Consider the following 144,179-nt stretch of genomic DNA (forward strand, 5'->3'; position numbering starts at 1 on the left):
CGACGAAGCATCATGGATACGTCGTGCATTTCGCCGAGCATCGACGACCGCATTTCAAATGTGAACCATTTCGGCAATGGTAATTCGTGGTCGCGGATAGAGCGGGTTTATTCATATCCGTTTATGATAGTAGCTGCGGGACTAGTTTTTGATTTCAGCACGCGAAAACAAAGAGGTTTCTTCGCGAAAATTTAAAAAGATAAATAAGACACTACGTCACCGAGTATTTCCTGATGCAAACGCGGATGGGTATGTGTTAGTGTGAACATGGTTATCATCGACGATCACTGAAGTATTGTGGCATCAACGCCAAAGTGCGGCGATACAGTGTGAACCAGCCTTTAGCAGCGATAAAAGATTTTGTTAGGACTTTATTATTATAACCTTCTGAGTGAGCCTTTGTCCCCATCAGATTGTGGCATCTTTGCTGTCAAGACCAAATTGTATTCATTTAGTTTATTATTATAGTTCTATTATTATAGATCAATATTTTGATGATTTTAAAGCTATTTTTAATCATAGTTGGTAGTTTACTCTGCAATATTTCATTGAACTTTGGGAAATACATCTCATCTAGCCGTCACTCTGGAGACCAGGATGAGACTGTATTGTAGCATTTGTTTGATGTGATAACAGGCGATTGAGGAGATTGCAACAGACTCGGCCTACGGAGGAAGAGGTCGGCCTGGTGACTCATTAGATGACAAGGCGGAGGCGATACTAAATGAGGCCTATAAGATTGTACGACTAAAGCTTGGTTGCACATACGACTATGTGATACACACGATGCTCGTAGTAGAGAACAAGATCGTCAAATTTAGTTCGAGGTAACAAATATTTTACTGTTGCTGCAGTTCTGATTGCTCAACTTTTAAACTATAACTAAAGCCGCTTGTTTATTTTTCCATGAAGACAGGAGTTAGTTGCGTGTGAATTGAATGGTTACTTGCACAGGTATAATTTATCTTTCACTAGAGGCATGCCTATGGATTAGTGTTGAAGTCACAGATTAATGATTTCCAGGCATTTGTGCGAATTTCAAAGTAGATGGTTTGTGACAACAATTTATTGTGAGTGAATTATGCGGCTAAATTTTGTCATAGCCATTGCACCAGTGAGATTAAGGAATATTTTCTCAGTTTATCCCCTGATAATCTCTATACCTTGATGAGAATATGTAAATTCTGACTCCAGTTATGCTCCATTCAAGTTAGTCAGTTGCGTGTATTGCTCATACTTTGGAAGGGCTTACAAATGGCTTTCTTGTTAGGTTTCAGAGCTTTAGCCGCCCTGACTCCCAGTCCGACCTCAATTGCATACCATAATTATTGTTCGAATCCGTTCCAGAAGGCTGTCAAAAAAGCTATTTGTTTGAAATCCAAAATGTTTTTCTTACAAATAATATAAATAAATTGAATTAATTCCAAAGCTAGACTATATAATGGCCTTATAAAATATTTTTACATTATTCTACACCATAAAGTGTATATTAAGAGATCATCTTCAAAATGCTCTATTAATGGAGTAGGGTAGAATGGGGGATGTATTGTTGTATTTGTAGCAACTGTGTAACCAGCATCATTTTTTTAGTTTTTGGTGGGAAACGAAAGTGTGTAAATAGTTTGTGAGTTTTAACAAAAAGTTAAAACATTATAGTACAATAATACATTTCACAAAATATTTGGCACATCACCACAAACACCTTGCTTACAACCGTTGAATGCAAGCGATTACGAGAGGTAGAGAGAAGAAACTGAAGAGAGGGAGGGATAGAAGGAAAAGGAGGGAGCGCTAGAAGGAGACAAACTGAGTGAGAGGGAGGGAGATGGAGGCAGGGAGAGAGAGAGAGGGATGGAGAGGCAGGGAGATGGAGGGAGGGAGAGGGATGGAGAGGGGGAGAGAGAGAGAGGGATGGAGAGGCAGGGAGATGGAGGGAGGGATAGAGAGGCAGGGAGATGGAGAGAGGGAGATGGAGGGAGGGATAGAGAGGCAGGGAGATGGAGAGAGGGAGATGGAGGGAGGGAGAGGGATACAGAGGCAGGGAGATGGAGGGAGGGAAAGGGAGCAAGCATCTGAGATGCATCGTCAATTTTCCTCGATTTATCTCGGTGGTGTTCAAGCTCAGCATTTTTGTATAGCCCTTCAGTTACAAACTTTTAAATTTTGTGTTTAAACCCTGATTATATTAAGATCTGAGACATTTGAAACCAAGCTTAGGCTGTATTGTCTATTTATAACAAGACCAGGTAGGCAGTTACCACAGCTCAAGAAGCTGGATAACATTTCATATTAAACAGCCTCTAATCACTGCTCCAATCACATCATTTATAATCTGGAAGTTTAATTTCGCAGTAAGTGAAACTTTTGAACTCATCTACTAGCACATATGAACCTTCTAGTAAACATGTTCTCCGTTTGTAAACAATACATTCGTCATCCGCTACATTTGCCATTGCGCCCTATAGTCTTATCTGTCTTTGTGTAAATGATATCATCTGAAACTAGACTAGTAATTTGCTAGTAAGCAGTAAATCACTTGTACTTACAGTTATCAGTACACTTACAGTAATCATATATGAGCTATTTGCGTTGATTGGCCTTAAATTATATCAAATTACTAAACACGTCTGCTATCATTCTGATTGTTATTATCATTACCCTTTTTGTGTTTGCCTTAAATGACTGATCACTGTCAATTGGCCAACAGCGGAATGCAATTTTTTACAAGTATTCACATATTTTATTATTTAGAAGATCATAAACAAGTAGGGCCCATGTAACATAACAACGGTGTCGCATACCGCATGTTATTGCTGTTTTCAAGTGATGATACAGCTAAAAGCTTCTTCTTCAAATCCTCAGTAACTTGAGATATCCTTGAGAACTCTGTGAAGAGAAAAGTGTCTTGTAAATAACACTTCCCTTATTCATACCAGACACCAACACCTTGCCAAACCACATTATAGAACAGAGAGAGTTTATTCTTCAAATACTCATAACTTTACTATTTTTTCTTTTATCTCATGGTCTAATTTGCTCTGAACGACATCGACTGGTGATGTTAACGTTCTTGTCCATCTATTTCCTTTTGTCGTCAGGACTTTGCGGAGAACTAGTCATTCAGTTGCAACTCTGTAGACACCATCCTTGACTTGCCACATTGTTCCTCCTATTTTTATTATAGTAAGTTATTGTAAGGAACAGGGTTAACTCCAATCTAATGATTTGTTGTCAACCATCTATCAAGGAAGAATTGCAAGTTACGGGTGACTAATTGGAAGACAACCAAGTATTAAATATTTCTGGTTTTATCTATGATTTCATTTACATGCTAATAATCACTTCCTTTGGGCATCAATCAAATCGTTGGAAGTAGTCATCCTATAGATCCGTTTAAAAACCTGGTTTCTTTCAGCTGGTACTTGAACCAGCTAATTCAGGATAAGCCTGCCACATTTCTGTTAAGAATATGGGTTAATGACCCAGAATTCTTCCAACGGCCGAGAATTCTTCAATGGATTTAAAAGTTATCAGTGACAAGAGCTTATGTAAGCTTTCTAGAATTGATTTTACATGGCTACCTTCCATTCAGCAATTGCTATGGATTGTAAACAATTTGATACCGGTTTAAACTAGCGAATTCAGGTATGCATAAACTTCAGCTAATCACCCTATGCATAGTTGCCATGAGGTTCGAGTAGTTGCGAGTCCTTGGTGACTAAATGATCTTGCCATCTGACTGCTCTGAGCTGGCAGCAGCAATGACAAGGACTAAAAATGATATCCATTTGCAGTGAGAAAGACCGACGTGTGTCATCGTATGACATGCTGCTGATGTTACTCTCCTCTTTAGCCTACTTTCCTAGTAATGTAGTGCCTGAGGATTTGTTCAGCCGCCCTCAGAGAAGGCCTGAGTATGCCAGGAGTGTTCTTTCAGAGGAAAGTGATGAAGGTACCCTTTTATGCGTAGCGAAAACATTTACCCCTGTTTCCATGAATGCATACTATTTGTGCGAAATTTTATGCTGTCAATTTATTTCCTTAGACACTCGACTAGAGATTCCATCGGACTCCGACGCTGCCGGCAGCGATAGATATTTTGTGGATGTAATGCTGGATGAGGAGGTGGCGAGTGAACCATCAGATAATGCCAGCGTCCTATCTAGTGATGAAAATGTGATATCAGCTGATGCTTTAGGTGGGTTACTACTTTATGATGATAGGTGAGGCAGGTGTCTATATCAGCAACAACAAAAATAGTGTTAGGTTATTGTCATATTCCTTGGGATGCTTCTCAGCAAAATACAAACATCTACACACCTACTAAGTATATGGCTGGTGTTTCACAAAGTTTAATGTGATATTTTGATTACAGTAGGCGCTCCTATAATGTGTATCTCCTATAATGTAAATTCCACATAACAAAGAATTTATGTAAAGTATTTTCTTCGTACTACGTAAAACATTTCACATAACGTAAAGTGTGTAGTCGGCAAGTTCTCAAATTCGATTTGAAGAACTTAAACCGGGTGGTTAGCCTTAAAAATATATCACAGTTCCTCTTACCGCACCTGACAGAGACAACGATGTATTGGGTTATCTCTATTATATATCTACTCTGGCAGTCTAGTTCATCGTAAGAGATCGCTGGGGGTGTCGATAAAGCACAGAAATATTCAGTATTCAGGAATACCTGAAGACGACTGAGTGTCACGAATTGGAGTATCATTGAAAGCTATCTTTTATCATAACTTGGAACCCTGAAGACGAATAGACAGACATATAGCCACCGCTCTTATTATAGTAGAGATTTATTTTTTGTTTAGCCTAATTTTAGAAATATAACATCTTTATTATTTTCTTTTTGCAAAATAGACCTCGCTGTCTAGAATATGAAAAGACTCGAGGTAAATTGACATTAACGGCATGCAGTCTCCTTAACTTATTGTAAAATTGCCACAATCATGGACTGAAAACCCAGTGAAAGTGATAAGAAAAAGTAGAAAAGTTGTCGACACAAACCAATAATACTACATTTATATTCAATTAAATTACATTACAGTCATTAAATTAAAAAGTTAAGTCAAAGTGGTAAGAGATGGGGAACATTGGGAAGATCTTGGAACGGATTAGGCAATTTACATGTATTTTACTGTTTGCATAATGTAAAATTCTTATAACGTAAACATTCCCAGAACGAATTGTTTGCATTGTAGGAGCATCTACTGTATATAGTCATTTTAAAAGTACGTCAGAATATTTTATTCAAGTATTAAGTTTTTATTGTATTCAAACATTTCATTGAAGTTTGCTGCAATGAAATGAGTTAAAGTTGGTACAATGCAACATATATTATTTTAGCTAAAGCTAGAAGAAAAGTTGAGTTTACCATGGGAGACAGAAAGCTAAGAGCGACGACGACTCCACACCGTAAGATGGATGTAAAAGACAAGTTACCAAGAAGGTCTCATACTATTAGTGGTGGAACAACTCCAGATATTGGTAAAGCCCTTTTTTCTATTGCTAAAACACATTCAGACTTTCTAAGAGATTATGGCCATGAGCCAGGAGAACCAGGTGGACCCTCCTCTCCGGTGGTTCCTGAGAAACCTGTAATAGGTGTCGATCATGAGCCGGGACATGTCATTACAGTTAATGGCGTACATAGTGCTCTTAGTGCAAGCTTTAAGGCTACCATTTCTGAAAATACAAATACTCAAACTGAATCTTACATAGAAAATGGAAAACTCCAAGATCTCAAGCTAGAGGAGAATGAACATAAAAATGGTGTTTGCGAGTCGACCTTGAGTAAGAATGATTTAGAAGATGCGGTTTCACTGAGTGATGTCATAATAGAGCCCCTGTATGAGGAGGGTGAAGCTGCGATGGACAAGGGCTTGAATGGTGGTATTTCTAGTCTAAGAACTTCTATAGAAAAAGGAACAATTGACATCGATTTAGTGAATGAGTCATCACCACATATGGACCAGAAAAAAGAGTCATTGATTGATGAATCAGGATACCAGGAAAAGACATTAACTAATGATCTGACCAATGAAAATGAAACAGGCTTTTGTACAACAAATTCAAGCGAGGTAATAGCAAACATGTCAAGTGACAAGAGGGCAGTCAGTGACAGTCAGTTAAGTCCCAGACTTGATTACAAGCCTCAGACAGATTTAGAGATCAGCACTGGCTCCTGCTCAGGCTCTGAACCCCTGGACCAGAGTTTTTCAGCATCTAGTGGTTTTGTGGAGTCAAGTAACCATAGTAACATAGCAAATAGTTTGACTGGTTCACATAACAACCACACCAGGCCCGAGCAATTAATATCTGAAAATGGGGAGACCAAAGGCATCACCATACCTTTATGGGATGACCCGACTAACAATAACCATTTGTACAGCTGCGAATCCAAGGTTTTGTCTCCTCACGGAACGCCTACCAATAGACCCAAGTTACACAAGGGTCTGACCACATCACGGTCTCTGCCCCGGCTCGCCACAAAGGGTGTTACTAGGAGAGGTACCCGGAAGACAATGTCCATGACCGCTCCACGCAGGCAGAGTTTTCCTGAAACACATCGCCAGAGGGTGAGTAGTGTGCAAAACTTGTCTCTTACACATTTTTCATAAAATTTTGAATTGAATTCTTTTTGTGCCAAAACTCACTTTACAATCACGTCAGCATTTGAATTTTTCAACTTGACATGTAAATTTGGTGTTAATATTTGACGCTAACCCGAAGAAACTTTCAACATACTGTATATGACTTTCAAGGTTTCTTGAAAGATTGCAGTTCCATAAGTGGAAGTGAAGATGCTGCTGAAATTAAAAAAATACAAACAAACAAAGATAACCAAAAATTGTTTCCTCACCCCTTTCAACCCGGATGGGGTGGTAGTGTCCAGCGAAGCTCGGGTCCCCTACCAGAGACCTGTGAGTTTGAGCACTCACCTCAAGATCTTAACTATTCTCAATAGCGTGCTTTTCTTTAACTGGCTTGTGTTGGTTGTTGCCGGTATTTGAGCCTGTCAAATTTGATGCGCAGGTGTAATTGCATTCAAAGCTTCAATGGCTACAGGAAAAACAGTTGATCTTACATTCTAGCACTTTTCAATCTCCTCTCTTAGTGGGACAATTTCATATCTCTGCATTAAAGTAACATTGAAATACTCATTTTATTGATTTAGCTGTTTTTTATTTGTCATTTAATTTTCACTTCAAGCTTTGTTACAGTTTTATTTAAGCATTTTTATGCCATGCATAATTATCTGAAGTATTTATTATTAAGCTTTTGGCTGTGGAACAAATTAAAGGAGATACAGTGTATCCTTATGGGAATATTTGCTTCAACATACAACTGTTTTAGCGTACAAAGCAAACACCAGAGTAAATAAACTGGTAAGTCGAGGTTTGACTGTATATACTGTATATACAGTGTATACAGTCTGTTTGTGAATGTACTTTTGTAATTGTATCCTTGCTCGTCAAATGAGTTGGGAGGATTAAGCTGCGAGCTCAGTAGTTGTTAACTTTGTTGGACGCACTGAACCCACCAGTTTCATATGCGCTTTCTCCGAACTATTCTTTATTGAAAAATAAAATATGATTTTTTTCACATTCCATACATAGGTAGGCCTATATTTTTTAATTGTGCACAAAATGAATTGAACATTTATATCACTGTGTTCAAAGACCAGAACAATACAATGCATGAACTCGCAACAAATTAAAACTTTTTTATAAAGCTATGACCTTGCAAATCAATGTGACTTCCGCTGTTGCCTTGGAGAGGCCATTTTGTAAGGTTGCGTCTCAGGATGTGGAAAGCTATGTTTGTGGGATGATTCAGCAAAAAAGAGGCAATGATGTAATGACATTGACTAGTAGAAATTATTAGATTCTGCGGTATCACGTTACACAATCATTAAATTGAAAAGCTTTCTTTGCATTTGGCCCACTGTTTGAAATGCAATGCTTCAAACCTTGAAGTATTCAAACTTAAGTTAAAACCACCAAATGCAATACTTCTTTTAAAAATAAGGATATGGTGCTACTGGGTTTTTGTTTTTGGATTTCTAGATTTACTTTTCTCTAGTCTTAATTCCCTGCTACTAGCCAGTTGCAGGCAATCCTATGTCTTTCTGTTAATTTTGCTCTCTTGCTAGGAATTCATTTGTGAAACAGAACTTATACTATTGTTTGTAGGATGTAGGTTGAACAACTAAGAAAAACTTGGTGGAAAATTGGTGGTTTTCCTTTCCCGTTCATCCTCACTATTTTTCATGTTCAGTCTCAGTATAAATATAATGGTTGCAAGCAAATGAAGTACAAATAATACATAAATATGATTTACAAATATACAATCAAAACAGTTCATTTTACAGTAGTTTGTATATAAAATCACAATGGCTTCATTACTTATAGTCTTTTGAAGCTATGCATTTGTTGAGCATATTACTTAGAGTAACATAAAAAATAGTAATTTAATCCTACCTGCAGTTTGTTACCAAGACAATGTGAACTTTTGTTAACTTGATGCTAACTTGAGTCCAGATGCATTCTGAGACAGTTTAGAACTAATTAGAGGTTAAAGCCAGCAGAATTCTGAGTCATGTTTTAGGTATGTTTGAGGTAAGTTCTACAAAATAAATCTATGTAGTGGCTGCCGTAGTGTTTTTATGTTTTATTGTCTCTGGCATAATTTTGTCAAGGTAATAAATAAATTATAGTAAACTGGTATCCTAGCAGTACTGTGCGCCATAAGAAATTGTTAGGTGTAATAACTATACATACAATTATTCTAAAATGCAGCAAGGTGATTAAATGGTGCAAATAGTAGTGCGCCTGACTGTTAGGCTGAATGTCTGAGTTCGAATCCTGTGCGATGTAAAATTTTTTCCAAACATCCTGTTTTTGCGTCCAACAGACGGAAAGACAATTATTGTAGTAAAGATTACTTTTGAACGCAGAAAGTTTATCTTCGTAATACTATTAATATTATTATATTATTTATCTTTGTAATATTATTAATATTATTATATTATTTATCTTTGTAATATTATTAATATTATTATATTATTTATCTTCGTAATGTTATTATATTATTTATCTTCGTAATATTATTTTAGCACCAGAGTTTGACCGAGAGAGCAACAGATGGAGGAGAGCACCTGACGGAAGAGTACTACAGTGCTCCCAGTCCACCGTGAGTCTTTCATGTTTGTGGCTTGAAAATGGTTCGGCCCTTGACTTTAAGAGGCCTGAAAATATAATTTGGTATCCTAATGTTTCTCTTAGACATGGTCTATAGACTTCAAAGAGCAAATATAGGATTTTAATGGCAGTTGATGTGAAGCGCTGTGTTATATACACGTGAAAGCTGCCATGGGTAATGGTCAAGAGTGCCTGACCTGTGAAGACCTGTTCACCACTAGTGGCCATTTTGATTACCATATGATATGGCCACTAGTGGTGGCAGGAAATGACAATGCAGTTTGTACAGCCACTGTATGCTTGCTAAGATGTTTCCATCCTAGAGCTTTCTTTTCATTTCTCCTCTTGTCATGTTATATTTATTCTTCCATTGGTAAAACAAGAATTCATGTATATTTTTGTAAACAAAAATTTTTGTAAAGCTGCCATATTGCTTGGCTGCCATATTGCTTGGCTGCCATTTTAAAAACCTACCTCATTTTGAGGTTTCAATATTCCTGGCCTACCATATTGTAAGACTCCCGTGCTGTCAGGCTGTCATGTTGTCAGGCTGCAGTGTATTAAGCTTTGAGAAGAAAATTCCTGACCTTGTTCAGCTGCTGTCATGTTTTTGTGTCTTTAGCTGCTCACCTGGCATTCGTCGTCATTCCGACTACAGAAGGCCATCTGCAGACTCCGAGACGTCATTCCACACAGCCACTATGCAGATGAGACGAGACCCTGAGCATCCCCTCGATACGGAAAAGTTGCTCACAAAAGTTTTGGCTAAAGAGGATCCTCTACACTTAGTTAAAGGTTAGACCTCACTGCTTCTATGCTAGACAGACATTCCTCTTAAGATGTGAAAGAGTGTTCGAGTTGTCAAGTAAAACAATAGAGCCATAAAACCATAGAAACCATAAAACCATAAACTTCATAAACTATTGTGAGGAAGATAGTTCTACTACAATACTGTGTACACTTTATCTAATATATATAAAATCTAAAATCAAAACAAAATCAAAATATTTATTAAATCAAATGGCTGGTTGAAGTAATTCAAGTCACCAAAGACAGAGTTTTTAAGAATATTGAAGAATCAAGTTACAATAATTTGGTTTGAATTTGATTTGGTGAATTTCACTAAACATAAAATTTGGGTAAGTTACTTATGGTTTTCTTATGGTAAAACCTGAAGAGTTGAGTAGATAGTCAGGTGAATTAGTTGGGGCTTACTATATTTAGAGGGTGAGAAAGTGAATAAGGATATATATTGTATATAATAGTGCAATGCTTCGCTGTAACAGTTGATGTATTTTAGCATCAATATTTGTTTGACCAATCAACACAAAGCAATGAAAGTATTTATTTTCGAGTAAATTCCTTTGACGGAATTCCTATGTGACCTAATTCTTATGTGACCTTATTCTTCTGTGACCTAATTTGAATAAAAAATATGACCTAATTTGTATATGACCTAATTTGTATGTGACCTCATGCCTATGTGACCTCATGCCTATGTGACCTCATGTCTATGTCACCTCATGTCTATGTCACCTCATGTCTATATGACCTCATGCCTATGTGACCTCATGCCTATGTGACCTCATGCCTATGTGACCTCATGCCTATGTGACCTCATGCCTATGTGACCTCATGCCTATATGACCTCATGCCTATGTGACCTCATGTCTATGTGACCTCAGGCCTGTGTGACCTCAGGCCTATGTGACTTCATGCATATGTGTGATTTTCCAATCCAAGTTGGCACATTATCACCAGCAAAGGCACTTTATTACTGTCTGAGTTCTGCATGGTAGTTTTCCTATCAGTTTGTCCCATTTTCTATAACTCTCTATAAGTGAAAGTAATAAATCTGTGAAGAATGTAAAAAGGATACCAATGTTTACTTTTTCTTATCTTCGTTATAATAGTTTGCTCACTTTTCTAGTGATATGTTGGGGAAACCGTTTGCTCTTTCTCCTTTATTATGTTTATGGAAAATAGAGTACATGCAGGATGCTGCCTTTATTGTAGGCTGTTTCATTCACAAACGTGTGTTTCTGCGGTCCTCTCTCTCTGAATATGTCCCAGCATGTCTATACATCATTTCTGTTTCCCCCGGCATCAATATTCTTGTCGCAGCTGAGGTGGGTTTTCCTCAATTTATTTTATCTCTCTCATAATGTGGGAAGTAGGCATATCATATGCTTCTCACATATTTGAATGGTGTATGTTTGACGCATAATATAAGCATGAGTAGCATTATACATGTATATGGAAGTGCATGTATGTGTAAGTACTCAATAAATACTCAATAAGTAATAATAATGGTGTAATAATATCAATAATAATGTTAACTCCTCAATCAATAATAAGTGGTTACAGCTAGCGCAATACATTCCGTAAAATATTTAAAAAAAACTTAAACGTGTGTAAAAATCTAAATTAGTAAAGTGATAATCAGTAAAGGATGTTTTTATTGTTACTTCACCTTAGAGATACCCGTTCAAAAGTGCAGACTCTGCCGTGTTTAGATTCGGAGGTAGAGGTGTCTTCAGCTCACTCTAACTTCCAGTAGTTGAAGTTTAAACAATATTAATTTACGTATAAGTATTATTTTGTACTTGTTTGGTTTTAATTCTCTTTTGTCTCTTCACCTTCTCTTTCTAAACTGGTTGGAAGAAAAGGAATTTTTCCTATTTAGAGAAACTTGAAAAGCCTTATGCTGAAAATTACTTCAGATTTTGGGTGAAATCTTTACTTAAAATTTACCTTGATTGTGTACGTCGATGTTTGACTGTATGCTTTTCACGCTTGTATACATGCTCTGGTTTTGCGTGCTATGTTACTGCACGTGTTATAAATGTGTGCATACATGTGTGCATACCATATGTATGCATACCATATGTATGCATACCATATGTGTGAATACCATATGTGTGCATACCATACATGCACATACCATGCGTTTGCATACCATATGTGTGCGTATCATATATGTGCGTACCATATGTGTGCATACCGTGTGTATGCATATCCTATGTGTGCATACCATACAGGTGCATACCATGTGTGCCTACCACATATGCATACTATGTCTGTATACCATATGCCTGCATGCCATATGTGTGCATACCATACATAAGCATACCATATCTGGACATACCATATGCCTGCATACCACATGTGTTATGATTTGTTTTGATTACTGACTTCTTTTTAATTTGTGAATGAATTACACCAAGTGTAACATTAACTTGATATAAAAAATTACAGGACAATACGATTATTCTCATATTCTTGATTTACCCTGTATTTCTCTCACTTTACAACTCACATCTCTCACTTTACAACTCACATCTCTTACTTTACAAGTCACATCTCTCACTTTACAATTCACATCTCTCACTTTACAATTCACATCTCTTACTTTACAACTCACATCTCTCACTTTACAACTCACATCTCTCACTTTACAACTCACATCTCTCACTTTACAACTCACATCTCTTACTTTACAACTCACATCTCTTACTTTACAATTCACATCTCTTACTTTACAACTCACATCTCTCACTTTACAACTCACATCTCTCACTTTACAACTCACATCTCTCACTTTACAACTCACATCTCTTACTTTACAACTCACATCTCTTACTTTACAACTCACATCTCTTACTTTACAACTCACATCTCTCACTTTACAACTCACATCTCTTACTTTACATCTCATACCTCTCACTTTACAACTCACATCTCTCACTTTACAACTCACATCTCTCACTTTACAACTCACATCTCTTACTTTACAACTCACATCTCTTACTTTACAACTCACATCTCTCACTTTACAACTCACATCTCTCACTTTACAACTCACATCTCTCACTTTACAACTCACATCTCTCACTTTACAACTCACATCTCTCACTTTACAACTCACATCTCTCACTTTACAACTCACATCTCTCACTTTACAATTCACATCTCTCACTTTACAACTCACATCTCTCACTTTACAACTCACATCTCTCACCTTACAACTCACATCTCTCACTTTACTACTCACATCTCTCACTTTACAACTCACATTTTCAGAAGAATCAGTCTATTGCTAGGCATTAAAAGGTCATTTCTTTAGGCCTGTAACAGGAAGGTAAGTTGAAATTGATGCTGCAACTACAGAAAAATAATTTATTTACAAAATCTATTTAATTTCTGTGATTATTCTGGTTTTCCAGTTCTTTAATAGACGAAAAAGTATTTACACTTAAAGTACTTGCCTCTCTCCAGATCACAGATCCCCAAAAACCGAACAAGTTTGTTGAAGCGCTGTCACAACTATCATGGCTGCTGCACCCGAAATGCTTTGAGAACAAGAGCATCTCACCAGAGCGACTTATTGACAAGATGGAGGATAGACTGCGTGACCTAATTGACCTCATATCTCTCCGCATCCATAATACCTCTTACAAGACTACGTGAGTCTTTCTGTACCCTCTTGATCAAACAAACAGATGTGTGTGAAATAACCTTGAACCCTTTGATGGAAAACTAAAATTCTCATTTACAACATTGTTTGTTACTCATTGGGAATTTTGTCAATAGTCATAAATTATATAGTAAATTAATATTCATTTTTACATGTATATAACTTTATTATAAATTTATTTGCATATTTCAAGTCATATAAATGTATATAACTTGAAATAAGCTAATAAAAATGTAAGTGGTATGATCATATCTGTACAGATTGCTATTTTCAACCATTAAAATGAAATATTCAGAATTTAGCCTACGTGACCATTTAAAAACATAATTTTACAGCTGCTTAGTTTACATATTTAAAATCAGGGCAAAAAGAGGATTAATTTAATATATAATTTATGACTATTGATTAAATTCACAATGAGTAACAATATTGTAAATGACAATTTTAGTTTTCCAAAGAAGTTGTCCATTTTATTCATACAACTCTGTATGAATGCTTGAGTGCTTATTGGACTATGTGAAAGCTTAGGGCACATGTGTCAAACTCACGGCCGGCGGGCCACATCCGGCCCACCTTGTAATCATATCTGGCCCGCAAAATCATTTTACATTATAGTTATTCGTGGCCCATTGATATGGAGCACTGATGACATGATACTGCACAGAACTACAGATCCGATAATGCACCGCTTCAGCTGCCTTGCTGCGTACTTCTCGGGTCAATTTAACCTGAAGTTTGTTTCAAAATGATATTCCTGTCCGTTTTTATCCATATTTATGTTCCAAAAATTCTAGTCTTTGTGTGTTCATAAGAATAGAATACTTCTATTCTTATGTGTACATATGTATCTTTGTACTCATATCAGGCTATATGAGTACTTTTATGTTTATGTGCATGTGATAGGAATCAGAAAAAGTTGACTATATTCTGAATGTTATTAGATATTTATTTTGTAAAAACTTAGTTTATTTGAAATCGCCGCCATATTTAAACTATAGTTTGCCCTATGGCACCATAGCATGTTATTGTAGCGTTCTGCAGCACCAGCATGGTTGGCAAAAGGCTATGACAACAACTTATATCATCATTGCTCTAGCAGTCCCTTCTAGATGTGTTCTATCCTGAGCTTTTGTGTCATTTGTTCTAAGGCTGGAAACCATGCTTGCCACCTGGCAAAGTTGTGTACCCCTACTAAGGCAATGCTACCGCGAAGATGAGAAGACAATTCCATATAAATTGAGAACCAACCTTCTGAAGGTTAGCGAGGAGCTTAAGAAATCATTCCGGGCTCTTTACATGACAATCACAAATCTATCCGATGGTTAGTTGACCTTCATTATCTTTCGTCATATGCATTCACATCAGTAATATCTCTACTAGTTGTTAAGTTACTCTGCTGTTAGAGAGAACTTGTGGCTTAGTGGTTTAGAACATTCGACCCGCAAACAACAGCTCGGGGGTTCAATACCTAAAATGGCCACTGGTGGTGACAAGAATTACATCCAACCTTAAATTGCTCTCTGCTACTCATCGAGGTTCTTTGCTACCGGACTCAGACATGTCCAGTCAAGACCACAGAGCCATTGTTTGTGCAAGAATGCTCTTAAAACCGCTCGCACCCTCTTCTAAGCAGACATTGTACTTGATCTTCAAGGGATTGCTCACTCACTATATTACTGTACTTACTGTACATACATGTACAGAGTGTGTAGTAAGTACAGTGTATGTACTTACTACACACACTGTAATAAGTAGTTTAACAGACTTGTTTGTTTCTAATACTGCATGTCTTCTCTCTACTGATAGTTGTTTACTTTACTTTGCCATTGTGTTGGCTATCTCTAGTTCTATAGCAGACTACTTGTTTCTAGACCGATTCATCTTCAGTTGATTTAGTTGTCTGCTATTCTGGTGGTTCCATTATTCTTGACACTGAGTGGAAAAGTGGGCAATACATTTCTGGCAGCTATACATTACGTCTGATTACGATGTGCAGTCACAACATTCCACTAGTAGTTTTCTTTATGTGCAATACTCAAGACTGGAATGTTTGACAGAATTGACAATTTTTGATCTATTTTTTCATTCAGCTTTTTAACTTGGTATAAGGGGTCATATAATTAAATAAGCTTTTTCACTAAAAGCCCTACTAGATAGACTAGTTGCATCTACTTTTGCTGTGCTAAGACAATCAACAAGGAGTTGTGTTACCACCTTGATTGCTAAATGGTATAAGGATGGTGTGAAGAGAGTATCTGTAATAGCTTGAAATGTGGCTGTTCAACAAACAGAATTTATTGTATACATACCATAGAAACACGTGAGGTCCAAGTAAAGCTTTCATACTTTTTATAGCACAACTGCTTTTCTGTCACAGTTCTATCCCTTTTTTCGTTTTGACTATCAGCTAACGAATATTATAGCTTCAAGGGAGGCATCAACCCCCTTTCAAGCTTTCTACTCTGCGAAAAAAATTTTTCATAAAAGCTTTCGAGAGTTTTGTTTTGAAAGATCATCAAAGTTATAAAGTTGAATTAAAGGGTGTCGCAAGTACTTTTACCTTTCACAAAACCTAACAGGAAACCTAACAGAAAAACGTTGGACTAGAATAGGATAGAGAGTTATAGATTGTATTTATTTTAGTTTTTAATTGTTAAAGATTTTCTTTAATTTTTAACTAATTTTTTTCTCATGAACTCCTGAAGCCTTGAAAATTGAACCGTGAAGTAGTGAGAGTTTCTTGTGTATTGCTAGAGTTTTATTCTGTTCAAGCGAGGCTCACTGTCTCATCTTTTATATCCTAAATGTAGGCATAGTCGACTCACCAATCATAACAATAACTGTTTTCCATTCATAGCATAATTCATTTGTTCCGGACAGCTGGACATGGACACACCCACATTCGCATTTCCTTTATTTTATAATCTTAGCTTGAAATGGGAGTGAAACTTTAGCATTTACCTGTTTTCTCAGAAGCCGGGGACCACATGAACAGACTTCAGTTATATGCCAACAAGAAGCTCAGGTTCTACAAGCCAATTCTATTAGTAAAGGCCAACAGAAACATGGCTATGTCAGCATTCCAGAATGACAAGTACCCTGGGCTTGTACACTTTATCTATGTTAACAGGAATAACAACACTATGAAGGTAAGTTCTTTAACAAATATCTATCCAGTTACTAGTGGCTAGTTAGTCCGGTGTATTAGCTGCTGTCATTTGTTCTCCACTTCAGCAGAAACATAGATAGAACATAAATATTTATGAAAGAGCATACACCTCGGATGAGTACTTTTATGCAAATAGGATTTGAGGCAATCACTGTATTTCCATGCTTCTAATGGGTTGAGAGTTGCCCATTGCCGACAAATTCACAACCTACTGGTTAAATGATTCAGAGTTGTACTATATAGATCTTCCCAAGATTCATGATGTATCACAGTGAATGCCTTCACAAAAATTTAGCGAAGCAAAATGGCATTCAATGCGTTCAGATCAGAGGTGGCATTTTACGGTAGTAATAACGCAAGGTGTTTGAACTGGCAGCTTTAAAGTTTGACTCAGTCATTAATTTTATACCTTTTTGTTGGCAACTTTGGTCTAACTTTTACTGTAATATTATATGTTCAGGTGTATATTATTGTAATATGCTATATTAATTATCTGTTTCCAACATGTCAGCCGTGTATATATAATATCTGACTTATTTACACACTGATAACTGATAAGTATTCATGTGTCTGTTTTACAGAGTCCTTCAATCCAGCTTCCTAAGGCAGACTATGGGATAGAAGCGCGCATCATAAGGGACATGAAAGTGAGGCTTTGGAAGATTCTTCCATGGATGTACAAGTAGGTTGCAAAAAGCTTGTATTTTTTGTTGATTTGGAAAATACCGTGTAAACGAATCTTGGTATGATTGTCAGTCTTTACACAATCACATTCAGACTGTTCAATATTTCTAAATAGATAGGTATGCAACAATATAGCCTGTGCCCTTTGCCAACTGATCATCATAGACCCAGATATGGAAAATCTCTGGCAACTAACAATGTAACTAACTCTGGTAGAAACCAGCCGTAACTACCATGATAAATGACATTTTCCGGAAGCTGGAGCGCTAACAAAAAGTTTAAAATTTGTTTAATCAAAATGCTTTGTTTAGAAGAGTTATGCTCACAATGTTGGTAGGAAAACTCTAAAATCTAGTAGCACAGATATTGAATATTACTCAAATAGTTTTTATTTGAATTTTTTATGAAAATATACAGAAGTATTGAACTTGTTGACACATTATTTTATTCATAGAGGTTTGGTGAACTAAAAGAACGTCAGACGATTGCTTGAATCTTTGTAATTATCATTTTGAAACACGACCAGTTTACACGATAACTCGTGGAGCCAGAAACTGCATCACAGACATGACCTAAGCAAATATCAGAACAAACATTTTTATTTCACTAAGGAAGTGCTAAAGGAAGCATCTGACGCTCAGCTTATTATCCCTGCAATGGCACTATTTCTCTTGCGCAGTTTTCGTACGAGTTCAACTCTAGAGATATTGGTAACTTTTTAAAACAACTAACTTTCTTTAATGCGATTGCAGGGAAGTCGATTTGAAGATGTGCATAGTTGACTGTTCACATTGAATACTTGATAGTTCTGGTTGATGCCTACTGTCATGCAAGTGCCAAGTATTACTGGTACTTTGCCAACAAACATTATGCTTTTTAGCTAAAGCTTTATACAAGCTAATATTATATAGTACTGTCTCATTATAGCTATTAATAATGCTTGTAGCTTTTTACAAAGCTTTTCTATGACCAAACATATAAATACTTGGGTTTTCTGTTATCAAATCAGTTGTCTCTGGAGTGTGCAATAAACCATTTCTCTAATCTAATACTCTATTTAATTGCTTCTGTGCAGAAACATAACAGAAGCTAATTGGCGACAAGGATTTCTCTTTTGAACAGTTACAAAGAGTTTTGTTCAGATTTTATCATTGATAAAATCGATACAAAGAGTTCTAGTTTATTACAAGAGTAACTGTTCAAAATTGCACCACTACAATGGCAGAAGTAGCAGACCTGATCAAGCTAATGCAGAAGCAGCAGGAGGACCAGATACAGCAGCAAGAGGAGCAGAGAAAGCAGCAAGAAGAGCATAGACAACAGCAGCATGAGGAGTTCAAGCAGCAACAAGAGGAATACAGACGTCAGCAAGATGAAAGAATGGAGGAGAATAAGAAACTGATGGAGCTACTACTACAAAACCTACAACGGAAACAAGAAACAGCTGCAACCGCTGTTCCAGCCTTCCCAGGTTTTGACCCAACAGCAGAGCTACTAACAGATTACATAGACAGATTCAACACATTCATTGCAGCAAATTCTATTCATCAAGACAAGATTGCTGGCACTTTTCTCACCAACCAACAGCCTACACTCTACAAGCAGCTTAGTAATATGGCAGCTCAGCTTTCAACACCCAAGCAGATCAACGACCTCGACATGGATGAAATACTGGAATTTCTCAAAGACCAGTATGACCCTAAGCGCTTCATTGTTAGAGAGCGTTACAAGTATTGGAGTGACATGCAGAGGAAACCTGGAGAAACTATTCAAGAGTTAGCTGCCAGAATTCGTCAAGATGCAACTACATGTGCCTTCATAGACATTACAGATCCATTAGATGAGGCTCTCAGAACAAGATTTATCTGCTCTGTAAACAATGAAGCAGTTCTCAAATCTCTCTTCAAGGTCAAGGACAATGAACTCAACTTCAACAAAGCTATACAGGTAGCACAGGAAACAGAAGAAGCAGCTAAAGTTGCCAAAGAGACAGTTTATGGAAACTCGTCTAAAGTCAACAAGGTTGCTCAACAGAAATCAAGATACAAACCAATCCAGAAAAACAACTCTACACCTGACAAGCAGAAGGAAGGAAAGCTATGCTACAGATGTGACCGAACTAACCATACAGCGGATGACTGCAGATTCAAAGCAGCCACCTGCAACTTTTGTTCTAAACAAGGTCACATAGAAAGAGCATGCAAGAAAAAGAAATCATCTGCAGCAGAAAAACCAGTAAAGATGATAGAATGCACATCAACCAAGATGGTGAAACTTGCTGAAAACATCAAACTGGAGGGAGACAACTTCACACTTGAACTGGACACTGGAGCATGTGACAACTTCATCTGTAAATCAATATGGGAGAAGCTAGGAAAGCCAAACCTAAAACCTACTACAGTTAACTACAAATCAGCCTCAGGACATCTCATAGAGACGCTTGGCAGATGTGAGCTAACTGCCCAATTGGATGCACAGAAAGAAGTCAGACTACCATTTGTGATTAGCGCTGTACAAGATCTCAACCTACTAGGAAGAACTGCTATACAGCAACTAGGCATCTCTATTGATGACAAGCTACAACAGAATCTTGTATCAACAATCACAGAGAACCAGCCAGATGGGAGGTTACAAATCAAGTGTAAGGAGATGTGCAAAGAATTTCCAGAAATATTCAAAGACGAGCTAGGATGTCTCAAGAACTTTGAACTAGAGATAAACTTCAAACCTTCAACAAAGCCAGTCTTCTGCCGACCCAGACCAGTTCCTATTGCCTTGACAGAAGAGCTCAACCAAGCATACGAAGCAGGTGTAGCTAAAGGCATATGGGAACCAACTCAATTCAACCAGTATGGAACACCAGTTGTACCTGTACACAAATCTACAACAGGTCAAGCTGCAGGGAAGATCAGAGTATGTGGAGACTACTCCAAGACTATCAATAATCAGCTAGAAACACATAGGAAACCTATCCCACTACCAGAAGATCTAATCAGAAAACTAGGTGGAGGCTATTGCTACACAAAGATTGATTTAGCAGATGCCTACAATCAAATATTGTTGGCACCAGAAAGTCAACGACGACTAGCACTATCAACACACCGAGGAGTACTACTACAGAAGAGGTTGCCCTTTGGCATAAGCTCAGCACCAGGGTATTTTCAAGAAATCATGGAGCAACTGACACAAGACCTCCCAGGAGTAGCAGTATACCTAGATGATATACTAGTGAGTGGAGCCAATGCAGAGAGCCATCTACAAAACTTACGTCGACTTCTTCAAAGATTAGAAGAAAGAGGGCTCAGATGTAGAAAAGACAAGTGCTGTTTTGCTCAACCTACAGTAGAGTATCTGGGACACAAACTCACTTCAAAGGGAATCACTAAAGGAAAGAAGGCAGATGCAGTACAACAGATGCCAGTCCCAACAGACTTAACTCAGCTAAGATCTTTCTTAGGAGCTACACAATTCTACAGCAAGTTCATACCCAATCTGTCACAACTCACAGGACCATTGCACAAACTGACACGCAAAGGAGAGACCTGGAAGTGGGGCACTGAACAAGAAAAGAGCTTCAACAAACTGAAAGATATGCTATCAACTGATAGTGTCTTAGCACACTTCAACCCAGATCTTGACATTGGAATCTCATGTGATGCTTCAGAAACTGGACTGGGAGCTGTACTATTTCATCGTTATCCTGATGGAAGTGAGAGACCAATAGCCAATGTTTCAAAAACACTGACCAGCACACAGAGGAAATATGGACAAATACAAAAAGAAGCTCTCTCAATCATATTTGCTCTAAAGAAGTATCACCAGTACCTGTATGGTCGACGGTTTATCTTGGTAACTGACCACAGACCTCTTCTCACACTTCTAGGACCTACCAAAGGAGTTCCAGCTCTAGCAGCCAACAGACTAGCAAGATGGGCACTGGTACTAAATCAGTATGACTACACTATAGAATACAGATCTACCCAGCATCATCAAAATGCAGATGTCCTCTCAAGACTGCCAGTTGGACCTGATAAAGAGTTTGATGCAAGAAAAGATGAGGATGATGTTGATACAGTATGCACTATTCACACTATTGGACAACAGCTCAACTCTACAGACTACAATGTTCTAGCAAAGGAGACAAAGAAAGACCCAACACTAGCCACAGTAATGCGCTACACAGCAGAAGGATGGCCTGGTAACAAAGAGATGAAGGAGACTCAGCTGTCACTCTTCCACAAGATCTCAGATTCACTTTCTATCACTGAAGGTTGTCTTCTATATGGCAACAGAGTAGTCATTCCTGTCAAGTTACAACAGGAAGTATTAAAGATCCTTCACCTTGGACACTTTGGAAGGGAAAGAATGAAGAAGCTAGCTCGAACGGCTGTCTATTGGCCTCGCATTGACTCTGATATAGAGGAGACAAGCCGACAGTGCACTGCCTGTGCTGAACACCAGAAGCTTCCACAGAAGTATCCTATACATCCCTGGATGCTACCTGAGAAGCCATGGAGTCGTCTTCACTTAGATCATGCAGTGAACTTCATGGGCAGCCAATGGCTAGTGATGATAGATGCCTACTCAAAGTATCCATGCATACACAGGACGTCATCTACTTCTACCAGAGCTACCACAGACATCTTAGAGGAGATATTCGCACACTTTGGATACCCTCACACCATAGTCACTGACAATGCTACCAGCTTCACCTCAGGAGAGTTTTAGCAGTGGTGTCAAGAGAGAAGCATTGTTCACCTCACTGGAGCACTCTACCATCCAGCGACAAATGGCGCAGCTGAAAGACTAGTACAATCCTTCAAACAAGCCATGAAGAAATCGTCACTCTCACCTAAATCTGCACTGCAACAGTTCCTGATGCACTATAGAAGGACACCACTTCCTACAGGATACTCTCCCAGTCAGCTGCTGAATGGAAGACAGATGAGATGCAAGATTGACACCCTATTGCCATCACCCGCACACATAGCACAGTTTCATCAATCCAGAGAAGTCAACCGATCGGCAGAAAAGACAGTTAGCAAGATACACAGCTACAATCTTGGAGCACCATGCTATGCCTTGTATCATGGACCTAGACGCAACAGACAACCTAGATGGGTTCCAGCCATTGTTACTAAGATATATGGAACTCGTAGTCTCAATGTCAAAGTGGTACCAAAGGGACCTACTTGGAGAAGACATGTTGAACAACTCAGACCCAGATACTCAACAGAAGAAGATCAAGACCCTGGAGATAAACCTGATATAACAGAGGAGACAAAACTGCAACTACCAGCCCCTACAACTGTAACAGAGCAACCTCCGTCTAGAAGAAGACCACGCAACCCTCGTCTACCTGATGGAGATGAGTATAGCAGAGACAAACCCCGAAGGTCTAAGAGAACCAGAAAGAACCTTTAGCTTAGTGAGGAGGTGTCATGCAAGTGCCAAGTATTACTGGTACTTTGCCAACAAACATTATGCTTTTTAGCTAAAGCTTTATACAAGCTAATATTATATAGTACTGTCTCATTATAGCTATTAATAATGCTTGTAGCTTTTTACAAAGCTTTTCTATGACCAAACATATAAATACTTGGGTTTTCTGTTATCAAATCAGTTGTCTCTGGAGTGTGCAATAAACCATTTCTCTACTTTAATACTCTATTTAATTGCTTCTGTGCAGAAACATAACACCTACTGATTCTGGAGTTATGTGTACCAAGCTTGACTTCAGCAACATAACATCTTAGTATCCTTATTTGTAATGTCACACTTGGATCTTTATTACTAATAAGTCCTAGTCAACCTGTCGCTACTTGTCATGTTATTGCTTGTATATGTTAGACAATCACCTGCCAGAATTGTGTTTGTAGGCTCTTATCTAATGGCTATACTTCAATATCGGTAAAAGATGGTGATTTTGTCTTCACCTTTGACTTGTTCATGTATAATGAAGTGCACTATAAGTTCATTCCAAGGATGGTCGCTCATCCCTCTCTGTACAATCCTCCCAAGCCTGCCATCGGTATGTGCTCAACTTGTATGTACACTACCTCACTTACATTTCTTAACTGAATGGATTTGTTTGCGCTTGGCAATATAAGAAGCTCATCAAAATTTTTTAGTTTTATGTTCTTCGAGTTTTCAAATGTATTATCTCACAAAGGAAATAGCTACATTATAAATTTGTTCATGTTGCGTCTTGCAGGGGCATAGATTGGTCCATTGCAATCGAGTTCACTGCTTGCAATATGAATGTGTTTGCCCTAAACATGAATGGTATTTTGTATCAAATGAATGATGAAGCTGCATCACCATCATATTGAGTGTGTATGACTTGAAACAGAAGTAAACTCAACATCATATTGAGTGTGTATGACTCGAGAGAGAAGTAAACTCAACATCATATTGAGTGTGTATGACTTGAGAGGGAAGTAAACTCACCATCATATTGAGTGTGTATGACTTGAGAGAAGTAAATTCAACATCACATTGAGTGCGTATAACTTGAGAGAGAAGTAAACTCAACATCATATTGAGTGTGTCTGACTTGAGAGAGAAGTAAACTCACCATCATATTGAGTGTGTCTGACTTGAGAGAGAAGTAAACTCACCATCATATTGAGTGTGTATGACTTGAGAGAGAAGTAAACTCAACATCATATTGAGTGTGTATGATTTGAGAGAGAAGTAAACTCAACATTATATTGAGTGTGTATGACTTGAGAGAGAAGTAAACTCAACATCATATTGAGTGTGTATGACTTGAGAGAGAAGTAAACTCAACATTATATTGAGTGTGTATGACTTGAGAGAAATAAAACTCGGACAAAGACGCAATCTGCTTTAAAACTATTTTAATTAATTAATTAGAGTCAAACATAATTTCCGGTGCCCCATGTTGATTACTGGTGTCACACAAAAAAACACATTTATAAGTTTTCAAACATCTGTTTCACAAAGTAAGCTAAAAGTAGTTTTTACTAGAACGCTCTTGCGTTGTTTCTAAAAATACTTTGGCTATCTCTTGATGAAAATTAACTTATAACCTCGTTAATGGCACTCATCTGCAGCCTCAAATATTTTTATTATACACGAGGAGGCCATTTATATGCATTGTGTTTAAGATTGTGGTAGCTGTTACAAGCAGGAAGTTAATCCAATCAGCTTTATTGTTTTTATTGTAGTTTTATGTATAATATTTACTCACCCCAAAAAACCAAGAGGAGCTTTTTTAATGAGATTGGCTTAAAACAGGATGTAAGAGTTTATACCATTTCTATTCCAGCCTTTCAACATTGTTAATTGATAAGACAACTCCGAGTTGTTTTTAATTTTGCCTAATGCTTTAATAGCTTACGTGAACATCATTAAGGATAACTGCGCTAGCTGGTCAATATATACAGTGAGAGGCAGCGTGTGAACCGTTTGCTGCCGTAATGGATCAGTGCTGACATTTCTATCTGAGAAGAATCATTCTCTTATAACGTACTGTAAACACATAAATAAAGGTTGCAGCTTCGCTCAACCAATCAGAGTGAATGTTGCATCATGATTAGGTTTCTACTGGATCTGAAGATTATCTACTACGAGGTTAACCAGCAGTCTCTTGATATTTTTCACCAAATGACTGGCCCACTTCTTACCAGCTTAGTTACAACTGTACAGCATACCACCATCTTGAAATGAAATAATTTGTATTGCCATAACTGTGATGTATAATTATCATCCTTTGAGCCCTGCTCCAGACAGTTGGTTTATGACAAACACTGCACACTCTCTGCTTTTTGTTTAGTTAATAAAACTAAATAAAACAGGATGGGTAAGACAACTTCTGGTTGTCTTACCAATCCTAGACTAGATCCTAAGACAGTATCTGGGCTTGATTTAAATACAACCACCGAAAAGTGTGAGGGATGAGTTTATTCCCAGATGGTTTATAACGATAAATTTATATTGGTGTTTGGTATGTAGATAGGTTTTTAGAGTGTCATTTGTAACATAGTCTGGGTGGTCTGTTTGTAGGGGACTTGAAGGGGCACTTCTACAAGCGTCTCATTAAGATAACAGATTCTGTAGCTGGACTTAAATGTCTCGAGCTGCTCACCGTTCACTTCGCAGTCATTCCTCGTGATGTCATCTCTAAGCAGCGAACTCTGCTGCTAGAGAATGAACTCCATAAGAAGCACGACCCTCTGAGCGCCTACTAGGTTGTTGAACTTGGCCATAGTTCCTCCATCTTACTCCATTCGGTTTGAAGGTCGGGTGGCGTACCGACCTCACAGCTTTCCGAGAAAGAAAGAAGAGTTGCGATAAATTTACTTTATATTCACAGACAGGAAACTGTTTATAGTAGCGGCATGTGGTGCTATGTCTTTGTCAGCTTGCCAATATTTTTAGTACTCCGGTGCCACAGTTTTGCTCACTTTCGCCAATGTTCGGTTCTTGATCCTATTTTCAACCAAACCTCTTTACTTCATAGATTTCTCTAGCGAGAGACGACGAATGATCAGTTTGACCAAATGATATTTCCCTGTCATATCACGAAGCCAGTTTATCTGCCTTCACTTTTTCTTATAGTAAAAGCTGTTTCTTACCGCATTTGTGTACAATCTTATACACAGTTACACGTAGCGTTAGATGTTGCAATTATGGACAGAGGTTTAGCTAGTGAAAATCAGTCAATTTTTGTGTACATATGCAAGAGCTCAAGCCTAGTAAAAGGCTCACTGCTCAAACTGCTCTATTTTTCTATAGTTCATTCATTCTGACTAGTCAAATTACGGAGTCAATAGAAAAAATATAATCTCAAAATGACTAATTAAGATTTGTATATTACTTGTATATACTTGTTTAAAATAATTTATAGTACGTGTACATGTGGAGCTGCTGCGTTGGTGAAGTATTTATCGTGTGTGTTTTATATTATCAATTAGTGAAAAAACATTAGGTAAAAAATAAATATACCGTAGTTACAATATTGATTAAATGAAAAGTAAATAAATCAAAGCCTAATTCCTACATATTAAGGTATGATGAGGCCCACATGCGCAGTAGGGCTGCAGCTAGTAGAGGCTCTGGGCCCACAGGAATGTATAGATGCATAGATTGTGAATGCATAGATTTCAAATTAAGCTTTTAAAATGAAATTCAAGCTTTACAAAGTATTTAGATCAATGAAAGTAAAATTTACAGAGTTGTAGTGAGGCGCATGAAATGTAGCCAGTGATAATTTCTTGGTTTTATTGGAAATAATTTTATAACCATTGTCATAAGGCCTTTTCACACAGGGTTATCAGCAAATTTTTTTATGCTGAATGCTTTCCATTAAAATCTAACTGGTATTTAGACAAGCGTGTTATTCTGCTGAATGACATTCATTGAGAAAAAAGAGCACTTGCCCTTGCTGCCACATTACAGTTGCCTACTCGATGCGTGTGATGTATGTCACGTCTACATGTGTTGTTTAACTCATCAGTGACAATCTGTGTTTGATCAGACGCTATACTTATCTAAATGCCAAGACTTTCTCATAAAAAGGAGTTGGTTATTTGCTATTTGTTCGTTTGTTATTAGATTAGCGCCTGTACATTTAACAAAAGCAATGCTAGCTCCCAGGTTAGGTCTAGCTTGTTTTCTATCTATATAAAAGCCATGTGTGCAACAGACTTGGTCCACTCTTGCACATGCTTTGCACTTGCAGACAGCACTCGATAGTCAGCAGCAGGTCTAGTAGGTGCCACAGCTGAGCAGTTGTAAAATATCACCCTTCTTGATTCTCTGTTGGATACCTACAGGATGGCGTGAGTAACCTTTTAAGGATACATATATTCATATTGGAGATTTAAATCTATAACAATGTGAATTATAATGATTTTAAATATTTGTTTGCTGTTGATTGTCAACGAACATGCATAAAATGTAATCTTTAAGGAGGTGCTGAATTACAGAACGTTTTCATTTCACACTTTCGCTTTCGTTTCACGTTTTCATTTCATTTGGTTTACAGTTCACATGCAGTCATCATTTAATTCTGTGTGTATTAACTATGTTTTCATTAAAAAGGTAAAAATATTGATCAACCGTATTGTAGGTCTGAGATTACTGGTTGTCTTCTCTTCCTTTCATATTGTGTCTCCGCGTTGGCCGTTGAACAATGTACTCCACACACACTTGCGCAATACAAAGTAACATTTCAAGGTCTATGGACAAAGGAAAGATTCCCGAAAGTTTATCCAGATTTGAGACCTAAGGCTGAATGGACCTCCATGATTGGTATTTCATCTAAATGCTCTTGCAATCAGCTGTTATGCAATTAGTTTTTTACGGGTTACCTGTTAAAACCTGCCACTTTCAAATACTCATAGCTTGAGAACAGACATTTTAAGGATCTATGGGCTATTTACTAACTGCATGGCCGAAAACCTTTTAGTATGTTCTGATGGTTAGATCTGCTTTCCAGATTAAAGAATAAGCACTACCATTTGACATTTAATAATATATATCATCCTAAAATTATGTTAATGGCTTTTTAATGATAGGCCGAAGTCATTCCAGCCTCTACAGCTTATTCTCACTTGGAGAGCTTGTGAGTAACAACCTTCAGTCATTTGTCGAATATGGTGATAGCTCAAAACTGAACAATGAAGGTCAAGGTCATCCTCTGATACTTGATTCCTTCACATCACAATCACTCCACTCTGGTCATGGAGTGATAGAGAGCCAGTTTTTTTCAGACAGTGAGAGATACAAGGTCTGTGGATATGCACCGTCAAGTATTTTGTAATATTTTGTTGTAAGCAGAATGGTTAACAATCTTCTCTGTTAGTTTGCTAGCTTCAGTACTAACAAGCGTGTTTTGTAAATATTTAGGTTTCCTTTGCGGCTAAGATTGTACCGAGTCCTGATTGGTTCGTTGGAGTAGACAGTTACTCCCTATGCCAAAATGGTAAATGGATAAGTGGTGCAGAGCTTGATCTCTTCCCATTGGATGCAGGATCGCAGCAAGGTATCGATGATAAAGCTTTACTTATCTCTTAAAAGAGTGACAAGCACTGACGTGGAATGTCTTTCAGTGATGTCTGTTTGGTGTATAATTTTAATCCTAAATATTTGGAGGCGTTCTGTGAATAATATATAAAGATACAGGTAGATAGTAATGGGTTTGAATGATTTATTTAACTCTTTATATAAATGTGTTTTAGTGAGTTGGATATGAACCATAAATTAAACTGCCCTCTTTTTTGGAGATCTGTGGATTCCAAGTTCACAAAATCCATGGGTATTTAAAATCACATGAACTAAAATCAAAAGTTGAACTTTTAAGCTGCCTGTAGCATATATTTCAGTATTGTGCTCATTATCTATCTTATCACATTATCCTTATTTTTAGTAGCCATTGAAGTCTATTTTCTTCGTGTAACAACTAGATGGTCTGCCCTGGTGGTTTTGACAGCTTTTGCAAGACAATGCTTTATTATAATACCCTAGTACCCTGGCAGTAAAAAATCATCAGGTGTACAGATAAAGCAAAAAGAATAACTATGCGCATAACTATTCTGATACGCTGAAAGGTGAACAATTAGCTCAAGTGTAAGAGTGTCAAGCTGCTGCGCTGAATGTTTCAAGTTTGAGTCCAGTAAAATGCAATCCTTTTTCCAACCTCCAGACGTGGTTTCAGACGTATGGAGACGACTCTTGCTATAATAAAGATTGAAACCTACGTTTGCCCTGTGAAATTGCTAATTTCTCAGCAGCTACAGCACCTTACCAGATGACATCAAGCCGTTATTCTCTAGTGACACTTCCGACTAGAATCGTGAAAACAACAATTAAACTCTGTAATAAGTTTTCAATCTTAGCCTGTAACTTCTTAGCTCTGTGGGATCAGCAAGAAGTATGTCTATTCAAGTTAAGCAGTTGCTTTACAGAGCATCGATAATTAATAGGTTAAAAAATGAATGTCTTATCGGCTGCAGTAAACTAATGGTATAAACTAAACAAACTTCTATGATTGTTATTCATTTTTAGGCTACACATTTTCCTCTCCAAGATGGCGCAGCGATCCACAGGAAAGCATCCACGACATAACGAATATCTACCCAAATCGAACAGCTGATGCGTTTTACTATCCGCAGTGGAATTCTTTACCTCCTATTGCAAGAGTCAACTTTTCTCTTCTTCAAGTGTATCGAGGTATCTACTCTAAAATTGTGTGTCAATATTTTTTTGCGTTAAGTCAATGGTCACTTATGTTTAGATATCTACATGTATCACTTTAAAATAGCACTGGTTAGGGCATCATTTGAAATTATCTTCTCTGTAGAATGCTCGCTAAAACGATATTCTGTGATATTGTTATATATTAATATTCTATTCATAATGATGTGCAATGGAAATTGGTTCGCGAGAAGCTTTTTTCGCGCTGCTGTTTTATAAAATTATGTTTTCTTATGATGGCCCAGGTTTATGGAAGATGTCAAAGCTTCTTTTTTTACTTGCGAAATCACTGAAAGATTATCTTGCCAAGGTTCTAAAGAAAGACGAGCTTTTGATATAATCAGCAAGCTATTATATAAAATTTATTTTAATAAGGACTTCTACTGCCTTTCAGCAGTTGTCGCTGCATAACTGTGTCATCAAGAGAGTAATTTTGATGACACAGTTATGCAAATTTAAAATGCATTTAAAATAATTTATTAAAACAAATAGCGATTTTTGTGGAAAAGCAGTATTAAACCAATGACTCATGGCATCATTGCCAAAGAGTTTGCATAGCGCAGACCTGTGCCACTATCATGACAGCTGCGTCTATAAGAAGCAGGTGGTTGCCGCAATTTTGTGCTATTTCTATGTTTGCGTGGGGAGCTGCCTCTAGTTAGTGGGTCAAGATAGCACATAGCTTATAAAACAGCTCCGTATGTATCCTTTGTACTCTACTTATTTTAGCTGATGAAACTCTCAAATTATCTGCAGACGGAGCGACATTGTCAACCCAAGATAGACCAGCCCAGCTCAATGGTGAGACTAGACTACTTTATGATGAAATGCCTAGTATTTATAGATGTAACTACCAATAGGAAGTGAATATTATAGACTGTATATACATGCACATGTATACTTTTATTGGACAGTCTGCAATCATTTTTTTTATAAAAAAGTGTTTTACATATGGTGTGACCAACAAAATTGTACATAATTAACTAATACATAACACACTACAGTAGCCTAACAAATCAGTAAATATAAATATTTAGTAAATTAGTCAGATTAGATCAGTCAACTAAATACTAAATAATTGTAATCTACCTATTGCATTAGGGATGGACAACTGATGGATTAACAGGCACAGCTAGCTTTTTACATCCATCCTTCGTCAGAAGTAGGCATCAACATCATCCATAATTTGGTTAACACTTTTTGTGGTCAAGCTGGTCATTGCATAATCTTTAACCAGTGCCGATATCGGTCAGTAAATGAATGAACTAATGATTGAATACAAAGGAAAGATTTACAAGGCTGAATCACTCTAGTGTCAATGGAATAAACAGCCATAGTAGGTGTGGTATTAATTAGCTGACCTCTGATTGGGGTCTTCCACTCAGACAGTTTCTAACCCATGAGCTACTCAATAAGTAAATACAGCAATATTTGCTTTATTCCATAATTGATACCACCCCATGGAAACTATTGTTATGTGGAATGTATTATGTGCAGCTCGTTATTGCAAGTCTTGGGTGCTGATTGTAGCATGGCAATAAGTGAAGGTGTCTTTCCTGTTGTTTTGTTTATTGAATATCTGTAGGAAGTTGCACAAGAATAGACAACCTAAGGCCTTTTTATTGTCAATTCATGTGTAATTTTGTACAAAATTAGAAAATCGCCATGGTTTAACCTCTTATCTTATAACATACTAGTACGCCGAAAGTCCTGTGTGCCATGAGAAATCCTCATGTGTAATAATTATGTGCACAATTATTCCATGAAGGTTGGTGAGTGGTGTAGGGGTTAGCGTGTTGGTTTACAAAGACGAAAATTAGAGCTCAACTCCCCTGTGGTGCGTTTTTTTATAGACTTTTTAACTATGCTTAATAGTTAAATTAAAGTATTAAATACTACTAAAGTACTTAATAGTATAGTTAATTGGTCTAGGATTTTTTCTCACGCTCTAATTGTGGTGTCCCGTCCGATGGACATGACTTTTATAATTGTATCGATTTGTTTTTGCTTTCATTATCATTGCTGTACTTTAGAAAACCTACAAATTATCCTCACATTATCTCGCATGCCCATATACTCATATACTTTTCTCTCATATAACCTAGAAATGTTTTATTTGTCAAGCTGTGTCAAAATAAAATTGGAAGTGCAGATAACTCCATCCAAAAATAACACAGCGCTGTAAACTCCAGAAAGATTTCATCTGGTCGATGCAACTTGTATAGTATCCAGGAGTTAAAGTGTGTGATGCAGTAAATTTCTTTCACAACCTGAATACATCCAAGCTAACACACAAATGCAATTTTTACAGAGTGGAGCTCGACTGCCGAAGCAAAGAAACCAACTCAACCACCAGTTCCTAGCACTACGAGGCAGACTTTGAGCGTGTTCAAACCAAATCTTCTTTCTACAAGCACAACAAGACCTAGCACTCCAGGCAGAACAACGGCGCTAATGAAAACGATGAAACTAATGTTTTCAGCTCGGTTCCAGCAAGAAGCATTTACAACCTCATCAGAAGTCACACTGAATCGCAAGATTCAAGATATATTAGACCAGATAAGAGAAACAAGAAAACGGACTACCTTGGCAGGAGCCTTAGCTGACAACACAAAAGATAGTGCTGGAGAACTTGCGAGCTCAACAGCACTACCCAAGACATCTGTGTACGCAGTTCATCTGACCACTGACATATTTGATGATGATGAAGACATCAATGATAGAAGGGAAGGTAAGGATCTGTAACGTTAATGTTTCTGGCATATCACAAAATAAATGCTACGACTGATGCAATTACACTAAAAATGAACACTGATAAGCGCGTTTTACCTGAACTAATTGAGCATAACTTTTTTATTATTAAACTGTTTACTTAGCATTGTAAAAAATGTATATTAATATTGAATGTTTCATTCTTTTTATTATTACTTGTACTGTTATTCAAGGGAGCGGGCTTGATGTTGAAGAGAACTTGTTCAACAGCGATGAAGAGGAGATAACCTCTACTGAGGGATACCAATCTAACCGAATTTTGCCACCTGGTGAGGAATATAATTAAGTCTTACCCTACATCACCGTAGCAACTACTGCTACGAATTATTGATAATGTAGGCATATCTATGAATGTCCTGTGAAAATTGCGCCACTAAAACTACTAGAAATACCAAGGTCACCTTAACCTGAGGGCAACATACGGAGTACATACAACGATGCCATAGCCGAATGCAGCACTCTTTCAAGCTTTATCTTAATTGAAGCATCTATCTTAAACAGAAGCTGGAGATAATCTAGCTATTTTAAATGGCAATTTTTTTTTCTCATCTTAAATTTTCATGTATGTCTTCCTTTGCATTTGAAATAACTTTTTAAAATCTAATGCCACTCGCTTTAGCAGGCATATCTGATCTCACTCATAATGAACATAGTTATCAATTTTGGAACTGATTACTGTCAAGCTTATCGTTGTTGTATAACACTGAAGCTATTTTTAAAACATAGTCAAAATTGTTTGGGAAAAGTAAGGCTGTGATACAAAAATAATGAGGAATTATTTATAAAACAGATTAATCTTGGTTATTGCATGACCATAGGCTGGCATGGGATCTTCTTAGTCATAATTTGTATTACAAGGTTTCACTATAATACCTAAAGAGAGAACTTGCATTTTGTAGTCTCGTCTCTATAACAGCTTTGATCATACAAATTGCACATCTCAGGACAGCGCTGTAGTAAGCTTTCAAGCTTTTCTTCCCTAAGCTAAAATTTATTTTCTCAATATGATACCTGACTGCAGATTCCATGTTCGATGAGAAAGCGTGTCTAGTGACCAGCTGGACCGAATGGAGCGATTGCAGCCGCACTTGTGGCTATGGCACTAAATCTCGCAGGAGGGAGATCATAAAATGGACAGGAAATGTGGCGTGCCCTGATCTCACAATGGAACAGCTCTGTGGCAGCATGAAGAAGTGCAACTGGAACCATTTTAGGTATGAGAAAACAGATGTTTGACTAGATGTGGGAAATCTGAAATTTTGTGTGACCAAAAGAAAACGGCGTTCACAAAATATAAACTTGTTAACAACAACCAAATTAGTAGCTAGACTTGTGTAATTATTCAACTCAGGTCAGCTCTGAAATTTGCAGATTTCACATGATCATCCTACTACATATCTAGATAACTCAAATGCAAAAAATGCGGAGTTACCCCAAGTGAAAACAACTCCAAATGTAGATTTTGGCGGTATTTCAGAAGTTAATCAGTAATAACTAGTGAGAACCTAATCAAAGGAGGTCAAAATAAAGTCCTTTAAATTTTGTAAACTTTAAACTGGCAAATAGTATGAAACATACGCATTCAAACAACGCGGAGAACACCTGCTTTTTCATCAGTCCTCAATGATTTCTTTCACTATTATTATTTCACCAGTCAACTAAACCTTCAATATACTTACAGCCTCAAATTCAACAGCAGCAAGTCCATATTTGGCAATCAGAAACGGGTGAGACAGAAAAAGGTTAAGCTTGAGGATAAAGTAGCAAACATCACAGGAGCGCTGACAGGTACCAGTGGCAGCTTTAGAAGACGATTCAAGGCCAAAAAGATGTCATAGTCATCCGATAAAGACCTTTACCCGCATCTCTTTACTTGCACTGTTACTAAGTTAACCATTCCATGTTACACTTGTCTGACTCTCTAACTCACTATACCAGAACTTTATTTGGGATCATGTACATAATCCATGAAATAAAATTCAACCTCAACAAGGAGTCTGACTTCATGTCCTTAATATTCAACTCTGCAGACAAGAAACTGACTCGTACTGTTTGCGCTTTATACAGAGAAATGCAGAATCGAGGCTACAATATTTAATCACGACGTAGGGGGAAAGTATCCTGTTTAATACCATCTTTTGTAATCACTTGCAATTGAATGGCGTCGCCTGTGTAAATATCTCTTTCAGCAGCGGATATAAACACATCTCTTGCCACGACGATTGCTTTCTCTAACGTCAAAGGAGCCGCGGCTTCTCGTTGGTTCTTATGACCGATCTAGACAGAACAAGAGATGCCATGAATGATAAATATATAGTCGAATACAAACAGTGCCTAGGTGCTAGGCAGTTCAACTGTAAATAATTGAGTATAGCTATGCTACTTGATAAAAAGACAAGGATTGAATGCTCGGTACAACAAGATGAGATGGATCAATTCTCCAAATTGTGAAAATTTTGTTTGATCATTAATAAATAACCGGCTACGAGAAGCAATAAGTTGACATACAGAGACAAGTAGCCATAAGAAAGTAAGCAAGGGTGTTTAGATGTAAGCTGAAAGAGATATGAGCTGGAGCTCAACTTATATTGGAACACAGGCTATGTAAACTTATTCTATACACTCGCAAGAGCGAGTGTATAGAATAAGTTGGAACACATGCTATGTAAGCTTATTCTATACACTCGCAAGAGTCAATGTATAGAATAAGTTGGAACACAGGCTATGTAAACTTATTCTATACACTCGCAAAAGTCAATGTACAAAATTAGTTGGAACACATGCTATGTAAACTTATTCTATACACCAGCAAGAGCGAATGTATAGAATAAGTTGGATCTCATGCTATGTAAACTTATTCTATACACTAGCAAGAGCGAATGCTTGCCATGAGCCATAACTAATGGTTGGTGAGATGTGGGCAGATCTGGGCATTGATGAATTGAAATCAGCTATGCCAAGCTCTGCTCCCAATTGCTCACATTCTACTAAATTCGAGTATATATGTAATAATATTCTTAGCATCTAGACAGCATACCTGACTATCGAGTAAAGGTGTTAACATGGACGAGCCCGAGCCACCAGCTCTGTATGTTTCTCTTTCATATGATCCAACCGGGTCAAAACTATACACGCAACCCTTTCCTACAAAATATGCAGCATTGGCACCTAACACGTGGATAACAAAATATGTAGCATTGGCACCTAGCACATGGATAACCTCCTTAAGATGGTTATAAATACAACAGTTTCATAACTAAGTATTATGAGCTAGCGAGTAAAATATACAAGTTGATAAATTACTGTTTCAAAACCACTAGTATGGTGAAGACATAACTAATGAATTTGTGGCTGTAAACTGTACTTGTGCTCACCTTCATCATCGATACCAGCTATGATATTGCTGACATAGTAAGGAAAGAATCGTCTCTGATACAGCATCGTGGAGAGCATAGCTGCGATTGCTGATGCCTTCATCTTCTTCCCATGCTCTTGTTCATACATCTAACAAAATAATAATAAAGAAACAGCGCAGGCTTGCCGGACAAACTAACATGAACTGTCTAATTTTATACGAACAAGGGGAAACAACTCCTGATTGTCAATGGCTCTGTTAAGGGTTGTGAACATTTTTCTAAACGTGACAAGGCGGCATCCAGTCTATGTTGCATAGCTGCCTAGGACCATACGCAATCTGTCTAACCTAATACCAACAAATCTCACAAACCTATAGGAAACTGAAAAAAAGATAAGAGAGGTAGCCATATAATACCATGTCGGAAAAAGCAACAATCTAAAATGTCATCACCCATAATAAGATAAAATAATCAAGTTGGTGTCAGAAGGTTACCGTTAAACGAGCTCTGATAGATTTGGTTAATGTGAGTACGTCTCCATGAAAGCCAGTACATCCCACAACAGTTGTGTCCGTTCTATAAAAAGCAATGAGAAGACTGTTCAACAATGAATCATCATAAGGCACGCTCTACTGGCAATGTTAAATTCGTTCACTTAATGATATACAGTGAAACATGGATAACTCAAACTTCATGGGACCGAGCGAAAGTGTTTGAGTTATCAGAACGTTCAAGTTATCAGAGCACAGTCACAAGTGAATGTATTTATCAGTAGATACATATACAAACTACATGCATATATAAAACTAAAGTATAGGTTGTTTGTTGTAAGTTAAAGGGCATCTGATGTAGAGTTTTAAAGTGTTTATCAGGAAGTATAGATATTTTTATACACTTGAGATTTGTTTGTTGTTTTAGGTGATGTGACTGCCAGAACTTTTTCAAATTAAAATTGGCAAAACCTAATCGCGGTTAAAACGCTCAGAAGACATTTTTTCTTCTGAGTGTTTTACTCGAGATCAATTTTGCCAATTTTAATCTTAAAACGTCTTGTCGGTCACATCACCTAAAACTGCAAATAAATCTCAGCCCAATAGAAAAATATCTATTCTTTCTGATAATTTTTAAAACTGGACATAAGTAAACATTTATGACCAATGCAAAAAAGCATGCTTTACATCTGATCAGTTGTTCCATTTAAAAAACTTATCGAATGTAGTCTGTGACAAGGTATTTTTTTGACAAAGATCAACAGTGTGACTTATTGTAGAAATAGATTTTAAACAGTTATTATATTACTTAAAAACTTGTTAGCCTTTTCTAACAAAATTGGCCCTTCGATAGGTACGCCTTCACTACGCACTTGTTTAAACCAAGTCAATAATACACCATCCAAATCATCGTGCGACGTTGAACGATCTCTTAGCCTTGATGAATTTTGATCACATAACGACCTTATTCTTTCTTTTTGTTTAATCCATGTTGACACTGTACTATTTGGAAGATTTTCTCTTTTTGATAATGCTGATAGCTTTTGTCCTGCTTCGATTTCCTCGAGTACTTTAAGTTTGTCAGAAGGTTTCCACGCTTTTCTTTGCTTGCGTGATGCCATCGTAAAGCGGATGTCTGTTGTAGCAGACGCCAACCCACGAGCCTATTCGTGACATTTTATCTTTATGTATCCGCATATAATCACTATTACAATATGTATTTTGCATGCTGTGTCTATCTTTGTTAAATTTTTATCGCTAATACCTTCTAACGTTTATAGCTTGGCCGTAATTAAACGAACGTTTTGGCGACCCTATTAATCATTTTTATACGATTTCTTTTTCGGTTCCATTATACGGTACGGGGGAAATTATATGTACACTATACGCGTATAAAAAGCGCTTTCGTTAAGAAAGCAGAGCAGTCTCAGCTCCGCGACTAGTGGAAACTCCTTCGAAATAAATTGAACGGAAACCACGTTTGTGAATTCGGCAAAAAACTGTTCGAGTTAACGGTGCCGAGGTCGAGTTATATAAAGCCATTTATCATTGCGTGGGAACGGACCAAGCAAATCCATTCGAGTTAACCATGTGTTCGATATATCCGAGGGCGAGTTATCCATGTTTCACTGTATTAGTCCTCCCTAAGAGGCAAAACTTAGAGCCAAATTAAAAGAGCTAAAATTTATATAAAATCTGCTGAACTTAATAAAACCAACAGCCACCACTCATTCTAGTTTACCAAGCAAAGGTTTAGTTTACAAAACTAACTCACAGTTTATATGTCTTGGGAGAATCCCGGCTGAGAATAGAGAAGCCTTCACTGAGTCTAGTATCAGACGCAATGACAGAGAAGTCATCTCCCGCAATGGCTAGACAACTCCTGAAAAGGACCCAAAACATGAATACAATTTTTTTTAGTTGTACTATATTATTTACTGTAATCAGTGAAAACGACGTAGCCAAACCAATCAAATCTGATTCGTTAATGGGTTCTATAAAAACAATTTCCATTATATTATTATATTTACATTAGATTATTTCCATTATATTCATGAGTAGTATTTTATGGAAGTCAATTGATAAAATTAATCTTTAAACCTTGTCAAGTCCTTGACTGAAATGACTTGACCTCAATGTTTGGTAGTTTTCACATTGTTAACTCGAACAGAAAATAAACAAGTGCAGTAGATAGATAGATACCTTTTGGAATAATAAATTTGCTAAAAGAACTAAAATGCTATTGTTGAAAGAACACTGTAGTCTTCATAGCTTGAATTAAATGCTGAACATACACAACACGATTGGATTGAGGGCTGATGAGAGCATTTGTATCAAATGAATGTAGCAACCTTAAACTGCTCAGTTATTACTAAAAAATCATGACCTCAGCTTATTTTTGTGGCTCATCAATAGCTTATGGTGACATTCTTGATTGAGTTGCTGAGCTAAAAGTTTTTTTGTATTCCTACAAATAGTGTGTATGCAGATGTGGTACACATATATGACTCCTGACATTTGCAGAACCATGATAATTGTGGTAAACGATGGCACTCAATAACCAAGTTGCAGAAGCTCAGTTAGCAGTGAGTATGCACATACTTCTTGTTGCACCATTAAAAACTATTACCTGAGACTTTTGTGACTAGTTAATAGTGATCAGTTTACAGTTATTGTAGACTGATCACTTACAAGAACAGCTCAAGTAACGATAAAAATGTTTTTACTTGATTTGTTATTTAATAGAATGATTAAAGTGTTCAAGTGCTCAAATAGATGTACATACTGTTAAGAAATTCACAACTATTTGTATAATCGCATAATTAGTATGTACAGTCTATGTGTGCACGTTGAAAGTAAATAAACTTATTTTAACAGTCCCTAAATATTAAAGCAAACTCTGTTGGTTACCAAATAGCAAAACTGCTGAGAAAAGTATGCTAGACCATGATGTAACAGGGCTGTGAACTCAACTAATGAATCCATTTTTGGCCTTAATTCTAAAAATAAAAAAACATAGTTTCTGATGTGTATACATGTATTGTATTCGTCATATTGAGAAGCTGGATAGGTAAATGTAAGCAACCAAGTGCTGAGGCTAAGCATACAAATCAGTTCCATTATTGGCATAACATTGTACATACTACAAAGCCTTTTTAGCAACTTCTAGCTCTCCTTCCCGATACAATAACTTTTCAAATTCGTAAACTATAAATGCAGAACGGCCCACAAACCGCAACACTTTGCACTTATAAGCAATAAAATTCATTAAACCTTCATGGCATTGTTCTTCAAATTGTAAATCTTACTTGCTGAATATTAAAAGCTCTACTCTTTTGCTATTAAAAGATAAATTTAAAATAAATGTTTTTAATACTATCCTGCACCCCCGCATATTAACCTAGCATTGAGCAAGAAAAATATCGCAAAACCTCTTAGTTCTGTGTAACCCATTTTACCAACATCAGTCGAATTTGATTTGTTGAACATAATTTCAAACACAATATGGGTCGCGGTCACAGAAACCATGGTTAAGTCGCAAATCACGAAGGTGAGTTATTCAACTTTAAAGTTGCACTAACTGAATTTATAATTTTGGTAAGGATTTTTGTAACACGTGCTTCTGGACCAATCAAAGAGTGATTTTTCTGAATCTGAAGTCAGTTTAGATAATAAATGTCTTAAAACCTCGGAAAAAACCCTTAAAACCGTTGCTATGCTAAACAGGAAGTACTGAAAAATGGCGTTCGAAAAACGTAATCGTTTCTTTTTTGCCGATTTGAAGGATAATTCTGACATTTTGGACACTTATAATGAGTACTTTGGTATTCCAACTGATGCCAAAAGCAGTGTAAGTAAAGGGAATGACCATGATATATTCCTAACCATTCTTATAAGATTTTTACAATATTTAATTATAAGAATAATTATTCGATTTTATAAGTTTTCATTATAAGAAAAATTATTCGAATTTGCAAGATCAAAGTATATAGTGACCGATGATGTGCAATATGTTGCTGTTATAATTTTTTTAAATATTTTGTTGATCATACTGCGGTTGTGCTCAATATCGCGGCACTGCCAAGCCGTTTTTAATATCTGCAAAATTAGGTAATACATTTCCTTATAGATATACAGCCATTTCTATGACAACCAGCCAAAATCTGTTTACATTTTTAAATTCAGCATAATGTTTTTGATATAAAGACTGAAATCTAGATAAATATCACAACCTCTTAATATTGGTTGCTATGGCGTTTTGAAATGTAAACAAAACTGTGCATCGGTGTTCGTTTCTAAAACTTTAACACCAGTTTTCTTGGAACTATGTTTTCGCACTGATGGTAAACATGCATTCAGTTTATTGACCATAAAATCTGCTGTAATTAAGCTAAAATCAAAATTTTTTTTGCAAAATAATTGTGAGAATTTTCTCCTTCCGTTAATGCAGGTAACTCTAAATCTTATAATTCCGACTTAACCATGGTTTCTGTGATCATGACACATATAATAGTAAACATTAGAGAAATGGGCGCTCGAGTTAAAATGCTTGCTTAAAGGTTGACTTGCAACAAAATTCACATTACAGTTATTTGGTATCAAAAGATTCACCATGTCTTACTCTGTTGTATTGTAGGTGCAAAATGTGTGGAAAAGTAATTACAAGTTCTTAAAAGCTCAAAAACGAAAAGCCGCCGTAGACCGGAATCTCTTTATTTCTCTGACGTAGCCATGAAATTTATTTATTATCTTGTCACGAATGTTCTCACGTGATATGGAAGGCCAATAAAAAGCCCAATATAAAAATTATCGTAGCACTAGTTTATGACAGACACTTCGGTTTTACCGAAGACCCCGTATCAAATATAGATGCTCGCTATTTTACAGTTTTGTTTCGGCCTGGTCTAATTGGCAAGTCGTAATCTGATCATGTGACCCAATGCTTCGCAAATAATTTTTGCAGCACTTTTCGATTATCACAAGTGACCAACAGGCTCGTCATGATTATTAGACAATGATATGTACTCCTTCGAGGTAAGGCTAAAAAATTAAATTAATTTTTACGGCAAGTTATAAGATATCACTGCTAAAAGTGACAGCATTTACAATAACGATAAAACAGACGCGTAAGAACAATAGACATGGTTTTATCGAATGCGTGAAGTATATTTGTGAAAATATTTCGACGAATATGGTTGCATGAAAGCGTAAACAGAAACCATTTTTCACAATTACGTCACATTTGAGTCGTTTTGGAAAGAGAATCCAAACTACGGCAGTCTCGTGTGGCTGCAATTTTCTGTTCGTTTTTGAGCTTTTAAGAGCTTGTAATCACATTCCCACATATTTGGCACCTACAACACAGCAGAGTAAGACATGGTGAATCTTTTGATATCGAATAACTGTAATGTGAATTTTGTTGCAAGTCAACTTTTAAGTAAGCCTTAAGGCTCAACTCACAAATGAATAAAATCGATTTCCCCGGAATCTTTTACTTGCTGTCGAATTAAATTGACTCAGCGGATCCTACCAATAAGAATTGAATCAGCTCTTTATTGTCACCATAAACCAATTGGCTCAATTCCCTCCTTTTAATAAGCAAATGAGTTAAACAACTCAAGTCAAAAAAAGCCTCGATTGCTTCATTTATAAGTACTACCTCTATGGTTCTTACGCGTTAACAAAAAATCAACCAGGACATTAATATCCTAAGTAAACCAATCTGTCATTTGATGTGCATCAAAATGAAGATGTCTGTGCAGTCCAATGTTGCCAGCAAAGAACGCATTTCTACAAAACCTTGATATCATTGCGTACATTTTATTGGTTGATAATATGTACTATGCAGTAATATAGTACAGCTCTGTGGTTTGCCTGTGCACTGACAATAAGCTTATTTATGCTGAGTTATTCATTGTGGTACAATTAAAGTAGTTAGGCATACATGCGCTAATCATCCAGAGAGACATGTTTATTTTTGTTTTGATTGTTATATTTATATGTATTGTTTCGTTTAATTTATGAATACCTGCCTTAACTCTTTTGCTACCGAAAGCCTTTATAACGACTCGTGTATAATTCATTCTGTCAGAAACTCTTTATAACGACTCTTTAGTACCTATGCAATTACATGCCTACTTTGTTATAGGCTCACAGCCTATAACAAAGTAGGCAGGTAGGGTTCCTAATGATTTCTTGAAAATCAATTGATCATAAATATTTACTTAACTCAATATTAATTGATAGTCCATCTAATATTAGACCATCTATTTTGTAGGAAGTGCTAAGAACAATTTTATTAGAATTTATTTTATGTAAACCAGATAAGTCACTATTCAAGCAAGAAGCGTTTATGCAAATTTATTTACAAACATGCCTCACGACTTGCTTTATATCTTTTGAAGGATGTGCGATCATAGTTTTACTATAAGCAAACAAAATGACATAAAACCGAGCTATAGGGTTATTAAAAAGTATTAGACTTATAGTCTAATTTGCTTAATAAACAGCCTCAATCGCTTTGTGCAACTGCTGCAGCGTAACTATTAAAAGAAATAGCAATGCTACAAGTAATTGGCACCTTCGTCTGAAGTCGCACTCGTCTAGAATCGGCTAAACAACACATATCTACTCTTACTCATACGGTAGACATCAGTTTATTTTACGTAGCTTTTAATCATAAAACCATCAAACATTTTCATTTTAGCCTTTTAAAATGTATAGAACTTCAAAACCATAAAATCTCACAAAACCTCAACAAATATCCTTACATATAAGAGAGTGAAAATGATTTATAAATATTACCCGCCATGCATTGCATAAGGATTAAATCTTGTCTCTTTTGCAACATCTTTAAAATCTGAATTAAGTGTTCCAAGCTCCATTTGAAATACGTTAAGATGAAATATACTTTGACCAAGAAATATGAGCTAAGCAATCGAATGAGTTAGAAAAATTGAAAGTGAAAATGGAATCTTATGTAGCGCGTGTTTATTAGTGCCACAAAACCCGTGGTATTGTGACTTTAACTTATTTACAAATGTAGAATTACTATGAGTGAAGGTATGACTATGAGGCTATGCGGTCAAGGACGATTTGCTGTTTCTGGAATCTTTATTGCGGCGTTTCAAGTATTCAACGAAAGCATTATGGTTGGTCTTTGTTTTTTTCTCACATTTTGACATCTCATGTCTTACATATATATTACTTTAAAACAAGTTTAGGTAATCTGGTGTTTTGGGATGGAAACTCGATTTTTTAATTTTTTAAACCACTCTAGCAATTGACAACATGTATATGTTTATATCAAAGATAATTTATTATTCATCATCAAAATATAATTTAAACATAACTTTGAAACAGTTAATTAAACTAACAATTTAAGGATTACCAAACAGGCTACTGATTACTGTACCTCGCTTCCATGATGTCAACAGACTTTTATTACGACACGTTTCGTCTGTGATGATACCAATTTTGAGATTTTAAGTACTAAAGGCATTGAATAGCAGGATATCTATGGTGATGATATTTTTCGATCCCAACAAAGGTTGAGGGGCGACAATGCATTTCATGTTGTTGATTAGGTTTAAACATGGACAATCTAAAATGATAAATCTGATTTGATTTTTGAAATAGGTTTTATGCCCAAATTTATTTGTAACTTATGTGAAGGATTCTCAACACTCATGAATATCATGAGCTCTTATATACAGATGCTATAGTTCTGCTTTAAGAGTGAAGTTTTAAACTAGTGACGTGCTGTAATGAATGGGTAAGTAAATTTTGTTTAAAGATTTGCACTTTCATGAAAATTACATGGAATTTAGAGACAACAAGCTATTAAGTATAGAAACTCAGCAGAAAGGTTAGGTTAGGCAACAAACTAAAACCATTCATGGAAATGAAATTTTTTGTACATAAGTTATAACACCTTTATGCTGTTCTTTCATAAAGTCAATATCAGCTCTTGTGTTGGTAAAACGCATTATTAACACTTCTTGAACAAATTTGTATTTTACGAAAAAATAGATGCAATTTTATAACAAACCTTTAAATCTGCTGTGATTTTGTTTTACAAATGCAATTTTCAATTGCTAAACATTACTAATACCTGCTCACAAAACTTTTTAATCATGTCTATCTCATTTTCCTTGTATTTATTTAATTGTCACAAAATTCGTGATTGTCTGATTCAACCACTAGGCATCGCAGAGTGAGCTACTGGTGCAGTTTTTTTATGGAATTATTACCGAGTTTCCTAAATCAATGCATACCAATGAATCAAAAACTGTTTACATTTTAAATGATATCCTAAAAGTTTTGAAGTGTATTATAAGAATATTCTATACAGCTATGTAAGTTGACAGTAACTTAAACTCTAAAACAACGTAAAAGTTTCTAAGAACAAATTGGTTTATTCCGTAAAGCCGAGAGCAACTGTATCCTTGATCATTTAATATTGATTATATATTATACTAGAAATTCCACTGTCATACAGCCCACGACCAAAGAGATGGCCAGAGATACTGGCAAAAAAATAAAGGGTACTGATGGTTGAAAAATGCAATATTAGCAATCAAATGGCTCTGCAGTGCAATAGGATAACTGCAATGGTAGCTGTAATGTACTGGGTGTGGGTGTTATTATATACAACAATAAGCAATAATGAATGGAAAAGATGTTTATATTTTCCCCCTGCAATAGGAGAAATGCAATATTGGCCAATATTAGAAGTAAAATGCACTGATATTCTTAGATTAATCAATTTTATTAATATAGTAATAATAGAAAAACAATACACAATTTTGATTACATTTCAAAACGTAATAGGTAGCAATATCGAGAAGTGGTATTTATATAGGTTTTTAGAAAATTTATTTAAAAAGTGTTTGGTCATGACAAACAACAACAATGAAAGGAAAATATTACACGTTTATATCTCTCCCTTGCAATAGGAGAAATGCAATGTTGGCCAATATTATAAGTAAAATGCACTGATATTAAAATAACCAATATTGTTAATATAGTAATACAGCAATAATAGAAAACCTATGAGCGTTCATGCGTCTCGAAGATTTCTGCAAACTGCAGCAAAATAAAAGCTGTTATTAAAGTGTTATAAAGCTGTAGGCCTAATTTACTGTAATGTATGTAATTCAACAACAATAAAGAAATATGTTTATTATAACTCTGAAATGCAAAATTAGAAGTAAAATGGCAAGCTACTGTGTACTATACACAGTTTGAAAGTTGGTTGCGTTGAATGTAGAATGGTTTTGATAAGCGATCTTTAACAGAAATTCTAGAATTCTAGAAATTCCACTGTCATACAGCCCACGACCAAAGTGATATTGGAAAAAAGAAAGGGTACTGATGGTTGAGAAATGCAATATTAGAAGTCAAATAGGATAACTGCAATGGTAGCTGTAATGTACTGGGTGTTATTATATACAACAAATAGTAATAATGAAAGGAAAAGATTATATGTTTATATCTCTCCTCATGCAAAAAAAGAAATGCAATATTGGCCAATATTAGAAGTAAAATGCATTGATATTATTAGAATAACCAATATTATTTATATAGTAATAATAAAAAACCAATGCACAATTTTGTTTACATTTCAAAACGGCATAGATAACAATATCACGAAGTTGTGATATTTATATAGATTTTTAGAAAATCTGTACTACGTAGTCATTGTCCTGTAGTCATCCAAACTTATAATTAATTATTGCAATAATCTCATTAGAACCGTTAGAAAAAATATCATCGTCATGCCTTTACTTACACTGCGTTAGATTTTTAGAAAGTCTGTACTACGTAGTCATTGTTCTGTAGTCGTCCAAACTTATAGTTAATTATTGTAATAAGAAACGTTAAAAAATATCATCGTCATTTGCTTGCCTTTACTTATACTGCGTTGGACATCAGTTAGAATGGGAAAGTATTTAAATGTGTTGGCAAATGAAAATGAAAAAATTGAAATCAGCAAAAATGAAACGATTTCTGTACTCCTATGTTAATGGCCAAAACCTTCGGCAATTCGACAATGCTATAGACTGGTGAAAAGTGCATGTTATTTTTTCGTGAAATGCGCAAGACATCTCCATACTTCATCGTTCTATTATCTGTCCCTCGGCGTTTTAATTTCCGGTCTTAACTTTTATTAAACCAAGCTTTTCAAGCGTTTTGTGGCGATTTTCGTTGAAATTAATCTGTCTATTTGTGTATAATCCGATCGGATGGGTAAGTTTTAAGATATTATCATAGGTTTACAAAGACTTGGTAACATATTTAAATAGTTTTAAATGTGTTTTGTATCGTTATTATACTTTAACGACTTTAAATTCCGATGCTTAAATTTTTTGATGAAATTTCTTGACGAGGGTTCGTCTCATTTTTGATTAATAATTTTCGTAAGTTGTGTGCGCATGCATTTATCATAAAACTCCCACACTTCCGCTCCGCTCGTGTGGTCGTGGGATTAATATATATTACAATACTTAATTATTGAATATTGTAGCTCTTCTACTCATTTTTCAAGTCACTCGTTGGCAAGGATGTTGTGGCGGAACTGAAGAATGATTTGAGGTAATACTCTATGTATAACAAGTTCGCTGTCAGTTTTAGTGCAACGCTTGCCTAGTAGATCGCTTTGACTAGTTGCATAGATATCTTTATTATTGTAGCCTTCATGGAACGTTAGTTTCTGTTGACCAGTTCCTGAATATAAAGCTCTCAGATATATCTGTCACAGATCCGGAAAGGTACCCACATTTGGTAAGTTTAGTATATCACTAACTCATCTCTAACCGTATTTTCACAATTGTTAATACCGGTATATTAAGAGACGTGTTTGTGCCACACTTAGAGGTTAGGAAAAATATTGCTTTCGTTTGTATTCGAACTCGGCTTGGTCGATCAACACTCTAACCACCCAATTGTTTACCAATCTATTACCCGTTGTTTATCTGGAATAATTGTATGGTTAGTTATTACACCTGACAATATCTCACGGCGCACTATTTACCAATACTGGTAACTCTGTTAGCTAGTAACTGCTATTAGCTACCTGCTGGTAACTAGTAACCTTTGGCAACTCCAATGCTAAAAGGCCGAGAGGATGTCATCACCAGAGTGCGGCCGCTCTGCGCTGCCATCTGATTCGTTATAAACAAATGCTAAATCTGTTATTGCAAACTTGCTGATTTTTAATAACGTAAGTGCCTAGACACTACCTTGGGCGTAAGGTCATAAATGATAAAAGGAAATCCTGTTTGGGAGATTTTATGGCTCGAGTACCATCACTGTGGTATAATAGTAATTTACTAAATTTAATACCTATATATATATATATATATACACATATTATAAGTCCTGTTGGGTAAATGGTCAAGTTCAGCTAAAAAAATCTGTTAGCATTTTTAAACAAAAGTTTTATGTAGAATTTACATGTATGTTTGGCCTCGGCTTGAAAATTAACTACGGTTTAAACAAGTCAGTCAATGTAATGGGTCATTTTAAAGAAGTATGTGTTATCTTTTATATCAAAGCTTTAATAATGTACGTTGATTCAAAAATTGGTCATTTTGACGAAAAATTAACTTTCCAAGCGTCATTATTTTCAGATTTTGTGTAGAAGCCCTGAAACACGCTTGTTTTTTTTGTGGTGAATTTTTGTGCAGAGTGCTAATTCATGTAGTAACATTTTGTGAGATTATTATGCTCAATGTACAGCAATCATTTTTAGTCAATGCATGATATATACATGTATGTTACTGATTCGAGTAGTTTCAACTTACCTTATTTTACCTAGCTTTTAGTTTCTTATAGAAATATAGTCATCTTATAGTCATCTTATAGTTGGTTGCGATTTCAGTCTATTGATGGTTACGTATATGCTAATGTTAATGTCTTTTAGTATGTTCTTGCAGCTGTCTTTGAGAAATTGCTTTCTTAGAGGATCAGTGGTACGGTATGTGCAGCTGCCAGCAGATGAGTGCGATACTCAGCTTCTACAGGATGCTGCCAGAAAGGAGGCATCGCAAAACAGGAAGCGGTGATGTCCATCTGGTCTGTGAATGATTGAATTATTTTTAAGATTATTCGGGTTTAATGCTGGACTATTATTTGGAATTGTCGCTTGTATTTTGTATGTATATATGTAAATATACTGTCAATCAACGCCATGTGTATCTGTTAATTTGTCTCAGGCTGCAAAGAGTCTATGAACATGAAAGTTGGCACAATCTATCATAGATATAGCTTGAAGCTTGCGTTTTAGTAGAATTTATTTTAAAAATTTGACTAAGATGATAGTTTTGAAGAGAATAAGCCAACTTAATATTAGCTCGTTTGCATAGTTGCTATCATGTGATAGTAGTAGCGCACATTATTGAAATATGAAAAACTCCGATATGTGCACATTGTTGTTTTTGATCCAATGTTTTCAACGAGTACTACCAATATCATGAGAATGTGCCAAAATAGGGTATATGCCATACATATAATAAGGGTTTATTACAGTATGTAATAAACCCTGTAGTGCTAACCTTTTTTTAACCATAACTGTAAAGTTGAGATAACTGGATGTAGGCGAGCAAGAGTCGCAACGCGACTCCACTACGTGGCGGTTGGAACAGCTGGGGGCGCTGTAAGCCCCCCAGTGGGGTCTGGGGCGAAGCACCTGTCCTCACTGGGTGGTGACAGAGCCCTGGCGAAGCCTACAGGGCTTTAAAATCATGTATATAATATGAGAAATGAGCACATCTGTAGTATTAAATAAGTTGAGAAAATAATAAAAATTTGATATTTGACTTTTATATTGAATGGCCATTGAATGTCGACTATAATGACATTAGTGTACTTGAATCAATGAAATGGAGCTATAATATACCTTGAGAGTTGGCAATCTAAAATTTTTTTTAACCCTAACTGTAGTTATACTTTAAAAACACACATTTTCTAACCATGACTTAGTTAGGGTAGCAGAGTTTAGAGTTAGGGTAGCACTACAGCACTGGTTCATTATATCTATGGTATACGCAAACAATAAGATGAACAGTTCCTCATTTGGAGAAGCCAAGGAGTTGTCGTCTTTTACTCTGACGATCAAGCGTAAATACGTAGCTTCATAGCGTACTTTCCATTGGTGATTGCATATACCCTTGACCTTAACGATAAACACAAGGTATTCCTTAGAAAACTGCGAAATTTGCTTTCGTAACAGTTTGCATATTACCCCAACGATAACTATACACTGCTAACGCGTTTCGCTACTAGGATTTTGTTTCAGCGAAGAGGTTACACAGGCTTTTACGAGAGCAACCATCGAGGACCAGCTTTATTCTGGCACATCCATTTTGCTTCAGGTCGTTATAAATGACGATGGAAGCACATTAGCAATAGAGACTGTCAACTAGAAACGTACAATCTTCAACGATTGCACGCTATTAATGATTTTTCGCCATTACTAGTAACAAAAAATCAACTCATCGTCCACAATTATTTTCGACAGATGTAGCCAACTTCTGAAAAGTTAGGTTGACCGGCCTACAAACAATTGAAACTCAAAGTTTAAAGAAGAATCATCATGGAGGCTGTTGACCCAGCATTTGCTTACCAATTTAGGCTCATATTAATTGGTAACAGTATGGTTGGCAAGTCTAGTTTGCTAAAGTATTTTACCCAAGGGAAATGTCCAGATGTCAGTGAAGCCACAGTTGGTGTTGACTTTTTTGCCAAGGTTGTCGAAGTAGACGATAAAACTAGAGTTAAGCTACAGATGTGGGATACAGCTGGTCAAGAAAGATTCAGGTTACTACATCTTTTGCACCTCTGCGCGGGCTCTGTGCCAACTAGTTGCAGTTGATGTGTAATCATATCAGGAACTTGTAATAATTGCTTTTAGTTTGTGCTGGATGATTGATGAATATTCTTTTCATCTGCCTTGTCTTTCTTCATTTTATATCATAAGCTCTACGTTGCGCATAGATTGAGCGTCAGATTGGGTGGTATCTTTATTTTCATGACACTAAAGCAATATGATTAAGAGAATAATACTATTGATGCTATATCAATGAAGACATGCTTTGGCCTGTGCTGTCAGAAAACTCCTTTTCATGACATTGTACTCAGACTGTCAGAGTTGCGGTAGTTTGACAGAGGTTTTAAAGTCATAACGTGATAATTTCTTTTGTTGCCATTTGTTCATCTTATTCGTAGGTCCATAACACGTACTTACTACCGAAATTCTGTTGGGGTTATGATGGTGTATGACATTACAAGTCGACGATCTTTTGAAGACATGCTGGATTGGCTTCATGAAGCTCTCAAGGTAATTTATACTACAAAAGCACTCTATCAAAAGCAATATGAATATAGACATCTATCGAAAATGTACATACACTATAAATTGACGCTGCCTGTAATCAATGATATACAGCCCCCACACTGGTGGGCTGTATATCATTGCTGTAATGAATCTTGGTTTTATACAAATGAAAACCTACTAACATATTGTTGGGAATTTGTATTAGTCATTTAAGTATGACTGGTTTCGTGACCTGCGTACTATCATTGAGTAGACATTTCTTCTGCAGATGTCGTATTTTATCAAGACTGCTCTTTATGTGACTACATATTGTTTACAAACAGATCTGCTAAATTTTTTAGTTTCAATTACATGTTCCAAGTTGGCCAATGGTAAGTTTCTAAGACTGTCTGAAAAATAAACAATTTTTACGGTATGTCTGAAAACAACTTATAGAAAACATGGAAAAATCGAAATTAATACCAAGTTGTTTATTCGTATTATTTGGGATTTTCAGCTAAAAATGTTTTACTACAAATGCAAAGCAATAAAGCTGATGATGTGTTAAGAATTAAACTACATGCGATGTTTTCACTACAAATCTAATTAATTGAAAATCTGGTGGAATTAGTAATGTATATACTGGTAAAATTTATGCCGAAACTTCTGCCCAATATTTTAAGAGTGCTTACCTAGTACAAGTAGTAAACCAAAATAAGGTAGAAACTAGGCTGAGATAAGCAACAAGGCAGTTAGGCATATACATGTATTCTGGTGATGTTAAAGGTTGACTTGCAACAAAATTCACATTACAGCTATTTGGTATCAAAAAATTCGCCATGTCTTACTCTATTGTGTTGTTAGTGCCAAATATGTGGGAATGGGATTACAAGCTCTTAAAAGCTCAAAAACGAACAGAAAATCGCAGCCACACGAGACCGCCCTAGTTTGGATTCGTTTTCCAAAACGGCTAAAATATGACGTATGTGTGCTAAAACGGCTAAAATGTGTGCGAGATAGTTTATGTTTACACTTTCATGCATCCTTATTCGTCGAACTATTTTCACAAATATACTTCACCCTTGCGATAAAAACCATGTCTATTGTTCTTACGCGTCTATTTTATCGGCATCGTAATGCTGCAACTTTGAGCACTGATATCTCAAAACATAGCATAAAAATATGTTTAATTTTTTAAGCTTAGCTTGAACGATTGCATATCATTCTCTGATAAAAATGATGAGCTTTTTGGTCCGCTATGATGGTTGAAAAATGCTGTAGAAATTTTTCGCGCCATATAGCGGGAATTGTAAGTCACATGATCAGATAATGTTAGTTTCAGTTCAAGTTTGATCTATCGCAAATGGCAAACACGCTATCTCATATTAAACTTGTTTATTTCAATTCGTCATAATGTCTAACGCGCCACATAGTGTTTGTACAGCTGCCAAACTGAGAAGCACCTTTTTTTGGCCAAGAGCTGAGAAAAGACTAGACCTTCACCGGGCGTGGAGCAACTGGGTGAAGCTGGATGTGACAAACTTTATTTATTCGTCTGCTTACTCTTACCTTTGTTTTCGCCAGTTCAAAGACGACATGTTTTCTAACCTGTTTGCATACTCCACATATCACCAAAGCACGTGAGTAATTTATTTTATGAACTACTTGTATTAGTAGTTGTAACTCGGGTTATTATCTAGTATTCTCCTAATAGTACTGTATTAATCTATATTTAATATAACAATATTAATGTCATTTAATTGTAATATTATATTATTAGTATTTTATCTTTTTAATTACGTGTATTATTCTTATTATAATAACAAAACTAATTCATACTGCATATCTATCTGTAAAACGTAATATATTAATATATAATTGATAAAATAATGTTGTTTCACGATTAATTTCGCCAAATTTCTTAACCCCACTCACTTATAGATATGTTATATAAAATAGTTATTGTCATATTCTGGTATCATCGTTAATAGCATATTAATATTATTAGTTGATTATTATTTGATGAAGAGTTTGTGCCAACCACTGAAGACTGGGAAGAGTTTGAGCGCTATGTTGGCCAGCGTCAAACGCTCTCCAATTACATGTAAGATAGAGCTGAACTAAACCAAACTTGACAAAATATAAAAAATATCCATAGAGTTATTACTCACATTTTATGTTTACAATATCATGGATTCTGATAGGGTTTTGTAAAATCTGTGTCATGATTGCATGGCTATATATTTATTCTTTTTCTGATCAAGCAAATATGATATAATAACAGGAAATGATGTTGTACAAATCTTATTGCAAGTCAACTATTGTGTTGTGATTTCAGAACCGAATCCTCCTTCAAAAAGGAGAAAATAATAGTAAGTGTGACAGCACTCCAACGACTATTTCACTGTCACACCTGCGCCCTCCCCTGCTCATTCACGATGGTGCGAGAAGGCGGATGGGTAGAGTTCAAGGTTACATGTGCCTCCTGTCACCGATCATACACTTGGGAAACAACTGCCAGGGTGAACAGAGCTCACGTCATCAACCCCCTGCTGGCAGCTGCATCACTCTTTCCTGGCGGATGCCTTACGCAGAACCTCCGTTTTCTGTCACTCCTGAACATCGCAATACCAAGCCACAGCGTTTGCCTCTACCAACAAAGAGAATACTTACATGGTGTGAGTGGTAATATTTACTCATAAACTTGGAAAATGTGAGTAAAAGCTTGGCACACTAATTGAGTAACAACATTTAGAAACAATTTTTTTTTTAAATGATAATATGTCATCCTTCAAGCAAAATATATTATAATTCAAAATTCTGATTCATCATAATATAGCACAAAAAGGGGGAAGAGGATTCTACATTCTTAGACTAATGATAATGATACAAATTAATCTTGTATAATGAAGTTTTACAATATTTTACAGTGTATTGCTGAGCAGTACACCCTGTATAACGAGGGATTGATGGCAGCAATCGATTGGGAGCTTGATTTGGCAGGTGACGGTAGATGCGATAGTCCGGGGCATTGCGCACTATACAGAGCCTACACTATGATGGATCAGAGCTGCGGTTTAATAGTCAGCAGCCATCTTGTCAAGGTAAAACTTTGACAGTTTTTACTTCACAGCCTGACAAAAACCCAAATTTTTTAGTAGTTATCAATACATAAACGTGAAGTTGCTCATCTAGCTAAATAGTTCATTCAAATAATGTGAAAGTAATTGTTGGTCGTAACTTTCTTTACATTGCAGTCAACAGAGACCACCAGCTCTAACACCATGGAGCTGGAAGGCTTCAAGCGATGCCAGTCCGATCTAATTTCCCACGGCCTGAGAGTGAGGTCCATTACAACGGATGTTGTTACAAAGGTTGTGTGCATACTGCAAGCTTGTGTTTTGGCTTATGCCGCAAATTTGTCGCCGTGAGCGACGGCCTCTACCTGCATGCTTGGTGTCTAAAATTCGGGCTCTTTTCCCACCAACGAATGATGAAGAAGAGTTTGCAGACTTGCAAACAAGATTTGCGGCATAAACCAAAACAAGATTGCGGTATGCACACAACCTTTTCCGAGCATTTGGCGATGGCTCTCCAAATGGGAATAGATTATCTACCAAAACAACTATTGAAAAACAATAATTGTTGATCATCAAAATAATCTCGATCTTTATATAATAAAATCATAAAACTAATACACTCTTTACTGTAGTAAGTGTACAAGCCAAATATACCAGTTCTCCTTGTGTTCCACGAGTTCAGAATATGTGTGTTCAACTGATGCATTAAATGTGTAACACAAGAATTGTAGATAATGCTTGACACATTAGCATAACCTTGGTGTTGTTGGCATTAAATGAATATCCAACTCACTATGATATCGCAGGTAATTATTCCACCTCAACTCAAGGGGTGCAGACGCCACAAATTCGTTTACACCAGGATGCATACGCAAGCATTCATGCTCCCCTCGGTGAAGGAGACAATGCGCAAACTCAGCATAATGGCAGCACAAACATTCAGGAAGAGATGGCATGTATTGACAACGCTCGCAGGCACACCACTCTGTAGCCGGTGGTATTAGCTCCTAAAGAAATGAACAGATATGTCTATGCAACCATAGCTAATACATCAGGTCGATGTTATCCAACAGTATATCAGTGCAGCACTAGATTTAAATATTAAAATTGTTAATGTTGTCATTCGAGAAAAATCTGTAATTATTTTTTCGCAATATTGAAGCGATAATTATCATCATTAAAATCATATATAATAATATTCGTTCTATCACTCTCAAGCTTAAACTATTACTACTAGCTAGCTTGGCACATAAGAGCTGGCTAGTGGCGGTGCTTACTTGCTGGGAGGTTTTATTCTGTTGAGGATTTTCTTCAGATAGAGCGTCAGGCTCGAAACGCCAGGGTCTTAACTCTTCAGAATTTGACATTTTTTATGATCGCAACTCAGACATGAATAGTCGAACGGAATGGCCAAGCCGAAACTGTAAAGTAGCGAGCATCTATATTTGATACGGGGTCTTAGGTAAAACCCGAAGTGATTATCATAAACTATTGCTACGATAAGTTTGATATTGAGCTTTTTATTGGCCTTTCAATTCACGCGAGAACATCACGTGACAAGACAATAACCATACAGCGCGGATACGTCATCGAAATCAAGAGATTCCAATCTACGGCGGCTTTTTGTTTTTGAGCTTTTAAGAGCTTTTAATCACATTTCCACATATTTGGCACCTACCACACAACAGAGTAAAACATGGCGAATCTTTTGATACCAAATAACTGTAATGTGAATTTTGTTGCAAGTCAACCTTTAACATTTGTTTTCTGTAGTGTTGACAGCCATTTCATTTGTTAAAATGGCCTAGGCTGTTTCCATATACATGTATGCTGTTCTTGCTCCGTCGAATCAATAATGCACCCCACTGAAGCTACTCTAGTGTATACAACAAACTCACTACAACCTATAGAAACCATTTCCTTAGCAACATCCATTACTTATTTAGCACTTGAGCTTCTAGCCAAGCTTTTCTCACATGAACAGTACATGTAGTCAAATGAAGGTTTACAGTAGATCGTAATCTACTAGAGATAGCAGGACTGACCAGTGATAGTGAAAATCAGTAGCCGCTATAAGTGTATGCACACATATGACCAGTAAGTATGCATTTGGCAGAGTGCTAAGTCATTAATAATTGTTGACCACTTTCCTCTCTGCCAATATAAACAGTCAGTACTTACTTGCATATACTAGTGGTAATGTGAAATATTTCCATTTGATACCGTAGTAACGAGAAGACGAATGTTCAATGCATCACCTTCCACAAGGCCGGTTCCCTCTGCCTGTCAATCATTGGTGACAGTCAAATTGTCACAAGGGCGCAGTTGATAGAGGCTTGGCATATACTGCAGGCTCCTGAGCTATAGCATGCTAGCATACAGCCATTAGCAAGCATTCAGGCCTCCATAGGCCATGCCTGTTTGGACCATGACTTGCGTGCTCAAAGTCCTGTGTTTGAGTTAGCTAATACGGGTAGTTTTGAATTTATAAGGAACCCGCTTGGTGATTGGGTAACTGGTCAGGCATCTGGCTACACAAGCTCCTATCAAAGAAACTACAAACCTGCATTTAAGCTAACAGCGGTTAGTCAGGAATATGGTAAACAAACTAAGCACATCCTGCTCATTTTCTCAGTTTGCTCATAAATCCATATTATGCAATTGATTTTTCTTGTTCCTCTGGCTAGTTGGCTTCAGTTTTCAGTTGCATTTAACCTTTCTCAAGCTCAATCACTAGCTTTCCATTCTCATGATGGCAACCTATCAGTCCAAGTACAGTTTGTTGTATTGTTGGAACTTCTTTGTATAGCTAGACCTTCACTCCCCATGATCAAATCGTCATTGACGCGCCGGGCCGCGAAATCGTTTTCCCAAACAGGTTTACCTATGTCAGTAAAATCTTGGCCCTGATTGGTTTAGTAATTGAGTTTTAGTAACCAAACCAAAACCTACATCATTACTTTAAAAATTAAGTTATAATTAGAAAGGAACACAAAATTCCAAATGACAGTAAAAATTATGTTATCATTCAAAAAGTGCTGGTAAAACGTAAGACGCTCACTTAAAACTTATTGATTTAAACCATTTTTAATAAAATTTTGGAATTTTGTGTTCCTTTCTAATTATAACTATTAATTTTTAATGTAGTGATGTAGGTTTTGGTTACTAAAACCAATCAGGAGCCAAGATTTCACTGCCATAGGTAAACCTGTTTGGGAAAAAAATTTCACTGCTGGGCCAGCTAATGCTGATAAGAATGTACTCCTGCTCATTGAGTGGTTTTACATCTGCAAGATACGACGTTTAGCCTTATTTTACAATCAACTCATTTTCAGCGTAACATGTTTATTGGTGCATGTATTCGATGTTTGTGCAAAGCATTGCAGTAAGAATACGAGACACGAGATGTTGGGCACGTGCTTCGCTCACTAGCTATCCTCTGATGTAGCCGAGTTTATAGTCACAACATGATCGGTGAAGACAGCATTTATTGTTGAGAGGGAGTTTATAACAATGAACCCTGTATTACAGCAGCTGAAACTTGCATGGTTTCCTTTATTCTTGCTGTCACAGCATCTCTTTCAATGTTATTATTGCTTGCAGTATATCGATCCTAGCAAAGCTGTGTTTGTGGTTGTTGGCCATAAATCAGATATGTGCGATGAGAGGGTAATATCCGAGTTGGATGGAGAGATGTTTGCCAGTGCAAATGGACTCAGTTTTGTTGAAACCTCTGCTGGTAAGCCACATCTTATCTCCTTTTAAAGATGACACTCATAGATATGGTAAACCCATTATTATATCTATGATTATGGGTTTATTATATCTATGATGACACTACACATTACTAGCATAACACTAGATATTGACCCAGGACCTCGGGCTCCTTTACTTTGGCAATGGCATATGAATTTTCTGATATATGATGGAATGCTGACGCAAACACTAGATGCTCTACTCTATGCAACACCCAGGATACTGTATTCAAATTTATTAAAACTTTGCAATTCGTTATAAAATGTTAGGGTAATTTATGTTACGGATAGATCTTTATAACCACCTTTACTTCCAAACCCAAGTATTGCTGATTACATTTTCATTCCCTTGCCTCCACGGTAGAATGAGCATAGAAATATCCATTGTTTATTATTTTAATCAAATTATTGAGTTTCTTTTTTGTAGCTTCATCTAATGCTATTGCAAAACTTATGAAAGGGTTATTGTAGGCTATTGGGAATTCATGTGTATTCTTATGGTAATATTTGCTTCATGATACTATGTTTTTGGCATACTAAGAAGTGCTTGAAATAAGCTAACTTCGTATATCAAGATTTGACTGGGCGATCAAACCTAAGCTTTTTGACATATGATGCAGTTTGAGCATATATTTGTCCTGACATGCACATTGGTTTCCGGGATATGATATCCGAGGTTTCTCAAAACATTGCAGATTTGCAAATCCATACACATCTATGCACCCATCTCTTCAGGTGGTTTGGCTCTACATTGCTTGAATATAACTAAACAGTGTCCCATTCTTATTCTAGTTATACTATGATAGATCATAAATGCAAGTCTATTTTAAAATGACAGTTGTTATGAATTTATATATCATGAAGCCTGGGTCCAAAATAATTCAGGGAGTCTTTTCCCAATTGATCATACTCCAGAGAAAACTTTAAAATTGTTCACTTCCGGTTTAGGTAGGATTACAAAATTTCGTTTTGCATTTGATACCTTTTTTGTATAATTTTGAAGTTTCAAATCAATTGAACTACTAGTTCGTGAGATATCACCGAAATACTGAGGACATTTCGAATAGGCTTAGAATTGAAAAATGTCTGCTGACAGGAGATTAGTTTCTAATTACACGCTGTTTTAAATCCTTAGTAATAAAGACTCAAAAATAGACTCAGATATTGATCCAGGTAGGTACATGTAGTCCCAAAATTTACACTAGCTCGGAACTGCTGCTCTCGCTACTGCAAACAAAGAATATCATCGTTTCTTTCATTACCTCCAAAATATCCGCTTTTTTGAGTATGAAATGAAACCTTTTGAGTTCTATTCTCTTTATTATATTCTACAAGCTTACAGCTTCAAAATGATAACTCTAAGGAACAGCTGTTCAAAAGCACAGTTCAAAATAAATTGTGCTGCTATAAAGATACGGCCAGATTCACAGAATTGTCCGAGCTGTGCGTACACACCGAAGTCATCGACGAAACGCTTTTAATTGTCTAAACAAATTATCAACGAGCGCGATTTTAGCAGCTTTCGCAATTGGTATAGTCCAAGACACGTATTACGACACACACAAGTACCAGTGCAATTCAACATAGTACATACGATGCGACTGCCTCGAGTGCGCTATTGTTTGTTCTTTTTCATTCGGACGTCATGGCTACAAATAGTTTCTTTTTTAATAATAACAATTTGTTTTTAGTAGCAAAAGTTTCGTTGTATAAAGAGTTGCCATCTTCAGCGCAATCAAGTCAGTTGCATCATATTTATTATGGCAAATCCCGTCATTTCCTTGATGATTTCGGTGTGCATGCACAGCTCTGACAATTCTGTGAATTTCGGTCAAATAATTCTGTGTTTTTCATTCATTTCGTGATTTCAGTCAGAACTAACGAAAAATCAACACGTATGGCCATACCTTTAGAGCTTTCACCCACCGATAGAAGGCTGTCAATATGGCCTAGGATCATGGGTCCTGCTTGTACATGAATATGCAAGACTAGACTTCAAAGTGTTAGGTTTTAACTGTTTTGAGGATATTTGCTCATATTTTAACCGTATTCAGATCAAAATGATATGAGGATGTTCATGTTTGCTAATCTCAAACATGCAAAAGTAAATTTCCCTTTTAGAACTGTTTTATGATAAACGTTTACTAACAATCTCCTACTATAATGAAATAGAGTTTGATTTTGGTGGACCCATTTAATAGTTCATACACGTAAGCCCAAACCAAAAAATAACTTCATAAAGCAAATTATAAATAGTTGCTTTTTTATTACATCATCATAACCAAGCCAACTCAAGGTATAAACATACGAGGCAATTTTATCACGTGCGTCATGAGTAGCACGGAGAAGCAGCAGGCGTGTTCCTAATGAGCACTTTGGCGATTCACCAGCACGCTGGAAAAATTTATTCTTCATCAAAATATGCAACATTTACCATTCTAACTTTTAAAAGAAGGTATTTGTATATTTCTGTGTGTGTCCATGTTTTGAATTCAAATATTCGAAAAAAAACAAATTGTTGAAACAATTTCTTCTTATAGCTGACGATTTATTCAAGATTTAAAATAGCTTATAAACAGTGGCAGGTAATGTAGTTGCCATTGGCTAAGTTTGTTTTACCCAGTGAATTTGAGTAACTCGAGCTAGTAACTTTAGCTAATATTTTTTATCTCTACTATAATAAGAGTCGTCTGTCCAAAGCCAGCCAAGAGCGATACGACAATTCACCTCTCACGGGAATCGAACTTGTACATTCGGAAGAATGAACGCACAGCCAAGTGCACTACCAATAAACTATTCAGCCACATTTGGAATAATTGCTCACATAATCATTACACATCACATTGACTGCTGAAGCATTTGTATTTTGACCAACTGCTATTCAATGGACATAATATGACAAACACTTGATTTTATATACATGTGTATACATTATGCTGTCATATTGCAGACAACTTTTTACCACGCTTTACATCAAACCTAGCTAAATGCATTTGTCATTGTTAAAAAAACTGCAACAGTTGTATGACAACAGAGATGTGTCAATTCTGAAACACTCAACATAAATTTCCAAGCTTGAGTTATTATTGCATGTGTTGAAAGTGCAATAGATGGAATTAATCCACACCTTTTCAATCTGGTGTTCTGATGAAATAATTATCTGAATCCAAACACCGGTGCCTGGTCGCTATTCCAGTTCCTGAACACAAATTGATCTGAAAGAGCAGTCAGCCCAACCTTTAACAAACTCTGACCGATTATCAGCTAATGCGCATGCGGCTTAAATTTTTAGAGAGAAGTCAATGATGTGGTTAGACAACAATGACACGATTTTAAATTTTGATGTAGAGCACTTTACTGTAATCAATAGGGTGATGGCTGCACAAGCAGCTATTTCATTGAAACACCATAATTGTGAATTTGAATCTATGTATCGTAAATAAAACCAAAAACAATGATCGTTTATCAAAAATTGTGATCTATGTAGTTGGATTGGAGGGACACAATGGCTCTCATTGACATTAATATCGACATTACCTGTAAAGCCATCTAAATTCGTATGAGTTCACAGATGCGAATTGAGTTGCTCTTTTTTGTATTTATTGCTTATGCATCGATAAGGGTTTATACATCGGTTTCCAGCATAATTGTACAATCAAGGCATAACCAAGGAGAATATTATGACCACTAAGAATGTTTTTAGACAATTTTATGAGACAATCACTATCAACGGTTATAGATTTACCATATTCAATGCTGTAATATCTTGAATTAGACTCATCTTGGTACAAAATAGTTCCATCATACTACAATGGTCATGTACCCTGTCCATGAACCTGATATGCGGAGCGCCCAGATTCAATTGCATTCGTTGACTAACCAAATAAATGTAAAACAATTGCAAATTTCGAAGTGCTCAGGACTTTTATCAGCAACATCCCTTTCAACCAAAGCTGGCACCACATAAATTACATGTAATGTACATTTATGATTTATGTAGACAACTTTACCCCAGTGGTACCATTAGCTGATTACACATTATAGTAACAGCGATTACTAAATAGCAAATAAATTTTTTTTATTGGTCGGAAAAAAGCCCAAGTTGTCCCTTTTTTGTATTTATTCAAAGGCCTGCACTACAGTTTACCAAAAGTTCATTTTTGCTTTTACGCTAGAACCTTTGTTGAGCTTAACAACACCAAAGGATACAAAGTGGTAACCTAAACATTGGTGGTTGGCAAATTACCATTTAATTATTACATTTAATTCTAAATTTCAGTCATTTCAACTTTTTAAGTCTTTTCAGATAGCGTTGTATGAGTAGAGGTGACAGATGTATGCACTATTCGTCAACCTCGCATCTCTATTAGGTGATTCCATCTTCGTCTGTTTGCGAAGCCAGGATTTTGGTAACAAACCCTTTGTCGAGTAACAATATAATGCTCTGCACAGCTATGCTTTCAAAAGAGTTTTGTACTGAAAAACTCTGAACCTCTTCACTAGTGTCGGTTTTTTTAATTGTACAACCATTTAATGAAACCAGTTTTTTACTTTTAGTAAAATTGCTATTTTTACAAACTTGAATGAATTTGTCTCAATCTTGAACGTGTTAGCAACTCTGCTGTGAGACATGATGATGGAACTGCAACAGACATCATAAAATAAGCAATTCTAAGCTTGGCAGAAACACAATTAAAAATTAAGTCCTGCTATGCATCGGCTTCACTGTCACATTTGAATTTGTCAATGTCATGTCAATTACGCTAAAATTTCCCATTTAAAAATCTCAATTCACAACCAAGGCTTTCCCATTTAGTTGCTGCAAGCACAGACTAAAATTCATTTGACAATTTTTCTATATACAGACAAGCTGCCACGTTGTAGGTTCTGTGGAGTTCGCTAACAAGAATTAACATTAGCAATATCGGTTTTCCCCCAAATATAAGTGCAATTATCTCACACTAATGAAATTAGTTAAAAATATTGATTTCCACTAATGTTCATGTATGGGCAGTAACATCAATAAAAAGCATGGAACTAATAATTTCAAATTTGACTCAGATCGTGAGTCTAAATGAGATTAGCTTGATATACAAGTCAGTTTAGCACCTTTGGGATCAAAACCTCCAATGATTATCAAATCAACTGAAAACCGGCATAACATCACTGCTACAAGCCGTAGGTCTTTATTGTAGCTGAAAAAAAGTAATAGGTAGTTCAACATTACACAAACCACAGTACACAAACAACTTTTATTTTTGATAAACAGGAGCTATGCATCTGCGAGTATTGCCTTAGTCTCTCTAAAACATCTCAAATTTGTTTTTGTAAACACTGACATTTATTGTTGAAATGAAAGTTGTTTTTAGTTACAGGGGAAAATGTAGAAAAAGCTTTCTCGATGGTTTCCAAGCAAATCTATGCCATGCTAGCTGATGGACGACTCAAACTCGAAGATGGTTGGGATGGTATAAAAAGAGGATATGGTTCAGAAGTGCCAGAAACAAACTTTCAATTGGAAGATGAACAAAAGAAGAAAGGTTGTTGTGGGAGTTGATGTTTGGAGGTTACCTAAACATCAAAAGAAGTACCAGCTTGCTATTATTACATAATTTGGCACGCAGACTATGAAAAGATGATGATGTATACTTACACTTTGCCTTATCTATTACCATTCATACAATCATTTTCAAGTCTAGTCAGCTGAGTATGATGTACCCCATGGCTGAACTGGTTTATACAATGTTGGAATGGTACAAGACATTGTTTATTATCCACTTTTAACCACTTATTAAATGATGGTGACCATTGCTGAATAACCAAATAAAAAGGTAATATCTAGACACACACCAATTCATACAACTAAACCATCATCAGTAATTCGTGTAATTTACATCATTGCCTGAGCATCACATTTGGTACCCATTAACAGTATCCGAGTGTGGCAACCATTTGCAGCTTTATTTTACCTTCATAACACTGTTAACAAATCGGGATGTGTTTGTCCGATTTTATTGCCGGTTTTATTACAGATGAAGCCAATTGCTTATGCAGACAGAGTTCAATTTGTCTACAAAAGTCATTAGTCACTAAACCATTCACCTATAATAGATTTAATTTTGATTTGATTATTCAAGTCAGATTTGAATTACTATCAGCTTGCAAAGACAGGAAGAGCTAACATCTGTCTCCGTAGCGAATCCTATGCTATGGACTAACAAATAGCTCAACAAGTTCAATTAGAGTTGAACTATGCTACGAGCAAATCCAATAGCTGAATGCAAACATTATTTGACAAAAAAGAAATTGAAATGATCACCATGCATTGCAACATCAGTGATCCTTATCCAAGCAGTGATGCCAATATTTCAAGTGTTTTAAATACACTATTTGTGAACTTGCTAAGGATTGCAGACACCAATGTGTACAGTACAGATCAAACCAACCAAACCATGTACCTAAAAGCATGTGCGTAGTATCAACAATCCGATTCGGTCAAAATAGTTACAGTCCACATTTATGCCACCAAATTTGTGAGTTACATGAATTTTTACCTACATTTAGTTTGGCTTATACCAGTAGATGGTTGCAGTCAGTTGGAACACTCAATTGCATGCAATGACTATCAAGAGACAAACAAGTTTGAGGTATGAACATGATCAACTGGAAGATGATTGGCTGAGGTTGAACAAGTAGAAAGCCACAATGACTTACAATTTCTCATTATGCTGCGATAAAATGATCAAATCCCCCAAACCATCACCTGAAAGAGATCATGGTTAAGCACAGGTAGCAGAAGACAATGTGCTCTGGCGTTACATTTTACAACGCATTTTCAATGGTGATGGCTATACTGAAAAAACCCCTGACATTTATTGCAACAATTAATGTATATGTACTCCATTTTCAACAGGTAGATTTAATGTTGCCAGACTTGGAGATGAGGCTTCATGTTCACAAACAATGGTATCCCCATTAAAAATATCAATTAAGTTTGTTTAGTAAATGCATCAGTAATATTATGGAACAAATTTGTAAAAAAATGATCTTGGCAACACATTTACACAGCATTATAGGTTGTTAACATTCAATATTATAAACAGACTCCAGAATTAATAGTAATAAAATTTCTAGCCACTTTAGGCAATGATCCTATATGTAGACAATTATCTAAGAATCACTCCTCGGGATTGAAAAGAAAACCGATACAAATCTACTGCCCACCACCACATTTGAGGTAACCTGATAAAGAAATTATTTCGGGGCTTGACATGTGGAGGTCGGTGTAGAGCATATGAAGCGAAGTGTACGTAATTCAACAGAATCACGTGTACAGAGATATACATACATACATACAACAATTCCGTTATATGTCCATGATTTAGCGTAGGGAGTTATGACAGCAGTTAGAACAAAAGCGAACATACTTACCTCATAGCCTTGACTCACTTTGCATTACTCCACAAAATTAGTACAGACAAAAGACTTGGAAAATGCTTGCCACAATGTTAGAGCTTTCAAATGTAAATTTAGAATGAGAATTTCAGGAGATAGTGAGGTTTCGATAACGAAGCGAATTATGATAAAGCGGAAGCTGAGGAAGTCTCGCCATCTTGACTTTACTAACACATGTACAGTAAGTTTATTGTTTACAAGAGGCAATAGAGCTATTGGAAATAGACACAACAAGCATAGAGATACCTACAAATTTCACTGTTCAATTTAGAATATCAAAACCGTATTCATAATCTTGGTTTGAATTTCTAGGAAAGAAGCGTAAATAGTAAAACCAGCTTATGTACAAATTTTGTTGATGCTTGCTTGTCTGCCAATTCGATAGTATCTGATGTTTTGATCTGCAGCAATGCCTTTCCTTGAGATCCAACAATTCCTCGAGTCTAATGACCAAAGCGTATAGTGCTGGCTTGACTTCAGCTTTCTATCTCACATAATTCGGATAAACAATCACGACTAGACTTTGTTGCAAAGTCCACCTCTGTGAATTCCACAGGAATCAAGTTGGCGAGTTAATGTCTTCTCTAGAACTCTCATACTTGTGAGTCATTCGCAGAAATTCGATGTGACAAGTCTTTTCTCCATCAGTACGTATTTTAGAGCATAAAACCAGGTTATACAATCATATGCTGATCGCTCATAAAAAATGGCAAATTCCATACAAATGCAAATGAAGAGAAAATAACTAGCAAATGATTTTGGAAGCGAAAGACTACACCTGGCTTTATGCGAAAGATTAAAAAATTGAGTGTTGAATTTACCACGAGTCGTGGTAGAACTCTTGGCCACCACCTGGCTGCCAGCCCTCCATCCTTGACCTCTTACCACCACCCATACCACCTTCAAGCGGCCGTTTGAATCCACCCCTTGGAGCTCCTCTGTACGCGCCTCTAGGAGGAGCACCTCTTGGGCCACCAACGCCTCGCCAACCCTGCAGATGCCAAAAACTCTTCCGTCAGAAAATAACTCAAAAAGATAAGAATGATATCTGCATGAAAGAACTCTTGGCATACAAACATACCCCTCGGTCGATCCTGGGTCGCGGCGGTGGGCCATAACCATAATGATCGTACCCTCCACCTCCATAATGATCGAAGCTGTAGTCATCTGCGTAACCACCGCCATACCCACCTCCATATCCACCTCTGTAGCCAAAGTCTACAAAACAAGTTGCAAGTGCATTCGTACCACCATCGCACCCTAGGTATGAATATGACACTAAAGCAATAGAAGATGCTCACCTGATGACCCATACTCGGCTCCATAACCCCCTCTACCTCTGAACGCACCGCCTCTACCAAACCTATAAGAATAAACAAAGACTTCATCCGTTTGTGTTCTATTAATCAATATATAATTTTTAAAAATTAAAGGTAGTAGAGTAACATAGAAGCTCGCACTATACTCATACAATATGTCAAGATTAAAAAATTGACCATATTATTTTTAACTTGGTCCAAATACCTGCGTACTTAAAATAAAAATTAATAAATAAAAACTGCTGTTGCACAAAAAGAAAACTACTCATGACTAACCAGATTTAACTGGTCATAGCTATCTTGAGTAACCAACTCGCATTATTTTAGCCAAAACAGAACATCTTGATTAACAATTTGTCAAGAGAATACTGAAATTTTGGGTTAAACAACTGAATATGGATATATTACATACACAACTAAAATGGCTTCTATCGATCATAAGGACAATATCAAACCTGGGACCGATAGGGCCGCCTCTAAATGGGCCCATTGGCATCTCCCTCTGTCTCCTCTTCTCTTTGTTTTTGTCCTGAGGCTTAGCCAATGATATTTCCATCGTTGAATCTCCAACTTTCTGATGGTTTAAATCATTCAATGCCTACATCACAGAGTGCTAAGATATACTCAATCTGCAGAAGGCTGCGTTAATAGCTTTCGTTGATGCAATGACCGATAACTTACCGTCATACAGTTCTCTCGTTCGCTAAAGTGAATAAATGCATAGTCCTTGACCTTTCTCACTCGGTCGAGTTTACCATATGGCTCAAACTTTTCCTTGAGTTCTTCTTCAGTTACATCAGCTAGTAGTCCCTTGACATAGAGCACCTTCACCTGACACATATTTAAGACATCATGCATACGTAACTTGCACCTGGTGCATACATAAATGTGCGTGCGTGCACACACCACAACGTATACAAACACATGCGTATACAAACACACATGAGTACACAGCCATTTGGCGCACAAATGACTGATGTGTGCTCACACACCAACACCACACACCAACACCACACACACTCACCACACCCACCAACATACACACATCCGCACAAACACTACGTAACCACCTAACATAATGTATCGTTATAAGAATATTTAGTCCAACATAAAACAGCATGTACAAAGGAAGCCAACACCGTAAAAGATGAAATTCTCCTAAGGAGGGTTGACTGTGCTAAACACCACTGGTTCATCATCAAAGCTGCACTTGGTGTATGCTTGTAGCTACTATTCACAAGAGAATTTTAACAACTTTATAAAATAACGCATTTACGTTTGAATTTATACGAAAACCAATTATGGATTTGCCTTCCTTGGTCTGTCCTTATTGCAAAGATCTGTTGAAATGCTGATAGACATACACACTTTAATTGGTGACAACGCAATACTTCATATACAGGTTTAAAAAATGTGAAAAAATTGAGTTCATTTCATATTGTGGTACGGTTAAAATAAGATATTTTGCATGTGATGTTTTTATGGCATTTAAATATGTTCAATAATATCAAGACAAAGATTCAGCAAACATTAAACTTTGCTGACTGCATAACTTGTGGAATGTGCTCTAATAATATTATAGTACTATTGCAATATTATCGCTAGCATTCATAGACAACTGCATACAATAGTTTCAAACTCCTTAGCAATGCGTATCCAGAGAATCAGGTGGAATGACTAGTCTCATAATTAAATTAGAGACCCGATGTTTTTTGCAAAAAATTGAAAAAACCTTTTCAAAAGCCTGAGACAGCAGAAAACAACAAGACAGCAATGCGTTGCCCGGAGGACAGAAGTTTTAGTTGTAGAGTAGACAGCCAACTACATAACTATGAATAGCTAGACTGCTAGTGTGCAAGCATTCTGAGCAATAATAAAGTTGTTCACACAAAAATGATATCAATTAAAGTAATACTATCTGCCTCATAACCATTTTCATACGATGAATAGACTTGCTGATGCCATACCTCCTTCAACATGAACTTATAGTCACTGAGAAGTCCAAAGCCTCACAACTATTATTTATATGAAAAGCGACCAAAACTAACATCTTATCTCATCTATACCAAATGCTATCAACAAAAAAAAAACATTCTTTTAGAGACATTTGGAGACAGTTTCTTATCCACCGGTGAGAAACTCGTAAGGACTTACTGTAGACATGATATCCTCAGAAGGCTCTTCCTGTGGGTCAGCCCAATCGATGATAAGATCACAATTCCAAACACGACACCGACCATTTCCCAGCTTTCTTTTTGCGGAGGAGGCACTCTTGTGTGTGTCATACTCAAGGAAAGCAAAGCCTCTGTTCTTTTTTATCATTTCACCCGGATTGTTGTATATGATGACATCAACCAGACCCTCTGCAAGCGCAAACTGTCTGGATGAGCGGAGAAGCAGCCAGCAGGAATAATCAAACACCACCCACGACTCGAGGATAAAAGATGACAAACTAGAAGCAACCTCACCTGTTAATTTTGAGAACTCTTCCTGTATCTCATTCTTCGCTTTTTGTTTCGGAATATTGCCAACAAACAACCGCACATTCGCTACTGATATGTTTACTTTAATTGTCTTTCCTGGTACGATTTCCTTGTCATTTATCTACCAAGAATGACCAAGAATAGCAATAACAGAAATATACATGAATAGATTTAGACTTTCTAATTAGTTATAAGAGTAACAGAAAAGTTTTGTAATATTCATTAATTAAAATTAATTAAAAGACTATGAAAAGACAGATTGTGAGTAAAATAAATTGTATTATCAAAGAAAGGCAAACACGCCATAACGGTAAAGCTCTCTTTTTACCAGCTAACCTGACACCAAATGCCAAATTATCTAGACTCTTACGCTTGACATGTTTAATATATCTGGGATAAAACCACACAGGCGATTCGCCAGCACTTACGTCTTTTACAGCAGCCTTGGCTCCTTCCTTTGAACAATAGGTGCAAAATGCATAGCCCCGGTTGTAGCCGGATAGCGAGTCTATCATCAGTCGAAAATCCCAAATCTTCCCGGCCTTCTGAAAGACTGGCACAAGAACATCCTCAAACAACTCCCGAGGTATCCGTCCAATAAACACCTGCAACGTAGAGCACAACTGCCGTTATCCGCATAAAGGCTAACTGTGAGAGTTTTAAAATTACATTTATCTATAACAATATAATCATGATGTCACTATTATTAATGTTAGGACAGCAAAAGCCAGTTTTAGAGACAAAGGCATTTGCGAGACAAGATCTTGGCTATGAAATAAGGAGGCTATCTTTTTTTTTTATAAAAAAACATGGACGCATGGATTTTTGATGCTGTCGACAAGCCAATGCGTAAATGCGAGACAAACCAGCTTGTTGGCCATTAATTTCTAATGCATAACACAGGTATTTGCTGAGCATATAAATAGATGAATAAGAATTCATCTGGTGATTAGTTGACCACCTCACAACATCAATTGAGCGAGCAAAAATTAAGGCTAAAAATGCTGTGGGGCTAAATCACAGCAGACAGTAAACTATTAAAAAAGTCCTTATCGTATTTATATGCTTTGCATTAGTTTTTTAGTGGTGGTTATGGAATCACACCAATCAACTTCCCCGCCTCATCTTGTCTGCCAAATATCTTGTTGACGAGCAGAAAATTTAAGCTATTGTCTGTCAACATTAGCTATTTTCGAAAGGCATCTTTAAAAAATTTACCAAAGCATGCTCTGCTTTCATGAATAAAAATTTTAAAATAATTCAGCTCAAAACTGAAAGATTATAATTTGAATACATAGCATCATAGCTGTTTCTAAATCATATTTGCATATTTCACAAACTTTTCTGTCCATTCTCACAACAAAACCAATTGTTTGGTAGAAATTAGACAAAATAATATTAAAAACTCCATTTGTGATATTATGCGCTACTGTTAATACATTTATTTCTGAGCGGTCAGTTAACTTTTAATTCTAATGTATGAAAATGAGATAAATATGAGAATGATATGAACATCTTTCATAGATGAGCAAGTGAAGCCAACCTCACCTCGTGGCCAGTTCCAGGGGGTGGACCCTCCCAATCTGGAGGAGGCCCACCATACTTGCGTTGTCCAGTGGTTATGTCTAAAGTGTAACCAGACTTTAGTATATCAGCCAACTGCTCTTTGGTGGGTCCTACTGTCGGAGTCCCTGATGGATTAGACGTCTTCATGGCCAGTCTCTGTCTGAACGTCTTTAGCATTCCGCACAGGTATGCGGATTTGTTCATAACATGAGACAAGTCACTTGATGAGAACTACAATGTGTACCAGCCATCGCTAAAGGCAATAAGTTACTGCTATGGCAGGCTACAGGTACAAGCTACCAGGTTTACTATACGAAACAAACAATTATTTGCTCAAACAAAAATCTATGTACAATTTTAAAATAGTAAATTTGCATTGTAACTTCATTTATCGATCTGCATGGCTGACAAATGATAAGGCTGAGCTAGAAAATTACACTCCCGAGGTAGAATGCTATATCAATAGGGATTTGAATAAACTACAGCATCCAAAATATAACAAAATCTAACATTTATCGCAGTTACACGAATATGCATAGATAAAATTACACTTAGCACTGCCCAGCATGAACTTTTAGTTTAGATAATGGTGCGCTAAAGAAGTACCTCCTGTAGAACAGTTTTGGCGTGTCCAACATCAAACTCTTTTAGCGCACTCAGTGCACGTTCATCCAGATCACTTTCAGTTACATGGCCACCATCCACAAGTTTTTCGCACTCCCATGCTGTCAGCTACAATATCAACTATTGTACATAGACTCTCTTACCTATACCTTATTAGTATTGTAAGCCTAGGGTCACATTGCTAAAAGAAAACATTTTCAAAGATCTACACTAGCTAGAACTACCATAGCATAGAAATGCTTGCAGGGATTACAAAAAGCCAGCATTAACGCATTTTGCAAGATATCCCTGAAGTAATATAATCATGATATTATACTAGTGGACAATCTACCAAAAGCCTTGCTACATTGTGACAGCGGTACCTTCGCTTGCTAAAGCCTGGTTCCAATATCGATTGCGAGAATTCGGCAGTAACTTGAGCAGCAAATCGCTTGCGACGCTAGACCGCATCTGTTTACATATAATGCTGCGTCGCTAAACATAATCGCGCAATCAAATAAAATTCTCGCTCGCCATGCCGTGTCTATAATGGTGACCTTCACCTGTACAGTGCATTTCAGGAAGGTTTTGCTTGCAGTCTTTGGCGAAATTTGAACAGCGCTAAACGATTGTGTTGCTGCGGGGAACTATCGTCGGTACCCGGCGCGTAGGTTCCCATTTCATAGCAAATATCCTGCGGTGCTGTCGCCGGTGCTTTGCAACGTATATGGGAACCAGGCTTTAGTCTCTATAAGCAAAATTTAGGTTACGAAATATCTCTTTGCAAGATTACCCCTTGATATAAAATTTCAAGGGAATGAGCAAAAAATTCAAGCGTGCAATCTCATCCTTTCCCATGCGAAATATCCTCAAAAAACTGTACTTTTCGGACTATTAGCCGCTACTTTTTTCTGACGATTTGAGCCATGTGGCTTATATAAGGGTGCAGCTTTTCTGTGGCTTTTTCTTTCACCGCTAGGGCGCATTAACTAGAATCTCCGGTTAGTGTGCCTCTAGCGATAAAAGAGCATACGAAACAATGCCTAACGGTACTGTTCCGTTAGACACTAGGTTAAAAAGCGTCAGTTAATACGAAAGTGTCGTTAGGCACTGTTTCGTCTTAAACAGCAAAGTTGCTGCCGCGTTCAAAAGCACCGTCTTGAGTTCTGTGGCCTATATAGGGGTGCGGTTTATAGTCTGAAAAGTACGGTATGTGACGCAGCTTAGCTTTTTAGGAACGGATGTAAGGGATGTTTAGAATGATAGAGATGGGTGTCTTAAAACCTATTATCTAAATTCAGGTTCAAAATAATCTTTCTTTTCTGAAAGGTAGATAAGCTATTTAACATTGCATACTTAAAAATGAGCTCAAAAAAGCGCGATAACAATGCTAGCTTGCGATAAAATCGTGCTCTTTTGAGCTCATTTTCTCAGCGTTCAGCCTATTAAACATCCTGTAACAAGCTACAAACAATTTTAAATAGTTTATCTACCTTTCATAAAAAACTGAGAAGATTTTTAAGGCTCAATTCAGATAATAATGGGTTTTAAGACACCCATCTCTATCATTCTAAATCGGACTGAACACCCCTAACTTCCGTTCCTAAAAGCTAAGCCAAATATTTATGGGCGGAGCTTGTTGTACCGATTTTTCGAAAACGATATTAAAACGCTGCAAAAAGCCTTCATGAGTTTGAAAGCTAGTGGATCAATCTTCATTTTGAGTACAAAATCGGAATCGGCGTGTTTGATTTACCTAGAAAACACGATAAAAGTTGTACGTGGCAGTTATGGTTTAACACGGCTTACAATGAATAAATGCTCATAACTCCACTTCTATTGCACATGAAAAGCTAGTTTTGGCTGCAAACTGGAGCAAACATATCAGTGAGTATAATGAGCTTTTATTCAACAATGTTAAATATAAATATAAAAGAAAAATATGTCTTCAAATTTAGAATGAAAAGAAAATTCCAACAAATTGCAAAAAGGACACAGGCTATAGTATCATCACAGATCAATTGCAAGCAATAGATATCAATTGGTAAAGATATTTCTCGGTTTTTCGATGCACATTTATTAAGAGAAGTTAGAGGTAAGTTAACAGATTTATTGCATCCAAACGGTTTAATATCGCTCTACCGAAAAAAAGAGCAAAATATAGGCGACATTTGCTTCACCCGTAATAGGGCTAAATTTATCTTCCGAAAATTCTGACGAGCCATTTGAAAAATACACCGCTAGCTTCTATATGAACACCGCCTCCAATTAACCGCCACTACAGAGAAAGGGTTGAAAAATAGAGCGCCATGGCGTTCAATTAGAAGTTTTACGGTAATTGTTATTGATGTAAGAGTCATGATTAGCACATTTTTGTGGACACTCTTCTACTGATCACTGGCTAATAGTGGCAGTCAAATAGAAGTGGTGTTCAAATAGAAGTGGTGTTCAAATAGAAGTGGCATTCAATTAAAGGGTAGCACTCTATTTTTCAACCCTTCACCCATAGTCGCACTCAAATAGAGGTGGCCAACCATAAGTAGCATTCAAATACAAGTTTTACAGTAAATGTCTGGCATGGACTTTTTAATTTCTATTAGTTGTTCCGTAATGAACAACCTATGTCATAGTGGTCTATGTCAAAGGGAGATAATACGGAGTGCATCGAAAGTGAATTTTATGCCAACTTACATTGGTAGCTTTTAAGCATGACTTGACTGCAAAAGTCACACACCAAAAAGTTCTTGGAGTAAACACTTTTTTACATTTTGAATGTTAACAAACTAAACAAACTGGTACTGCACAATCAACATGAACTTCACAATTTCTACAAGTTTTTTTAATCACATACCCATAATTCTCACCAAGCTGAGGTTTATAAATATGAATGAATACCTTCATCAAGCCCAGCTCAACTAGTTTGTTGTAGTAATCACTGTGGGTCATTGCATCAATATCTTCATCTGAAGTCGATTGGTTTTCCTTTTTTCCTGATTCATCAGCCTTTGGCTCTGAGGTTTCGCCTCCATTTAAAGGCTCCTGTGTATCCTGAACGTGCCCATCATTAACTTCTTCCTTTTCTTGCTCACACGGTGCCAGCTGATCGCTATTTTCGATGACTTCTGCGTTTTCCATTATTGACACTAGAAAGATTTACAAATTTTTGAATCATTCAAGCTTACATAATACAACTCCGTTAACAAACTGATCATTATATGCATTTTTGGGACAGACCATTCACATTGCAAAATGCAGTTGCGAGTGCACATATTATATAATAAAAATCTTCAACAGTATGATAGGGTTTCCTTCTAGTATACGGTTACCCTTTAACACCAGCCCACTTAACGCTGTATCTTCGTGATGTAATAGTAATGTGCATTGTAAAAAGTGGGCTTTGCGAAATTAATTGGCAGTCGACATCTATAACTGAAAATGACTACATCTTGTGTATAAAACTCAACCAAAACTTGCATTATTTGTATAAAAAAAATTACACTCTTATTGCAGTTTTAAGTATTGTGAGCGCTGTTTAAATAGTATTATTTGGGAAAAATAGCAGACAATTATCTCATTAAACAATATCACATCAAACAACAGATATCGAACCTTCAATAAGTTAAATTACACAGGGTATATTAAGACGGACTTGAGTTGCAAAATAAAATTTATTTAAGTGTCGTTCAGCTTTAAGCACGCCGGAAAGATTACACACAATTTACACATGGTGAGAATAATCTAAGAGTTTTTTCTTTTTCCATACTGTAGCAAACAAAAAAAGCATGTCAATCGGTAAAACATGTGCATAATTATGCTGGTTGATAACTGTTTTCATGTTGAAATTTTGGCGTAATAAAATAAAGAAATATCAAGTTTGAAAAAGTCCTATAGAAATGAATGGGAAACATGGCGGTTACATAGCAGGGATTAGACGGAGCGCGTGGACTGCAAGAACTAATTTTTATAGTTTTGGTTAGTGCATATGCTGAAAAAACGTTTTCGCTACTCGGACTAATCAAAAGCTAATAAAGATTGGCGGTATCTAAAGATCACGCCTACAAGACATTGCGCCTACGACAGGTCACGCCTACAAATGATTTTGCCTACGGGAGATTACGCCTACAAGCTGAGAGTGTATGGCTACGATCTAGGATATTACGCCAAGAAGCCTAGGCTACTCTAGCTGTATGATATATATATAAAAAATAAGGAATGACATGATGAATGTATGTTTTACGGGTGTGTGTATGTGGATGAATTGGATATGTAAACAAAGTATCTTTAGATCAGGTCCTATTATCCCTTCTACACAGAAAATGCATCAATACGTAAAGTACATTACAGCTACAAAGTATAATTATATATACATGTATGGTATATAAGTATGTATACAGTATATATATGTACATATATAATATACAGCATATATATATTGCGTATACAGCGTATATATGTTTGCACATGCACACACACACAAGCGCGTGTGCAGACTCACACACACGCACCTTTAACTAAGAAATAAAACAAACATATCAATAATGCCAAAAAATTATTAAATTGCGTTACATGCACATGTAATGATGAGGATACAGAGCAATATTCTCATTTTTATGGTCATTAAACAAATTATTGTATATAAACTTTCCTTCAGTAGATTATTGGAGATCACGGTAATTTTAACAGCTGTTAATTTGCAACAAAACAAAAACTGTTTTTTGAAGTTGAAACCATATTTTTACTGAGTCATAAGTAAAAAAAATAGGCGTGTTGAGATTTTTGAAGTTGTTAGTCTTATACATGTACATGCAGACACATGTCGATAGCTGAGTATTTCTACATACTATGAGCGGTCTACCACCAAAAAGTGACACTCAAATTGTCAGTCAATATATCATGGCATAACTTTGGAGGTGGTTGTCTATCTTCTATTGCCTATCATTATGTCCCATTTTTACATGGAGCCTCCTTCACAGCTGGTTGAGATCATCGTTCGTAAGTTTAATTCTCATTGTTTATGTTTTTAGAGAAAATGCTTGAATGCCTCTACATCATAAATTTACCACAATGCAATTACGATATAACTTATCGTAACGGAATACTACAGCATTTACTATTCGCATTAAAGAGTTATCAAACCATTATTAAAACAACTCCCATGTGATCAAGCTATATTAAGCCTATGTAATGTACGTACATGTATGCTGTAAAGGAGTAGCAGTAAATAGGAAGCCAACGTGGAGAGACCTTCACTCTTTACCCAGCCTCTGCCACAATAAGCCAGGCTATGAGTTTGGCTATGAGTTGCATAGCCAAGCTATGAGTTCTCAAGCTATGAGTTCTCAAGCTATGAGTTCTAAGGCTATGAGTTCTCAAGCTATGAGTTCTCAAGCTATGAGTTCTCAAGCTATGAGTTCTCAAGCTATGAGTTATCAAGCTATGAGTTATCAAGCTATGAGTTGCATAGCCAAGCTATGAGTTCTCGAGCTATGAGTTTTCAAGCTATGAGTTCTCAAGCTATGAGTTCTCAAGCTATGAGTTCTCAAGCTATGAGTTCTCAAGCTATGAGTTTTCAGGCTAGGAGTTCTCAAGCTATGAGTTCTCAAGCTATGTGTTCTCAAGCCATGAGTTCTCAAGCTATGAGTAGTGCTGTTTGGCAATTAAATTGTTTCTAAAAAGAATAGTTTGCTCAATTACATGCTAGTGTTTCTATATATATTTAAAAGATAAGCCAAATAAATTTAATTATAACGAATTGTTTGCCCTGTACACTCACGTGTGATATGTAAAGAAGTTTTTGCGGTTAAATATTGAAGAATTGTTTTATCAATTGCCAAAACCTGGTAAATTAAATACATAAAAAATCTTTTCACTGCTGCTCATGCTTCAAATATATTAATTTTATGGCAGTATTCCCAATTAACTATGCTAATAAATATACTATCGGGCTATTTATGGCAGTATTCCCAATTAACTATGCTAATAAATATACTATCGGGCTATTTATGGCAGTATTCCCAATTAACTATGCTAATAAATATATTATCGGGCTATTTACCAGAATGCCTACACTCTGATAAATAAAAATTATATTCTGGTACATTTTGAAAAACATTGATAGAATGGAGTCCACAAGGAGAGAAAGCATCATAGCAAAGAATCTTAATATGGATATCAACCATAAGTCGACCATTTTAGCATAGCTTTACTATGTATAGTTTAGAAAAATTATGCTAATTTTACTCTCACTACAGTTTATATGCTGAATATGAGTACACATTCTTGTAGGATTTTCACTTATGGAAGTTTTCCTATTTCATCGATTGAATCAGCAGAGATATTACAAGATTAAATTTTTGGTTTGCAAAAAACCCAAACAATTAACCCTTATGGGTGGTAATTTCTGCTCTAACTCGGGTCTCCTACCAAAGACCTGGGAGTTTGAGCACTCCCCTCAAGATCTTAGCTGTTCCCAATAGCGCACTTTTCTGCAACTCACCTGAGTTGATTGCTGTCAATATTTGGGCAAGCCACATTTTATGCGCCGGTGTTATTGCGCCCAGTGCCCCAATGACTATTGGGATTACAGTTGTTCTTACATCCCAGCATTTTTTCAATCTCTTTTCCAAGAGGGAGATATTTCTCTACCTTTTCTTTGCTGGCTATATTGTAGTCATTGGTCACTGCTATATCTATTATAGTAGCCCTCTTGTTCTCCTTGTCCGCCACCACTATATCTGGTTGGTTTGCTAGGATATGCTTGTCAGTCCGGATGTAGAAGTCCCAGAGGATCTTAGCGCGGTCATTTTCATTGACCTTACCAGGAGCTTCCCACCAGTGTTATGGTTTATTAAGGCCATACTTATTAAATAGACTTCTATACACAACACCTGCGACATGATTATGCCGCTCAGTGTATGTGTTTCCTGGTAGCTGCTTGCATCCACTGATGATGTGTTGGATGGTCTCAGGTGCTTCTTTGCACAGTCTGCATCTAGGATCGTCTCTAGTGTGATAGATTTTTGTTTGGAGTTGCCTTGTTGGGAGCACTTGCCCCTGAGCTGCCATGAGTAGCGACTCTGTATTGGCCGTTAGGTTTCTTTTGTTCAGCCACATATATGTCTGGGGAAGATCTCCAACCTTAGATATTTGTCGGTGGTAAGCACCATGAAGAGGTTTCATGTGCCAGTCAATTTCCTCATCATCAGGTCAAAGCTGCCGATTGAAATTCAGCTAGCAACTTATTTGAAGTGGCCATGGAGGCTGCATAGGCTTTGATGCTTTGTTCTTCTTCTTTCACTGTCTGCTGTACACTTTTAAGTCCCCTAACGCCATCTTTCCTATCGAGATACAATCTAGTAGTATCAGATTTTAGGTGGGGTGCTCCATGCATGATCAGCAGTTTACGAGTTGCTATATCTATTTTCTTGATGGCTTTTTCAGCCCACTTTATTATGCCTGCTGGATATTTTATTACTGGCAGTGCGTAGGTATTTATTGCCATGACTTGGTTCTTGGCATTGAGCTGGCTCCGTAGGACCTGCCGAAGACGTTTCTTGTATTCGGTAATGGCTTTGTGACGTACCTCGGCTTCGTGGTTGATGTTGCTTTGCATAATCTCCAAGTACTTGTACCCTTCTTTTATATCTTTGATGGTACTATTTGGCATTCTTAAGCCATCTGTGAGCACAGAATGGTCTTTCTTAAGAATTAGCCTTCCACATTTATCAATACCGAAGGTCATTCCGATGTCCTTTCTTCTATACCTGAGTGAGGTGTATTAGCGAATCAATGTCTCTTTCTTTGTTAGCGTACAGCTTGATGTCAATCATGTAGAAGAGGCGGTTTATCTTGGTGCCACTCTTGAACTGGTACCCATATTGAGTCTTTTCCAGCATATTGCTTGGAGGGTTTAGGCATATGCAGAAGAGCAGCGGTGATAAGGAGTCACCTTGATAGATGCCTCGCTTAATTTTTACACTCGCCAGCTTTTTGCCATTAGCCTCCAATTCCAACTTCCATTTGGTCATTGACATCTTGATGAATGCCACAAGAGCAGGGTGAACATTGTACATACTGAGGCACCCAAGTATCCAACTATGGGGAATTGAGTCATAGGTCTTTTTGTAGTCAATCGAAGCCATGGCAAGATTGGTATGCCTTCTGCTGTCTTGACAGACCGTCCAGTCCACTAGTAACTGATGTTTGGCTCCTCGGGTGTTGCGCCCAATTCCTTTCTGAGCACTGGTCATATAGTGACTCATGTGCTCTTCTAGTTTGCCTGCAACTATTTCTGAGAGAATTTTCCAAGTAGTGGGCAAGCACGTTATTGGTCGATAGTTTTTGGGAATCGGCCCCTGCTTTGGATTTTTTATCAGAAGTACAGTTCGTCTTTTGGTCAGCCATTCCGGATGGTCACCTTCTTCTATTAGGCATTCCATCTGCTTAGCCATTCTAGTGTGAAGTGATGTTAATTTCTTCAACCAGAAGGCATGAATCATGTCATGGCCAGGTGCTGCCCAGTTCTTCATGCACTGCACTCTGCACTTGATGTCCACTTTGCTGATGGTGAATCCTTTCTGAGCCACAGTGTGTTGGTGGCTCTCTTTAAGCCTCTTCAGCCAATTTGCAGTGGTGTTATGAGTAGTCTCTTTCTCCCAGATGTCCTTCCAGAACTTTGAAGTGCTGGATCGGGAAGGATCTGGCAATGGCCTCTGCAGTTCACCTTTGAACTGGAAATACACTTTAGATGGATTATTGATGAACAGTTTGTTCATTCTCTTGTTATCCCGCTTCTTGGTGTACCACTTCAGTCGTGCCGAGAGTGATACTAGCTGCTGTTTGGCAGATTCCAGAGCTTCTATGGTGGCTTCCCTTTTTGGACTATCCAAACTGTGGTTAGATCTTTTACTGAGCCTACTAACTTTCTTGCGCAAGTCCTTGATCTTATTTTGTAGCCTCAGCTGCCAGGATAGAATGGCTTGAAGCCTTGTTGGCAGTGGCTTAATACCCATCTCCTCCAAGATGACGATTGCTATACTGTAGTTTAGGGCATTAGTGTCACTGATCGATTTATTTGAGATCGACTCCAGTGCCAAGTTAATGTTTTCTAACAGCTTTTTAGGTATGGTCTTGCTAACTCTCTGTAGTGGTACCCTTCTTCCATAATCATTAGCAGCTGGCATCTTGTTCATGATATTTTCTGCAAGCTCTTTCACCCTTGGATCGAGGTGCATGTGTTTTTCAATGTGTGTGTTGATATGCACTCCTCATTGGTCGAGGTTACTTGGGTGAACTGTTTTCTAATTACATCTACCTCAAGTTCCGATATTAGGTGCCGCTTGATTATGTTACTCCTTTGAGCTACAAGTTGCTTAGCGATTAGCGGCAATTCAGGGCGCATGTTTATCCACAGTTGATGCATCCTTCCGATGTAGCCCCACTTTTGAGGATCCACTCATAAGGTAGCATTACATGAGGTTCGTGTTATGAGTTCGGGATTTTGAACCCGTAGCCCATTTATCACTGGTTCACCTACAAGCAGCACGGATTTTGTTTTACCGGGTGACGTCTTTCTTAAGAATTCCACATTTCTCAACACCGAAGGTCATTCCGATGTTCTTGCTGCAGACCTGAGTGAGGTGTACTAGCGAATCAATGTCCCTTTCTTTGTTAGCGTACAGCTTGATGTCATCCATGTAGAAGAGATGGTTTATCTTGGTGCCACTCTTGAACTGGTACCAAATATTGAGTCTTTTCCAGCATATTGCTTAGAGGGAAATAGAAATGCAGAAGAGCATATTTGCTCTTCTGCATAGATGCTGAAGAGCAAATAGATACCTTGATAGATGCCTTGCTTAATTTTTACACTCACCAGCTTTTCACTATTAGCCTCCAATTCCGTCTTTCATTTGGTCATTGACATCTTGATGAATGGGGCATGAATGCCACAAGAGCAGGGTGAACATTGTACATACCGACATCCAAGCCGGCATGGTTTGGTTACTGCACTCATCATAGAGGTTGTAGACATTATACAAGCAAGGGTCTTGTCTAAGAACCACTAGAAGGGTGCAGTTGTAGGGTTTGAACCTAGGACCTAATGATCACTGTCCCGATACCTTACCAACTGCGCTATCTGTCCTGTGTGTCTATATGTATATATATACATGTATATATATACATCGATCTATATATATATGTATATAGATATCTATACATGTATATACACATATATATATATATATATATAAATATAGATATATATATATCTATATACTCATGCTACAGACAGTACTGTTTCAGCTATTGAAGCCTCATCAGTGCAGCTCAGAGCTTAGGCAAGGGAAACAAATCCCATTACCAATGAGAGTTGACTTCCTGCCATGAAACAACTAGGTTGCCTCACAGACTTTAAGAAAGTCAATGTGCTGGCACCAGAGCGCTCAAATCACAAAAGTGATGAGCTTTGCACAAAGGCTAACAGTGCCGCACCTATATATATATCTATATACATATATATAGATCGATATATATATATATATATACATGTATATATATACACATGTATATATACATAAGACACACAACAGATAGCGCAGTTGGTAACGTATCGGGACAATATATATATATATACATTTATATATATATAATTATATATATATTATATATACATATATGTGTATTTTTTAAAGGTAGTATCTACATACGTAGATACTTTGACAACAATTTTTTTAACTAACACCTGCAGATCAACTACAGGACGACTGAATGAGCGACATCAACAAAACATAAAGTTTAATATTTTCCTTTTAAAAAATTTTGAGCCATTATTTAGGCTATAATAGTAGCCTACAATGGTAGGTTATGCAAAATAACATTTGATCCAAAGTAGAGCATGCTATAATGTTTAATTGACAAACAGTTAATTAGTTCATATGAAATAAATAGATTTTGGCTGACCTACCATTCCAAAAACACCTGTCATATTGAAACTTAAACTTTGTCTTGACTGCGGGTTCAGAGGTCAGGAGGTCATGACAAGGTCATACGAGGTTGTTTATGTTGTGCATGTTTATCTCTAATAAAAACGTACATGCAAAGCAGGCTGGTCTTGATTCTTAATAACCTATTTCTAGCAGCCTCAACGTGTGGCTACACGGCGGAGAGGAACATATTTGAGGCATTTGTTATGACAATTGCACCATTTATGAACAATTCAAGTTTTCTACAACTCCAAACTTTTTTCTAAAAACCTTACTAAAGGATCAGTAAAAATTAAAAGCGTATTTTATGCATGATTTTGCAACTCTTTTGTGCAACTCACTTTTGTGCTCAATCCAAACAAATTTATTTTTTGTGGACTTTCTTTATCGATGATGTTTAATGTCAATATGGATTGACTGAAACTTCAAACTATGTTGATTAAAAGATGCTTTGCATTGAATTTTAAAAAGACACAACCACAGGATGACAGACTAGAGCTCAGATCTATGATTAAAAATAGTGTTTGGGTGGCATAATTAGGTACTTTCTAATACCCTTAATAAACTAGTAATATGACATCACAATAACAAACCAGTCGAGTTGTAGCTTGGAAAAGTTAACATAATAAATTTAAAAAAGACACAACCACAGGATGACAGACTAGAGCTCAGATCTATGATTAAAAATAGTGTTTGGGTGGCATAATTAGGTACTTTCTAATACCCTTAATAAACTAGTAATATGACATCACAATAACAAACCAATCGAGTTGTAGCTTGGAAAAGTTAACATAATGATAACAGCTGTAAATAATTTTCTTTTCATGCTGTTTTTCTCTGCGGTCTCATGCTCTAAGAAATATTAATTTGGTTGTTTTGGTCAGCTGTACATGAGTTTACTAATTTAACTGATCTCAAAAGCATTGTCTAAATAATCACCTGGTGTGAGGTCATCATTACAAAAAATAGACGCTAACTAAGACTGAACCTACAACCTTTTGATTGCAACGCTTGTAGATATTCTTAGTTGATCACGCGACGGAAAAAACTGTCCATTTATTGATCAGATATGCACTCGTTACAAACATAGTGACAAATGCTGCATTTTGATTTAATGCTTTGCGCGTTTCATTTGTTTTACATAGCCTTACCTAGCATACCCAGTGTCATAACCGACACAGTGTATTGATAAGGACAAATGGATGACACGCTGTCATCCATTGGAATCTTACTTATAACTTTTTAAGTAACAAGTGAATCGCTGCTTGAGTAAAATAACTCAATATTTTTCACACATTTGTGTGACATTATTTTTTCCACATTCAAAACAATAGCAAAATAACTAAGTAGTGTTATATAAATAATTCCAAAAATATATACAAAATTGCGAAGACAAATAATCAAAATAATAAAAAAATAATTTTACAAGATTGCGTTTAAACTACTTCATATCATGACTGACAAATTTTAAATAGACAGCATCTAAATTCTTGTAAAATTGAACCATTGCTGCTTACTAAGCATAACTGTCTTGCACATATGAAGCAGCTGTTGAGTAGTATACGGAATCGTCCGCTTTCGCAACACTGTCATAATGTGCACCTTGACCTTCATTTGGTTCGGCTACTGTATCATACAGAGTTTCTGTTTCATAATGGTTGAGTATACCAGCAGGTTTACAGTAGGCATAGAGTTCATTGTCATCTCCTTTTATAATTGTCTTTTCACAGTTGCATGAGTTAGAATTGCAACTTTCCAGAACGTGATATGACTGAGGAGCTTCTGTCAGATCTAAAGTAAATCAATTTTGTTATTAACAAAGCTTTTATTCAATAATATTATTATTTATAATAATATTACTCAATAATGTTTGCACCCTTTTTTCTAAGCTCTAAAGTCTTTAGTTTTTTCATTTATTAACTCGTTCGCACCCGACTAGTTTCCAGGCGATTAGCCCCGAATACCGCTCATTTTTCAGAAGGTTGCCATCATTTAAATTGCTACTACAAGAAACAAACTTGAGATAAATTTACTCATTTGTTGCACAAACACCAGCCAAATCTCCTCTTTCAATTGATATTACATTCATATAAACAACTCATCCCTTTTATGTAAATCTGTGTCTCAAAGAGGGTAGGTTCAGAAAGTTTCAGATTTTGAAAAAATTGTTATTTGCTGAAACAAAGTTAGACTTGCACCATAAAAATTGCAAAATATACAAAGTTTGACTAAAATTGCTTATTTATTACATACAATACACAGTTATGAATATTATTTATACATATACAGTTAGTCATGAACATGAAAATTATGAAACTCTAATTAGTAAGATAAAAATTATTTGCCTTTGTATGCCGATTGTGTAGGTTTCTTCCCTTCTTCGTCTGATATGTCATCAAAATCGCTATCCTCCCAGTCATCATCCTCGTCTTCCACATCAGATAAAACGTGAGGCGGATTCGTCTTCTGCTGACTGGGGACTACTATCATTTTTGGTAGTTTTCTGTTCACATGATTTTGATTATTACTCCAATCCCTGAAGATTAGAATTATAGTTTGTTAAATGCTGTTGCAATTTCATGCTGAATGCTTAACTAAACATTTTTGAAATTCAATTTTATTTCCTTTTTTAGTTAGCAGGATGTAGATAATTTCAGATTTTACTATTAAAAAGTTGTGTGACAATAAACGGATAACCATAAGTAATAATGTTAATAATTACATGCGTTCAGGTGTGTATACGGTATATTATAGACTTAGCTCCATACTTCGTGTTGAACACTCTTTATTAGCTTTACTTAGGTAATTATCTTTTAGATAAAATAATTTTTTATTTCAGCCATATATATATCATATATGTATACTGTATATATATGGTATAGATACTATATAAATATGTATATATAGCCTATATATATCGTACATATCTACCTAGCCTGTCTTGACAAACTGTTGTTTTTGCGGAGTTGTCTCCCGTCGAGCGGAGCGAGCAAAACAACAGCTTATCACAATATGCACTGCACCTGATGCATCAGCTGCACTGAAAGGGAGTTGTTCCGTTCCATCCATGCGGCTTGGCTACAATGTTGTCAGTCGCTCCATTGGTAATCATAACGGATGTAACCCAAAAATTTATGTGCAAAAAAATAAAATGAAAAAATTTAACCAGAGACCAGTCTCTGTGGTAAACTTTAGTAGAACTTGAGAACTTACGCAAAAACAGCAACTAAACATGTTGTTATTTGTGCGCTCAGTCAGTTTTATTTGTATTTTTGTATCAGTCAGTTTTATTTGTTCTAAAGTAAATTCAGTTTTATTGCTGGCTCATTCATTGTTTTCAGTTAATTAGATTATAAATAGATAAGTTATATGGATGCCGAAATTCAGTTACCATGGCCTTTGCTACAGAAGTTCAACATTAGCCTGATCAGGCCATTACGGTATGACTTGTTGCAACCCCAGTTGTAGTTTAAAGATATGTTCATGTTAACGTTTTTATTTTAAATCTTTTACAAAATTTGTTAGGCCAAATCCATTATGATTCCAATGGAGCGACCGACATAACATTGCAGCTAAGCCGCATAGACGGAAGAGAACAACTCCTTATAAGTGCAGCTGATGCATCAGGTGCAGTACGTCTTGTGACAAGCTGTTGTGTTGCTCGCCCGCGCGATGGGAACAACTCCGCAAAAACAACAGTTTGTCAAGACAGGCTAACTGTTGGTTAACAAGGATGAAAAAAACAACTTTTTTGTATGAGCAGTGAGAGCTTAGGAACGTGAGCTCTATAAGGCCTTACTGATAAGGAGAGTCTGTCCCTGAGGTGGCAGCATTATCTATATCACAGTATATGGCATCCTCAACATATGCTGCATTCTCACTTTCCAATTTGGCAGTAGAACTACCTTGTTGCTCTACAAAACAATTCTAAACATTGAGGTGGTTGGTAACAAACTTCCACAACGCTAGCCTAAGTTTGCATGTTTTAGGTTAATTTTAAGTTTTAATCTTTTAAGTTAGTTGTTTATCTTAATACTGGAGCCTAGGGAACCATCTGTACTTAGTACTGGAGCCTAGGGAACCATCTGTCCTTAGTACTGGAGCCTAGGGAACCATCTGTACTTAGTACTGGAGCCTAGGGAATTATCTGTACTTAGTACTGGAGCCTAGGGAACCATCTGTACTTAGTACTGGAGCCTAGGGAACCATCTGTACTTAATACTGGAGCCTAGGGAACCATCTGTACTTGTGTAGCTCTAATTAAAATGCAATAATAAGTTGCCATGGCAATGTCAGGTAAACTAAAAATACAGTAGACACCCCTATAATGTAAACCTGAAAATGATGTATAAGGGTATCTATTATACGTATATATATTTTTGTTGTTACTTTATTATAGGAATTTACAGGATTTTCTTTTTGCTTTTCTCTTTTTAGCATAGACATGAAAAAAATTGATGTAAATTGACATCAAAGGTGTGCGCTCCCTCAATTTCTATAAAATTACCATAACATGGCCCCTAAACCTAGTGAAAAAAGGAAAAATAGGAAATGACAAGTTGTTGATGTAAGCCAACAATACTACAGTTACTGTACAGTTTACATGTTCACGAAATTTACGCATTGTATAATATAAAATCTTTATAATGTAAGCATTCTTGGAACGGATTATTTTCATCGCAGAGTTGTTTACTGCACAATGACTTGAAGACGTTTTCTCATTATGAATTCGGCAAGCAAACTTTCTCAGCGCAACTTGTATATCAGACGCAACGCAACAATATCAGAGCAACTTTTGGTTATAGCCAACTTCTTTAAAAACAACTTTTATAGTACTTCAGGAGCTACTAGCAACTAACAGCAAGTTGAGTGAAAGAAAAACAGGAATAGTAACAGAGATAAGAATAGTAACAGAGACAAGAATAATAATAGAGACAAGAATAGTAACATACGATTGTTTCTTCTTCTGCCGGTCAAGTTGTTTAGGAACTTTTTGGATACAAGAGACACTGATCGTCTTATGCAACTTTGAAAAGATTTTGGAAGTTTCTTTCGTCTAAAACATAGAGACAAAAATTAGAGACAAAAATTGCTGAGACAAAGCCATTGCTGAAACAGCTGCACAGACCAATTAAGGTGGGAGATAACTTTTAAAAGGCTAATTCTAGAAAGAAACAGCTGGTGGTATTTCTAAGTAGACATGAGCTTACCTGTAGAAGATAATAGTGATAATGGAGAAGACTGTCAGCAACAAGAGAGCAGCGAGACAGAGGAGTAAGGTTAATACGGCATCATCCACTGTTCAAGAGACAATATTTAGTTACAGTATAGGTTAATCACCCTCACTACACACACCTGTGTATGTTCCATAAATAAGCAATTTTTCAGCTTATACAGTTATAACAATTAGGAATGTTTATCAACTTAAAATATTTAATATAAATCTGTGTCATCTTTTCAGATTTTAAGAGTTACTTTTAAAAACACCATGCATCAGCTTTTTGTATAACATATGTAACTAAATATTATGAATAAAACGTTATCATGTCTTTATCACTGGTTAACAATTTACATAGAACAACATTCTGTCTGGCTATGATATTCTATTCAAAAGTATTTCATTGATGTTTAAATTGCTGAAGCCTCGTCTCTTGCTTTTTTGTCTTTTTGTCTATCTGCACACCTGTACACCTGTACACCAGTGTGCCTGTAGATCTTTACACCTGTATGACTGTACACCTGTGTGATAGTAGATCTGTACGCATGTACATCTATTTGCCTGTAGATCTGCACACCTGTACGACTGTACATCTGTGTGCCTGTAGATCTGTATACCCTTACGACTGTACACCTGTATGTATCCACTTGTCATTTTGCTTTTTGTTTTGTCAGACAGCTTTTTTAGATTTTTGGACTCATGTGACCAAAGGTATTTTGAAATTAAACCACATAACTTACTTGGAAATTTATATATAATATTTATAAATGTCCTAGTAATTTACAACTAGATTCAATGTCTTTTGCTAAATAAATATATTATATTTAATTAGCAAAATACATTGAATATTAATTATTATAATTATATAATAATATATATATATTAATTATTATAATTAAATATATTTTATTTAATTATATTATACAGTGTATATATTATATTTAATTAGCAAAAGACATCTAATTCCGTTTTAAGTTAAACCTAATTTAAGGTTGTCTGTAGTCAACCAATGTCAATGAGCATTTTGCTCATACGAAGCACTTGAGACAATGTTTGTTTGTTTTTTTAAAATTGTGCCTTTTGCTAAAAAAACTACAGTATTAAAAGTAGTCAGAGTGTTTTCTTGAGTTTGAATAAAAAGCATCCAGTTTGGCTTGTTTAAGCAAAAGTGTTTTTTCCTCAAATTATTCTTAAGGTTTTTACAAATCTTTGAAAACCTTAAAAATGTAAACATAAAAATGGTAAAGTTTGTAAAAAAAATTAGCTGACACGAGCGATAATAAAACTGTCATCAGCCTACGGAGTTCCTACAACCGGTTGATCACTGAAGAAGTTGTGAGTGCTGATAATTTAGCTAGAATGTTATATAAAACTAGTTACAAACTTCTCATGCGTTTAACAATATTAAATTGGCATCTCAAATACAAGCCTCAATAATCTGAAGTCAAGAGTAGTGCCTGATGCACCAATGATCGGTACGTGTTAGATTGAGAGCTTACACTGGCCTACGGGAAGGGTGGTAGCAGTGTTCACCTCACTCGTCATATTCATATCAGTAGAACTATTAGTTGCTTCTGAGGCTGTAACATAGCTGGGCTGGCTTGGTACTGTACTAGAACCTTCAGTTGAATAGTTACTAGGAGTTGTACTTTCTGTAATAGTAACAAACACAGTGAAGCTTCAGCAGAGCATTAGTGATGTTTGTAACAGATTACTAGTAAAGTTGGAGTGAGTGCTTGTAGTTAACAGAAGTACTAGTGGTGTAACTATCCGCAGGTATAAAATTAGTATACATGTGTGTTTATGAACACTAAGTGAAACGGTGATCCTCAAAATGGCCTTGGATATAACTAAAATTATCTCTCCTGTTATGCCCAAGGAGGTGGTACTATTTTGTAGATAGGTTTTTATTGAAGACTTAATAAAAATTTGAACTCTAAAACATTGAATTTTTAAATATTTATCAAATGGCATGTTGTTTACGTTTTAAGGAGAAATACATTAATGGCTAACACACGTTAAGATGGCCTCATATGCGAATCAAACTCATAAGCTAGCTTTTTGAGGAGAAAACTTCTCATGCAAAGATTTTAAAATAATGAAACTCCATATCTCACAGAACTGCAGCTTTTCAATGAGATAACAATTACGATAGCCAAACTGTTGTTGTCTATGACTGATGTTTTTCAATTAATAAATTCCACCTTGTCATTGTGTCTGTCTGTCTGTCTATCTGTCTGCCTGTCTGTTTGCCTGTCTGTATGTCCATGTGTCTGTCTGTCCATGTAAACACTATGCGTTTCTACATTTTTTGACCAATTTTTTTCAACTTTCACATGCATATGCTCGCTGTCGACAGGTTGCTAAAAATATTTGGTTTTAGAATGCTGTCTTGTTCCAGTGTCTACAACCTCGTAAACACCCATCTAATTTGAAACTCAAGAATTAAGGACAATTGCCCTCAACAATTGATTGTTGTCATTGTCAAAAAGAAAACAACCCTGGGCAACTAAGGCTTACTGCTAGTCTCAGATAAGCTTATTAATGGATCGTAATTAGATTACATGAAACATGATTACATTAGGTTACATGAAGACTAATAAAGTGAAACCATCTTAGTCCTTAAAAGGACTGAAACCTATAATAAGTTACCTAATGCATGGACAAGGACTTTTCATAATCACCAAAAATTGTAACAATTTTTAATTAAAAAGACGCCTGTAATTACCCATAGACACAAGAAAGTTTATTGGATTTGTCTACAGCCTAATCAGTGACCTGTGAATACCCACTAATGCAATACATTTAGTGCGCAGTCTTGCACTACAGCAAATATGCTCTACTTCACAAAAGAAAGCACTAATACATGTATATCCTACATAATATTGTTTATGCACCCTCAATCCCTGACAAAGTACTGTCATAATAATGTTTATACTTCTATGGCAGCATTTCAGAGATAAACTACATCTACATCACCTGAGCTAATACTATCACACAATTATAGTACTAGTGCATCAAGTATGTTTTTAATGATCCTATCATTAGTATGGTCTATCTATTCAAGTCATGGGAATCTTTTTCATAAATTGTGATGAAAAAATGTCTATTCAAAATTATGATAGAAATACATTAAATTGTTTGTTGAGTTCATAATATAGAAGCCGTAAGCTTCTGTCCATTCGACATATATACATGTATATATGTCATATCCTGTTCCACTAAATCTGAGAATCACAACTGTTATACTTATTATACTATGTTATTTACATTGAGTTTAGCTATTGAATTTTAGCCATGCTATTGATATTCAGGCTTATGAATCTTTATTAATCTTGTTATTAGTTTATTATTTTGTTTTTTATTAAAATTTAGGTTAATTATTGATATTCTTTTTTATTTCCAATACATCATTTTATTATTGACGTTTATCTTTATTATTAATACTGGATTTAATGTTTTTTGTTATGACATGCATTTATTTGGCTTATTACTATTTAGTTTTGGATACTATCTATTTTTTATTATTATAACTATTATATTACTATACTTATTATATTATTATATCTATTATATATGTATGATAACAATGATTATCTTATTTGAATACACACAGAATTAATAAAATAGACTAAAATATTTTAGTAAAAAACTCTGCTGCTTCATTATACACTATTAAACACAATTTATTTTTCTACAAATTAAACAAAATTGTTAATGTCATTTACATTTTTCATTAAAATTTGCTGAAATAAAATTTTATAAATTCCATTGTAGAAAGAGTTTGTTTTTATATAATACTAGAGCAGTACGCAAAGTATGCATGAGCCAATACTATATTAAATTAATTATGGATTTGTTATTATATTATTCTTATATTACCTTATTATTATACAATAATATTATTATACATGCATTTGAATTTGAGCGAATGCAATTTCCATATATCTTGCTGACTTATACCTGTTGATAAGCAATCATAGAGAATTTCAACGTAGTTTCTAATGTGGATGGCATCGGGACAGGGAGTTGAAAGGTTAGCAGGAGTGAGTAGCAAACAGAAATGCTGATACTGGCACTTTGTCATCACATCCAAATAGAACGGGTTGTTGAACAAAAGGATATGCCTGCATCCAGACACCTCGGGCTCACCAGAACATGCTGAGTCTGAGTTTGAAGGCTTGTAGGATACATGGACCTAAATAAAAAGTGTTGTGTTGTAACTTATGGTATGTAGTTCCTTAACGTGATTGTTAGGCAAGTAACAGGGTATCGACTAAGATAAGAATAAGCACTTTTGTGCTATCTGTACGATTACGCGCCTCGACAGTGCGCCTTTTCAGCCCCTTAACCAAATATTTGTCAGAGCTGATGATATTTAAACAAGCGAAAAGGTAAAACCTAGTACAAATATCATTGTAACTATCACATTCTTGGAATTGTCTCCCCTTCCCTTTAATATTCCGATCAATGATTTTGTGTATTTAGATCGATGTGTCTGAGGAAATCCGCGAACAGTAATTTAGGTCTTTGTAAATAACAAGTAGTTATTGTAAGTTCGTAGCAATGAACATGGAATAAACTTGGACTTAGTGTTTTGAAAGAAAATTACTTTTAAAACAGATGTAGAATAAATCTAGCCTGAGGCTCTTTATAAACGGAGATTTCATTAAAAAATAGCGGTTGAATAAGCTGAGACTGAGGCCCTCTAAGGAACTCTCTCTAACAGACTTTGGTTTAGACTTAAGTTAAAACGTTTGAAGAATAGTCCAAGTTACTATAACTTACTGCGGTTATTTGTATCTTAGATATTTGGTTGGTAGCTGGGTCTGTTGGACACGCTGGGCGGATGTGCTGGCCCACACATGAGCTAACATTCAAGCTGGTTAGTACTTTTTCTAAAAGAATATCAACCAGCTTAAATAATATCAATAAAATTATATCAATGACACTTAGTGTATTTATAGATATATATGAATATATATAAATTATTTTATTTATTTATATATTATATATATTTAGATTATTATATATTATTTATATATATTACTAGCTGTGTTTACGGGCGTTGTCTGGGTATTAAAAATCAGCTTATAAGCAATGAGAAGTAATGAAAGCTGCCTGCCACTTGCTATTAGCCTGGCAACCAACCAATGAAAAATTTTAGTAAAGTAACTAATGACAATCGCTTACTTACGTAATCACCCTGCTTAGTACGCAACTTATATCGGCTAGCCAATAACTCAAATCTTCCTCAGTATGGATTCTTCATTCCAAGATTTTAATACTACAGCCGGAATGATTGACGAACATACTATGAAAAGTACATAATAAATAAATATAGTATTTAATTATTATATTTATCCATTTATATATTTATTTATATATACATAAGATTTGACCAAGAAGATTTGATCTCAGGCCTTACCGTTTACCAGTCTGACACCCTACCCACTAGGCCAGAGAATGAGTTGATGGCTTCCTAATATAAGTCGCTATATGAGAGCACATACCCAATGGCTTTGCATACCACGCAGGGTGATTACATAAGTGATTGTCATTACTTAGCTTACTAAAATTTTCTATTGGCAATCTGCCAGGCTAACAGCAAGTGGCGGGGGAACTCTCATTACTGTTCATTGTTTATAAATTGTTTTTTATTACCCAGGCAACGCTGGGTAGCACAGCTAGTATCTATTTAATTATATATAATATACCGTATATGTATATATACGATAGAGTTAACATGAAGAAATGTGATATATATATATTTATACAAGTATACATCACATTTCTTTATATTAGCATCATTATGCAAATCTCGTAACGTTGACTAATGATACAAATGGGATCTGTAATACGTTGTAGCATTTAATGTAGCATAGGATAACGTGCCATAGGCTTACTGTTTCACAGCCAACTGGGCTTAATGTACCATACAATGGCCTTTCATCAATTAAATGCTTTTGGAAAATAAAGCTTCCCCTTTGTCTTCTTACAGTATTCGAATATTTTAAACAATATTCAGCTCTATATTTCGTAAATGCAACAAACAATATTTCTATTTACTAAACTGTGCATTATCGAACGTGTGAAGTTATCAGCTCTTGTTTTCACTAAGCCACCAGCTACAAGCTGAAGTTTTAAATCAGTATTAAAATTTGTATTAAACAAGAGTGTGTGGTTTTATTTTGCAGAAAATAATGTGATTAAAAAATTTGTTCTAATTTAGAAAATTACAAAAATGCAATTTTGGTAAGATACACTTTCAAGTCAACTCTCTATAGAGAACATTAAAAATAAATAAGCTACCAAATATATTTATTACCAAAAAAGTTTGGCATCAAAAAGTATTATACTAGACTATAAAATCATATAAATAGTAGCCTTGAAATAGTCAAAGAAATTGATTCACTGACGCCTTGTTTTTTTAGTTGGGTATAAACTGCAAAAGGGTGCAGTGCCAGAAACATTAAGGCAAAATGTGTGATATGTGCTTCTGCAGAGCTTTACTGTGTAAAAGAGTCACTCAAAGTTTCTTCTTTATGTAAAAGTTTTTATAAGAAAAGTTTCTTTTTTTACGATATATATATATGTAAATAAATGTCTAGTAAGACTTGTTGGGGTAACCTTGACCAAGTCCTTAATATCCGAGGTAATGGTGCATTAAGACGTGCGTGGCCTTTAGAGGTAGAGAGAGATCTTATAATAAGACAAAAACTAATACATCCTACTATAAACTTTAGCCAAGAAAATTACTAATTATAACATAAAATCGCATAGCTTAGTCTAGTTTTTGGAAACAATAACAACCAACGAGAGTTTGCAAAAACAACGTTAAAGCAACATAATTGGCAGGAACAGAAGCGTTATTCCATTGACACAGAAGAAGTACAATATGAAAACAATGAGCTATTAAAAAACACTTTTCAAGATATAGCAGAACCCAATGACTACAACACAGTCAGTAAAGAAAAGGAAAATGGGGAAACATATCTCCCACTCGGAAAGGAGATTGAAAAATGTTGGCATATAAGAACAACTTTAACTCCGGTAGTCACTGGAGCATTAGGTACACTAACACTGCACATGGAATGTGGCTTCGCTAAATACGGGCAACAGTCAACACAAGGCAGTTGCAGAAAAGAGCCCTATTGGGAACGGCCAAGATCTTGAGGGGAGTACTAAAACTCCCAGGACTCTGATGGGAGACTCTAGCTCGCGTAGACATTACCACTCCCTTAGATTAACAAGGTAAAGAAACAATTTTTTATGAAACCAATAATAACCTGAGATATGCAATCACGCACAAGGTACAATCATAGACAGTCTTAGTCTCCTCGACTGACTGTCAAAGAGAGAGAGAGAGAAAGGGAGAGAGAGGAAAAGAGAGAGAGAGAGAGAGAGAGAGAGAGAGAGAGAGGGAGGAAGAGGGGGGAGAGGGGGAAAGGTGAACAGGGGAGAGAGAGGGAGAAGAGGGGGTGAGGAGGGGGTGAGAGGGGTAAGAGGGGGTGAAGAGGGAGTGATGAGGGAGAGAGGAGGGAGAGTGGGAGAGAGTGGAGAAAGGAGAGAAGAGGGGGAGAGGGAGAGAGAAGAGAGAAAGAGGAGTGCGAGAGAAAAAGGTAAAAAAAAGGATAGAGAGAGGGGGAGAGAGAGAGGGGAAAGAGAGGAGAGAGAGGGGGAGGGAGAGAAGAGATAAACAGGAGTGCGAAGGAAAAAGGGAGAGAGAGGAAGAGAGATACAGAATACTTGTGCATCATGTACAAGATAGTACCTGTACACATCAGGTAATACCCTTGAATCACATTACACATCAGGTAATACCCTTGAATCACATTACACATCAGGTAATACCCTTGAATCACATGTCAATACATGTAGTCTATAGACTAGGTAATACCTTTACTCCATAGGATTTGTACTGACAATATTTGTTGATAGAGAGGCTGAAATGAGACAGAAAACTAAAATACTTGTATATATGATTGCTTTAATGCTTTTGCTGGAGTTCAATAAAATTACAGTATTGTCCTTGAAGATACAAAAGAGCAATCTGTTGAGATAATTTTACAATTTTTCAAGATGTTGTATATTTTGCATTTGCTAAATTAGCAATGCTAATGAAACCATGCTAAAACATGTCCCGCACATATTATATTGCATGTAATGGAATGTGTGTAAACCTACTAGCCGGCAATTGAACTTCTCTCAAACACTACAAAGCACAAAGTTGTAGCATGTTGAATCCACATCTCAGCATTTATAGCTACTATTTGTGCACCGACAGTACATGAATTACCTTTACATGTTGCTGCCTACCCAAAAAGTTGACATATTCAGCCAATCTTTTCAAATTTTCAGCTTTACTCTTAAAAACACTAAGCAGCAGCCTTTTGTATCAGATTATCAGATAATTGAATGTTACGAAAAAAAATCATCATGGCTTTATCGCTGATTAGCAATTCAGAATAACAGTCTAAAATATTAAGTGGGATATAATATCGCTTTCCCTTTGAAGTAGTGCATATTTGCTGTAGTGCAACGCATTGCACTAAATGTATTGCATTAGTGAGTATTCACAGGTCACTGATTAGGCTGTAGACAAATCCATGAAACTATTTTGTGTCTCTGGGTAGTTACAGGCGTCTTTTTAATTAAAACTTGCTGCTATGTTTGCTCCTCATGAAATGTGAATATAAGATAATATACATAAAACCTTTGACTATGAGAAAGCTACCGCACCAGTTTATAAAAAACATCACATGCTATTGGCTAAATGACCAATACAAGCGCACAACCTAGCAAATGGGAAATCTATGGGTAGGAAATTATTAGCAAACCGAAAGTTGGCTTTAAAAATTATTGTCCATATAAATAAATCTCACTTTATCATTATGTGTGTCTGTCTGTTCGTCTGTGTATGCACTGTCTATATATAGATCACTCAAAGTGCATGTATGTCCGTATGCGTATTCTAGGTTTGATTGTCTTATAGCAATTATTGGAATAGCTGTAGCTGGACAACAATGCAGACACAAAGTCATGGGTTACCGACATTTGAAGCCTATCTTATTAAGCAGCTTACTAAAATTTTCCGTTGGCAATGTGCCTGGCTAACAGCTTGAAAGTTACAGTTGTTTGACAAAGTTTTAAAACCTTTACAGTTGTTTTTATTTTTCTCTTAATTCATTTCAACTACACAAAACTTTTCTCATGATATGTAATTTGAAAGTGGAATGGGAAATTTTGTTATATGCTAAATACAAATCAATTTTCTGTCCAAAGATTTTTTATTACCCAGGCAACGCCGGGTAGCATAGCTATTATCAATATATATAAATATCAAATACTAAAAATTCCTAGAACCAGTCAGTTTGATTACAAACTGTAGAATATGCCTTTGCATGCATGTATTAAGGACAATTACCCTCAATGAATGCATTGGTTGTATTGAAAGCAGTGTAACAATTTGTGTTGAACATCTGCATGCATCCTGCGAGATAACCAATTAAGAATTAACAACATTCTGGCAACCCCGAGCTCACTGTTCTAAAATGACACTTACAATGATCCGGGACTTACCCACATCTTGAGCAGCCAATGCTGTTAGTGTCACGAAGAAAGTGACAAACACCTTCATACCCTTCGCCATCAGTATAACTATATGGAAATTTATTTAAGAGATATTTCAGAGACGAGCGGAGTGAATGACTTATCCTTGGCTCAGCCCTGATAAGAAGTGTGTAATGCATTACCATGCTGAACATGTGCTAGATAAGGTTGTTGACATTGTGATCAGGCCTGCCAATAAGAGAATGGCTGTTGTTCATGCTATGATCTGATCAAGCCTGAGAACTCTGTGTGACGATATGGTAACTATGGCAACAACGTCATGCGTATTCATACTTAAAAAGCTTACGATCATGTGATTTTAATAGTAGCAAACTAAGCATGGACTCCACTTATAAAACTCTGTGTGTAGATTTACAGCACAACAAATTGTGACAATTTTTCACTAAATGCTCAAGTAATATCAAGTACAGGGTAGTCCAAATATATTCGTTGTCTGAACAAGATGGCTGTCTGCTGTTCTTGTTAGCTGCATAATAAAATAGGTTTGAATGAAATAATCAAGCTGTGTCAATAAAAATAGTGTGTTTATAAGAGTGATTTGGCTATAAACTCTATTTTATTTTGCGATAAGCAACCGAACAACAGCATAAAACGGTAGCAAAACATTATGCAGGTGTACTATCTAGTAGGTAGAAGATATTTGTAGCCAACGAGAGTCAATCTGTAGCCAACTAGAAGCTATCTGTAGCTAACATATTAAACAATACAAATGGAAATGAAGTCATCTACTTTAAAATCACAATAGCCGCAATGCCTATGACCTCAAAAGTTATAACTAAAAAATTCATTATTGTACAAAGGTGGAACATAAGTGAAACAAGCATATATTTTTTATAATGAACTGCTTATGGCAGAAGGCTGAGGTTCAAAGATATGAAATACAACACATTATCTAATAGTAAATAATCAAGATTATAGTTCTTGACCTCCGCATTTTTAATCAGGTGATTTTCTATCTTCATTTTTATATATATATTTTTATGTATTCAACTTGTAATACATGCAAGATTTTTGGTATTACTGAGTAACTTTACCTACTTAAAGTATCTACTTACTGCTCTCGGTCTACTTAATGTATTTACTTACTGCTCTCGGTCTACTTAATGTATCTCCTTGCTGCTCTCAGTCTATCTAATGTATCCACTTACTACTCTCAGTCTACTTAATGTATCTACTTATTGCTCTCAGTTTACTTAATGTATCCACTTACTACTTTCGGTCTACTCAATGTATCTACTTACTGCTCTCGGTCTACTTAATGTATCTACTTACTGCTCTCAATTTACTTAATGTATCCACTTACTACTCTCAGTCTACTTAATGTATCTACTTATTGCTCTCAGTTTACTTAATGTATCCACTTACTACTTTCGGTCTACTCAATGTATCTACTTACTACTCTCGGTCTATTTAATGTATCTACTTACTGCTCTCAGTTTACTTAATGTATCCACTTACTACTTTCGGTCTACTCAATGTATCTACTTACTACTCTCGGTCTACTTAAGGTATCTACTTACTACTCTCGGTCTACTTAATGTATCTACTTACTGCTCTCAATTTACTTAATGTATCCACTTACTACTCTCAGTCTACTTAATGTATCTACTTATTGCTCTCAGTTTACTTAATGTATCCACTTACTACTTTCGGTCTACTCAATGTATCTACTTACTACTCTCGGTCTACTTAAGGTATCTACTTACTGCTCTCGGTCTACTTAATGTATCTACTTACTGCTCTCAGTTTACTTAATGTATCCACTTACTACTTTCGGTTTACTCAATGTATCTACTTACTACTCTCAGCCTACTTAATGTATCTTCTCACTACTCTCGGTGAATACCTCTTTTTATTTGGTAAATGCCAGACAAACATGGATACAAGACGTGTAAGACAGTGCAGGCGTATCTGGCACATCTTTAGTGGGAGAATCTTTCAATCAAGATGGAGAGGTAAAGAAAAGGAAGGGTTTTCTGAATGCATAATAGGCCATACCGCCACAAGTACCCCAGCCCCACAAACCACTTCACTTCATGCATATTCCAGTGAAAGATAATAGTACACCTCTACCCTAATAGCTCAGTCCGCAATAGCACCTGCATGGTTTAGTCACCAAGTGTATTCAATAGTTATACCCATGCTTGTCAGCACACTTTGGCAATGTTTCTCTTCAAATCATATGACTTTATGGTCATATCTGCTTCAATGACTTTGGATTTGGTTCTCTTAGGACTTTGAGCTCGCAGAGCATTAAGCAGAACGAACACCATCTGCAAAAACCATTTGATAATGCTGTTCACATGGCCAATGCATGAGAAAGCTGTGTAGGCATATGAATGTTCTAGATGTTTTTAAGTTCAATGTATACAGTACAAGAAATACTAATAAAAAAGTAACATTTGTCAAATATCTAAGGTAGGCACTGCTTTGCATAATTCCCAAGTACTTGGACTTTCCTTCAGACATATATATATATATATATATATATATATATATATATATAATTTGTGGTATTTTCAGACGAATAACATATTTTCAAAGTTGAAAAATCAAATTGTCTGAAGAGTACTAGCAATAAAATTTTTAGCCTCTAAAATGTTCAACTCAAAAGTTTATTTGAAGCTTTCAAATATAGATGTATAGATGTATAGAAATAGATATTTGTGCATATGATTTCACCATGCTGCGGCTCATTGAATTTTTTAGTTGTAAAGCTCAAAATTACTATAAAGGTATGGCCACACATAACGATTTTTCGTTGATTCTGACCGAAATCACAAAATAAACGGAAAACCCAGAATTAATCTATTTACTATAGCTGATAAGATTTGGATTTGCAAAGATTTTATTCGGAGTAACATGTTATATATTTGTCTCGAGCTCCAAAAGTGCTCACAAAAGATCTTGACAGATATAAGGCATGAGTCAAGCGAGCTCATCAAATTAAAAAAAATTAAACAGTATTACCAAAGGGAAACTTATTAGGAAAAGAATTGGAGACAGGCAGAAAGACAAATGAGAGTATGTAAACCGTAATGAGATACATATGGTTTTACATAGCGCCATGACATCCACCACTCACCTAGAAATGCCAAACAGTTTTTCAAAAGTACACAGTATCTAGTATGTGAATCTCAGTCCAATAGTCTTCCTAAAAGCATTATGAAGGCAGAATCTTAAGGTCAATGAATTATGCATGTATATGGTAGGATATTGCTATGACAACTAATCGAGAGAGCAATAGAATGACTAACTGTTGACAGCGTTGAAAATATTTAATTGAAGTAGTCACCAAAAGAGGTACATATATCTAGTCGATGAAGAAGTCATAAAATGCAAACACCATGTTGCAATATTCCCAGAGTATTAGGGTCCAAGTTCCGCTTTTAGTCAAGTAGAGTAAACTGGACCATTGCACCAGCGCGGCAATGTCAAGTACCTCTTCATACATAGCCTGACCTTACCCTATCTTCTCTTGAGAAGATATCAGGCATACAATACTCCCACATCTGAACACCGTATATGACCAACTCATAAAATGTTGGCTACACCCGCATGAGGTAAGAGCAGCATAAGATAGCTGTCAGCAGGTGATATGAGCGAACAGTGCCATATATGTGGACAATACTAGATACAAAAGCTAGCAGGTTAACAAGCTAGTAAGTCTCTAAGCCCTACTCTATCTGACTAAACTCTTTTTTAACTAAACAACTCGTTACAAAGGAATTCGTACTGATTTCAATTTATTGCAGGCAACTTATTAAGCTTTTTTTTCTAGTGTTAAATTTTCATGAAAGATTTTCATGAAAGATTTTCAAGACTTCGCAGGAAATCTAAAAACAGCGTTAACTATTAATAAGAATTATCACAATTTTTAAATTCTAAAAAAGAACAAAAATATGTTACAAAATGAAAACTAATGTGCAATCAAAGATCTTCATAAAAAATGTTTAAATTGAGTGAAATTAAAAATTTAAAATGGCTGTTGTTGCTGGATGTTTTATTTATAGGAAACCATAGAATTGTGTTAAAATAATATGAAAATATTTTTTTGTACGATTAGCAACTCAAAATGAGACTAAAATAATTACTGCATCACACAAGCTTACAGGATTTGTTTATTCCATGAGCACTGCAGCTCTGTTTTATGAGGTTTTTTATGTAGATGTTGTTTAAAACAACTTCTGACTTTTATAACATTAAAAATGTTTGAGATCAAATTTTGCAAATATTTGCATAAATATATTTAAAAAAGCTGCAGATGAAAGGTGATTGGCTAGTTATACACAAAGGTTATGGTCCTTGATCTTGGTTACAGGTCTTCACATCTATTGCAGTTGTTACTTTTTGTCATATAAAAAAATGTTGTACTATTCCATCCTACCTGCCAACTCTCACGCATTGGGCGTGCGACTCACGCAATCACCTCAAAAAAAATGAAAACGCGTGAGATTTTTGCCCCAACTTCCACAATTTTATATATACTATCATTGATACATCGATTTCCCCAAAACCAAATCTCACGCATTGCCCCATTCTTGGGTTGGCAGGCCTGTATTCCATCAACCTTTTCTTTTTATGTCAGTAATTAACAGCAATTCTGTAAATAGTAGCTAACATACAGAAATGTCTCTCTGAGCACTCAATATGACTGTATTCCATCCAATCACTATAATGGAAGTAGATGTGAACAAAACACTCACGTTATCAGATAGACCCTCTTCTCTGAAGTAGTCCTCCTCTTTGTCTCTAGAGAAGAGGGCAGCGATAGAGAAGTTATCTGAAGAGGGTCCTGATGTGCTGGCAAATGAGTGATCACTGGTTTCAATTGCTTTTTTCTGTACAGCGTGGGCAGCAACATGAATCTCTCAGGTGGTGTACTGTCTTTTCCTCTCCTTTGTGGGTGGCTTGCTGCTCATCTTGTAACGCAGCCTTTCCAACGCTCATGGCAGTTGAAGCGTTTATGCATGCACTTATACTTATCGAACGCATGCAAATACATGAATTAGGTATAAGGGACAACTCTAGTAAAGTAGCATTTCAAAGCTAAGACCTCAACCAGCATTTCCAGCATAGTTCTTTATGAAGTTATATCGCACTCTCTATGAGAAACTTTTACACAACTTTCACGCCTTTTCCCTTGCAGAAAATATGATTGAAAGCCTCCTCAAGAGCATAAGAATGGGAGAACCAGATTCTAAAATACTTGTAGAGAAGCAGAAAGTGTAAACAATCAAGAACGCTAGAAGTATAACACTCGAGATTCTCGTATTTTGAACAGTTTTACTTAATATGCAAGTTGAGCTAATAACGTAACATAATACCGGAAAACAGTTAAAAAAAAACAGAAAACTTTATTTAACCCTTGTATAACCTGTACTAGCCATTCTAAAACAGGCTGTAAAAATAAATTTTGCTACAACAGTTGATAAACACTCGTACACCAACTCTGTACCGCTGTTATATTGACGAGAAACTGAGTCGGTTATGGGACAAATGTATAGTTTTGACTAACAAAAATGTATAAACACGGTAAAAAATGTTGAAATGCATTTACAAAAATACATAAAATTGATAAATGTCGGAAACAAACATACATGAAGCAAGGCCTATATGAATACAGCTGAGGGTTTGGCCATTGTAAAGTTAACCTCTCCACTCCAGATGTGCAGCATTAAGAATAAATGTTTGCATGCGACAGACACAAGAGGAATATATCTCCAGACTACGGAATTTAAATAAGGTTGATAGATTGAGTAGGGTTGCAACTTTGTGATCAGATATAATGATTCAGCAAACACACAACTTGTGTTCAGTGAACAAGACTCAATAAGTTATGTAACATCCGTTATGTCATTACAAAAGGCATCTGAAATAAATGGGAACTCCTTGTGACTGCTCGGAAAGAAACTATATCATGGTAAGAAACAAGCTGATGTTAATACGACGCTGGCTGCCTTGCTCCACGTTTTTAGTAGAACTGTTGACTCCTGGGTTGACCTGTAAAGGAAGTAAAAGCTGCACGTAATATTCAAGTTTCGCAATTTATCTGCAGGTAGAGTATGTTTGAGTGTCGAAGCTGAGATTAAATTCTTATCATTTGTCAGCCATTTGTGGGTGACTAGTAAAAACATGAAGAACACGAGGACAAGCCCTAAACAAAGCATTATAGAATTGGTAAGAATGCTAGAAAAATATTATGAATTATATTATAAAATTTTATCAAATATTAACCATGAAGAGTCATTTGTATGATTGTTTAAAGATTAGGTTTGACAATCTTCTTCCTTCGGCTTTACCCGTTAAGGTCGTCATTGCAAATGGTTTTCCTCCTGGTATAGGATTTATTGTGGTTGTTTGCTCATGAGATTTATAACAGGAGCAATGTGGTTGAATGCCCTTTCTAACACCACCAATGGTCCTCATGCGAATCCACCAACAACTTACCGATTATAGGTCAGTGCCCTGACCTTTGACACACCGTGGCTTTCTATTAGGTTCACAAATACACAAATGCAGAATTCAACTAACCTGTGTTTGATGCCAGATCAGCGAGGACAACTCCTAAATATGATTCCTCAGACACATTTGCTTGTCTGTACGCTGAATTGTCAGCAACTTCTGTAGCTGTAGATGATGTTTGAGCTTGTGCCAAGTTTGTAGGAGACCAAGTCAAAATAGAACAACGATTCTCCAGTTGGGTAAGCACTTTTGGTTGATGCCGAGATGAACTCGCAGCGTGATTAGGGTTTGGAGTTACACCACCAGCAATGCAATGCTCGAGTGCTAATTGGCTTTGAGACATGTTGGTTTCCATTGCTATAGAAACTGGAATATGAGTACTTGCAGTTGTTGTCAAGTGTGTGGTGGAGTTATTGGCGGTGTCATGAGAATGAGACGAAAATAGTGTATCAGCTTGACTAACTATTTGTGTGCTAAAATCGGATCGAGTGATAACATCTGGCATGTGCTCTTGACTTGTCACCTCTTTGTCACCGACTGATAATTGAGTTTCACACTCCTTTTTATCAATAGGCTCTCTCCGCCATTGCTTACCATCTGTGTCATCCTTTGACCATCCATGCACTGCACTGCAGACAATAATGCATAGCAATACTGTGCAAAGAATGGGCTGATTTAACATAGCAAAAATAACAGCCAAATAAAACATTGTGAATTGGACTACATGAGATATACAGAAAAAGATAGCAGCACATCAATACCAAAAGTGGTTTTTTCTTGAGTAAAAATATAGGAGTGCAACTAGCTGCACAAATATTATAGCCATCAAAAGTTGCTGATAATTCATCTTATATAACTACCACACTACTGATAACTACCACACTACTGATAACTACCACACTACTGATAACTACCACACTACTGATAACTACCACACTACTGATAACTACCACACTACTGATAACTACCACACTACTGATAACTACCACACTACTGATAACTACCACACTACTGATAACTACCACACTACTGATAACTACCACACTACTGATAACTACCACACTACTGATAACTACCACACTACTGATAACTACCACACTACTGATAACTACCACACTATTGATAACTACCACACTACTGATAATTACCACACTACTGATAACTACCACACTACTGATAACTACCGCACTACTGATAACTACCGCACTACTGATAACTACCACACTACTGATAATTACCACACTACTGATAACTACCGCACTACTGATAACTACCACACTACTGATAATTACCACACTACTGATAACTACCACACTACTGATAACTACCACACTACAGATAACTACCACACTACTGATAATTACCACACTACAGATAACTACCACACTACTGATAACTACCACACTACAGATAACTACCACACTACTGATAATTACCACACTACAGGTAACTACCACACTACTGATAACTACCACACTACTGATAACTACCACACTGCTGATAACTACCACACTGCTGATAACTACCACACTACTGATAACTACCACACTACTGATAACTACCACACTACTGATAACTACCACACTACTGATAACTACCACACTACTGATAACTACCACACTACAGATAACTACCACACTACTGATAATTACCACACTACAGATAACTAACACACTACTGATAACTACCACACTACTGATAACTACCACACTACTGATAACTACCACACTACTGATAACTACCACACTACTGATAATTACCACACTAATGTAATTCCAATAATAACAGAAAATTCAGCGAGAATGTCATGGCTTTCACGCAATCGAGATCAATTGTCATTCGTGAATCCAGTTGTCAACGCGACGCATCATTTAGTAGTATTTGTGTGCAAAGCCACAGCAAATACCAACACAAAGTGCCAGGTATGCCCCTTGTTGGTGTTTGAGTTAAGTCTAATGATAAACTTACACAAAATTTTAATAGACTTTATAAGAAAGTACAAATATTTTTCTATCATTTGCGATTGTTTTTGATGTTCAAGGTGACCTGACTGCCAGGATGTTTCTAGATTAAAATTGACAAAACTTGATCACGGTTAAACCGCTCAGAAGAAAAATATGTGCGAAATGAAGTCACTAGTTGTTATCATTGTGATAGTTGATATGGTCGGCTATTGAGTTCCAGTTGCAGCGTTACGCGTCTCTATTCTGTCGACCTTTTGTTGGTCTCTTTACAACTATAGACGTCATAATGGCACTTGAGCTTGATACGAGTGTTTTAATCGCTATCAGTTTTATTGATTTTAATCTTGAAATATGCTGGCTATCAGATCACCTTAAACACCAAAAACAATTGTGAATGATAAAAAAATACCGATACTTTCCGAAAAAACTTACTAAAAATTGTGTGCAGTTTATCTTTAATGGATATATTACACATATTGTACATCAAAACAAGTTTGAAGTTTTTTAACAACGTAAAGCAATCAAAGTTGTTTTTCATCGCTAAACCTGGTAATCTTACCGATAGTGTTTGGTAAGTCCATGAGGTCTTTTAGATGAGTATCCACAGATGTCACACAAATAGGGTCGCGCGTCTGAATGCGCCCGCATGTGTAGCTATGAAAAATAACAAGAAAGCTAACAATAAATAATATCTCATAAATGTAATAACACCCTTATGAGATGAAGCTATGAAACTACAAGCATACCAACAGAAATGACAACTCCAAAATCATCCTCAGGCTCATCGACATCATTGCTCATACATTTCAGATTGAGCTGAGATGGATAAGAATATGAATAAGATATTATTAGTAATTGCTACCATACTATAAGATAACTGCCTAGACTCCTTTAGATTTTGAAAAAAATTTGGAGAGAAATAGTTTGCTTAATTGCCAATCACCTCTAAAGACTTATTCCTAGCGACTTTTAGGGACTTATTCCTGACCACCCCTAGAGACTCGTTCCTAACCACCGCTAGAGACTCATGCCTAGCCCCCCACAGAAATTTATTCTTGGCTATCCCTAAGATTTTATTGACAGTTTTCTATCAGCTTGAACAAGGCAGGGCTGAAACCTCGGCTGCGAAACACATGCATTGGATCCATGAAGTACGAAAATATGAGAAAGACCCAACTTTAGAGAATGTTCTCAATGTATACAACTGAAGCGTTTAGACGAAGTGATGAATTTTAATAGATATTACAATTTTTTTTATTTGGTAGACTATTTCTATTATTGATGAGATTGTTTGACTCTTACCACTCAAGCTAAAGCAGCTAAAGCAAACAAAGCATACTTTAGCAATGATAATTCCGTAAGTGTTTCCCAAATTAGAATGCCAATTTTGAACATATTTAAAATATATGAACCTTGAAATATCTAAAAACAGGAGTAGAATAGTCACATTGAGGGCACTTATGTAACGTCTCTTCTTTCTTAGCATGCTTCTGGAGGGTATGAAACCGAAGGCTTTTAGTATCGGCGGCACTGTACTCACAACTCTCGCACTTGTAAGGCTTTTCTCCTGTAACCATAGTAACAGCGACATATGCTACTCCGTAGTAGTGGATTTAATTTCTGAAAAAAGTTAAAACTCAGGTTAACAATGAATGTTCAGAAGGCCAAACATTTAAAAGTAACAATAAGCATCATAAAATAAACCCTCATTGGCAGCCAACAGCAACAATTTAAATCTGGTTTTCGCGCAAGTCAATGGGAGATATTCTAAAAAAGTAATGAAAAGTTGAGACGGCCCAAGCACAAAGTTGTTTCGTCTTTGCGTCTACATGAGAAAAGAAACTTCCTACGTTCAATGAATTCTGAAATTTATCTTATGTGTTTTCCATGCCTGAAAATTCTGAAAGTGATCGCCATAAAGACTATCGTGACTTTCGTCCTTTGCCTTAGCAATAGGCTTTTTAGCCTATTGAGACATTTAATCTTCATTCAGCTTTATTAAAGGTCGACTTGCAACAAAATTCACATAACAGTTATTTGATATGAAACAATTCACCATGTCTTACTCTGTTGTTTGTAGGTGCAAAATATGTGGAAATGTAATTACAAGCTCTTAAAAGCTCAAAAACGAACAGAGAATCGCAGCCACACGAGACCGCCATAGTTTGGATTCTCTTTCCAAAACGGCTCAAATGTGATGTAGTTGCGAGAGATGGCTTCTGTTTACACTTTCTTGCAACCTTATTCGTCGAAATATTTTCACAAACATACTTCACGCATTCAATAAAACTATGTCTATTGTTCTTACGTGTCTGTTTTGTCGTCATCGTAATGCTGTTACTTTTAGCAGTGATATCTTATAACTTACCGTAAAAATTCGTTTAATATTTTAGCCTTAGCTTGAAGGAGTACATATCATTGCCTGATAATCATGACGAGCCTGTTGGTCACTTGTCATAATCGAAAAGTGCTGCAGAAATTATTTGCGAAGTATTGGGTCACATAATCAGATTACGACTTGCCGATTAGACCAGGCTGAAACAAAACTGTAAAGTAGCGAGCATCTATATTTGATACGGGGTCTTTGGTAAAACCCGAAGTGTTTGTCATAAACTAGTACTACGATGTGTTTTATATCGAGCTTTGTATTGGCCTTTCAATTCACGTGAGAACATACGCGACAAGACGATAACTAAATTTCATGGCTACGTCATCGAAATAAAGAGATTCCAATCTACGGCGGCTTTTCGTTTTTGAGCTTTTACGAGCTTGTAATTACATTCCCACATATTTTGCACCTACCACACAACAGAGTAAGACATGATGAATCTTTTGATACCAAATAACTGTAATGTGAATTTTTTTGCAAGTCAACCTTTAAGTAAATATCTACTTCTAATCTGTCCAACTGTTTTAACATCCAAATGTGACTACGATAGAGCATACAGTTCCTAGTGTTCTTTAGCAAATAGGACTACACATGGGGGAGTCTATGGGTCTATCCAACAACAAGAAGTTCACATCAGGTAGTAATGCTAATAGCAGCAACCTTCATGTAGACGACTCCACCATCTATGTTGAAGGCCAAAAAAACCCAGTGTGATGCACCAGAAAAGAGAATAACTCCAGTAAAATCCTACCGGTATGGGTGAGTATGTGGCGCTCTAACGTAGCCTTCTGAGCAGCCTTGTAGGCACAATAGCTGCAGGCAAAAGGCTTTTCACCATTATGTGTACGAACGTGTCGTAGCATACGATTGGCGAAGTTAGTTTTGTAGTCACATGAATCACACTTGAGTTCTTCCTGCTTTCCTCTCTAAAGTGAGATAGCGAAATATTTACATCAATTTAATGGTGCTTATAAAATGATAAAAGTTAACAGATATAAAATTTGCTAAAGTAGGACATAGACCCTTATCTTTTCCTGCACTCAACCATATAGATAAGTTGCTAAGGAAGGTTGATTGCACAATTACTTGTCGCCATGCTTGATGTTGATTATAAGAGAATTGAGGAAGACAAGTGGTGCAACCATTGATATTGAAATCCATATGCAACAGCTCAGCAGTCATACATAACGGGTTATGTAAAAGTGAATGCAATGTATCTTGTGTTAGACTTTTAAGAACAATTTACTAACATTTTAAATTGTTGGTTTTTATGAACATCTTTTTATATTCTCATCAAACCAATGCGAACATGAATTATAGTTTTAAATCAATTGAGACAGCATATGACTACGTGGGAAGCAAGGATTTTCATACATCAAATTCAGGTAAATGTGGAACAGTGCAAACGGTGGTTCTTAGATCTACTGTACGTATTTGCAATACCTCGTTTTAACTATTACCGCCAACGTGTCATGTAACGTGGTAATGTGCAATTACACATCTTTTAATATATTTCCAAAATATTGCAATCATTTTAATTATTTTTAAATCGTAAGCTCTCTAGAAGCATAACCAATGCTTACATTGTGATGTACAGAAGAGTTGAGATGCCTGACGAGGTGGTAATTGTCTACACAAGAGAAGGTACAGAGGCTACATTTGATTGGTTTTTCGCTAGCATGAGACATGCAGTGCCTTTTGAAGTGATCTTTTCTCTTAGTCTGGTATCCACACCTCTCGCAGGTAAACATAGCCTCAGAGTTGACTACTGTTAAATAAATCAGAATCCAACTATTACAATCGATATAGTTGTTACACATCTCATGGTTCATCAAAGCAAAATGTATGATATTATCCTCTGACTATTTCTATAGAAAGGACTTGCTTTGTTTCGGCAGCGTTTTACGTTTATTAACCTTCCCCTCAACTTGCTGGTTATGCGTGGACTTTGAAGGGCTCCGTTTGCGATTCGTTGGAAGAGTAGCGTCTTGTTTGACTTCACCTTTTCCTGGTTAGACATACAAAAAATCCGACAATGAAAATACTTCAAGGCTAACAAATATCATAAGTATTAGTTTTTAATAAACTATTTAAAATGAGTCACTAGGCTAATGCATAAGTTTTTATCCTGCTTTTTACAATGGGAAAATTGTTAGCGACAAAACAAGCATTAACTAGCCAGTCGAAAAACGAAAACTTCTGAAATTTTACTTGCAAAATAGTTGCTGTGAGACACCGCCATTCACTAGAGCAGCTCTTTATTAAAATAGGGTTCTGATGAGAACATTGAAAGAGAAGCTTTGTATATATGCCTCAAGTTTACCTCACATACGAATATGATGACACAGCATTTATTAAACCTTTGGCAATATATACTCTTATTAGTTCTTATAATCCATAAGTAGTTCAAACCATTTTTCAATGTAAAGTATTGGTAAACCAATGGCAGGTTAGGGGAGGCAAATCCAAAACTAGTTGTAGTGTAAGTTGAAAGATGTTTGTTGTGTTAAAAATAATTATATCTCCTTCAAACCTCTTAACAAATGTGCCATTGTAACAAGGCAAATGAGCTGGGTTTATTCCTAGGTCAAGTGTCAAGTATGCTACTTTTCTCAACAAATCTAGAAAAAACACTAGAATAATGACTTAATGAGTTACATAAATTATTCTGCATTTGAAATTTGTAAAGTGGAACCTATCAAAAATCTAATTCTTGCCAGATTGTTGACTGTTAAAAGTGACCAATGCCCTAAACTGTTCTACAACCCAATCAAAATTGATATCGCCAAGTATAACGAAAAGATGAAGTCATTACAGTCATGCAGATTACAGTCATCAAAGAGTACATCAACATACTGACCAGTTGTGGAAGCATCTGAGTTATGACCATTAGCCGCATTGTTAGTATCTGTAATAGTTCTATCTGCATCAGCTGGTCTTGTATTATTGTTATTCATGTTCTCTTCTTCATCTAGTGAGGAATCAACTGTAGTCTAGCGAATGTAAAAAGTGGTGTAGCAAAATACATGTATGTTGTTTGATGTAGCAACAACTACCGCACTACATACAAATTAAAGTTAGCACTGCAATGACCAACCAGATATTACATCTCCCGTGCAAAAATGACAATAATGCATCTTTTTAAATATAGCATGTCTATATCTACCATAATGCTACAATGATCCTTTAACACACCACTCTGTCTACATGAGTATATACGTATAATGGACGTTGGCTATTCCTCCACAATGCATAAAATACCAAAAATAGCTGATGTCCGGCGTTGCTCGGGTAATAAAAAGTCTTGGCGCAAAAAAATTAGTTTTACTCAACATATACAACATTAACCATTTTAACTTTTTAACTTCATATCACGAGAAAAGTGTTTTTTTTGCAGTTCAAATAAATTTTAAAAAAAACAATGAGTACATGGAAGTGTGTGTATAAAAAAGGTTACTGTTGCAGCAGAAACTCGTTGTATTCAAAGTTTTGATGAATGGTGCTGGTACCTCTCAATATTAGTACAAATGTAAAAATGAGATAACGGACTTTCTTTGTCCGATACTGTGTTTTTTTTGTCCGATACTGTGTTTCTTTGTCCGATATTGATTTAACGTAAAAATTTGATGTAATCTGTATACAATTTAGAGTTGCAAAATCTGATAGACAATGTAAGATTTCTCAGCTATGTGTTTTTACTGTATAATTCAGAACGTTGTTTTTTGTAACATGAAATACTGACAGTAGATTAAAATACATAGCTCCGCTGTAATATGACCCATAAAGAATTTACCTTATAATATTGAAATCAAGAATTATTCTGAAATCAATCTTGAATCAATCACTTTAGTTTTCTAGAAATGTTCTTATTGATATCATTGTTATAAAATATCTAAAGTATACAGCTGATCATCTGAAAATAAACCAGCAGTTTTAAATTTATAGTTCTATTTTTTAACAAACAAATAACATAAAATACTATTATCGCAAAATGACTACCTATTATTGAGTACTTAATAAATCTAATTGATTAATGGCATAACCTGATTAACTATTCAATTATATTAAAAACTGAACTATTAATCGTTCATGTTTATTTATCTTGAAATATTATTTTCAATATTTCCATTTGATGCATTTTTAATTGCAGATAATAATAAAAATATCATTCTAATATTAAGACTACTGAAAGACCAAAAACTGAATGGGTTCGCAATGTATTTTTTTCCGCCAAATTTGCAATTCTATCCATACAATGATAACATGCATAGTTCATCCTTCTCGTTTTTATGTGGTAATCGTTTTAGAACAGTCGCATTTACAATAGAAACATGATATTTTGATTAACATTCAATATACTGCAGACGGTAAGACAAACCCAAAGATTTTGGCCTTGTCCAAAGCGTAAGCTAAAAAAGAGAAATCCGGCTTTAGGCCATAAAAACAACTAAAAGACTATTGACCAAACCATTGACTAAAAGACAAAAGTCATATTAATATCTATTAGGACACTACAACACACTATGCCAACACTACGCACAAACATTGTTATGCATGTAAAAGTGCTAGTACTAAATACATGTAAAGTGCATTTGAGCTTACAATATGCTTTTAGGTAACTACTGGTTTTTTAAAAACCAATTAAAGCCAACTCTCTATCGACACCTCTTAATTTATAAAAGTCGGATGTGTTTTACCATTTCATTGTAATCTCTGTTTATTATGATTATACATACAAGAACACAGCAACATCCCCTCCATGTACCTCAAACCTACTGTAAATATTGGTGAATTGCCTTCAAGCATGAGGGCTTTAATACAGGTCATCACATTGTTTATAGAATAGACGGCATTGGCTAAGCGGGATGCTCTTCGGTATGCTATCGCCTGATGTAATAAGGTCACATCATTTTCTGACAAAGAGTCCATTTTTCTCTCTGTAACTAAAACAATATATGTTACACAGCTTAATGCACAAGATTGAGGAAACTAGTATTAGCTATTAATAGGCTATTATGTGTGAAACTTTACACGCGGTCTGCAGTGTGTATAAAATAATAAATAATAGTGTATAAAATACCTGTAATATAAACAAAAATAAAGAGTTTATAGCATCTCTAGGCTATTTATAATAAAACTATAAATAAACAAAAACATGGAAGACATACTAAATGAGAATACTGAAGGAAGAAAGTGAGGTCCCCCAATCAAAACTTCCGTAACAAAACGATGTGGTACAAAACAGCACCAATCATGAAAGCACATGATTTTTACATGGTTTTGTGGTACATAACAAAAAAATTTGAAATTAAAATTTTGAATGGCTTTGAACAGTCAGCCATTATTTCGCTTCATACCTGTAGGATGAAAAGTTCTGATCTAAAACCGATAGACGCATCAACAAAGACTCATTGTGATTCTTGTATGAACAAAGCATGAGAGGTGTTGTCCTGTCAATAATGCTTAAATTCATTGTTTGCATTCAATATGTTGAATAACGATACCCCAATTTAGTTTGCACATAACAAGCAATCATTAAAAACATGCTGATATAATGACTAATGTGATTAAGAATAATATACTTGCAATTCTTTTGCAATCAAAATGTAAAACTAGAACTACTGATATGCTCGACAAAAAACCGAATTTTTTTCCACCAATGCTCCAATTCCAAGGAAAGGGTATACAACTACTAATGAAAAGAGCATGAAAAATGATAGCATTATGACAAACACCAATTATATTCTATTGTGAAACCTTGAAACACAGTAGATCAAAAACTTCTGCCTTTACCAACACATCAATGCCTAAACAGATTCAGATGATTTTTAATCAATTGAAAAAATATAGCATTTGCTATATAAAAATTGTACAAAATATAGTCATAATTAAATTGTGGTAAAAATGTAACATCTTCAACAGCTTCTGAAAGCAGAAATATTTGACGATTAATTTAGCAGTGGCGGGTAAAAGGGTGGCGTTTTGCTAGACCCTTTTGGCGGGTCTAGTAAAACGTGTGAAGTTTTTTTTTCAAGCATGTGTGAATATGACTCTTAACAATTTTAGCTAGTTTTAATACATTTTGAACCAATTTTGACCACCACGCATTTCCCTAGTTCGAGAAAAATCACAACAAACTAGAAAAACGCACGAGGGTCAAAATTGGTCCAAAATGTATTAAAACTAGCTAAAAACACTTTAAAATCTATTAGAAATTGTCAGGAGTCATATTCACACAAGCTTAAAGAAAACACCGACCTGTATTAGCTTGAAAATAAGTTGAACTTGGAAAGAAAATCACTGTTTTGTTGAGATATTATTTAAAACGCATCTGGTAAGCCATTGGGAGCAATTTTATGACGATATGGCATGATTTTAGCCATCGTGCTGTTGAAAAACAATGCATTATGCCTCTGTTAACACTAATCGACTAATGTTTATTTCATGTTATGATCTGATTGGTCAATTATCTTTTCTCTCGTATTATCTAACAACAATCTCGTGTATACATATATTCCGTTTCACGTTTTCTGTTCTCAAAATAATCAAGAACCATGACAAATTTATCAGGTGGGCTCTTTACAAATAGAAAATATTAGTCATTCACCAGCAATTCCACACTCTGCTGCCAGTCAGTGACCTACCTGATTCATGGCTACATCTACACATGCAGCGTCACGCAATTCTTGACGCATCACGCGCTTTACTAGACACGTCCTTTTGGTTGCACGGTTGATAATACAGAAGTCGAGCTCAGGCAGCCAAAATAAATAACGACTTGCCATAACCGATTGCAAATTTTGTTTATAAGCGCTTTGCTATTACGCTTCATTTTCCGAGCTTATAATGTGAACGATGTGGAGGCGATGTGGGACCTTTTCTCTAGTTCATTTCGATCAGCTGTCGCATTATATGTACCCACTAAAACATTCCCAGCTCAGAACAATCGGCCAAAATGGCTAAACAAGCATGGGGGAAAAACTACTGGCTAAACAACGAAAAACGCATCTAAAATACAAGGCAACAGGGGATCTATTCTTTTTTTGTCGTTACTAGCAGGAGAGACGGGAAAGTAAAAAAGTTTTGAAAAAACTCAAGAAAGACTCTCTTACATAAAGTCTGTAAGCCTCTTGAAAAGGGTAACTCCAAACCTTTCAATAAGCCTGTCAGACAGTCTCAAAATACCTCTAAATCCATCCTATTGTTATTGAAATTACCGAATGGTCTCACCACTAGTGATGAGAAAATGTGTGCAGAAACTCTTTTTTTCACCAGCAGCTCTGCCAAGACGAGCTGATTTCAGATCTCCCCTTGATGGATGTACCACAAAAAAACTATGGAAGTTACAGCGAAAGGAGTAAGAACACTCATCAAAAACTTGAAAAATAATAAATCTCCTGAACCAGATAACATAAGAAAGTGTGAGATGCTAATAGCCCCAGACATTACTGCACAGCGTCTATCACACATATTCCAGGTCTCTATTGATAGTGGCAAGTAACCTAATTGGTGGAAGTCTGCTCATGTCACCCCAATTCACAAAAAAGGCCCAACTGATGAACCATCAAATTATAGACCAATCTCACTCACTAGCATTCCTTGTAAAATGCTAGAGCATATTGTTCTCCACTATCTAAATGTTGCTCTTGATAAAGTACTGCACAATTGCCAGCATGGTTTCCCTCAGGTCTCTCATGTGAGACACAGCTCTGCTCTACTTATCATGACTTAGTTAAGACCGCTGAGACTCGGTCCTGTACCCATGCTGTTGCCCTTGATTTCAAAAAGACATTTGATAAGGTGCCACACCGACTGCTTATGTTTAAAATACGACAAATCGAATGACTTAACCCCCAAATAGCAAATTGGGTTCAAGATTTTCTAACAAACCGCAACCAAGCTGTAGTGCTTCGAGGAACATCATCTTCTCAGCTCCTAGTAACCTCAGGAGTCCCGCAGGCTCTGTCTTGGGACCCACACTGTTTCTTATTTATATCAATGACCTGCCTGCAGCTGTGAAGTGCAGAGTCAGTCTGTACGCGGATGATACACTGCTTTACTCAGAAGTAAATTCTGCAGAAGACTAAAGAAATTGTCAGGCTGATATTGATGCAGTCTATGATTGATCAACTAAATGGAAAATGCCTTTTAACTCAGCCAAGTGTGAACTGATAGTATTTGGAAACTTGGAGCAACAACAGCCACAATATTTACTGGGTGATAGAACTCTTACATGTGTTGATACTGTAAAATATCTTGGTGTCACACTACAGTCTAACCTACGCTTTGATGCATACATTACTGAGAAAACCAACAAAGCTTCCAAGGTTCTTGGATGCATCAAACACACCCTATACGATGCACCACTACAGTCTAAACAACTTGCTTATACAGCCTTGTGTCATCCTGTGCCGTAATATGCTTGTACAGTATGGGATCCGAGTGACAGACAGACAGTACATAACTTGGAAATGATTCAAAACCGAGCAACACGATTCATAGCCAATCTTAAAGGTAGAGATATTGTCAGCAACACCCGTGAAAAGCTAGGTTTACAATCACTTGAATCCAGAAGAAGAAATCAGAGAGTAGCTTTACTGATGAAGATTCCATCACATGAAAGTAAGCATAATGTGCTAGCTTCTGCTTATGATGAGCTTACTACTGACAGAAAGGATACTGCCATAATCACATGTGCTGCTGCCTGGGGTGAACCAACATCAATATATGCCGTGACTCGCCTCTTTCATAACAGCTTCTTACCCAAAACTGTTGGAGACTTAAGACTTAAATCTCAGACTGAAACATAACTCAGCCTAATGCTGAAATCTAGGTGAACCAGAGTATTAACCAAATTTTTACTTTTGAGGCACTTTCTCAAGGCCCCTGGGGCTAATTACAAGTGTACTATTACTATCGAGTAAGTATCGAGTAAGTAAGTATAATTTGTTTTTATAAATTATAGAATAATTGTTTTCAGTCTAGATTTGGCAAAGTGCAATGAAATCATCCGAGGATCCTGTAAAACCTTTTTGCTAGCAAACATTTTATCTTGCTTAAGAATTAAGCCAAAAAAGGCGTTACTATTACATGTACGTGGCCAGACCTGCCAACCCAAAAGTGGGGCAATGCGTGAGATTTGGTTTTGGGGCAATTGATGTATCAATGAAAGTATATATAAAATTGTGGAAATTGGGGCAAAAATTTCACGCATTTCTCACGCATTTTCATTTTTTCTTTGGGGTGATTGCGTGAGTTTCCCGCCCAATGCGTGAGAGTTGGCAGGTATGTACGTGGCTAGAAAACAGGTGTTGATTCGATGATATATACCAGGTGTATACTGAGCACACCAAGCTGCTTCAAAAATTGTTATCATAAATCAATCTTGTTTAAAAATTGACAATGCTACAAACAATATAGCATAAACTGTCAAATTGATATCAATTTAAAATAATAAGTCGGTAGTTAGGGTCAGTTTCACCACGTTAATCTGACATTTATTCATGTGCGACAGAAGAAATGTATATCATAAGAAATGTTTGATTCGATTCAATTTTGAAAAAATTACCTAATAGCAAATTAATTTTTTAAACAATAACAAACAGCAAAATATAATATTATTTATTTCAATTGCAATATATTTATGATAACACTTAGTTTAAGTGATATCAACGGTTTCTATTTTGATATTTGACAATGGCACTTATGGAAAATTGCATAGTTGACCTTAGCGTATTTCTATAGCCCCAAAGTATCAAAGGTTTTAATGAGTTATGTACATATCGCATTTGTGGCGATGATCAACCTTATCGTTAGTTCTATGATCTCTCAGCAAAATTTCTGGTTTTATATCATTCTGAGACTAAAAAAGTTTAACAACCGGAAGTACACTTATGTTCATATGAAAAAAAACATTTGCTGTTTTTTAGAGAAAATAAAATTTTGTTTACAATTTAAAACAACATCTAAAAATTTAATTTATTTAGTAGCTATACAAATATTTTAAAACAAAGATAAGTTGTGTTTTATTGTTTGGTTTTTAAGGATAACGGTTACGCTGATTACCAAAGACGAACCTGAATCCAGTGTCGTATTGGGACTGTACGACACTTCCTAAACCACGCTGCCTGGTTCCGCTAAACGCTTTAACGGATTTGTTACGCTGGGGCTATGTATTCCAACCTATGATTGGACAAATTTGCTATAAGGGTCGATCTCGATCACACTACACGTGTATCACTAAGCCTAGTGGATCGTAGGCTTACATGTAGATACAGAAACGCTAGGATCCTACTGGATGCATTATTGACGCTAATCTTACAGTTCATATCTCGACAGTTTCGAGTAAAGTATCTATAAAAAATCAGTTACTTTAAATATTTTAATTGTTGACCACCAAAAATAATAAATAGAAGAGTAAATAAAATAATAAATACTATTTTCACTGAGCTATTATTTGTCCACTTTTTGTTTAAACAATACTCATATCAATCCTCAAGCTTGCGTTCTACATATTTTATGCATTCAGTTCTAATATTATTATACTAGTTAGACTATTCACGAGTTTTTTAATTAGACTATAGTTTCTTTGCGGTCCTTTTTATTTTTTGTTGTACACCGCTTTTTAGTTAGTTTACTTGCCGTGGTACCTTGTGGAAAACATATTGTAAAATATGACTATTGATTACCACAATAAAGATTGCTCATATATAAGAGAGTCGGCAAGTTGGCTTGTCACGAATAATAGGCTAGTCACGAACTAGGCATATATATGAGCAATCTTTATGAGAGGCTATCATTTCTTGTAGGAGAAACGAGGGAAGAGCTCGAATAATCCCTTAAGACGTAGCTGAGATGCCATTTGTTTCTTAGAAATGAATTAAATAATGATGACTTGTTGGATTGGGTTGAAATAGTGGATGGGAAGTATGTAAGACATGAACAACGCTGGAAGGAGTTAAAAAGTCAAGCTACCTAAGTGAAGATATTGTTGTAGAACTCAGCGATGACTCACTACTTGCAAATGTGTTCTCCGTACAAGTTGTCGATACTGAATGATTAATAGTTCTCATACACAACTGTAAGTCTTGCAAGCAAGGTGACTGGCTTTTCATTTCTCAAGCTCCATAAGCATAAAAAGACAGAACATTTAGGTACAATTTAATGCAATTAAGCGTAGCCTAATGCTGAAATGAGTTTACAAACGATAAATACTCAAACAGTTACGCTTGTAAAGGTAAGAATGTCAAAGCTATCGTAAAACCTTTATTTGAACGTCGTGGCGGTCTATTTGTCACCCCTTTTATGATGGCGTTTAATTAGATGTGATGTTCAATTAAAGGGTGGCATTCAGTTCTTCAATTAGCAGCTTAGGATTTTGAATAGTTAAATCACATTTAACGAAAAACGAACGATAACATTCAACGTAAAGTTATAATATAAGATAATTTAACAAATGATAACATGACATCCAATGTAAAATTCTACCACTAAATTATTCAACAAATAACGAACCATGAAACAAAAACCAACATAAAATTATAAGACAAAATATGATACAAAACTTATAATACAAAATAGCATAGTGATTACTGGTAATAAAATGTTTAATGTTGAAAGTCGCATGATACATCGCTAGGGTCTCTAACTTGTTCATCACCGTTGAATAGTTGAATGCCATTTTATTGGTAATGCCAGCACTAGCCCGCACTTGACATTCCAGTCCATTCTTAATTGGGCCGTCCAACCTGAAACAGTGATTATTGTTATCCTCAGAGCCGCCTAGAGGGTTGGTCAGCCCACACCCCTTCAATGACTTGACAATTAGCATCTTCGGATTTATGCCCGCTCGACTTGTTTGCCAACACTTATAGCTACGTTCTCATAGTACTCTAAGTACTTTGATATGCAACTTATGCTGTAGGAGCGTTTTAATTGATTGCCAAGGCATCAATGTAGTAAGCTCAATCTCCAGGCACCATGATCCAGGTGCTTTTATTCGTGTGTTTGATGCGTGATCAATGCATTTAATATTGGCCCCCGAAAGTTGAAGTCCATCAAAACCGCACTGGTTTTTTAGTACAATATGCCTAGTTAAGCACCTTTGATTACGAATTAGCGTGACAAATGTCAGTGTTGCTTAAATATAAGTGGCCTTTAAATAAGGTGGCCTTCAAATAAAGGGTGGTGGTCTATTTTTTAACCTTTCTATAATGGTGCTCAAATAAAGGTGGCCTGCAAATAAAGGTGGCGTTTAAATACAAGTTTACGGTATATATATATATACATGTATATGCAAAAAGTTGCGCAGAGGTGAATTAATGTTACCAGGATGTTCTTTACGGTGATAGAAACATAATTCTTTGCCTTGCAGTTCTTGGCTTTGGGGTTTGCAGTTCCTTGCTCTCTGTTCTCCCTCTGACCATAGAGCACAGTTGCTTATATAGCAAGTGCTGATTGTTAGTCCATGGGATTTCTATTGCAAGCTGGCTTCTGAATGACAAAGCTAATCCGAGAATAGCTAAACGCATATGGCAACTAGGCAAGCTCAGCTTAATAAATCCATCACAATATTAACCTATTCAAGTACATAATCTCATTCATTTTAATGAACTTACTATTCGCCATCGAACATATAAAACATCTATTATATGACTACCATTAGCTCACTATGCAGCACTTTATTTGGAATAAGCTTGTTATGGGTTGATATGGAAAGATTATGTTATGCATAACTAATCCAAATCCACACAACATCAGTGTTAAATTTGCTTTGTCAATTTCTATTATGACTATGTTTACTTTGTTCACTTTTGCTTAGCTTGTGTAAACTATTTTGATTATTACTGGTTCAGGTACTATTGAAGGTGTTAAGCTATTGTAAGCAATATTGATATTTACCAGCAAAATATACTTCTTTATTCTGTAAAGCTAACAATTAAACTACACGACTAACAAAATTCTAAACAATAATATCAATGGCAAAAGGTTAAAACAGCCAATAAAGGTTACACCCTTACTCGAACGACCCTCCATGTTCGTTGCTCAGTTCCATATGTCTGCGAGTTTCGACAGTCCAAAGCAAGTCATGATAGTCTATAGATATAGAGGCTCAGCAGTTGAGATAGTAAAGTAGAAGATGCTTAGCTGAGGATGGAGATAGAGGCTCCATAGGTAAGTAAAATATAGAGGCTTCACAGGCAGAGGGAAGAGAAAGGAAGGTTTCAGAGGCTGAGGAACACACCTCAGCAGGCAGGAGAGAAAGGGAGCCTCTGCAGGCCCTTGGGAAAGAGGCTGAGTCATTGATGCTGTTTTTTTTTATAGATGTCTGTGTTATCTTGTGAGAAGTTGTTTAAATGCTCAGGTTCTGCTCTTAATGTTGCAGAGGGATAGCAATTGAGTGGACTTGTCTTAAGCACGTCATGAGAATGTAATGATTAAAATGATGACCAACTCCAATCGTTTTGGTCAGGTCTGGTTGAGGTGTAATTTCTTTTAGTGATTTTCTGGCAGGCCAATTGATGTATTTTTCCTCATAGGTTACTTTTACAGGAGGTTTCTAATGCGCTTGTAAACAAATGTATGTAGGTTTTTCAGATGGTTCTCTGATGTATTAGGTATCATGTTCATTGTAATATTGTGAATATCTCTGGTGGTTTAGGTGTTTTTCCATTATGTTATCTGCTTTTGCTAATATTTTTATACAACAAGCTGTGATAAATCAGCTGAGTAGCTGGTAGTAATTTTAAACTATAATCTCAATTGAATGGCAAAAGTTGATGCAGCTGCAATATACTTTACTGATCATTCACAACAATTTTCAGTTTTACTATACACCATGATTGTAATAGCGTAGAAAAAAATTGCTAGCAAGTCTATCAAGTTCATGATTACTGAAGAAATGCAATAATTACGCTTTCAAATAAAAAATTTATAATGCATTGTAAAAAAGGTTTTTATTAAACAAAAAGTTCAATTGATGAAAGCATTTTGAAATGTATGATATGAGCGCCAAATGTATGATATTACATACAGCATTCATGCTGAATAGATTGTAAATGTTTACAGACATGCTTCTAAAATTTGCTGAGAATTATTCCATAATGCTTTGAGAGGAAAAAACTGAATATACGTACTGTACAATTGTTCACCAGACAGCTTTCTAGAATCTCTCATTCAATACCAAGAGCTTTTACTGCCATCATGAAATAATAATTGTCATGTCGTGACTTAGCTTCAGAATACTCTGATTAATAGTTTACTATTAATTCATAATAAAACACATTTATAATTTATTCCTATTACTACTAGGAGCTGGTGAGCACTCATGTACAAAAAGAAAATACTACCTTGTTAAATCTTTGATACTTTAAAAAAATGATATATCCCGAAACAATAATTACCTACCTTTTGCTAATGATGACTTAATCACGCAAGTTTGAACTTTTACCTGCACTTTTACCTGCACATATCAGCAATGTACATTGTTATTACAATATCTTATATTGGTCAAAACATTCCTGGAGATTAAACTACAGTGTTAATAAGTAGCCATTTATCATTGATTATAAAGTAAACGCAATTTGGGCTTTTTGTGAGTAGATAGCTTGGTTTTGTTATAAGACCAACATATATAGGTATGTCACACATTTTAAAAGGGTTAGAAAGATTTATTTTGTCGAGCATTTGAGTTTAGAGCATTATTTAAATGTAGTATATCAGTATTGGTTAGTAAACATAAATGATCACCAAAAATTGGTCTCTTGGTATATTTGCTAATATGTGCAGTATATTAGCAGTATAGAGTGACATTATTTAAAATTACTATATTCAATCCATATTAATGGAGGACTTGAAAGTGGGAATAATGAGAATCAGATTAATAGTTTGGGGTTTAAGTAGTTGCATTTAATAGTGTTTAGACATCCTTCCTAGCTGATGTATTTCAACTTCATGTATTTTATGCCATTATAATAAGTTACATTAGGTATAACGATTTTAGTTTTTGACTGCGCTAACCTTTAATGCAGTGTTGGAGATGTTTTTGTAAAACTAAAGTACAGTCAAACCTCGATTTACGATAATCTAAATATATGAATTTCTTGCCAAGTCAAATCTTGAGATGCAATCGCCTCCACATGCAACTTACATACAACTTAAAATTTACCCAAATATTTTTGTTTTGACACCAAAAGTATTTTTCAGCATGGGAGGGTCCAAAGTTTCTCAAAACATTCTACTTTTGGAAATCATTACATATTTACGCAGTTCTCTTTCATGTATTTCATGTGTTTTACGGTGCTCGAATAATCTTTGCTATAATATATCTGTATCCGTCGGTCTGTTCAAAGCCGCGATAAGAGTGTTAGGAAAAAACAATTGAACAGCATGAGAATCAAACCTAGATATTTGCGTTTGAAGCTAAGCGCACTACCACTGCCCCATTGATCACCTTTCTACACCTAAGATTAATTGTGCTCATACTTATTACGCATGAGGACCTCTCGTGGCTCCCTGCACTGCCAGCGTCCTTGTATTAAATAATGTATTATTCTTTCTTCCAGGTTTAAAATCATGGCTCTTAAGACGTCCAGTGTAAGTGGAAGTAGTTGTGTAAAAAAAGAAGGCTCAGCTAGTATTGATAGAAAATCTATTATTTTAGATTTAAAACAACAAATAAAAACCTTGAGCAGACTTCTTCAAAATTTTATGACGGTGGTAAATAGCCATCATACAAAAGAAAGTGAAAGTGATGCCAAACAAAGCCTGAAGCTAGTGAATGTGAAGAGGCTGACCATCATAATTAAAGATGAGATGTAAAAAATATATAAAATAGAAACATAAATAGTTTAAATTAAAATACCTCTGTTCCATCTATTTTAAAGTTTATGAGCTGCCTAACAAATTGAATGAAATACAAAGTATTCTTATTGAAATATTTGCTCAAAGATGTGGTGGTTTTGACATACAAAACAGATATTGAAGCAGATTAATTTTGTGTATCCAAGTTTGAGAGTGCGTTAGATTAATAGATTTAATTTTAAAAAAGTTATTGATGATTGTACCTAACAAGTATTACCAAGAGGATATTTTTCACCTGGATTATAGGTAATGATATACTAGAGTAGATTAAAAATTGCTTCTTTTCTATTAAATCGCATATTTGCTATTTTGATGGGTATACTTCTATTGGGAATTCGATTAACTAGGGGGCTTTAATCGGATTGTCACCATTTTAAAACGTGCAAAGATCAATTTGATCCATGCTTTTGTCCAAACGCAGTTCAAATTTTGTCAAGTGAACTAGACATAGATATCTGGTCTCTGTTGTAACAGCAATGCTTTCAATTTGGTTTGAACTATATTTTGTTTGCTGATTTATTAAACATATTTTCAGCTATAGTGTTGATTTTTGTCAGATTGAAGTTAAAATGGTTAGATGAACTCGTTGCAATGAAACTCGCTAGAGAGATAGTGGTGATCTTCACTTTACTGGTGACAATAAATTCCGATGGTCACTCTCTGTTGCCTGTTGAAACTTCAAAGGAGGAAGATTCTGGCACAGCGTCTACACAAGTGAATGTCATCAACGGTAACTGCTAGTTATTTTTCTTACATAATTATTTTATTTAGTCTTTTAAACAAAGTGTAACGCGAAAAGCTCACAAATTTTACACAATAATAACTCTTTTCACATTTAATTTTTGTTAACCAATTTTAGATTCTCTCTTCCCTCAGTGGTGCATTCAAATGGGGAGGCTGCCCATTTTCACTGCTGCCTATGCACTACTTCATATCGGCAGATAGAAGGAAAAAATACTATTGTTCATATATTTCTGTTGCAGCTAAAAGGAGATTTTTCGTTTGCTGTTTTTGTGAAATTTCAATAATAGCGCAACCAGACTTTAAGCAACAGTACACTTGGCTGATTTTTGAGCTATTGCATTAGTGATATTATAATATTATATTATAATAGCAGTGTTCAAATTGATAACCTGTGGCATACAGTAGACTGAAATTATTTGGCAATACAAAGTTAGATGTAATAATTATGTACCTATGAACAATTTTCGCTCTTGTTAAATTCGTCAGATCCAGCGCTTTCAATTAATGTTTTTGGGTAGTCAGTAGTGTTCCACTAGATGCTGTTAAACATGTTTCAATTAATGTCTCGGGGTAGTTTATAGTGTTCCACTATATGCTGTTAAACATATTTCACTTAATAAGTTTTTACAATACTCACACTTTATTTTTAGCAGATCAACGAGATACAGAGGAGTTTGTCCCTACTATGGAGTGGCAAGAGATAAAACCAGGGCAGAGCATCCCAAAAGGTCTTCATGTTAGAATTAACTTTGAGACGGGCTTAAAAGAGGCCAAAATCCTTGTTCCCGAGTCTGATACAAATGAGGTACTCGGTGTTTCTGTTCGCCTTTTCATTATTATTTGTTTGTTTTCAACTTTCTTTTTCAGAATTGTGTTTTACAGGGTGTACTCTCTATGTATGAATTCTAGCTAGGCTGCAGCAATGATGCCAGTATGATCCACCTATCAGGGCTGTTGATTTGCTTTTCCTAGTTTATCTTTAAAACAATTCATTTTGTGTTGAAAAAGCTTACGGCAAAGTGCTAGGTTGCATGCCAGATAGTATTAGAAATGTTTTAGTGTATCTAAAACATTATTTTCGGCATAAGCCACAGAACATGCATTTCAAATGTATATCTGGTGTCAATTGATATGGGCCTTTTACTCATTTTGGACACGTGTACCATTTGAACTGCTGTCATGGTTGACTCCACTTATCATTGTAAATGTGAGCTTGCTTTCACTATTTTCTTTATAATTGAAAAGCTTTCACACTTTTTCCATTTACAAGACGAAGTTGACCTTAATATATTTCATGCTGCTTGTATATTTGCTTTGCTTTCTGAATACATGTATCAATATTAATCTGCAGTCAAACTGATGACAATTAATAAAATACATGTCCATTTATGGTCAGATACCCTCTCTCACAACTAATACCTTAGGATTTTACATAAAATTCAACTCTTCCATCTGTTAGCTTGAGGCGGAGGGTTTTATTCTCTATCGCATATCTGGTCCTTTATATATTATTATAATATTATATTAGTACTTTGAGACATACTGAGAACTATCCAAATACAATACGTAGGACTCCCGTGTTGATCGATATGAACGTGCAACAAATTGGCTGCAAACATGAGATGTGATATTAAAACAATAGTCACTCAATAAGGAGTTGCCCTCTCTTGTATAAGTTACTCGACAGTGTATTAATTTACTCAATAGTGCGTTATTACCCTGCTGGCATAATATTTCTGTGGAATATTTTGTAACATCCTGTTTTCTGGGTTAGAGAGGATGTTAAGGAATGAACTTTGATTTTGGTTTTTCCTGATATTGGCTGAATTCTCACACCTGGTACACTGATGTTTGCGCTTATTTTGCAGGAAAGCATAGGAAGTAATGCTATTAGTCCTCCATTAGAAGAAGCATTGAAACGAATTGCCAGCTCGAAGGATGCTCCTGGCCTTACTCAGGATTCCAATCCTTCTGTCAATCAGAAGCAGGTTGGTGAGTTGGTTTTCAGAAATGTGTGGGCCCTATTATATTTTTCTGCAATGCATCGGCAAGTCTAGCTTTGCTTTATGAAATAATCTTTTAGTTGGATTGTTAGGCTTATTTTAACATTCTTTACAAAGCAAGACTGTCTGAAATACATTTTTATGCATATTGTTAAATCTATGTAATGTTATTTTTGTTCAAAACAGCCAATATGATAAGAGTCAAGATTAATATCCGCAATAATATTAATATCGGCTGTTTCAAAAGATGTCGAATTGATTTCCCTTTAAAACAAGCGCTTTTATGCTGGTCGCGACACTTTTACATTCAACTGTGGTATTTACCAAAAAGCTGCCGGCACTACTGACTTCACATTTTCTATTAGCCCAGGAGGATGCTGCAATGCTTATTATCAAAACGATGTTGTGTTATTTATTAGCTTGTACTTAAACATGGAGTAATGTTCTCTTGATTTTGAGCACAGCATTATGTCTGTAGCTATCTTGGAATCTTATTGACTAAGTTGTTAGTATTTTAAGTTTATGATACCAGTGCTGTCAGTCATAAAATGAAGGAGATCTTCTGAAAAGCTGATGTTAATAAAATGTAAAATTGTGATGTTCACGTGGTTGTCCATGGCCTTTCTTTTGGTTGCTCCATAACATCTCCCAGTAAGCATTAATAAATGCTGATGTAAAAACTGTAAGCGATGGGCCACAGCCATGTCAAGGTTGATAGCGCTAGTTGTAAAACTCCAAACTTGTTAATTTTTATTTTATTCTTTAGTTTTATTATTAATTAAAATAAATTTGTTAGTTGAAATTTCTACTTTCCAATGGTTTTGCTTTGCTACTCTGAGACTACATTTTAGTCATTTTTGTCTCAACCTTTCAGCGCCGATTTTCTTGCATGCGCAATAATATTACAGCAGGGTTTTTTGTTAAAACTATGTTAAACCAATTACTGTATATCGACCCATTTTTATTGATCGTTGTAGGGCGATATCAGTTCATGACTATCTTGTTAATGATCTTTCAATGTATCAACATTTACTCAATCAATTTGTGTCATGGTTAGAAGTATTTAGATGCCACCAGAAGGGAGTCATTCACCACACTATGTCAACTAACTAGCAGGTTTTTTAGCCGTTATTTAGCGAGCTGTTAGCGCTGATGGGGAATGTAGACATGGCTTATATATCGTCACAGAAACAGGCTCGAGGTAGAATTCCTATAACTATTGCATCAAGTAGATCGATATCGGGCCATCTAATTGAATGCTTTTGTCCCCTTTTAGTTACAAGTGTTAATTATATTATTCTTCTTCTATAATAACATAAGAATTATATTTAGTAATACTTTTTATATGTGATGGTGAGTAAAAGTTCATTGTTTAATCTAAGCAGTTTTACCACATGCTGAGCGCAAAAATATATTATATTTCAAGCAAGTTTCCAAAAACGTTTTTCTTTATAAAATACTAATCCTGCGTAATTGCTTTGTAGACTGCTTGATTGTAAGTGGCTTTCTTATTAAGTTCCTTTGACATGTTCTCAAGTGCATCGAAGCTAGCAGCGCTTACTGTTGAGTTTGGTCATCCTGGCTACCCTCCTTGTTGGTTATTTCTCTGCCTCATAAGACTACACTCTTTGTTAGTTATTTCTCTGCTCCATAAGACTAGACTCTTTGTTGGTTATTTCTTTGCTCCATAAGACTACACCCTTTGTTGGTTATTTCTCTGCTCCATAAGACTACACTCTTTGTTGGTTATTTCTCTGCTCCATAAGACTACACTCTTTGTTGGTTGTTTCTCTGCTCCATAAGACTACACTCTTTGTGGGTTATTTCTGTGCTCCACAGGACTAGACTCTTTGTTGGTTATTTCTTTGCTCCATAAGACTACACTCTTTGTTGGTTATTTCTCTGCTTCATAAGACTACACCCTTTGTTGGTTATTTCTCTGCTCCATAAGACTACACTCTTTGTTGGTTATTTCTCTGCTCCATAAGACTACACTCTTTGTTGGTTATTTCTCTCCTCCATAAGATTACGCCCTTTGTTGGTTATTTCTCTGCTTCATAAGACTACACTCTTTGTTGGTTATTTCTCCGCTCCATAAGACTATACTCTTTGTTGGTTATTTCTCTGCTCCATAAGACTACACTCTTTGTTGGTTATTTCTCTGCTCCATAAGACTACACTCTTTGTTGGTTATTTCTCTGCTCCATAAGACTACATACACCCTTTGTGAGTTATTTCTCTGCTCCATAAGACTACACTCTTTGTTGGTTATTTTTCCGCTCCATAAGACTACACCCTTTGTTGGTTATTTCTCTGCTCCATAAGACTACACTCTTTGTTGGTTATTTCTCTGCTCCATAAGACTACACCCTTTGTGGGTTATTTCTCTGCTCCATAAGACTACACTCTTTGTTGGTTATTTCTCTGCTCCATAAGACTACACCCTGTGTGGGTTGTTTCTCTGCTCCATAAGACTACACTCTTTGTTGGTTATTTCTCTGCTCCATAAGACTAGACTCTTTGTGGGTTATTTCTCTGCTCCATAAGACTACACTCTTTGTTGGTTATTTCTCCACTCCATAAGACTACACTCTTTGTTGGTTATTTCTCTGCTCCATAAGACTACACTCTTTGTTGGTTATTTCTCTGCTCCATAAGACTACACTCTTTGTTGGTTATTTCTCTGCTCCATAAGACTACACTCTTTGTTGGTTATTTCTTTGTTCCATAAGACTACACCCTTTGTTGGTTATTTCTCTGCTCCATAAGACTACACTCTTTGTTGGTTATTTCTCTGCTCCATAAGACTACACTCTTTGTTGGTTATTTCTCTGCTCCATAAGACTACACTCTTTGTGGGTTATTTCTCTGCTCCACAAGACTAGACTCTTTGTTGGTTATTTCTTTGCTCCATAAGACTACACTCTTTGTTGGTTATTTCTCTGCTTCATAAGACTACACCCTTTGTTGGTTATTTCTCTGCTCCATAAGACTACACTCTTTGTTGGTTATTTCTCTCCTCCATAAGATTACGCCCTTTGTTGGTTATTTCTCTGCTTCATAAGACTACACCCTTTGTGGGTTATTTCTCTGCTCCATAAGACTACACTCTTTGTTGGTTATTTCTCTCCTCCATAAGATTACGCCCTTTGTTGGTTATTTCTCTGCTTCATAAGACTACACCCTTTGTTGGTTATTTCTCCGCTCCATAAGACTATACTCTTTGTTGGTTATTTCTCTGCTCCATAAGACTACACTCTTTGTTGGTTATTTCTCTGCTCCATAAGACTACACTCTTTGTTGGTTATTTCTCTGCTCCATAAGACTACATACACCCTTTGTGGGTTATTTCTCTGCTCCATAAGACTACACTCTTTGTTGGTTATTTCTCTGCTCCATAAGACTACACCTTTTGTGAGTTATTTCTCTGCTCCATAAGACTACACTCTTTGTTGGTTATTTCTCTGCTCCATAAGACTACACCCTTTGTGGGTTATTTCTCTGCTCCATAAGACTACACTCTTTGTTGGTTATTTCTCCGCTCCATAAGACTACACTCTTTGTTGGTTATTTCTCTGCTCCATAAGACTACACTCTTTGTTGGTTATTTCTCTGCTCCATAAGACTACACTCTTTGTTGGTTATTTCTCTGCTCCATAAGACTACACTCTTTGTTGGTTATTTCTCTGCTCCATAAGACTGCACTCTTTGCTGGTTATTTCTCTGCTCCATAAGATTACACTCTTTGTTGGTTATTTCTCTGCTCCATAAGACTATACTCTTTGTTGGTTATTTCTCTGCTCCATAAGACTACACTCTTTGTTAGTTATTTCTCTGCTCCATAAGACTACACTCTTTGTTGGTTATTTCTCGGCTCCATAAGACTACGCTCTTAAGATCTGGTTTTCAGATTTATATTCTCATGTCTTTTATTTTTATAGAGTAAGCAACTACTACATCATTTAAGAATGTAGAGTTGTGCGATTTGGATTGATCCCCTCTTATTGCTGGATTTCTTTAGGCTAAGGACATAGCAATTATCGGTCTGTTTTGGAACTATAATAGGTATCTTTGTCAAGCAAATTAATTTTAATTGCATTAAAAGTTATGAATTGGTAATTGATGGTAAGCCAACTCATACATCATTATAATCCCGGTATGCATATAATCTGAGAATACCAACTGCTTATTATAATTACCACTACACAAGTTCATTATGCATGGCTTGTAGAAGTGGAGGTCTATGAAAGAGATAAAGGAATCGTTTACCAAGCAGAATATGACCATCTCATCAGAGATGGAAATTGTAAGCAGCCTATATGAAAGGCTTCTCAAAGAGACCCAAGATAATGACTCTATGCTAGCCCTGGATGATTTAGAGTTTTATGTACACAAGTACGATAATGCTGTGTACTTCTCTGATTTGGGAGGAGTGGTTTTGCTGAAGCACCTGATCAATGCCTCATCTCAGCCAGATATTGTGGCTAAGGCTGCGCTTACTTTGGGCTCAGCAATGCAAAGGTAAATATTTTTACAACTTCATGGTTTGCTGTAACTGAAAAAGTCTAGTGTGTTTATTTTTCGGCAACAGACCGATGTGAGCCACAGCTGTGCTTGTAATTTACTTGTTTGATGTGTTTAAAAGTGAAATTCCTAGAAATATAGTTTTTCGATGAATCAACTATTGCGAACATCTCACGTGGTAAATGCTTTATCATTAATGTGATAGATTAGTTCATTAAAATCTTTTTCGCCAATATCACACGCATCACTGCTCATTAGTAATTTTTGAGGAAAGGTACAAACTATAAATTTTATTGTGATATGTTACGGTGTTAATTTCTGTGAGTTGAATGCGGTGTAACTACATTTAAATTATTGTAAGCATGTTGCTTAATTACGTGATATTTATATGAACAATTTCGAGGCCTTCATAGTATGGAAACCCATTAGGAAGTTGCATAAACTGCTGGTAGACACATATGGAGATGTTGGCTGTCACTAGTGGAAGAAGTAATCTTTTTCAGAGCTTGCCCAATGGAGACTAGAATAGTCAGACGTTAGAAAACAATACAACTGTTGGTTATATTTTATAACGTTAGTTATCCTTCTCTGCATTTGTGGGTATGGTGTATGTAAATGTATGTTTGCCATCTAGTACTACCTTCTGGCCATGCATACGGTTAGCCAGAGCGTAAAGCACTACATCAGAATTAAAGACAGCAATGGTAATCTGGGGTGATTAGGCCCCACCTCTGGTTGAAGCTGGTCTGATATGAGATGTAGGTGGTAAGCCCTTGGGCAATCATTTGTCACTAACAAGAAGCCATTAGAAATGTATTATCTAACTGCCTCAGGGTGCCACGGATTAAGTGGCATTTCTTTTTTTCTAATAACATTTTAAAGTAAAACTTTCCATCTGGCCTCTTTGGTCAGCAGAACTGTTCTTCGTAATTGCAGCTGATCTATAAATTAATTATGCGCATCGTCGGCTTAGCAAATGAACACGCTTTTATCAGATAGCCAGAATTGGTCAAGCATTAATTAGATAACCTAGGTTGAAACGGAATAACTATAAAGATTCCTAACATTGTTGAAATGACTAAAATAACTTGCAATTTACTGCTTTTAGGTTTTTTCACCCTTTTTCGTAATTTTTTGTTATTATCATTCTACTTGCTATTGTTATAAAATTATTGATTTTATCAGACTTTTACCCTGTCATAGGGTGGGTGCTGTTAATTACTGTGCTGAAATTGTCTGCTTGCTGTAAATGTTTTATCATTTTTGGTAGTATCAAGTGAAACGGCGAAAAAGAGAGTTATGTAAAAGGACAGTCTAACGTCACATATGGCTCAAATTGATCGGGATTTTAAACAAAAACCGGTCAAGTTTTTAAACTGACAACTAAAGTTGTCTGCAATTGTTTGTGTATTATAATTTTACTTTCGAGTAAAAGCCTAGACTGCATTTCCTTTCCTAATGTGATAATTTGCTGAATTTCATGTTTCAGCAATGCATACGTTGCACGAGCGGCTATAAAAGCTGGCATAATGCCAGCACTTTTGGGTCGGCTCAGAACCGCAGTCTTTAATACAACTTTGTCAAATCGCCTCATCTTTGCCATTTCATCGCTCGTGCGGGCTGATTCAGAAGGAGTGAACGACCTGGCAGCACAAGGCGGCAGTAAAATATTCAGGTAACTAGTCAAATTGTTATGTTTAAAAATGACAGAAGGTATCTCTTTGTGCTATACTTCTTGCTAGATATTTAAAGGTTTTTTATATCTTGGCTCATATCGTGATTGCAAGATTTTTTTGTTCATAAATGTGCAATCATTTGACTTTTTTCTTGTTTCATATCGAATCATTTGGTTGACATTTGCAATAAACATACGCGGATTTATCATACCAATGATTATAACTGTAATGATTTTGTACTTACCATGAGCGGTTTAAAAATGAGAAATAAACAAACTACAAGCGATGAAGTTAGTTGCTAACATATCGATTAAAAATGGTTGCTCCAGAGTCGTATAGCTTCACAGAGTTCCGCGACGAATGAAGCGTATATGGGAGCTCGCTTGTGTCCAAACAAACAAGCCACGTCCACAATTGTTTTATATAAGTTATGATGGAGAGGCCGCAACATTTACCAACAAAAATTACTCCCATTGGCAGTCGCTCTGAAATTGATCGTTACATTATACACCATTTGAAATAAAACAAAATTCTCTACAAGAAACTACAAATAATTTTTTTGCAAAAATGTAAAGTAAATACAAAAAGTTGAGATATTGAGAACGAGGTAAGAATATTCCATTAGAGATCAGTATGTCAATCGAGTTTGTTTGGAAATAAGCGTTTTTGTTTCTGGTTTTTGTCGAGGGACTCTGTGAAGCTATACGGCTCTGGGTTACTCTATAGAACATTTAACATAGCCGTTTTTAATGATTAATTTTGTTATATCACTGTAAACGAATGTCTTGAACTGAATTTATAAAATTACTTGTATGCTGTCTCTGTACGATAATGATTTTGTGAAGTCATGCTGAATGTCAATGCAAAGAAGAACTGCTCACAAGACCATGCTTGCTCAGCATCATTGGGCGCGTTACTACTACATGCAAGTACTTGTTCTGTAAGTCTAATCTTAGGCAGATTTGTGACCTGTGTACAAAAAATTCAGGCTGAATAAATTTTCGAACAGGTACTTTGGAAAACAGCAATAACGTGTCGTCTTGAGATATAAAAAATTGTCTGCTCTTTTCTAATGTCCTGTTACATTATTTGCGTAACAATTTTTAATTTGATAGATAATGTATGATTACTTGCAACATATTCAAGGCCTGTTCATGGATTTGCTTCTCACTGTGCTAAAAAGCTTTCACCGGACATTTCTGCATCTTCCTTTTTTGTGATCACTTCGGACTATTAGGACACCTCATAGCCAGTGCTCATAGCTCCACCAGCAAGGGTATTCCTCTGGTTCCAACGGTCTATTAATGCATCTTATTTATGGCTTGAATGATTGTATAACCTTCCATCTTTGTTTTTACCAATTCCTGATAAATAAATATTGTTTTGATGCTCAGTTTAGTTTGTGTACAATAAATCTAAGAATCACTTATATCTGAGTATGTTTACAGTTATATATACTCCACAGGACATTTTATCTTAAGATAAAAGGGCTGAGAAGCTGCTAGAGCTTTGAACACATATTTTCAGGTTGAAAAATATAGTCTGAGGCTAATGGTTATTACAGATCAATCATCGCGGGTGATGAATATGGTCTGAAATCAAAGGTGAAAGTGTATACGTTGGTGGATGACTTGTTGACAACAGAGAGGTGAGTGATATTGCTGAACCACTAGGTCTAATGGCTACTCGCATAGCCCATCCTGTACTAAATTTTACTGAAACACAAACTTTTCATTTATTCAAAAAGTATAGTTCAATATGGAATAAAAAGGTAAATTGTTACCACTCACAGAGCATGATAGAAATAACTGTGCCCGAAAATGGAACTTGTTCTTTGCCTGTGGTTTTAAGGTTAAACAGTTCAGCCAGCCGTAGACACAGGCTAGAGCCACATGAAAGGACACTATAATGAGGTCAAAAAAGGCTTCTGATCCTAAATGCCCTTGCTGTACATTAGTAGCTTTAAGCCAGCATTCCTTTGCTTCCTACCTGCCCCCTTAATATGAGACATGCAAAAATTTTCTCACCCCAAGTTAATAATAAGGTTTACAAATGAGAAGTTGTCTGCCCCCCTTAATGAGAGACATGCGCCAATTTTCTCACCCCAAGTTCATAATAAGGTGTACAAATGAGAAGTCATCTGTGAAACCTCTAATATTAGTATTACCTGATTGCAAGAACAAATACTTTTTTTCAATTGATGATACAAGATGGTTTTAAATCAGTTATTTGTGTTACACATTTATTATTGGCTTTTCACTGAGCCCCTTAGTAAGAGCTGTGTTGGAAAGTATATCTACGCCAATATATGTATAAGTTGAACCACTAGAAAACATTTACTGTATTTTCCGAACTATAAGTCTCTCCGGAGTATAAGTCACACCAGTCATAAAATGTATAGTAATGAAGAAATAACATATAGGTCGCTTTTTGTTTGGAAAAATTATTTGATAAATTGAACATGAACAACAAAAGTTTCATTTAAAATTGAAGTGACAAATACTTTAAAAATATAAAGGCAACAACAGGCTGATCGGTATGCTTACGCTACATGTCACAACTGAGCATGTAAACATAACATGTTAAGAGTTATTCCGGTTACTTTAGCATAAATGACTTGCTAAGAAATTCACCAAAATCATGTGTCAATCCAAATACACGATAGCTAAAATCCAATTAAGTCTGCATTCACGTTATTTTTTTTCAACCATGCTCACAGCGGAGGTAGAAGAATCGACCACCTAGCTTTTAGCCCGCGATTGACATTATTGTTTTCTTCATTTCAGTTAGAGTAGCCTACGCCTTCCAGTCCCTTACAGGTTTCTCACCAACTCCAGCTTTTCTTTTTGCTGTTCAACCAGTCAACAGCTTCACATATAAGTCGCTTTGGAGTATAAGGTGCACCCCTGGCAGGTGCACCCCTGGCCAAACTAGGAAAAACCGCGACTCATAGTCCGGAAATATGGTAATTTCATTCCTGTAAAAACTATTGTTAGCTCATATTTTGTGAACAGTTTTAATTTGTTTTTGGCTTGCCCTTTTGAGTGAACCTTTGCCATAGTAGACTTACTGTTAGAGGTTCTTATACACTATGAAAGCTATTTTTTCTTAATGGTGTTAATGCAGCTATCTCGCTCTCAGCATACATTTGAATTCACACAGAAGTATTAAAGACGACAAGCAAGCTTGGAGAGTCAGATTTCACTTAAAAGGTGGCTGTCTAACACTGATGTGAACATATGATATAGATAAAACATATGCTGATTCCATCCCTTCAATCCTCACCTGGGGCACATAACAACTTATTGCTAAGTGATATGGTCATAAGCAATAGTTCGTACAAATCCATCTGCCATGATTTATTTTATATTCAGCAATTATTCACTCTTGTCATTTTTACCAGTTTTCTAAGAATCTAGCAAATAACATAAAACCACTTAATGCGACCTTATGAAAAATTTCAATGACTTTGCCTAAATGTCCTTTATGGCTAATATTAGCCCCGTTCTGCGGTACACAAACATCGCACGACTCACGTGTCTAATGCTCTTAACCAGCATATCAATCAAGTGAATTATACTAAGCCCTAAACTTGTTAATCACCGGTCTGCGGGTTGTAGGAGGGTGTTAAAGGTGCATTAACTTATGTCCAGTCTGTCTGATGTCTCGTCACTAATCATCTTGTTCTCCTCTGCCTCCATATATCTCCGCTTCTTACCAAATATTGTTCAGTGACGCACGACTCCTAGCATCACCATAGATAACCTATTGTTTTGAAAGCTGATCTACATTTTTTTCACATCATTGTTTTGTTATTAATCTTGCCTACAGGATCACAGTTCATGAAAGAGAAAAATGCAAATTTTTACTGCACATTGTATAGAGAGCGGCAAAGCAATAGTCTTGAGAAGAGAAGGGTTAGAGAAGGGGGAAGAGGGTAATTAACTAGCATGAAATAACCCCAACTTTTTGGCGTACATTACTTGCATTCAGTTGTAGCCTCAGTAAAAGTATATTCTCTTTTTTAATAATCCAATTATCACTTGTGACTAAAAACTGCTAGAAATATAAGAACAAAATCTGCATAGATTGTTGTGCTATCTTGAAGACTCGCAAGAAGTCATCTGGAATGTCTAATTTGGCTAGCCAATTGAATTGGAAAGTTCTGGTTTTACCATCTCAATTTGACCGCCACTATTTGCCATCCTTGATTTTTACGAACCCATAATAGCAAGGGATCAGTAGAAAGGTGCCCACAAAACTGTACTACTAATGACTCAATTACATCAATAACAATTAATTTGTTTGTTGTTTCCTTTCGTATCGAAGTCCATTTTTCAACTCCAAGTCTTTACGGTTTGTTAAAACTTTGGATAGAACACCATAAAAATAATTAGTAACTGTATCAGACTAATAGTAGCTCCTTGTTTAACACGGTTTTGATACTTCTATGTATGGTGGTTACAATGTGGTTACATTGGATCGATGCTCATAGCTATTCTTCTATTACACATAAAACGCCAGTTTTGGCTGCAAACGGCAGCAAAGATATCAATTAGTGCATTGAGCTTTTATGCAACCTTGTTAAATGTAGTTATAAAACGAAAAGATGCTTTCAAATTTGAAATCAAATAAGAAACTTGAAAGCTTGAAGTGCAGTGCAGGCTATAAGATCATCATCGTTGGTTAATTGCAAGCAATAGATATTAACTGGTAGAACCGTGTGTCAGCTTCCCATGCATGTTTATTTAAAGATCTACTACAATGGAGGTAAGTTAGCAAATGTCTTAGATCCAAAAGGTCTAACGTCACCCTGCCTGACGGAGAGAGCGAATTATGAGTGACGTTCATTTCATCTGCGAAAGGGTCAAATTTATCTTCCGAAATTTCTGACAAAGTCTTTGGAAAATACAACACCACTTTTCATTTAAACACCACCTCTAATAAACCGCCACTATACGAAAAAGTTGGAAAATAGAGCGCCTTGGTGTTCAAATAAAGGTTTTACGGTATGTATTATTTATGTCGATACTAAACTTTCTATATTTTTTATATGAAAAAGCCACATCGGAATATGTCAAAAACTTAAGCTTTCTAAGTAAAACCGTATGACACGCAAACGGTTTTTTGCAGTAATATCACTAATAATTATTTTTTAAGAACTTTGTAATGTAGAATTTGGTATAAAACTCATCCTATGGAAATATATTGTAGGCAAATTGATAATTGACAGGAAATATTGGGTAAAGAATTGTTAGTGTTGAGATTTACCTTACAATTTGTTTTCGTGATATAAATTTTATCTAAATAAGTCGTGAAGGCTGCTGCACTTTGCCAATCATTCATTGAAAACTTTTTCATATAATCCGTCTAAATTCAAAATTAGAATGTTGCAATTAAATATTTGCTTGATTATTATTGTTTGAAAAGTGTTACTTGGTAAAGTCTGTTTGTCCTTTTTTAATCTTTACTAGCCTTTGTATTTAACTCGCAAAACTGCATTGTTTCAAGAAACTCCAAAATTGTAAGTTGGAAATTGCATTGGGTGTAGAGCTAAACATTTGGTCAAATTGTAGATCGTACGCATGTAAAAATGTTAATGTGTTGAAGTGATAACTGGTAGAGGTTTGACTTCAATTACATATGTGAAAGTAGCATTTTTGTGTTTAAATATTTTTGCTCAACGTATTAGTATTATCGTATTATTATTATATCTTTGAGAAAGCATGGGCTCATCCTTTACTCTTTAGTTATGTCTGTACTTTTCACACGCGTATATGATAAGGCAGTTCAGCAACTACAAAATAGGAGTTGTCCATCTTCATGGTGCATATGGTAGTCACTATGTGAATAGGACACTGATATTTCCTTTCAATAATACTATGCAAATCACCCCTGTTCAACATGTACTTCATAAAAAGTATTGAAGAAGAGTCAATTTACGGAAATAACTTTACATATAATGCCAACGTTTTTATTATACTTCGACCTGCTTACATCATAATATTCTATTTTTCACTCATTAAATGCTATAAAGTGATTGACTGGACCGCCTTTTCACTCCCCCTCATTACCGTAAATAGATCAATTCATGTATATTTATTTCCTGTGACAATTTTTGTGGTTGCCACTATTTTTACTCAGCACCTTACAGGCTAATGCTGTATATATGTTGTAGCGAGATGACTCCGGCTACGCGCAAATTTTTACTGGAAGACGATTTAGTCAAGCAAATGTGTCATCAACTGTCGAGGCTGCTGCCACTGACTCCTCAGGCAGCTCAAGTAGATAAACTGATATCTTTCCTTGAAGTAAGTTCAAACCATTGTGCGTTATTAGTTGCTTAAGTAGAAATGATCTGCTTGACTTTATATCCCCTATCTGGACTTATCTTAGATTATGAAATTTTATTAAAGTTATCTGGTAAGCTTTTGGTATGAGGGTCTTTTAATGAAGGTGGAGATTGCAATTAAAGTTGTATCAGAAATATAAAGTGAATAATGATGACTCAAAATCATGACTGATCACCAACTCTTTTCACCGATACAGAGAAATTTCTGCCAAGGGGAATGTTTTCTAGTGTCTTGCTATGATTTCCAACTTGTAGTTTCATGTTTTGGAAATATGAGTCTTGATTGATAAAATTTGTCATTCATTTTTATTACATTCGTTGTTCATTTAGGCAATTATCAAAGCAAAATTCTACAGTTAAATGTTTTATCTTTAGGTTCACTACTACTATGGTCTTTGACTACAATGGTCTTTATTTTTGGTGGTCTTTAACATTGGCCATTGGATGTGATGGTCTTTGACTATGTTGGTTTTTGACTACAAGTTTGTCTTTGACTAAGTTTATCGATTACTTTATCGATCTTCCGTTATCATTTAATGATCGGTCAGAAAAAATGATTTTACTGAAAAAGTTGCGATAAATTCTATGGATAAATTTATTGATATTTTTAACCTATTACCAGTATTATTGGCTTGCTCACAGCATCACAAAGTTTGTGTGTACACAAACTGATATTTTGACTGCAGTTTTTGTTTAATGCCAATGACTTTCCATAAATTAAATAACATACCACTGTGTGGGAAGCATTATTGGACAAGCCTGAACACGTCTTTGAGATGAATGGTAAAATAAGTGAATGGTTTTTTAATGCTACTGTTTATATACACTTGTTTGCATGAATGGTTTATTAAAGCTAGATTTCAACTGCTCAAAAATGCACAATTTTAGATTTTAGACATTCATATCAAAACAGGCGAGTTTTGAGAAAGGTATTCCTTGAGTCTTAAAGTATCTCTCCATATCCCACAGTTATCTTTGTGGATAATTGAATTGATTTACGTAATTGAGTTATTAATATTTCATAATAGTTTGTATGAATCGATTGTGAGAATATGAATTAATTAATAAGCCCACAAAATTCCAATGGTCTCTTCCGGTGTTGGATTTTAAAAAAGAACATCTATTTTTGATATAATCGCTAGCAGAGGTACCATTTGCTTGTGCAATACTCATAAATGACTGCATTGTATTTCTGAGTTGTGAAAACTCCTCAATTTGTATCTCTGGTATGTAACTTTCATTTTTCATGGCTGTATGTTCGCACTTTCACTTCATCTACTGCTGTGTGCCAGTACTTTCACTTCATCTATGCCTGTATGCCAGTACTTCACCTTATGCATGGCTGATAGCCAGCACTTTCACTTCATCTATGGTTATATGCTCGCACTTTCACTTCATCTATGGCTGTATGTCAGTACTTTCACTTCATCTGTGGCTGTGTGCCAGTGCTTTCACTTCATATATGCCTGTATAGCAGTACTTTCACTTAATCTATGGCTACATGCTAGCGCTTTCACTTCATCTATGGCTACATGCCAGCACATTCACTTCATCTATGGCTACATGCCAGCACTTTCACTTTATCTATGGCTCTATGAAAGTACGTACTTTCACTTCATCTATGCCTGTATGCCAGTACTTTACCTTATGCATGGCTGATAGCCAGCACTTTCACTCACATCTAATGTTGTATGCTAGCCATTTTATTGTCTAGTTGCCATACAAGTCGCAGGCACTAGCGACAGGCCAAACTATCCGATTAATTGGGAGCCTACACTCCCAGTACTGCTGTTAGCTGCTAGTGATGATCACATGAGTTGAGTACTATTCAGCTTTTTGTAAGCGAGTCGCAGACATAGCCTTTCCAAAATGTACTGAGCTGGTAAATGTCTACTGAGATTGCCACTTGAATATTGTCCACTTTAGGCAATATTTGTACAGAATATTGTCTCCGATATGGCAACCATACTTATCAACTTTCGTCTGCCATTGCAAGCAGCCATTTTCTAAACAACCTTGACTTTTCTTAGCAACTTGAACATGCAATATCAGTCAACACAGCTTTATGTAAATATAAACTGCCATGCCTCATACTGTAATGCTTTGCCGCATGAAATCGCTGCTGGGGTCGCACAGCTGATAATGGACCCGGAATTTAAACTCACTTGAAATGCAGTACACGCCAGAATTGAAGTAATAATCACTTCTTCCTAATGAGTAACCATTTGAACTAATGAACACTTCTGTTGTCAGTAGAAATTTTGTGTTTGCGTTTCAAATAATTCTATATCACTAAAGACAAGGCTAGCATTATTAGATAAATAAACTGGTGCTTTGATCGTTTTGATAGAATCGTTTTGATAAAGTTAGGCGAGTGCCTCTGAAAGTGTATTGCTTATGCATTTGTATAGTTTACACATGACATGACTCGTCTAGTGAACAAACCTTCATACCGTCTAGTGAACAAACCTTCATACCGTCTCGTGAACAAACTTTCATACCGCTAACTCTATCATGAGCATGTTGTCATTAGTAAAGTGTAGGATTTGTCTGACACGTTGGAGTTAGACATTTAGACATTCGCCAATTATGACTGACCGCTTAACTGATGGTCTGTCTTTAGACAACCCGCTTAGCAGAGTTGCATAACTTTATTGTTACATGGAATGCCAGGACTCACCAGCTGGTAGATCTCTGCTCAAACCACTAATTAGGAAAATCTTAGAGGGTGTGGGGTATTCTTAAACTTCAGCTTTCCTGGTTGTTTTGTCAGCTAAACTAGCAGTATCTATAAGTACTAGTCAGACGTTTCTGTGTTTGATCCTATCTGGTGATACTTTCCATGCGTCGAGCACCGGGGCATCCATCCCGAATATCTAACAAGATGTGTCTTAGTCTGGTCGATAGACCAAACAACTACCCAATATTAACTTCTCCTTAGTCCGTGCAAGTGCATTCCATAGACAGAGCATCATAGATAGTTAGTCCGTGCAAGTGCATTCCATAGACAGAGCATCATAGATAGTTAGTCCGTGCAAGTGCATTCCATAGACAGAGCATCATAGATAGTTAGTCCGTGCAAGTGCATTCCATAGACAGAGCATCATAGATAGTTAGTCCGTGCAAGTGCATTCCATAGACATAGCATCATAGATAGTTAGTCCGTGCAAGTGCATTCCATAGACAGAGCATCATAGATAGTTAGTCCGTGCAAGTGCATTCCATAGACAGAGCATCATAGATAGTTAGTCCGTGCAAGTGCATTCCATAGACAGAGCATCATAGATAGTTAGTCCGTGCAAGTGCATTCCATAGATAGAGCATCATAGATAGTTAGTCCGTGCAAGTGCATTCCATAGACAGAGCATCATAGATAGTTAGTCCGTGCAAGTGCATTCCATAGACAGAGCATCATAGATAGTTAGTCCGTGCAAGTGCATTCCATAGACAGAGCATCATAGATAGTTAGTCCGTGCAAGTGCATTCCATAGACAGAGCATCATAGATAGTTAGTCCGTGCAAGTGCATTCCATAGACAGAGCATCATAGATAGTTAGTCCGTGCAAGTGCATTCCATAGACAGAGCTCAAGGTACATGGAACTTTGAATACTGTACACACGCTTCTGTTATTATAATTGGCTCTAAATTTATCAGATGGAAAGTCCTGTCTTATGAAAACTGTAATGTGTTTGTTCCTAGGATCTTGATTTTCAAGAAATGATAAACATTTACTGGTTGTGCCATGTGTAGACCATAAAACATGGACAGTAAGTCTGTTTTTTTCTTTTTTTCCTGATTGCATTATTGGGAGAAGCACTATTGAGCGAAGTACAGTTGCAAATTTTATTTAAAGTTATTTTATATTTTGGCAAGTGAGGCTTATGATTGGTTGTTCCATTTGAATGAATACTAACAAGGCTGTCTGCTGAGTATCACATAAAGCTTGGATTACACCGAATATCATTCAACTTGAAATACATGTAATTTAAATCTGGAGTAATTCACCTATTGAACCATTATTAACCCTGTCTCTGACTATTATCACTAAGCTGTGTAGACCACCATATATTCATTAGGTTATTGAAATACATTATATCATGCATAATATTTTTTGCAGTTGGTTCTTTTATCGGATATTTTGTATAACCTTATTTAAAATAGCCAAATATGAATGATTAAAAAAGCAAATCCTACTTCCAATATAGTTTTGAGTGATTTTTTATTGACTTTATTTTTCATATTAACCCAACCCTAGAAAGATTGAAGTCTATTATCGTCTTGCAATATGAGTCATAACATTGCCATTGCATTACTCTGAAAATTGGTCAAGTCTATGACCATTCAATTTTTAGCTTTGCCTATTATATTATTATATATTATGCAAATAAAAATTTTAAATGTTTTACTTTTTACCAAATGAACACAGAATCAAGTCAGCTACCAGACGATAGCCTTAGTAGTACCTATAGGTATACCATAGCGATGTGTCAGCATATAAGGTAGTTTATACGATGAACACGGAGGTGTTTTTATATTGAAAGAATGTTTCTGAATCTATTAAAATTTTGTTTCTCAGTAGGCCCATGTCTTTTTTACATTTCACACCAATTTGGACTCTGATAAGAGAAATATTGTGTTTATGGATGTTAGAGTTACTACTTATTCTGATAGTCTGTGTGTAATGTATCTACAAATGTTATAACAGGTCAGCTAGTCTGAAATATTTAGTAAGGTCTTGATCTAGACTGTCGTCAACCAGCATATATTTAAAATTTAAAGTCCTTACAAGGTTGACCAAGATAGCATCTCAGATAATGTTATGCCTATGTTAAACAAGCTCATGAGGTTGATGGCTCAACATATGCCTGTGGGCAAAATTGCCATATTCATAACAAAGGAATGAAAAAAGTAAAGATGCACTTTTGCAAAATCCTTCAAGTTTTGAAAAGGAAAAACCTTTCTTGACTTGGAAAGAAATCTAAAGTGCGGTTTTGATGAAACTAACAAAGTTATTGAAACAACCAAATACATGTAAGTTTTATGTTCCATTGCTAATTTCACACAACTAGCAGATTCATTAAATCGATTATCGCCTAATGATTACTACTTATTGATTAGTATCTTGCAGAGCTGAGTGTCTATTCCCTAAGGCAAACCATCTGAAGCTTGTAGAAACACTACATTGCATCATTCTCTGCACGCAATCAGTATGTTAGGTTTTCACAATTAGTTTTTTTTAATGTTATAATGCTTGTAGGTATGAGTAAAGGCTTTAGTCAAGCTGTTCATGGGGCTTTGCTTAAAGGTTGACCTGCAACAAAATTCACATTACAGTTATTTGGTATCAAAAGATTCACTATATCTTACTCTGCTGTGTTGTACATGTAGGTGAAAAAT

General features: G+C 36.0%; 7 protein-coding genes across 7 annotated transcripts in view; 4 read left to right on the forward strand and 3 right to left on the reverse strand.

Annotated features, from left to right (window-relative positions):
- The first annotated feature begins 5,708 nt into the window (after positions 1–5,708).
- Positions 5,709–34,717, forward strand: LOC137403570 (uncharacterized). Its single transcript, XM_068089532.1, has 19 exons — positions 5,709–6,593; positions 9,134–9,210; positions 9,841–10,013; positions 11,235–11,347; positions 13,497–13,684; positions 14,844–15,016; positions 16,669–16,844; positions 17,446–17,546; positions 23,428–23,579; positions 25,580–25,744; positions 27,722–27,829; positions 28,096–28,307; positions 28,427–28,562; positions 29,585–29,749; positions 30,503–30,574; positions 32,085–32,504; positions 32,719–32,814; positions 33,567–33,759; positions 34,227–34,717. The coding sequence occupies exons 1-19, from the start codon at positions 5,886–5,888 to the stop codon at positions 34,381–34,383; spliced, it is 3,585 nt and encodes a 1,194-aa protein (XP_067945633.1). The 5' UTR covers positions 5,709–5,885; the 3' UTR covers positions 34,384–34,717.
- On the reverse strand, positions 34,471–43,383 carry LOC137403571 (proteasome subunit beta type-1-like). The gene is made up of 6 exons (XM_068089533.1): positions 43,197–43,383; positions 38,167–38,274; positions 36,396–36,477; positions 35,920–36,049; positions 35,583–35,689; positions 34,471–34,822 (listed from the first exon to the last, which is right to left on the reverse strand). The coding sequence occupies exons 1-6, from the start codon at positions 43,274–43,276 to the stop codon at positions 34,640–34,642; spliced, it is 690 nt and encodes a 229-aa protein (XP_067945634.1). The 5' UTR covers positions 43,277–43,383; the 3' UTR covers positions 34,471–34,639.
- A 108-nt stretch (positions 43,384–43,491) lies between these two features.
- LOC137404214 (U6 snRNA-associated Sm-like protein LSm2) lies at positions 43,492–48,588 on the forward strand. The gene is made up of 4 exons (XM_068090375.1): positions 43,492–43,543; positions 46,921–46,988; positions 47,087–47,177; positions 48,332–48,588. The coding sequence occupies exons 1-4, from the start codon at positions 43,541–43,543 to the stop codon at positions 48,458–48,460; spliced, it is 291 nt and encodes a 96-aa protein (XP_067946476.1). The 5' UTR covers positions 43,492–43,540; the 3' UTR covers positions 48,461–48,588.
- Positions 48,589–49,627: 1,039 nt separating this feature from the next.
- LOC137403794 (ras-related protein Rab-39B-like) lies at positions 49,628–63,391 on the forward strand. Its single transcript, XM_068089841.1, has 4 exons — positions 49,628–50,213; positions 50,622–50,733; positions 57,393–57,528; positions 62,914–63,391. The coding sequence occupies exons 1-4, from the start codon at positions 49,990–49,992 to the stop codon at positions 63,099–63,101; spliced, it is 660 nt and encodes a 219-aa protein (XP_067945942.1). The 5' UTR covers positions 49,628–49,989; the 3' UTR covers positions 63,102–63,391.
- Positions 63,392–65,147: 1,756 nt separating this feature from the next.
- On the reverse strand, positions 65,148–74,112 carry LOC137405504 (heterogeneous nuclear ribonucleoprotein R-like). Its single transcript, XM_068091797.1, has 11 exons — positions 73,866–74,112; positions 70,974–71,099; positions 70,350–70,598; positions 69,230–69,406; positions 68,787–68,922; positions 68,473–68,681; positions 67,000–67,149; positions 66,774–66,916; positions 66,301–66,362; positions 66,081–66,217; positions 65,148–65,990 (listed from the first exon to the last, which is right to left on the reverse strand). Exons 1-11 carry the CDS (start codon positions 74,103–74,105, stop codon positions 65,817–65,819), a joined length of 1,803 nt encoding a protein of 600 aa, XP_067947898.1. The 5' UTR covers positions 74,106–74,112; the 3' UTR covers positions 65,148–65,816.
- Positions 74,113–102,136: 28,024 nt separating this feature from the next.
- On the reverse strand, positions 102,137–109,383 carry LOC137404372 (RE1-silencing transcription factor B-like). Its single transcript, XM_068090568.1, has 6 exons — positions 109,205–109,383; positions 108,373–108,547; positions 106,645–106,799; positions 105,792–105,886; positions 103,338–103,897; positions 102,137–102,806 (listed from the first exon to the last, which is right to left on the reverse strand). Exons 1-6 carry the CDS (start codon positions 109,370–109,372, stop codon positions 102,778–102,780), a joined length of 1,182 nt encoding a protein of 393 aa, XP_067946669.1. The 5' UTR covers positions 109,373–109,383; the 3' UTR covers positions 102,137–102,777.
- An 8,476-nt stretch (positions 109,384–117,859) lies between these two features.
- The window catches only part of LOC137404364 (nucleotide exchange factor SIL1-like), a 30,208-nt gene continuing 3,888 nt past the window's right edge, over positions 117,860–144,179 (forward strand). Inside the window, exons 1-8 of the mRNA XM_068090562.1 lie at positions 117,860–117,970; positions 124,040–124,212; positions 124,877–125,031; positions 126,095–126,214; positions 130,461–130,750; positions 132,243–132,428; positions 133,994–134,077; positions 138,608–138,740. Of these exons, the coding sequence (XP_067946663.1) occupies positions 124,074–124,212; positions 124,877–125,031; positions 126,095–126,214; positions 130,461–130,750; positions 132,243–132,428; positions 133,994–134,077; positions 138,608–138,740 (1,107 nt within the window). The 5' untranslated portion in view covers positions 117,860–117,970; positions 124,040–124,073. The remainder of the gene's footprint in view (positions 117,971–124,039; positions 124,213–124,876; positions 125,032–126,094; positions 126,215–130,460; positions 130,751–132,242; positions 132,429–133,993; positions 134,078–138,607; positions 138,741–144,179) is intronic.

The sequence above is a fragment of the Watersipora subatra genome, chromosome 9 (assembly GCF_963576615.1).
Source record: "Watersipora subatra chromosome 9, tzWatSuba1.1, whole genome shotgun sequence".
In the NCBI taxonomy this organism is placed as follows: domain Eukaryota; kingdom Metazoa; phylum Bryozoa; class Gymnolaemata; order Cheilostomatida; family Watersiporidae; genus Watersipora; species Watersipora subatra.

What these genes read in the sequence shown, in the direction of transcription:
- LOC137403570 (XM_068089532.1), top strand. Translation starts at nt 5,886, where the DNA reads ATGGACAAGGGCTTGAATGGTGGTATTTCTAGTCTAAGAACTTCTATA. An exon ending in ATTCTTCCATGGATGTACAA is followed by an intron (nt 17,547 to 23,427) that starts GTAGGTTGCAAA and finishes TTGTGTTTGTAG; the next exon opens with GCTCTTATCTAATGGCTATA. An exon ending in TCTTCTTCAAGTGTATCGAG is followed by an intron (nt 29,750 to 30,502) that starts GTATCTACTCTA and finishes TACTTATTTTAG; the next exon opens with CTGATGAAACTCTCAAATTA.
- LOC137403571 (XM_068089533.1), bottom strand. Translation starts at nt 43,276, where the DNA reads ATGGAGCTTGGAACACTTAATTCAGATTTTAAAGATGTTGCAAAAGAG. An exon ending in CTATCAGAGCTCGTTTAACG is followed by an intron (nt 36,050 to 36,395) that starts GTAACCTTCTGA and finishes TTATTTTGTTAG; the next exon opens with ATGTATGAACAAGAGCATGG. An exon ending in AGCTGGTATCGATGATGAAG is followed by an intron (nt 35,690 to 35,919) that starts GTGAGCACAAGT and finishes CATATTTTGTAG; the next exon opens with GAAAGGGTTGCGTGTATAGT.
- LOC137404214 (XM_068090375.1), top strand. An exon ending in GAACTGAAGAATGATTTGAG is followed by an intron (nt 46,989 to 47,086) that starts GTAATACTCTAT and finishes TTATTATTGTAG; the next exon opens with CCTTCATGGAACGTTAGTTT. An exon ending in CGGAAAGGTACCCACATTTG is followed by an intron (nt 47,178 to 48,331) that starts GTAAGTTTAGTA and finishes ATGTTCTTGCAG; the next exon opens with CTGTCTTTGAGAAATTGCTT.
- LOC137403794 (XM_068089841.1), top strand. Translation starts at nt 49,990, where the DNA reads ATGGAGGCTGTTGACCCAGCATTTGCTTACCAATTTAGGCTCATATTA. An exon ending in GGCTTCATGAAGCTCTCAAG is followed by an intron (nt 50,734 to 57,392) that starts GTAATTTATACT and finishes TATTGCTTGCAG; the next exon opens with TATATCGATCCTAGCAAAGC. An exon ending in TTTTGTTGAAACCTCTGCTG is followed by an intron (nt 57,529 to 62,913) that starts GTAAGCCACATC and finishes AGTTGTTTTTAG; the next exon opens with TTACAGGGGAAAATGTAGAA.
- LOC137405504 (XM_068091797.1), bottom strand. Translation starts at nt 74,105, where the DNA reads ATGGAAAACGCAGAAGTCATCGAAAATAGCGATCAGCTGGCACCGTGT. An exon ending in CCAAGGCTGCTGTAAAAGAC is followed by an intron (nt 68,923 to 69,229) that starts GTAAGTGCTGGC and finishes CATTCTTGGTAG; the next exon opens with ATAAATGACAAGGAAATCGT. An exon ending in AACGAGAGAACTGTATGACG is followed by an intron (nt 66,917 to 66,999) that starts GTAAGTTATCGG and finishes TCTGTGATGTAG; the next exon opens with GCATTGAATGATTTAAACCA.
- LOC137404372 (XM_068090568.1), bottom strand. Translation starts at nt 109,372, where the DNA reads ATGTTTACCTGCGAGAGGTGTGGATACCAGACTAAGAGAAAAGATCAC. An exon ending in ACTCTTCTGTACATCACAAT is followed by an intron (nt 108,548 to 109,204) that starts GTAAGCATTGGT and finishes ATCTCACTTTAG; the next exon opens with AGAGGAAAGCAGGAAGAACT. An exon ending in CCACATACTCACCCATACCG is followed by an intron (nt 106,800 to 108,372) that starts GTAGGATTTTAC and finishes CTATGGTTACAG; the next exon opens with GAGAAAAGCCTTACAAGTGC.